Source organism: Dama dama, chromosome 33 (genome assembly GCF_033118175.1).
Source record: "Dama dama isolate Ldn47 chromosome 33, ASM3311817v1, whole genome shotgun sequence".
Lineage (NCBI taxonomy): Eukaryota > Metazoa > Chordata > Mammalia > Artiodactyla > Cervidae > Dama > Dama dama.
The window spans coordinates 41,094,203-41,238,381 of record NC_083713.1 but is presented as its reverse complement, the minus strand read 5'-3'; the positions used below and the strand labels follow the sequence as shown (position 1 = coordinate 41,238,381).

General features: G+C 37.4%; 1 protein-coding gene across 1 annotated transcript; it reads right to left on the bottom strand.

The window, feature by feature from the left end:
- Positions 1 to 51,410: 51,410 nt before the first annotated feature.
- Positions 51,411 to 135,510, bottom strand: ACVR1C (activin A receptor type 1C). Its single transcript, XM_061135680.1, has 9 exons — positions 135,485 to 135,510; positions 106,851 to 107,081; positions 81,873 to 82,112; positions 76,196 to 76,426; positions 73,450 to 73,617; positions 71,977 to 72,133; positions 69,996 to 70,120; positions 65,525 to 65,655; positions 51,411 to 55,137 (listed from the first exon to the last, which is right to left on the bottom strand). The coding sequence occupies exons 2-9, from the start codon at positions 107,002 to 107,004 to the stop codon at positions 55,012 to 55,014; spliced, it is 1,332 nt and encodes a 443-aa protein (XP_060991663.1). The 5' UTR covers positions 107,005 to 107,081; positions 135,485 to 135,510; the 3' UTR covers positions 51,411 to 55,011.
- Positions 135,511 to 144,179: the final 8,669 nt, after the last annotated feature.

Below are 144,179 nucleotides of genomic sequence, written 5' to 3'. Positions count from 1 at the left end.
GGTTTTCAAAATATCATCATGGTAATTAGACACCAAAACCAATCATACATTTTCACCACTTGCTTTACACTCTTAACATACAGAAAAACTGGAGTTAATGGTCTGAATTAGATATAACTTTACCCAGAGAGAATTGGTGAAAATTCAGTTAACAACAACTTTTAGCAAAGGTCTAAAACAATGTTAAAGTTATTAAAACCTCATCTCTGTCCTGAATGAGCCTACAGTCTGGTAAAAAATCAACTTACCCATTTCCATAGCATACAAAACAGAAAATGGTAAAAAGCACTTCAAGAAGACTGAACAGAGAGATTAATTTTTCTTGAGGTGGGTAGGAGTTGCCTTTGAAGGAGGAAGAGAAATTTAGAGAATCAGTATAATTCCAATAGTTAGAAGTGGTGGCCAGAGAAGAACCAACATTACCCATGTGAATGAGCTATTCCATGTGAAGGAGAATCATTAAGGAAAACACATAGAGAGAGAACTGGTCAGAGACTGGTGAGGAGACTGGTGTTCCAGGATAGTAAAAAGGGAATATAAAAAAATGCTTAGCAAGGGGTAATTACCGCGCATCTTATTAGGGCTGGATGTTAACTGTGCCAAATAATTTGAACCTTGATTCAACAATCAAAGCGGAATGACTTTTTTTTTTTTTGGCTGTGCCACATGGCTTACAGGACATTAGTTCCCCAACCAGGGACTGAATCCGGGGCCACAACAAAGAAAGCACTGAGTCCTGACCACTGGACCTCCAGAGAACTCCCCAGGGAATCATTCATTTTTTGAGGAGAGGTATAAGATAACTAAATAGGAATTTTAAGAAAATGACTTGGAATTAGATCAGGAATTGAAGGAAGAAAGCTTAAGACCAGTTCAGTTAATGTCATAATCTTATAAACAGATGATAAAGGCTTGAACTAGATGAGCATCAGTGGAGGAAAGGGGGAAAAAATAGAAGCCAGAAGTGCTGGAAATAAATAAGTAATAGGACTTTGTGCCTCTTCCATATAAGGAGCGACGGATGAGGGAGATGATAACTGAACTATCCTGAGGAGCAGGAAGGATGATGAACAGTGATAGCAAGGATACTACTCCACTGTTTGACCCTAATTTCATTGCCACCACTCCAATCAAGATGCAACAGTTCAGTTCAGTCACTCAGCTGTGTCCAGCTCTTTACAATCCCATGAACTGCAGCATGCCAGGCTTCCCTGTCCATCACCAACTCCCAGACTTTGCTCAACTCATGTCCATCAAGTCGATAATGCCATTCAGCCATCGCATCCTCTGTCATCTTTGAATGCTTTCAATCTTTCCCAGCATCAGAGTCTTTTCCAATCAGTCAGTTCTTCGCATCAGGTGGCCAAAGTACTGGAGTTTCAGCTTCAGCATCAGTCCTTCCAGTGAATATTCAGGACTGATTTCCTTTAGGAATGACTGGTTGATCTCCTTGCAGTCCAGGGGACTCTCAAGAGTCTTCTCCAACACCACAGTTCAAAATGATTAATTTTTTTGGAGCACCAAAGATCCAACAAAGAAGGCTCAATCTCTGAGGTCCATAAATTAAAATCACATTGGGAAATCTGAATCATCACTATGGACAAAGCTAATGGAGGTGATGGAATTCCAGTTGCATCATTTCAAATCCTAAAAGATGATGCTGTGAAAGTGCTGCACTCAATATGCCAGCAAATTTGGAAAACTCAACAGTCACCACGGGACTGGAAAAGGTCAGTTTTCATTCCAATCCCAAAGAAAGGCAATGCCAAAGAATGCTTAAACTACTACACAGTTGCACTCATCTCACACGCTAGTAAAGTAATACTCAAAATTCTCCAAGCCAGACTTCAACAATACATGAACAATACATGAACTTCCAGATGTTTAAGCTGGATTGAGAGAAGGCAGAGGAACCAGAGATCAAATTGCCAACATCCATTGGATCATCAAAAAAGCAAGAGAGTCCCAGAAAACTATCTACTTCTGCTTTATTGATTATGCCAAAGTCTTTGACTGTGTGGATCACAATAAACTGTGGAAAATTCTGAAAGAGATGGGAAAACCAGACCACCTGACCTGCCTCTTGAGAAACCTGTATACAGGTCAAGAAGCAACAGTTAGAACTGGACTTGGAACAGACTGGCTCCAAATAGGGAAAGGAGTACGTCAAGACTATATATTGTCTCCCTGCTTATTTAACTTATATTCAGAGTACATCATGAGAAGTGCTGGGCTGGATGAAGCACAAGCTGGAATCAAGATTGCTGTGAGAAATATCAATAACCTCAGATATGCAGATGACACCACCCTTATGCCAGAAAGTGAAGAGGAACTAAAAAGCCTCTTGATGAAAGTGAAAGAGGAGAGTATAAATGTTGGCTTAAAACTCAACATTCAGAAAACTAAGATCATGGCATCTGGTCCCATCACTTCATGACAAATAGATGGGGAAACAGTGGAAACAGTGACACACTTTATTTTGGGGGGCTCCAAAATCACTGCTGATGGTAACTGCAGCCATGAAATTAAAAGATGTTAGCTCCTTGGAAAAAAATTTATGACCAACCTGGACAGTGTATTAAAAAGCAGAGACATTACTTTGCCAACAAAGTTCTGTCTAGTCGAAGCTATGATTTTTCCAATAGTCATATATGGATGTGAGAGTTGGACTATAAAGAAAGCTGAGTGCCAAAGAATTGATGCTTTTGAACTGTGGTGTTGGAGAAGATTCTTGAGAGTCCTTTGGACTGAAAGGAGATCCAACTAGCCCATCCTAAAGGAAATCAGTCCTGAGTGTTCATTGGAAGGACTGATACTGAAGCTGAAACTCCAATACTTTGGCCACCTGAGGCAAAGAATCAACTGATTGGAAAAGACCCTGATGGTGGGAAAAATTGAAGATAGGAGGAGAAGGGGATGACAGAGGATGAGATTGTTGGATGGCATCACCGACTCAATGAACATGAGTTTGAGTAAACTCCAGGAGTTGGCGATGGACAGGGAGGCCTGGCATGCTGCAGTCCATGGGATCACTAAGAGTCGGACATGAATGAGCAATTGAACTGAACTGACTGGGAAATCTAATTCTCTCTTTATCCGACACTACAGTAGCCATTTTCATTGGCAGGTTAAAAAGTATCAAGATACTGTTGGCCTTCAATGATCTATTCAAAAGTAATGGTTTCAAGTAGTTTGAATATTAAAAATAATAATAAAGCATAAGCCACTACCTCATCTTCCTTGTTAGCACTAAATAAAAGGGAGGATGGAGACAAACAATACTGTAGATATCCACTTGCATGGAAAATTCAGTAGGGAACATAACAGAAAGCTTCTACAGGTAGCCAGACATATTTAGCCAAAGACATTGACTCTGACAGAAGTTTTCCAAATACACTTACTTATGAGTACAACAAGCTCTTTTCACATTGTGTCTCTGGTTCTAAGCCCTTTCATCATCACTGAATCTTAATGATTGTTTGCTCTAACTCTATTGAAGTCAAAATGGAAAAAAGAGCAGAGCCCTTAAAGCTTGACTGCCCCACTTAAGACCCCTCTGAGGGAAGACCACGATTATGTGCATTGCAGTTGGGCCTGTTCATGTGGTGGAGGGTCAGAGATTATTCCTAGTAGCCAGATTGGTCTGATTCAGGGTTATCAGTTCAACTGACATCAAGAGAGAACAAATATGTCAATTTCCTGCGAGCAGAGGAGTTGAGAGCTGACTGAGGAAACCAAGTGTGAGACAGCAGTACAGAGAAGAAGACAGAAAAACAAAATAAGACATATCAGAAACAGGTTCTGAAACAAATTCTGTGAACAAGACCTTCCATCCTGTTCATGAGTCTGTTTTGCACAGCTTACTTTGCTTGGCTTGGCCAAGAGATAAGTTCTTCAAAAACCAGGCCTCAGCTGGAGTTACAGACGAGTCTCAGTACCAGAAGGCCAACACAGATTCTGTCAGTGCTCTGATGGCACCTGTAACATTCATCCCCCCAAATCTAAGAGTAAAGAAGACACATTTGGCCCTCATCTTTCCTACTCAGGGTTTCACCTTCATACTAATTTAACCACTGCCAAATATGCAAAACTTTTGAGCAATTCAGGTGAGCAGGGCTTTCCATGCTGACTGTGGTCCCAGAGGATGCAAGGTTTCAGCACACCTGCTTCCACGAAACTCGGCCTAGCACTGGCTCTGTTTCCCCTTCACAATCACAATGGCACTTCTCAGAAGCCTCTGGGACAAAGAAGACAGCTCAAAGTCATCTGCTAGTTACTCCCAAGGGAATCAGTTCATAAACACCTTTTCTAGGAACCCTTAGAAATTGTGCCTGGAGAGATTTGACACTCCGGACACTACTTTTGAGATAACGGACGGCATCTTCACAAGCATGAACCACTACCTCCCCTCCCTTGATGACCCAGATCAGTGCAAAGAGCTGTCTCCTCCCAACCTGGTTCACAATTCAATTTCCTGGACAGTAACTGAGCACCTACTGTATACAAGTATAGGAAATAAAGGTCTGGACAATAGAGGGATGTGTCTACAGTAAAAAACATACTTGTAACAGCGCATACAGCATAATCTCAGAGACCTTGTAGTCAATTCAGGGAAACAAATGTGTTCACTAAGTAGTGGCCCTCCTCCTGCCAGGGTCTCTGTTCAACCTCACAACAGGTGGTGTGCTCATTCTCTCAGTTGTATCTGACTCTGTGACCCCATGGACTGTAGCCTGTCGGGCTCCTCTGTCCATGGGATTCTCCAGGCAAGAATACTGGAGCAGGTTGCCATATCCTCCTACAGGGGATCTTCTTGACTCAGGGACTGAACTTGCATCGCCTGTGTCTCCTGCATTGCAGGTGGATTCTTTACCTGCCGAGCCAGTGGGGAAACATGTTCACAAATACCCATAATACATCAATTTACGACACAAGTACCTTAAGAGATCCATAAACTAAAATGAATATTTACACATATGTGTATATCCTGATTTATGCACAGACAATTCTGAAATACATAAAAAATTCATATTGGTTACCACTGTAGAGTATTGCTTAGGGGTAAAGAATGGAAGTCTTTGTGTTTACCCACCTCTCTGTATGTTTTAGTCCTTACCTTATACATGCACTTACTTCTGTAGCTTCAAAAAGAGTTTAAGTCCTAAAATACAAACAAAATAAAGTGGGAAAGAGCTAAACAAGTGACACTGAGTACCCCATGAGGACTGACTACGGACCCTATGAGGACAGGATGCAACCAAGCAGCTGTGAATCACTGAATTTTCTCTCTGTATGTGCCTCAGTTTTGACATCTGTATAAATTTAGTAGCAACTTCACACAGTAATACCAAACACTCAATAAACATAATAAAAATATCTATATAGAAGCTCTATACAATCAGCAAAAACAAGACCAGGAACTGACTGTGGTTCAGATCATAAACTCCTTATTGCCAAATTCAGACTTAAATGAAGTAGGGAAAACCAATAGACCATTCAGGTATGACCTAAAACAAATCCCTTATGATTATACAGTGGAAGTGACAAATAGATTCAAGGGATTAGATCTGATAGACAGAGTGCCTGAAAAATTATGGGCAGAGGTTTGTAACGTTGTACAGGAGGTGGTGATCAAAATCATCCCCAAGAAGAAGAAATGCAAAAAAGGCAAAATGGTTATATGAGGAGGCCTTATAAATAGCTGAAAAAAGAAGAGAAGCTAAAAGCAAAGGAGAAAAGGAAAGATATACCCATTTGAATGCAGAGTTCCAAAGAATAGCAAGGAGAGATAAGCAAGCCTTCCTAAGTGATCATTGCAAAGAAATAGAGGGAAACAATAGAATGGGAAAGACTAGAGATCTCTTCAAGAAAATGAGAGATACCAAGGGAACATTTCATGCAAAGATGGGTACAATAAGGATAGAAATGGTATGAACCTAATGGAAGATATTAAAAAGAGGTGGCAAGAATACACAGAAGAACTATTAAAAAAAAAAAATACCTTAATGACCCAGATAACCATGATGATGTGATCATTCACCTAGAGCCAGACATCCTGGAGTGCAAAGTCAAGTGGGTCTTAGGAAGCATCACTATGAACAAAGTTAGTGAAGGTGATGGAACTCCAGTTGAGTCATTTCAAATCCTAAGAGATGATGCTGTGAAAGTGCTTCAGTCAATATACCAGAAAATTTGGAAATCTCAGCAGTGGTCACAGGACTGGAAAAGGTCAGTTTTCATTCCAATCCCAAAGAAAGGCAATGCCAAAAGATATTCAAACTACTGCACAATTGCATTCATCTCACACACTAGTAAAGTAATGCTCAAAATTCTCCAAGCTAGGCTTCAACAGTAGATGAACCACGAATTTCCGGATATTCAAGTTGGATTGAGCAAAGGCAGAGGAACCAGAGATCAAATTGCCAACATCTGTTGGATCATTGAAAAAGCAAGAGAGTCCCAGAAAGACATCTACTTCCGCTTCATTGACTACACTAAAGCCTTTGACTGTGTGGATCACAACAAACTGTGGAAAATTCTTAAAGAGATGGGAATACCAGACCACCTGACCTGCCTCATGAGAAATCTGTATGCCGGACACGGAACAATGGAATGGTTCCAAGTTGAGAAACAAGTACATCAAGGCTATATGTTGTCACTCTGCTTATTTAACTTAAATGCAGAATACATCATGCGAAATGCCAAGCTGGATGAAGCACAAGCTGGAATCAAGATTGCCAGGAGAAATATCAATAGTCTCAGATATGCAGATGACACCACCCTTATGGTAGAAGACAAAGAGGAACTGAAGAGCCTCTTGGTGAAAGTGAAAGAGGAGCGTGAAAAAGCTGGCTTAAAACTCAACATTCAAAAAATGAAGATCATGGCATCTGGTCCCATCATTTCATGGCAAATATTTGGGGAAACAATGGAAACAGTGAGAGACTTTATTTTCTTGGGCTCCAAAACCACTGCAGATGGTGGCTGCAGGCTGAAACTAAAAGACGCTTTCTCTTTGGAAGAAGAGCTATGACAAACCTAGAAAGTGTATTAAAAAGTAAAGACGTTACTTTGCTGACAAAGGTCCACATAGTCAAAGCTATGGTTTTTCCAGTAGCCGTGTATGGATGTGAGAGTTGGACGAGAAAGAAAGCTGAGCCCCGAAGAACTGATACTTTTGAACCGTGTTATAGGAAAAGACTCTTGAGAGTCCCTTGGACTGCAAGGAGATCAAACCAGTCAGTCCTAAAGGAAATCAGTCCTGAATGTTCACTGGAAGGACTGATGCTGAAGCTGAAACTCCAATACGTTGGCCACCTGGTGTGAAGAACTGACTCATTAGACCTGAGAAAGACTGAAGGCTGGAGGAGAAGGGGACGACAGAGGATGAGACAGTTGTATGGCATCACCGACTCGATGGACATGAGTTTGAGCAAGCTCTGAGAGTTGGTGAAGGACAGGGAAGCCTGGAGTGCTGCCATCCATGGGGTCTCAAAGAGTCGAACATGACGGAGCGATTGAACTGAACTGAAGATATTCTCAAATATCTTAACACTTATATATGGAATTTAGAAAAATAGTCCTGATGAACCTATCTGCAGGGAAGGAATGGAGTCACAGACATAGAGAATGGACTTATGGACACAGCAGGGAAGGAGATGGTCGGACAAATGGAGAAAGTAGCATTGACATATATACACTATGCATGTTTAAAATAGGTAGCTAGTGGGAAGCTTCTATATAACCTAGGGCCCTTTGTGATGACCTGGAGTAGTGAAATGGGAGGGGGAAGGAAGGCTCAAGAAGGAGATATATATATATATATGCATATATATATATATATATATATATAGCTATGATTCACATTGCTGTACAGTAAAAACCAACACAACATTGTAAAGCAATTATCTTCCAATTAAAAAATAAAACAAATATCTAAGCTATCCTGAGTGGCTGAGAACTGGCACAGCGTATAGACACAGAATCAGACAGCCACTTTAGGAGGAAAGACAATTTCTTTCCTCCTTAAAGGATATAAAGGAACCAGCATTCTTAGCTGTAATTACAAGAGAGAATATATGATGGCTTTGATAAAATTTGAGAACTTCTGTAAATGCCACCTTGACTTATATTTTCCAAAATGTTAAAAGACCACTAAATTAAAATTTTTCCACCCACTTCCCCATTCTGCTTCCCCTTCAGAGTTTTCACTGGGGGTGATGATTTGTCTGCATGTTACAGATGACTGCCAGCCATAGGAGATCAAGGAGATTAGGTGGTTTACAATAATTTCGCATCTAACGTTTAGCTTCTCCTTCTATTTGGAGAAATCTGGTATTATCTCAGCTATGTCAAAGCAACACCAATCCTCCATTTGTTCTTATTTATAATTTTCTCATTCAAATTATATAGGATGGCGTAGGTCACCCAAAAGATGGAGTGTTGTAGGTTATCTTCTCCCCCAATACATCCCATGTTCTAAAAAGTTTATGAAAATATAACCTAGCTCTGAAGGGCTGGAGTTATCTAAAGGAAATGGAGAAGATGAAATTGTCCATGAGATTACATGGTGTGAGAGCACAACCATAGTATTTCAAAATTGACAATGAGTTGTCTAAAGTTTTGTAGATTTCAGGGTAATGTCATCATCACTCTGCTTGCTAAGTCAAATGAGTAATGAACAGTTCCTCTCTGATTCAAGAACTTCTGCTGCTTCCTATTTGGTTTAACTTACCCAAGTACCTTAGAAACAGATAAAATATTATTTCAGCTCCTTAAAGACGGCTGGACTTAATTTTTTTTTCTTATGAACTAGGTGTTTCACCTCTTGCAAATTTCTGGCATTTCAGGAAAATTTTTTGTCTCCATTTTTGTTTCTTTAACTTAGAGATGATTCCAACTTCTCAATTGTAAGAAAACTCTCTATACTCACAATGAATTAAACCAAAAAAAGAAGAGCAAACACTTTCCAAAGAAAAGAGAAATGATGCTAAATGTTGTCAAGAGTCAACTGACTGCATTTTAATAAAATTTAGCCACTTTAAATCCCTTTTAGTATTAACAGGGGTGAGATCAAATAAGCCAAGAGACTGACTAACAAAATTTAGCTGATTCCACCACTGTGCAGTGAATAAGGACAAATGTATAAATGTGAATTGTAATGAACATGGAGAATAGACCAGACAAACTGCATATTTCAAACTCTTACTGATACATCGGGTAGAATGGAATATGGGTATGAATTATCCCTAATTAGCTCTATGTGAAGTTTTTTTTTAAAGGGAAAAATTTACCTACAAAGATTGTGACAACATTTAGCTGGGATTTCTGAAAGTTGTTCCTAGCAACCAGCAAAAAAAAAAAAAAAAATGTATAAAGGATTTATGTGAACACCAGTCAGCCCTTTTCCAGGTCATTTTCCCCTCCATTTCATGTCTCTGCCTATGGCAATATTCTGAAAAAGTGGAAGGTCATGTTAAAATAACAATGGGCATTGATTCTCTTCTAAGTACTCTTCTATCACAAGCCTTTAGCACTCGTGTTGCTTCAATAGGAAGGCTACTCATTATAAGATAAATAAGCTTTGATGATCTAATGTATAACATGATATGATAGTTGATAACACTGCATTGTATAATTGAAATTTGTACAAATATAGAATTTAAATGTTCTCACCAAAAAAAAAAAAAAAAAAGTAAACTTGTGATATGATGGATAGGTTAACTAACTCAATGTGGGTGATCCTTTCATGATGTATACATACATTAAATCATCATGCCGTACACTTTAAATATCTTAGAGTTTTGTCAATTATACCTTAGTAAATCTGGAGGTTAAAAAAAAAAAAAAAAAAAAGAAGAAGTCTATTGAAGTAGACAGTACTTCCAAACAAGAAATAGAGCCCCACTAACCCATGACCTACAGCTAAATACATCTTCTATTCTTAGCTTTCCAGGTCATACCTCTTACTCCATCACTAGAAATGCCTCTTCAATGATCTGATTAGAATCAATTTGACACCTGCTCTAATTTCATCCCTTCAAAATAAGGTATTTCTATAGTTTTTAAAAATACATCCAAAGCTAAAGGACATACATGTTCATATCCCCTTACCTAGCACAGAGAGTAAAAATTTAAATTCGTCTTTGTATTCTCCCTTATTTTAAGTATTTTTACAATAAGTAAAAAATATTCTTATAAATAATGTTTTTTACTGAAAAGGTTTTTATAGCATGCCAAAGCATCAATATATTTGCACATTACATAACAATTGCTGATATAAATAGTTTTAATCTGATAATCCAAGCACCTGTTGTCTTCCTGTCCCCGAGTGGAGTGGTTTCAACTAAAATACTTCAGATCATTTTTTATGACCAAGAATTAACAGGGCCAAGCCCATAACAACCAGATAAGCAGATAGTATGAACAAAAATAAAAAACAAAACAAAACAGAAAATCAGTGCCTAATAAAACCTTGCTCCAGGATGGATCTTCAGGCCTCCCCATTGACTGCTGACTCTAATTTCTCCATCACTGGGGCCCGCCTGCCCTCAAGAAGACCCTTTGTTTATCCTGTGTTTTGAACTGATGTTTATGTTCACCACCACCCGTCCCCCACCAAATTCATGGGCTTCCCAGGTGGTGGTAGCGGTAAAGAACTCGCCTGACAATGCAGGTTCGATTGCTGGGTCAGGAAGACTTCCTGAAAGAGGGCATGGCAACCCACTCCAGTATTCTTTCCTGGAGAATCTCATGGACAGAGGAACCTGGTGGGCTACAGTCCAGGGTCACAAAAAGTCAGACACAACTGAAGCAACTTAGCCTGCACATACATGCCCCAAATTCATATATTGAAACCCTAATGCCCAACGTGATGGTGGTTGGAGATGAGGCCTTTAGAAGGTAATTAGGTCTTAGGAGTGGAGCTCTAATGACAGGATTAGTGCCCTTATAAGAAAAAAGACAAGAAGGCTTGCCTGTCTCTGTGCTCTCTCCACCACATGAGGACACAGCAAAAAGGAAGCTGACTCTTGGCAGAATCTGACCATGCTAGCCCTGTGATCTTAGACTTCCCAGACTCCAGAAGTGTGAGAAATAAATATTTGTTGTTTAAATCATCCAGTCAATGGTGTTTTTATAACAGTCTGAGATGAACATGCCTTGAAACCTGTGATAAATGTACAGTCCACAAAGTCTACCAGGCTATTTGGTCGTGTTGCTGCCAGCGTGTCTCATAGAAGGAAGCACTGCTGGGATGCACAGGCTTTCGGGATCAAGTAAATTGTGAATGCAGCTTAAGCACCATTTACTGTTAAGTATCATATATTATTTTAATGTGTTCCATAAACTGAGGATAATATTCAGTAAACCAAAGTTTCTTAAATTCTCTAAACCTCAGTAACCTCACCTGCAAAATGAAGATAATATATTTGTTTTTGCAGGGTTATTCTGAGAGATGAAAAAATGCCTAGGGCAGGGCTTGAAATATAGTAACTCAAAATTTTAAATGGCTTAATATTATGGAGAACAGTACTGAGATTCTTTAACAAAAAACTAAAAACAGTGCTACCATTTGATCCAGCAGTCTAACTACTGGGCATATTCAGGAGAAGATTGTAATGCAAAAAGATACATACATTTCAATGCTCACTGCAGCACTATTTATGACAGCTAAGACATGGAAGCAACATAAATGTCCATCAACAGAGAAATGGATAAAGATGTGGTATATGTAACACAATGGAATATTACTCAGCCATAAAAAAGAATGAAATAATGCCATTTGCAGCAACATGGATGAACCTAGAGATTATCATACTGAGTGAAGTAAGTCACACAGAGAAAGACAAATGTCATATAATACCACTCATATGTGGAATCTTAAAAAATGAAACAGGTTTTTTGTTTACAAAACAGAAGCAGACTCACAGACAGAGGACACAGGCTTGTGGTTGCCAAAGGGGAAATGTGAGGAAAGGGATGAATTGGGAGATTGGGATTGGTATATGCACACTACTATATGTAAACAGATGATCAACAAAGACCTATTGGAGAGCACAGGGAACTCTACTCAATACTCTGTAATAGCTTATAATGGGACAAGAGTCTGAAGATTAGATATATAAGGATGTATAACCAAATCACTTTACTGTACACCTAAAACTAATACAACATTGTGAATCAATTATACTCCAATACAAAATGAAAATTTCAAAAAGTCTTAGTAGTAGTGGTAAGAGGAGAAGGAAAAGTGGTAATGGTAGAAATAGTCATAGTAGCTGTTGCAATAGTCATAAGGTAGAAGTAATCATAAAGTAGTAGTAATAACATTAGTAAAGACACTGGAATGCTACTGAAAGAATGATGAGAAGGGAGAAGTTAAGACCCTGGACATTGTAGGCTAATCATGTTCAAGAGCCATCATGCCAGGCATAAGGACAGTAAGGTTAAAGAAATTTGAGTCAGTGAAGTCCACTTCTAAGCAGAACAAGGAAGAATCTACAGAAAGCATCCTGGCAAAATGACTGCATCACTTCAACTTTGCTACATAGATCTTCTCTAATGAGGCTATTCACAAGAAGGGTCCATTCTAAGAGGTCACTTGATTAGATTTGAACAAACCTCCGGGCAAGTTGGATCTACAGTCAGACACCAGAAGAACCCTTCAATCCAGAAAGGCACATTCAGGATTTCTGTTCACAACATCACTGCTTATGTAATTTCTTTGTGACATGTATTAAGTAGTACTGAGAAAGCACCCCAAAGTTTTAACAAACCATAGCACCACCAAAAACAAACAATGATTTCCACTTTCCATCTCTTGTCAAATGGTCTGGACAAGCATGGTCTGGATGATTTACTACTCTGCCATTCTGGTGCTTCTGGAGTCCCAGGGTATGCTTGCGTCACATGCTTCATGCATGTGTCTCCCATGAGGAGGGACTTGGAAGCATCAGACCCACACAACCTCTCTCCTTCAGGTTTTAGCTTGCTTCTCCAGGACACTTTCCATGATCACCCTCTCCAAGCACCCATCTGAGTGTCTGTCTTATGCACTGTGTTCTGTCACAGCATGTGGGATTTTTCTTAACACATCATCCTGTAACCAGCTATCTCTTTTCTATAAATTCTGATAGATTTAAGCTCTCTCGAGGCAAGGTCACTTTCCTTTTCTTCACTTGTATCTCTGTCACACAGCTAAGTGCCTGGCAATGGTTGGCGCTCTCTCTATATTTGCTAAAAGAATGATTGACTGTGAAGCAACGGTGGAAGGGTTTACATCAGAAGTTAAGAGCAACAAGAATTCCAAGAAGGAACAGAGGGACTTATCTGACATGGAGTACAACTGCAGGCTGATACAGCTGAACACTTCTAAAGAAGCTTGGTGACTCCAGATGCATTTGAGCCTACCTATAGACATTCCAACTTAAATTTTACAATTCTGGTTGTGACTTTTATATTTACAAAGCATCAGCCAAAATCAATAGCTGTCCTACCAGTAGGTGCATACCCACTGAAAGGTGAGCTGGCTCAAGTGATGAAATGTTCCTGTAAATAGGCACAACACCACTTGCATTTAAAAAATTGGCATTTGGGGTACAGTATTTGGTGACAGGCAAAACTGCCTTCAGAGAGAAAGAGGAGATGGGAAATGAAAGAAAGGGAGCGCTGAGGAGTATGAATTCACAGGCATCGCCTTGGCTCAACAGAGCAAAGCATCAAAACAAAGCATATGTTAGAATGATTAATGCCATGAGATTCGGTGACATCACCCTTTGGAGATCCAACAACCAGAATGTCACATCCTGGGCTGATGAAGAACCCTGTGGAATCTTACTGAGTCTGAGGGGAAGGAAAATGCTCCTCTCTATATAATAGAATTCAGCGATGACTCAATGGAAAACTACAGCTTTAAGTATACTTTATTCAAGATCTTCTGACATGAATAGTTGTGTTCATAGTTTAACTAAAAACCATTGATATCTTCTGAAAGGGAATTAAGAAAAATAGCATTCTTTTCTGTCATGCCTACCTAAGTGGTCACTCACTGTTGGAATATGGGATTAGGTGGTGGTGGGCAGGCTAGTGCAAGGGAAGATGGGATGAGACGCCCAGAGTAACCTGAGACAGAAGCTGAACCTATAGACTTGAGTGTGTGGATCAGGGATTCAGTATGCTGAGAGCAAGCACATAAGGGCCTGTCTCTGGAAGGGTTTGATTATAGCTAAGAGGTCCAGTTGAGAACTAAAAATTCAGGGAAATAAATTCTACTGACTATGGAACCGAGCCTACAGCCAGGAGATTAGGACATCCAACTTCAGGGGAGAAAAGCGTTTGAAGAAAATAAGCCTTCATACACCTCCAAGACAGACAAGGCCAATTGAAGTGAAGGTAGGAAAAACTGGAAACTCCTTGTGTTTTTAAACTATAGTGAAGTTAAAGCAACAGTTAATAGACAAATTATGTCTCCATTTGCTGCTGCTTCCTAAACTCTCAAAATTTATAATATAACAATGAATTGGAAAGCATGTTCATGGACTTAAACAAAATATAGAAAAAATGCTAGAGACTGAATTCTAACATTCATTTCTTTGAAAACACCTTAACCAGACACATTAAAGGTAACTGAAAATCTATTTGGCATCTCTAAAAACATGAGTTTGGGCAGAAAACTGGTTTGTTTTAGGAAAACACTTTCATCAGCATATTCCAAGGGAGAGGTTGGCTTCCCAATGGCTGAGTGAGAGGCCCAGGTCAGTCCTTGCAGTTGCTCTATTGATTCCAATGCTCTAAAAGTGTTAGCCAAAAGCGTTAATTGTTCCAGTATCTTTATTTGCTCTACACTCCATTCCAGCTCTGCCACAGTCTCAGATTTAAGATCATATTTATGTGCCTTTCACCATTTTCAATGATCTACCCATTTTTCTTTGTCTCTGTATTGCACCCTGTATTTCTTTCTTTTTTCTTATTTAAAATAATTATCCCCATTATTATGTCTGTTTTAGGCAGTTTGTAAAACATAAAAATCTGTTCCACCACCAATTATCACTGTGAACATTTGTCATGACTTTTCTAGTCCTTTTTATTGTTATTAATTTTAACTAGATGAAACAGTTATGCATAAATAATTATATATATGCATATATACATATATATATATCCTCTTTTACTACACTTAGAGCTCAATCTAATAGCTCTTTTCTTTCCTCACTAAGAACTACTCACCACATGATCTTAATTTTGGTGTGATGGTTCATCCTATGCCTTTACCACTACTACTGCTGCTGCTAAGTCGTTTCAGTCGTGTCTGACTCTGTGCGAACCCACAGATATTGCTAAATTAATGGCAGAAAGCTTGCACATTAAATCGTTCATCCCTCCTGCAGAATTCCTGACAAACTTGATTATTATCAGTTAAAAATCTTTGCTAAAAGGTGCTCTGTGAAAACTGCTATCAAATTTTTGTTTTAATTTGAATTTTTGAAAATTTGCCCTTCTTTTAATACAAGAGAAGGTTGCTGCTGCTGCTGCTGCTAAGTCACTTCAGTCGTGTCCGACTCTGTGCGACCCCATAGAGGGCAGCCCACCAGGCTCCCCCGTCCCTGGGATTCTCCAGGCAAGGACACTGGAGTGGGCTGCCATTTCCTTCTCCAATGCATGAAAGTGAAAAGTGAAAATGACTCCTCGCGACCCGATGGACTGCAGCCTACCAGGCTCCTCCATCCATGGAATTTTCCAGACAAGAGTACTGGAGTGGGGTGCCATCGCCTTCTCCAAAGAGAAGGTTAGGATTTTTCACATTTTATTAGTCATTCTGTTTCCTCTTTCGTGATTTGCTTATAGATATGTATGAAAAAATCACAATTTCCTTAATGTGTTAATAGCTGTTTATCTTTTCATTTGGCTTACAACATACAGAAAATTCTTTTAACTTTTTATTCATCAATCATTTCCTCTGTCATTTCCTTAATTGCTTTTAAGTTTAGAAATTTTTCCATCTAATGATCAGATAAATACTCAAATGTATTTCTTCCAAATTATTTTGGTTTAACTATTTACACTTAGCTTTTTAATATATTTGGAGTAAAATGGGTATTTTTATGGGAATTCACTAAACTGAATTTTTTTAATCTAAATACTCTGTTTCCCCAAATAGCATTTTAAATTACCCATGCCCTGTCTCACTGATTTATGGTACTTAATTTATCCTATTAAGCTTTTCTGTTATTCTATCCTATTTATTTTTATTAAATTAAAAACTCTGATCTTTAGCTAGTACTGGTTCTTGTTCTCAGATTTCAACTCTACCCCTTACTAGTTATCTAGCAGTAGACTAGTTATGGCCTCTATGACTCAGTTTCCTTACCTGTAAAAGAGGCATATTAGTATTACTCCCATCATGACACTGTCATGAAGAGAACATTGATTAATAAAATAAAGAACTTAGAACAATGTTTGGCACATAGAAGGCACCGCAGTGTTGGCTATTAGTGTTGTCCTCCTGTGTTAGCAAGGCAAATCTTTCTTGCAACCCTGATCTTTCAAAATTTTCATACCACCTTTATCTGTTTCTTTTTTTAAATAACCTTTATTTTCAAATGAAAATAGATTTCTTTTAATTTTCTGATAATAAAAAATGTATGTCCAGTATAAGAACATTTTTCAGAAATTGCATAAATATAATTTTAAATCACTTAACACCCACCACCCAAAATACATGTTCTTAATACTTAGCTAGGAAATTTTCAAATATTGACTCTTTATTAGTTGGGTACAACCTCTTATTTTGATAGAAGATTGTTTGAGAGACCAAGGCACACAAAGAATGGACGTCTACAGCTAAATATGAAAGAGTAATGTAATAAGCAACTACAAGTTTTGCCCAAGGGGCTGTATTTCTCAGAACCATCCTACATTGAATTTACCAGCTTCAATTTTGTCTTTCTCTGCATCTTTTAACCTGGTTTAAAGACCAACAAAAATTGTGAACATAAAAGAATGTTCTAGGAAAACAGATCCCAGCTTTTGGGGAGTGCTTGGTTTTTTCAGGTAATAATGAGTCACTGTAGACTTACATCATTAAGAACAGTAACTGTGGTGCAGAGTTTTCTGTGGCCTTGAGCTGACTGTACTATCAAAGAGAAGGCTTCCAGGAAGAGGTGTATCTACTTACCCACCTGTGCTGCTGCTCAGTCATCTCAGGATCAGTATCAATGATTATAAAATACAGAGGAGGCAGAAGACTGTGACTATCATTTGGTAGCCATTCACTGTCAAAGGGGAGTCATTAACAAAACATCATTCGGTCCCATACAAAAGTGGAAAATCTATTATCTATTTAGAAAGCAGATTTCTCTATTTTGACTGCTTATAATAATGTAATAATATTTCAATATAAATTAATTTTAAGTAGACTATCTTTTAGAGTAGTTTTAGGATCACAGCAAAATGGAATAGAAAGTACAGAGTTCTCAATATGCCCCTTATCCCCATACACACACAGCCACCCCCACCATCAACCTTCCACTCCAGGGCATTTGTTACCACTAATGAACCTACACTAATATATTATTATCACCCATAGTCCAGAGTTCATATTAGGGTTCACTTTGTGTGTTGTACATTCTGTGGGTTTGGGTAAGTATATAATGACATGTATCTACCATTATAGTATCATATAGACAAATCTCACTGCTCCAAAATCCTTTGTTCTCCACTGGTTCATCTCTCTGTAAACCCACTCCCTAGCAATCAGTGGTCTTTTCACTGTCTCCAAGTTTTGCCTTTTCCTGGATATCATATAGATGAACTTTGGAATCAAACATTTTGTAGCCTTTTCAGGTAGCCTTCTTGCACTTAGTACTATGCATTTAAGATTCTTCCATGTTCTTTCATGGCTTGATAGCTAGCTCATTTTTTAGTACTGAATAATATTCCATGGTCTGGACATACACAGTTTATTTACCTACTAAAGAACATTTTGGTTGCTTTCTAGTTTGGTCAATTATGAATAAGGCTGCTTAAACATTCATGTGCAGGTAATAACGTGGATGTAAATTTTCAACTCATTTGGGTAAATACTAAGGAGTGCAGTTGCTGGATTCTATGGTAAGTACATGTTCAGTTTTATAAGAAACTATCAAACTGTATCATTTCTAATTCCTGTTAGCAATTAATAAGAGTTCCTGTTGCTCCCCATCTTGACTAGCATTTAGTATTGTCAGTATTTTATATTTTCACTATTCAAATAGGTGTGTACTGGTATCTTATTGTCATTTCAGTTTGCAATTCTGTAATGAGATGATGCCGGGCATCTTTATAAATATTTACCTGCTATCTGTATATCTTCTTTGAAGAAGTGACCATTTTGGATCTTTTGTACATTTATTAATCAGTTTGGTTTTTTATCATTGAGTTTCAAGTTTCTTTGTATATTTTTTATAGCTGTCTTTTATCAGATATGTCTTTGATAAGTATTTTCTCCCAATATGTCTGGCCATTTCATTTTCTTGACAATATCTTTCACAGGTAAGTTATATAATTTATATCAATTAATTTTTGCCCCCCAAGAGTGCACAATGTAACAGGCTATGGATGGCAAGTTTTCCTCCTACCCCAGATGTGACCTATAGAGCCCCAATAGTGAGATAAAGAAGATGGATAACTAACGGCTGAAGCCACCATCTCCTTCAAGGCTCACTAAAGTGAAAGTGAAAGTCGCTTAGTCATGTCCAGCTCTTTCTGACCCCATGGACTATACAGTCCATGGAATTCTCCAGGCTAGAATACTGGAGTGGGTAGCCATTCCCTCTCCAGGGGATCTTCCCAACCCAGGGATCGAACCCAGGTCCCCTGCATTGCAGGTGGATTCTTTACTTTACCAGCTGAGCCACCAGGGAAGCCCAAGAATACTGGAGTGGGTAGTCTATCCCTTCTCCAACGGATCTTCCCATCCCAGGAATCAAACGGTGTCTCCTGCACTAAGGCACAGGTGAAACACTCTGATGCTCTTCTCTGTCATTCATACTGTGCCCTCTCCTTCCCCAGCTGGGTCTAAAAGGAAGACTGAAATGGAAAAGAGAAGCAGAAAAATCGTCAAAGCTGTGAGGTAGCCTTGGTAAGGGTGGGAAGGGAGTGATGTTGCCAGTCTTTCATCTACACCTCTCACCACTGAACAAGTGTAGCAGCTGCCAAGAGAGCCACTCTTAAAACCAGAGAGGAGTGCCTACAGTAAGGGAATACTGCCGTTTCATTTCTAGCTTTGACATCTGTATAGGTGGTAGCCTTGCTAATCCACAGCCCGCCCTGTACCTATTTAAACAGAAGGAAAAATCGAGATGTAGAGAAGAGAGAAGGCACAGTCCTGGAGCATGTGGCCATGGGCCAAGTGAACTCAGGAGAAGGAGCCAGGTTTGTGTTCTCTTAGCATGTTCCATGTGTGAGGGCTGGCTGCTGAAGGAGCAGACCTCAGCAGCAGGAGGCTGAGTGGCTTACAGGCCTTCCTGTGGCAGGGTTTCCTGTATCACTGACTGTCCACTGAAAACCCTCCTATGGATGCCTACCAGCCAGATGAGCTGGCCAGTGCACATTAACCAGAAAAAGAGCCCAAAGCTTACACAGAAGAACTACAGGTACACTATTAAACGTGAAAGACTTGTCCTCTTTTCTTCTCCTTCCTCCCTACCCCAGGTATCATGAAACTGTAGTAGCCTAGAAATGTGAGAGCGGATGGTATCCCAGAGACATAACCCAGCCCTGTCCTTCTGATCGCCAAACCTTACTTCGGTCCTGTGATATGGGAGGGCACCGTTTTCAATTGGATGAGATTGAGTTTTTACAGCACAGAATTGGTTTTGTTTTTGTTTTACAGAAAAAGGAAACTGACCAAGCCATCATGGTATCTGCTCAACGAAAAGGGAGATTTGACAAAGCTTAAGTAATTAGAGAAGAAAAAAATTGTTGCTTTCATGCATATGCCCTAGGCCAGTTCAGACTTCTCAGTAAACTCATTACTCAAAGTAAACAAAATAGTATAATATTACCATTAAGAACAGAAGTGTTCCATTCAAATGATCATTAAGTGGAAAGTGAAATAGGACACTAATATACTTTATACTAATATATTTATGAATAATAATTAGGAAACAAAGAAAAACTGTATGGGATTATTATGAATGCAGTTGTACAGCAGATTAAGGTATATTACTAGCATCCAGGTGGTGCTGGTGGTAAAGAACCTGCCTGCCAATGCAGAAGATTTAAGAGATTCGGGTTCGATCCCTAGGTTGGGAAGATCCCCTGGAGAAAGGCAAAGCAATCCACTCCAGTATTCTTGCCTGGAGAATCCCATGGACAGAGGAGCCTGGTGGGCTACAGTCCATGAGATCACAAAAGAGTCAGACACAGCTGAAGCAACTTGGCACAATGGCACAAAAGGAGTAGAAACATGGGTTTTGGAATTAGGAAGACCTAGGTTCAAATTCTGACTGTGCTGTTTGCTGTCTCTGTGACCTCTCATAATCCTCCTGGAAAATGGCCACAAGGTTAACCTCGTTAACTTAACAAGGTTAACATAAGGATGAAAGATGAAATGTGATGACTGGAGTGGGTAGCCTTTCCCTTCTCCAGGGGATTTTCCTAACCCAGGGATCAAGTCCAGGTCTCTCACATTGCAGGTGGATTCTTTACCAGCTAAGCTACAAGGGAAGCCCATAATACCTGTCAGTTGATAGGTATTCAAAAAAATAATGGCTTCTGTTATCACTATTTCCTTCACTATTTATCATTACTATCAATTTCACAGTTGTTTATCCAGAGAACTAACAGCATTTGTTAAAAACATATTTAAGTTGAAATTTGAATTTGTGGGGGGGAAACACTAAAAATTTCATACTGCTGCTGCTAAGTCGCTTCAGTCGTGTCCGATTCTGTGCGACCCCACAGACAGCAACCCACCAGGTTCCTCTGTCCCTGGGATTCTCCAGGCAAGAACACTGGAGTGGGCTGCCATTTCCTTCTTCAATGCATGCATGCATGCTAAGTCGCTGCAGTCATGTCCAACTCTGTGTGACCCTATGAACAGCAGCCCACCAGGCTCCTCTGTCCACAGGATTCTCTAGGCAAGAATACTGGAGTGGGTTGCCAAAAAATTTCATAGTTCAGGGTAAACAAAATTCCTGAAAATAGCTCTCATCTGGTGATAACTTAGGTACTGTAGTTAGGGACTACTTTCCAGATGAGAGAAATATAAAATGAAATGTTTAAAGTGTTGGGATTTGGCCCACCATCTATGCCTTATCACCATGTATCAGGCCTAGAAGGACATTTAGAGAGGAGAGTAAGGCCCAAAGAAGCAAAATGACTTGCCTGCAGATACTTTGAGCCTACCTAACCCCTTCCTGTTCATATCATACCTCATCTATTAACTTGTTGGCTGGTTCAGCCATAGCTTACCTTCAAGTGCTGATAAATGTCATCTTTGTCTTTTAAGAAAGGCACCTAACTGGGACTTCCCTAGTGGTCCAGTGGCTAAGTCTCCATGCTCCTAATTCATGGGGCCGGGGTTCGATCCCTGGTCAGGGAACTGGATCCCACATACTGCAACTAAGAGTTCTCATGCTGCAACTAAGACCTGGTATAGCCAAAGAAATAAATATTTTTTTTTTCAAAAAGGCACCTAACTAAGGAATCAGTCTCATTTCCTCTTCTCTTCATGTGTCACCTTGGGAGAGAACCTGGCAGCAGCCTTCTGCAAGCCAGCCAGCCAGTTCAGTACAACCTGACATCACACTGAATTACCAGAAAACGATTTCATTTAATGACAGTCTATTTGATTTGTGGTTCCTGTTTCCTTCCTCCCTTTGACTGTTTCTCTCTTCATTCATTATTCCTTAGATGTAGGGTGGGTGGCAGAGATGAACAAATCACTGAATTTGATGCATTTCACTTTGTTCCTTTTTAGACGTTCTTATAATGGTTTTCCCAAGGAAAATCCATTAAACTATTGACTTAAATACTATTTGGGGATCAATTATAATTCCAATTAACTGTACCATCTGTGTTGTTCATTACTATTCTCAAGAAACATTCACAATGGTGAGAAATTGTGTCTCCCAAGCTCATGTTTATTCATCTTCCAGTCTAGGATCTATCTTCAGACGCTGCCCCTGGACCCCCAGGATCCAGGAACTAGCCTCCTGGTTGATCCTGCCTTGTATCTGCTGCAAACTATTTTCCTGGCTTCAGAGGAATTATCATTGACATTTCTTTCTCTCCCCACCACAAGAGGAAATGTTTACTAGTTGCTTTACTATATGCCAGTCACTCTGCTAGGTGCTTTGTATTATTTCTTTAAATCCATGAGGTAGACAACAAGGTTCTCCTCTTTCAAAAAAGAAGAATATGAATTTCAGAAGGAAAAGCACTTTGCGAAAAAACCACAAGGGTATTCGAACCCAGGTCTGGGTGCCACAGGCACTGCTTCTTCATCAGGGTTGCTCAGTCCCTCTCAGCACCAGGTGGCTGGTGGCTTCCGAACCAACAGTCCTCTGATGAGATCAACAAGCTAGAGAAACTCTGTACATTCTTTCTCAAGAGTGATGTCCTCCAATAACTACCTCTTTTACAAAGTAAAGATTCCCAGGGATACATATTCCCACCCCAAACTGTTGACTTCCTGAATCAGAATCACTAGAAGTAACAACGACAATCACTAGAAGTTCCAGAACTAGTCCTAGAACGCTTTGCATCCTAAAAGTTTGAGATCCACTGCTCTGTCTTTCTTCTTTGACACCAAAACTGTCCTTTAATAAAGTTTTCTTGGAGACGATGTCCTGACCGCTGGTGGTTGAACCAAAAGTGTGATTGCCTTGATGAGCATGTGAGGGAACACTGTGATCTGCTCCCAACTCACCTTCTGGCTGCAACTTTTTGAGTAAGTTCCAACTGCCTCTGGCTGAGCTCTGATTACCTTATTCAGGCCTGTCTCACAGAAAGTACATAAAGCACCTAATTTGGTGATCTTTTTTTGTAGCAGCTACAAAAAGAAATATCTTTTTTGATCAGTACGTTTTTTTGATTGTCTATTCTTTGCAGATTATACAGAGCTAAGAACAGAGTCCCTGTCCTCAGAAAGGCTAATGTGGATATAGATAAGAAAATAATGTCTTCTCTACCTTTTTTCTTACACACACACACACGGTAAATTTCCATTAGCTGCCTTATCCTGTCTTCGTCATTAGAATATCATATTTGAGCTCTAGTGCTCAGTCCATTTAAACTTGGCTTCTCACCAATTTCCTCTTTCCTTTTCTCTTAACAAGAACCTTCAACTTTCTAAATCAGCCTATTTTATTGGTATTTTTCCTTTCTTGCAGTAACATCACACTCCTGTTTTTATTGGACCTTTCTAACTGTCGCCCAAAATTGTCTGGATGTCACAAATTCAACATTTGTCTGAAAGAAGACATCCCTATGATCAAATCTACTTATCATATGCTATCAGAGAAAGTAGAAGAGACATAGTTACAAGAATATCAACCAAAAAGAGACCTAGTAAACAAGTAGAAGCTGAAAATATTTAGGAACTAAACCAGAAAGAACCAAGCAGCTTATTCATTAAACACTTTGAATAAAGAATTCCCAACAATAATTCCATCCATATTTTATTTATCTTATTATAAAACACTTCACTAGAATTTGTTCACTTCCTCCCCTCCCCCCACAGCAAAGACGAGAACATAATGAGAGTCAAGCACATATTTCAAAGTTGAACTTACCATAGACGTTCAGCTGGTAAATCTCAGCCAGAGATCCCTCCTGGTTGCCACACCAGAGCTGTAAGAGGTATAATCTGGTCTGCTCTAAATGAATTTACAACCCCCTGCAATGCAACAAGACACTGACATTCCAAAAAGGAAATTCTATCTCACCCTAATTCATGCTGCCCTTCTCCTTCTTCCTGAAGGGGGTTCCCATCTATTTATTTCAGGACATGGGCAAACTGTTTAGTATCAAATACCTCACAAAAAGAAACAGCAAAAATTCAGTAATGCCTATTGATCCTTGAGCCCTGTACAAGTGGAAAATCAAGGCTCTTCATTCTATACTGAATTAAGTGGAGAAAGAAACCATTTCTTATCTGAAGTCACTCCCATCTAAATGTTTCACATGTGGATTTTATGGGGACACTAAGGTTTCAGAGTTTCAAATGTTACTTACTATAAACTAACTCTAAATTTTATTCCCCTTGCTTTTGTTTTCAGATTAATGAGTTCAGTTTAATTGGAAGGAACTTCCATAATTTATTCTAAACAAAATTTAAGACCTTTGGTTTACTCCATGCTGTTCAACTAAAGTCTGACTTACCTGAGTTTTCCCTTTAAAGCAAAGCAGACACCATTCATGTGGTCTGTCTTTTCAACAGAAAACCATGTTAGTTTTTTATCCACATAACATTCATTTCCAATCCCTAGAAACAATTTCTAGAGAGAGCAAATTTGCCACACATACAGCAAGTAGCATATAAATATGCATCATGAAAAATTTTCCACACACAGAGAAAACATCATGATTTGGTTTGGAAAACAAGTCATTTTATAAGTTGTGGAAAATAAGATCTGTTCCTGTCTTTAGGCAAGATCTGCCACTGATAGTCATTTTAGTTATTCTGTGCTTGTAACCAGTTTTCCCTGAATTACCTTGAGATATTCATGGTGTGTGATCAATTGCAAACTCATATATTGTAACCTCAAAAAGAAAAAAAACTCTTTTTCTTGAATTTGTTCATAAAGGACTGCTATTCTTAATAGAAAACAGCTTTGTTTCCCAAATCACATTTGACCTGTTTAATTATTGAGTTTCTATATATCAAGACAATTTTTATAGCAATAAACACCTCGGAAAACATTGCAGCCTATGATTATCTATTGTGAGATAGAATCTCTTTTTTTCATCATCAAATATTAAAATAAAAAAAAAACTTGTAGGGAAAGTAATCATAAAAGTTGAAGTTTCTACCCATAGAGAAGAAACACATCTTGTCTTATTGAGTTCCTTCTTATAAAACTACAGTATTTTCTACCAGTTACTAGATAAGGTTTTGTATTGTGTGTCTAAAATCATACACACTTTAGAAATCAGCTGCTTCGGCGTGTGCTCCCAATTGCCTCTATGACACCCCCCATCTCCCTTCAGGATCTAAATCAATGTATCCTCACAGATCAACCCGCCTGTCCCAATAGTTTCTTCCATGGCTGACGAAGAATCTGCATCCTTCTATACACCAGTTGCTCTAAGTGTTATTAGGATCAACCCAAATTCCATTTTACCAGAGTCTCTTGCAAAGTCTTAAATCTTTCTGGCGTTTGCTCTGCCCCTACCTGTGCGGCAGGGCTGGAGGTGGCAGGAGGACGGCCGTGAGAGCGGTGTGGCTGCCTTCGGGGAGATCCTGGCCCGGCATAGAGCTGGGGGAAGGCAGAGCCGAAGGAAGAAGAGGAGGAGGAATTTGTGTTGCACTGCAAATGTGAAAGGGTGCCAAAAAAAACACCATTCTTTTTCCCAAGAAGTTCAAAGAGCTTTGCAAACATTAACTCAGGAGCCCAAGTAGTCATGCAGAAATTATTAATCTATTATGCCGTTAAAGTAACCACTGCAAGCAAAGTCATGAGGAAAGGGAGTCTATTCATTGTTTCACTAGACCTCAGATATTTATTGAGTACCTACTATGTGTGCGGCGCTGAAGGTAACAGAAACGAGGAAGATAGCCAAGATCTGTGCTCCTCCAGGCTCTTACGCTAGTCCCCAGCCTTTGTTTGCCCAGTCAGGGTACAAAGCACCTGGCTACACTTCATGTTACACTTATTTACACTTTTATTTTTGCCCAAATTGTTTAATGGAATGTGCTCCATCCTTCAGAATGCCTGCTGCTGCTGCTGCTAAGTCGCTTCAGTCGTGTCTGACTCTGTGCGACCCCACAGACGGCAGCCCACCAGGCTCCCCCGTCCCTGGGATTCTCCAGGCAAGAACACTGGAGTGGGTTGCCATTTCTTTCTCCAATGCATGAAAGTGAAAAGTGAAAGCGAAGCCCTGTCTGAGTCTTCGCGACCCCATGGACTGCAGCCCACCAGGCTCCTCCGTCCATGGGATTTTCCAGGCAAGAGCACTGGAGTGGGGTGCCAGTTCCTTCTCCATCAGAATGCCTGTAATGTGCTAAATGCTGAGGAAACACACACAAAAAAGATTACCTGTAAATCTCATTATGATGACCAGAGTTGGGGAGTATCAATTCAAAATGCTTTATTTTAAGAAGCCATAAACAAAGCTTTATTGTGAGTAGTCCTGTCTCTTGCAATGTTTACGGAATTACTATAGGCAGACAAAAAGAGTTAAGATCAGTAATATTATTCCAAGCAGTTTATATAAGTAATTTGACTTTAAAAAATGATTAATCAGATGAGCAAGCCTATTTGCTGAAGTGGAGAGGCTTTTTCTGACCTCTTTTTTGTTTTATGTGACAAAACAGCAAGTCAGAAATAGAAAGTGACTTATGACATTTCTAAATATTCCTCCTTAGACAGCAGACTAGATATTTTAAGTTATATGGTTATCTATGACTAACTGGACCAAAGAGGCTGTTTTTTAAAAATGTGTGACTTTCTGATGAATCAAAAGGGATTTAAGCTGTTGTGTTTTAAAAATGCAAGATAACAATTCTAGTCTGTTCTGGAAGTCTCTAACCCAGTTTGGATGGAACTTAGAGATCATTGCAGTCCTTATTCAGCAACTTACACAAATGTTGAAAGTCAGAGGGAATTATAATACCACTTAAAACTCAACTTCCCTCCCTCATAAACTCTTCTCTGACTAAACAGAATATAACAGAAGATGGACTTCCCTGGTGGTTCAGTAGCTAAGACTCCACAATGCCAGTGCAGGGGGCCCAGGTTCAATCTCTGGTTGGGGAACTAGATCCCACATGCCACAACTAAGAGTTTCCTTGCTACAACTGAGCCCACAAGCCACAACTAACACCCAGTGCAACCAAACAAATAAATAAATATTTTTAAAAGGAATGTAACAGAGAAATAAAATTGATCTGTTATTAAGTGTATTATTTGATACATATACCCCATGAAATTCAAACTCCTTATCTTATTAACTAAGTAGCCTCTACACTGGGCCCCAAACTACCAGTCCAGCCTCAGGTTCATCTCCCTATTATTCTCACTGCAGCATAAACATTCATAATTTTCAGTATATCATACTTACCTGCAACACTGCCTTGAAGGCTGCTCCCCACTCCCTCCAATACATACGTAATGAGCTCTGCCCACCTGGAAAATTGTTCATTTTTTAAGATCGTGTATTTCTAGTTACTGCTTCCCCAACTTTCACACCACTAGCTTGTTATGTATCTATTTACATAAATATGTAACTAAAGCTTGCAAACTTCCTATATAGAGAGATTCCTTTGTATGTTCAACAACTAGTACTACAACTTTGTTGAAGCTGAATTTCCTACAAAACATCAATATAACACTTCCTGAAACTGGTAAGGTGATGAATTAAACATGGGTTTACTCTGTACATGAAAGCACAAATGGGATGTCTAAAAACCCTTTATTACGCAAAGCTGCTAATAAAGATAATAATATAAGTTAAATAAATTATTCAGTTAAAAAATATACTATTTTTATTAAAAAGCTACAATAATATCAACATAATTGCCATTCAGCTTTTTACCCTTTAAATGAGCCAAGACCATATTCTACTCCAATTATAATAATTACACTGAAGAGAAAATGGTATGCTTATGGAATTGCTACAGAGGACAAGAAAGCTAACCATTGAAGCAGTGACAATACTAGCTGAAGCTATTTATTTCCGGTTTCAAATGAAACTGGACAAGAGAAGTGAGGGATAGGAAGAGCTCAGAAAAAAAGAAGAAAGAAGAAAAGGGAGGTTATATTGTCAAAGATTATCCTTCAGATTCACTTTTGCCATTTTTCTCTTTATGACAGTGAGAAAATTAGATGTTCTTATAGGTTGTACAGAGCATAGTGATAGTCAGTTGAAGATAAACACTGCTTACTTAACAAGCTGTTTTGTCTCTAGAGTTTCTTATAAAAATTATTTACAGGATATCCTTTCTTTTCATTCTCTGCATTTGAAATATTGATGATTTGTTTTCTAGTTTTACTCAAATAAATTTCAGGAATTCAATAACTGAACAATGTGGATGTGTACGTTAGTGTGAACTTTTGTGTGGTCTGTCTTATGTAAAGTTAGTTGATAAAGCAGCGACAGGGTTTGAGAGAATTGATTCTAATTTTGAAATAAGTTCTACTTTGGATAAAATGTTATTAAACAGCATTGCAGACTGCAGAGAAATCATTCATGAAAGGAAGAGTCAACCGAGGAAGCAAGCTAACTGGTATCCTATTTTAAGAAATTGCCACAGCCATCCAAGCTTCAGCAACCACCACCCTCATCAGTCAACAGCCATCATCCTCAAGGCAAGACCCTCCTCCAGCCTTGCTGAAGGCTGAGACATGGTTAGCAGTTTTGTAGCATAATTTATAATTTAGGTATATACATTGTTTTTTTAAGACATAATGCTATTGCACATTTACTAGACTACTGTATAGTGTAAACATAATTTTTATATGTACTGGAAAACCAAAAAGTTTATGTGACTCAGCTTATTGTGATACTTGCATTACTGCAGTGATTTGGATCCAAACCTGCAATGTTGCTGAGGTCAGCCTCCTCCATATCACTTTGTGTGTGTGTGTGTGTGTGTGTGTGTGTTATGTGTGTGCATATTCTGGTGTGAACCTGTGAATAGCATATATATTTAAGATGTCACACTTTCAGTGGACACAGTGAAGTGCTTTCTCCTTCCTTAGTAGTTCATCTGATCCTCACAGCAACATTTTTAGGTGGGCAGTCTGACAGTACTCCCAAGGTTCTTCCATCATAAACCATGTGAATACTTCAAAAATTATTAGAGATGCAGCTTTGATTCTTTACATTTCTTTAAAAATGTTAATATTGTACCCCTGTTTACTGAGCAAGAAGTATGCATATGCTACACAAAGTTTTTTTTTTTCCCCTGATGATTGGAAGTCTTCTAAGAAGCCACATGTCATTCAGGGGATGTATTTCTTGATTAATTAGTCCCCATCAACATGCAAGCAAATATTTATTTTCAGATAAAACCCCGAACTCTCAACCTTCATTAATTCTTTAACAGGCAATGCAAATTCATTTTTCCTGCCAAATCCAGCAGAGGGCAGGATGCTCCCACCAACAGCCAGCTAGCTAGTGTCACCAGCCAAACCAGGGTAACTACTTGGTGGAGAGCGTTGTGATGTTAGAGCAATCATCATTTTCTCCCCTGAACAGGTGTGGGCTTGAGCTGAGAATAGTGGCTGTGGTACATGGTCTGAGAAATGTCAGAAAAAGTATTACTTTGAAGTTTGCCCACATTTTGTTTGGAATTTGATCTTTAAGATACCTGGAAACCAGCCAATTCCAATTATCTTCCTGAAATATCTTGCTGAAGTAGGCTACATGAGAGAATTAATTTAAAAGGTGGCATGATAATTTCTGTTTCTGGGGTTAGGCTGTCTGAGGTCACAGGTGGGCCATTATACTCATATGCCCTGTCTCAGGTCACCATCTCAACCCGTTCTGCACTTACTGTCTCTCTCTGCTCTTCAGAACTTCTCATGGCTTCCCACTGCTTGGCCTCCTCTGCTTGTCTTCACTGCACAGTCCCCAGTGATAAGGGCTAATGACCTCCTGCTCACTAATTCAAATCCTCTCTTTCTCCAGGCCTAACTCAGGACCCCACCACCTCTAGGAAGTTTCTGGAGATCCCAGCCCCAGTGATCATTTGAGAAATTTTCATTAAGTGAACTACTAGATGAAGGCTTTGTACCAGGCTTTGGGTCATAAAAAGTATTGCCCATTCCCCTAGTCCAGGTCTTAGCACGGTCAATGCAAAATGAAAGGAAGCAAGGATAAACACCACAGCTCCCAGGAGAGACAAACCAGGGCTTCTGAAGGTGGTAGAAAAATGGTAACAATCTGTGAGAGTTTCCAAACTACGGACTAGAAATTTATCATTGGTACCGTTTATATCTCCCTTTTTCACTCTCCCTCTCTCTCTTCCTGTATATATTATATACATAATAATTTATAGACAATTATTATAAATAAATATATTTATGCTTTTGTGTGTGTTAGTCACTCAGTGATGTCCGACTCTTTACGGCTCAATGGACTGTAACCCTCCGGGCTCTTTCACTCATGGGATTTTCCAGGCAAGAATACTGAAGTGGATTGCCCTTTCCTTCTCCAGGATATCTTCTCAACCCAGGGATCGAACCTGGGTCTCCCACATTGCAGGCAGACTCTTTACCGTCAGAGCCACCAAGGAAGCTAATGTTATGTTTTTACGTGTATATAAAACCAGTAGTGAAACTGATACCTATAATTCTAATACATAAGGTTCCCTCTAGTCTTCTCCCTTTGCTCATTTGTAACTCCTTTTTCTGACAGTGATAATTCAGCTCTCATTCTACAAAATCTATTTACTTATTTACTCAATTTCTGAATATACACAGTTTCAGAATTACTAATATACATAACCTCTGTGAAAAACAAATTTACTAAAACGAGTGCAATATTTACATGTAGCTCTTTTGTCTGTGGGCTTCCTTGGAGGCTCAGGGGTAAAGAATCCTCCTGCCAATGCAGCAGATGCAGGTTTGATCCCTGGGTCAGGAAGATCCCCTGGAGAAGGATATGGCCATCCACTCCAGTCTTCTTGCCTGGAGAATTCCATGGACAGAGGAGTCTGACAGGCTAGAGTCCATGGGATTGCAAACAGTCAAACATGATTAAGCAACTGAGCACTCACAGGCGCTTTTGTCTTTGACCTTGTGGAATATATTCAAATCCCTGTTTTTCAACAATACTTAAGTTTATTACTTTTTATCCCATTTGTTATGGTTGTGGTATCCATTTCTAGTACACTTATTGAAAGTGAAAGTCGCTTAGTCATGTCTGACTCTTTGCAACCCCATGGACTATACAGTCCGTGGAATTCTCCAGGCTAGAATACTGGAGTGGGTAGCCTTTCCCTTCTCCAGGGGATCTTCCCAACCCAGGGATCAAAGCCAGGTCTCTCACATTGCAGGTGTATTCTTTCCCAGCTTATTAGTAATCTTTTATATTGTTTGGATTCCCACACATCTTGGTTAGTACTCACATTTTTCATATGTGAACAACTACTTGGTTCTCAAAGTCAGAACAATACAAGAAAATGTGTTTACAGAAGTGTCCCCATTCATCCCTTCTACCCATTCCCAAACATCTCTACAGATAAATTAAAGTTTTAATTTTAATAACATTAAGGTTTTAACTTATTCTTGCCATATTCATTTTTGCCCATATTATATATGTTTAATTTCTTCTATCTACTTCATTTTTACTTGAAGTGTACCATACTCTAGATATATTTTTGACACTTTGCTTTTTTATATGAAAGCATATTATGGACATCACTGTATGTTGGTTCAAAATGGTCTTCCTCATTCCTTTTTATAGCTGCATAATACTCTCTATAGAGAGGATGTATCATAGTTTATTCAACAGCTCTTCCACAAATGAGCATTTAGGTGGTTTTCCAAATTTTGTGTTTACAAACAATGTTCTAATGAATAACATTGTGCGTTGTGTTACTAGAGACAGTTCTTCAAAATAACTTCCTTGAAACAGGATTGAGTCAAAAAGTAAATGCATATGTGCCTTTGTTAAATATTGCTAAGTTTTCCTGGAAAGCTTTTAATATCTGTTAATGTCCAAGCCCTACTCCCAGAGGTTCTTGTTTAATTGACTGAAGAATATGGCCAAGCATTATATTAGTATCATGTTTCTATACTTTCTGTCACTTGAGAGGTGTAATTTGCCCCATAAATCCATATAATCTAAGTGCACAATTAAATAATCTTTAACATAAATGTGTAGATTTGTTCAAATATCACCACAATTGGTATCTTTTCAAAGCTTCCTAATCATTCTAATGACAATGAAGTCTAAGGCCCACTACTGTTGGTGCTTTTTGCTACCACATGGTGTCGCTATTAAAGGCCCATCTGCTACTTGGAGGCAGAAGGCTCTTTTTTCCTGCACTGCCAGCGGCCCTGCTGGTTTAGATTCAGTGAAACCTGTTTCATGTAGAACAAACTACCCCTCAAAATCAGTTCTCATTCTTCAGAGTGAAATCAAAATCCCTAAGCTACAAAGGCTGCATTTGAGGGAGCTTCCAGCAACAGTTCCACCCTTGTCCCAATCAGTTCTCCACTAAACTAGTGCGCTTAGAAACTTGTCATTAAGCCAGACTTCATTTGTGACTTCCTTAAGGATAATCTCTTTTACATGTCATTTGGTTCCTTCTATCTCAGCAACAATCTGAGCATAACCCTAAGAAAGGAAAACTCAACATAAACTTTAAATATCTCCAGTATGAGATACTCCTTTGAATGTCTCTCTGAAAAACTACTCATACTGTTCCTTATAGAAAGGGTATAACTAGGGCAGACTCAGTCTGGGAGATGTTGAAAGGGTTTCCTTAGTAGGAGATATTTGAACAAAGCTTTAACCTGGTGAAACAGGTAGATAAAGAGAACACATCCCAGCCAAAGCAAGAGACATGTATATGCAATGACCTTGCAGGAGGATAGAAAAGTAAGGCCAGTGTGACTGGTGCAAAGAGAGATGATGGGGGAATATGCTGCTAGATAAGATTCTATAGAAGCTGAAAGATTTTGCTCCTAATCTTAAAAGCAGTGGAGTCCCACTGAAAAAAAATTTAAGTCCTGTATTAGGGAAAGATAGGCGGATTGCATGACTTAACAACATTTACTAAGAAAAATTCACTGACTGCAGCAAAGAAAACAGACTGGCAAAAGTAGCTAGTGGAAACCCAATTAGAAAAGTGATGCTTTGAAACAGGGAGAAATGATTTTTTTTTTTTTTAATCCAGTGGGTGACTGAAGTGGTGCTAATATTGAGAAATGCAATAGACTGACAGGACTTAATGACTGGCTGACTCTGGAGGCTGGGAGAAAGATATCAAAGATGACTCAAGCTAACATACTATACCACCCACTTCCCCTCCTTACTGCAGTCATCTTCAGTCCTCCTCATCATTCATTTTAAACTTTTAGCTCATAACTCTCTGTCGCCTTCTTGACAATAATCAAGAATTGTCGCTTGGAGAAAGCAACAATAATCTTGAATTGTGATAATTCTTGATTATTTCAATACATCTACAGGAAATCCTTCCATTATCCTGGTTGCTTTAGTTCTTTGATTTCCTCTCCTTCAATCATTTTGTATTCTCTGTCACCTTAGTAACAGAATCCCATGGACACATACCTGACCTTTCACTCTTGTTAATCGAAATCCTTTCATAGTCTCATTTGCGAAAACCCCTCCTAGCCCTGCAATAACTTTTTGACTCTACTTGGCCCTGTATCCATTGATTCTTCCACAACTGCACTGTCCGTCGTCCCAACGTATGCTTACTTTCATTACTAAACAAATTACAGAATTAATTATCACAATCACCCTCTTTCATATACCTTCAACTCACTTAGATCCCTTGCAATCTGTAGACACTCATGGCCAACCCACCATTATGATCATTAAGCGATGCCCTTTGGGGTTGTGTAAAAATAAGGCATATGCCCGGTATCTTATGTTTTTCTCTTAAGATCTAATCTCTTTCCTCTTCCTTCCCACTCGAGGCCCTGAGAAGCTGATCTGTAAGTATTATGTCTGTAGTGTTCTCATGCCCTCTGCTTTCAAATGTGCAAACAATGGAAAGTCCTAGCAGGATATAGAAAGGATAGAGGATTATAGAGTTCTGGTTATTTATTCCATTGGTTCTGTCCCTGCAAGTTCACCAAAGGTTGTCTATATCCCTAAATGAAGTCAGTTCACTGGCCCATTGTAGGGGACTCATTCTCCTTGTGGATTTTGGAAATCTCTGCTTTCACCCAGGCCTTCTGTCTAGAGATGTTAGTAGCTCTACTGCTAGTAGACCTGAATTCCTGCACATACCTATAGTTTGACTGCACTCCACTCACAGCTTTTGTTTTATATTTATTATCAAAGTATAAGTGACACCTTGTAATGCACATGAGATACTCTCCTTTGACAAATGTATACACCTAAAAATCCCACATTCGAATTAAAATATAGAAGATTTCCATCACATCTGAACATTTTCTCATGACCCTTTCCTGTCAGTAAAACGCTATTCTGCCACAGCAAGAGCTATTCTGATTTCTGGTCACCATAAATTATATTTATCTATTTTAAACTTCCATAAATTAAATTACACAGTTTTTACTCTTCTATGTCTTGCTTTTTACTATCAGCATTATGTCTATGAGATTCATAATATAGTTGTATCTGTGGTGTATCTCCTTTTCCTTAAAATGTTATCCCAGTGTATGGATATACTATATACATTAAAGTGGTTTCTAGTTATTGCTTTTTATACATAAAATATTATGAGTATTCTTCTAGAGTCTTGTGGGCACAGGTTTTCATTTTTCTTAGATAATTAAAGAGGAGTTGAAATGCTAAGTCATAAAGAAAACCTGTGTTTACATTTGTAAGAAATCTTCATTTGTAAGAAATTTTCAAAGTGATCAAATGATTTTATATGCCATAAGTAAGGCATGATGGCTCCAGTTGCTCCATGTTTTCACAATATTTTGGGTTTTCTTTATAATTTTAGGCATTTTACTGAATGTGTGGTAGTATCTCATTGTGGTTTTAATTTGCACTTCTAATAGTGAGCACCTGCTCATGTGCTTTTTGCTCATTTGTCAACCTTCTTTTGGGAGGTGTCCCAGTCTTTGGCCCTGTGGATAAGGGAGCATTTATCTTTTTATGAGCAAATTATACACAGTTCTTTTTATATTTTCAATGTAAGGCTTTTTCATAGACATATATTTTGACGGTGTTTTCTTTCCTTTAGTGCCTTGCTTAATCCACATTTTCTGTAGATAAGAGACCATTATATCGATGTTAATTTCCTGTTTCGATTGTTACATTGCTGTGGTTATCTAAGAGAATGTCTTTGTTTTAGAAGATACACACTGAAGAAGGCAGAAGTTAAGAAACATCACGTCTGATATAGGTAGCAATCTCTCTCTCTCTCTCTCTCTCTCTCTCTAATAGAGATAAAATGCTATAGCAAGTATGATAAAATGTTAACATGGAGAATCTGAGTGAAGAGTAATAAGGAAGTCTTTACATTAGCAACTTTTCTGAAAGTCTGAAATTATTTCAACATAAAATTTTAAGAAATAATTTACGATATGAAAGAAATCATAACAAGAAAGTCTTTTAGTGAGAAGGAAGGTGTTAGAGACTGAATCTTTGTTTGGCTGTGCCATGCAGTTTATAGGATCTTAGCTCCCTGACCAGGGATCAAACCTGGGCCACAGCAGTAAAAGCACTGAGTCCTAAATACTGGAATTTAGCACCCAGGAATTCCTGGACTGAATCTTTTTATGTCCCCCAAATTCATATGTTGAAGCCCTTACTCCAATGTGATATATTAGGAGGTGGGGCCTTTGGAAAGTAATTAGGTCTAAACAAGATCATGATAGTGGCACCCCAGTGATGGGATTAGTGCCATTTTAAGAAGTGAAAGGGAAGCCAGAGTTCCCTTCTCTGCTATATGAGGATACAATGAGAAGTCAGCCATCTACAAACCAGGAAGAGGGATCTCATCAGACACTAAACCTGCCAGCACCTTAATATTAGACTCTCCAGCATCCAGAACTGTGCAAAATACTTATTTGTTTTTTTAAGCTATTCACCCTCTGATATTTTGTTATAGGAGTCTAAACCAAGATGGAAATATTCCTCAGATTTATATACTAGTGGGATGACAAGTCAGATAAGGATGGAAGTATATTGAAAATGTTATGTAGAAGTTAAATTATAGAAAATTTAAATGCCACACTAAAGATAATTTATTATGTAACTAACAATAGAGCAACAATTATTAACAATAACAATAGCATTACAATACATTAATAATTATTAACAATATGTTAGCAATTATTGACTATTGGGACAATATGTGTGATGTACTATTTTAGGAAAATTAATATGGCAAAGGCATTCTTGGGGAGACAAGAGACTAGTTGGAGGAACCAATTAATAGATAATTGCAATAACCCAGCAAAAGAAGGTTTGAACTTGGGTAGTAATGAGAATGAAAAGGAAAGAACAGATATGAAAAGCATTATGATGCAGTACCTATGGATGGGCCTTAGAAAACCATAACCTTCCAAAAGCTCCTCAGGAAATTCCCATACACAGCCAGCCTTTGAGACTAGCAGAGGTAACAGTACCATATAGTGACATAAATGAAGCAAGACCACTGGACAGAGGAATTTGTGATCAAAGAGAACAATGATGCTAAAGAAAGTGAGGGTTACCATAATAAAATTGTGAGTTTAATTATCATCAGACAGAGCACTTAAGCAAAAGTGAAGTGAAGTCGCTCAGTCGTGTCTGACTCTTTGCAACCCCATGGACTGTAGCCTACCAGGATCCTCAGTCCATGGGATTTTTCAGGCAAGAATACTGGAGTGGGTTGCCATTTCCTTTTCCAACTTAAACAAAATGAAAACTCAAAATAACAAATCCTAAAGGAATGTAATGAAATGGAAAACTTTACATTGACTAGAAATGAAGCCAGAAATTTAGATGAAGGCTGATCAGTACTGTTTAGGACAACATTTTTTTCTTATATCTTTACTAAATTATAAAGAATTTTAAGTTTTGTTTTATGTATATTGGGGATTATGAATTAATAAAAATATGTATGATACAATACAAGCTGTATCTACTCTTATTCCTTTTCTTCATCTCCCTCATTGACCTGAGCTGTAAAAAAGTCTCTCTTGCATATTTCCTAAAGAATGAACCAAATACCTGTTCCTAAAACCTTCCAGTTATACATTTAATTCTCTGTAATTTCTACCTCATGACCTCCGCAGGACAGCACAGCACAGAGTAGTTTGTGCTTTACGTTCAAACAAAATGGAGTGAAGTCACCCTTCCAGAGTTATAAGAACAAGAAAAAAATCCCTTTCTCCCATCCCCTCCCTCTCTAATAGAATTCAAATAATTGAATATTTGAATATTTTTTAAGAAAACGAAGTTTGGCTGATCCAGACAGTAAATACACAAGCAAGCAGTGGAATAAAATGAGAGCTACATCAAGCACTTCACGGTGGTCGATAAATGGTATCTTCCTCCACCAACCAACTCCACCCACTATGAGAGGAGAGCGAGAGGCAGAAGAGAAACTGCTGTAATTCTAAAATAAAGTTCATTCATGTTCTTGCTGGCAACCTCAGTTCTCTCCTCAGGCAAAAAATTTATTTCTCTTGGGCCCTCTTGGGATATAGACTGTTTTACCAAAGGAGTGCAGAGAGGTTATAAAGTAACATTCAGGAGTATTTTCTGCTTATTGTGGGAGGAAAGAGAGAGCAGGCAAAGACCTCTGGGAACAATCTTCTCTCTCCCACTAATTCTACCAATTAGAGATTCATAGTGGTTAATGAGCTGTTCTTTTAAAGTGCAAAGTTCTTATACGGTTAAGCCTCACTTGCACCTGAATGTCATCAAACAAATATTCTATTTTAGCTAAAATTCAAGGCAGAAAAGCTTATGGTAGAGGAAGGAGACATGAAGAAACCCTTCTTTATGAGGATTGGGGGTAGTGGCAGACTTCTGATAGCTAAAGACTCAAAGGGCAATGAGTATCTGAAACTAAGGGAAGAAATGGCAGGACCTCTAAAGTGAAAGGGGCAATGGGAAGTTCAGTGTTGACATTTTGATCAAAGGTCAAAGAGCAATGGATGTGTGCCCCTCATATTCCAGCAGGACTTTCAGATGACTACAGTAATACAGACAGATAATAATAGTTTCTCTAATTTTTATACAAAAAAATATATAATTCTTACAACAATTTTATGACAGGTATTATATCATCATTTCCTCATTGAGAAAACTTGCACACAGACATTATATAGCGTGCTCAAGTTTTACACTAAAACTCATTAATGTAAGGACAGAATTTGACTATCCTTTTTTTTTTTTTTCTTACAAAATATACCTTGTCTTCAGGGAAGGCCTCTGCATTTGGCAGACTATAAATCTCATGTTCCTTCTGCTGGCCTCAGTCTTCTCAGTCTAGAGCTTCATGGACTTGTCTAGTTCAACTCAATGCCTATCTGGTCAACCTATGCCCTTTTAAAGAAGGGTGTCAAAGAGTGGAAAGAATTCAAACTGTGGATTAACTCTGGGACTGCATCTCAGCTCTGCCATTTATGTGTTATGTGCTGTCAGCGTAGCTCTTTGTCTGTAAAATCCATGATCATTCCTCTTAGAGTATTCTTGGTGGTTATTTGAGTTATCTATTGCTGCATAACAAACCACATCACAATTTAGTGGTTTAAAAAACTGATATTTATTGGGGCTTCTCATGTGGCTCAGTGGTAAAGAATCTGCCTGCAACGCAGAAAATGAGGGTTCAATCTCTAGATCAAGAAGATGGCCTGGAAGAAATGACAACCCACTCTAGTATTCTTGCCTGGAAAACCCCATGGACAGGGGAACCTGGCAGACTACAGTCCATGGGGTTGCAAAGAGTCAGAAGTGACTGAGCACACATTTTGCTAATAATTCTGCGATCTGATCAAAGTCTGGTAGGGACAGGTCATATCTGCTCTACTTAGCATCAGCAGGGGCAACTTGAAGACTAGGGCAAGCATCATGTAAAGCAGGGTTCTCCAACCTTCAGGATCTAATGATGATCTGAGTTGGAGCTGATGTAATCATAATAGTAGAAATAAAGTGCAAAATAAATGTAATGTACTTGAATTACATTTACAATTCAACTGAATTACAAAACTTTCCTTTCAGTCCATGTAAAGATTGACTTCGATGAAACTAGTTCCTAGTGCCAAAAAGATTGGGGACTACTGATGTAAATGCTTAGTTACTCACAAGTCTGGCTACCAATTCTGGCTGTAGTCTGATCCCTTCACTGGTGCTGTCAGTCAGAACATCTACATCTCCCTATAGCTTGGGCTTCCTTGCAGAATGGGGTTCCAGAATTATTCAATCCAAAAGAAAGAGCTGTTAGGTGGAGGTTCTATTTCTTTTTATGCTCTAGCCTCAGAAGCCACATAACACCACTTTTTATGGAATGCTATTCTTTGAGGTAGCCACTAAGGTTTGCCAGGTTTTAGGGAATGGAACATATATTCCATTAATGGAGGGGGGTGGTGACAATGTTCTGGAAGATCACTGGGAACCAAAAGTAGTGTAGAGGCTGCTCTTGGAAACTAAAATCTGCCAGGATTAACTTTCGGTCATACCAATTCATATCTCTTCCACAAGCAAAATGAACTCACTCTTCCCAAGACCTCTCTTCCAAGCTCATCAGGCTTAGACTTGAGGTTTGGGATCTTGTCATCTAAATCTGATGAAGTTCTTTGGGTGTGACTCCTTGGGTAAGCACCACGAGTACCATTTCTCTTGATTTGCAGATCTGTGAACTGTAGAAATGATTCATCTATTCCACATATACCTGAGATACAATAATGTATTAGATGGGAGAAAACCATTAAATGTATTCATATTCAAAAAATGTAAAACACAGCAGTCACTGGTTTATAACAGTTCTTAAATACAGCCAGATACATGTTATTACCAGTTCCCTGATTAGTACTCAGTTCTACTACCAGAAATTCTCCATGAGTCTTTGCTTTTGGGGCTCTTTCCAACCACTAACATATGTTTTCTATTCTATAAAATGTAGGTTACCTTCGTAGTTTTGTGTGTTTTTAGTCTGCTTTCTGTCCACAGATTTTAAGGGGTCCAAAGTGCAAAAGGGTAAGTCACTCAGTCATGTCAGACTCTTTGCAACCCCATGGTCTCTAGCCCTCTAGGATTCTCTGCCCATGGGGTTTTCCAGGCAAGAATATTGGAGTGGGTAGCCTTCCCTTCTCCAGGGGATCTTCCTGACCCGGGGATGGAACATGAATATCCCACATTGCAGGCAGATTCTTTATCATCTTAATATATCTTTCAAAGTTATACTATCTCTATCTTTCTCAGTAGAAGGAGATAAAATTCCTTTAAACACTTTGTGGGTTTCTTATGAATCAATTTACAATTCACGCCATTAGACAATAGAAATATGTCCAGATCTCACTGGGATAAACTTTTTTCTGACTTCAGGTCTCCTTAAGGCCATTTCCTTTAAGATTCTTAGAAAGCTTATTATTTTTATAGAATGAATCTGTAAGGCACCTAGCGAGATCCCTAGAGGGCCTTCGTCTGTTTGAAATGGTCTATAAGGTACTATCTAAAAACTTCATGAGGCTTTAACAAAAGATTTTATATTTAGACCACATTTTCCTGACAGCACCCTGGATTTGATCTCTGCTCAGAAGCCACATCTTAATTTTAGAATCATTTGCCATCTGGAGAGGCTGGGAATGAGAAACAGTTTTCTTTTCCAACCCAGCAAGTCCTAGAGAATTTATATATAACATTTCTTTCTTTAGCTCATCTTTCTTCCTTGCATTTTACTACAGGAAGCTAAAAGCAGACAAGAGGCAAATCACATTCAACCCTCTTTCAGCAATTCTTCTTAGCTAGAAAATAGGTGTATTTCTTATTTTCCACCTTATTGCAGGAGACATTGTTGCTAAACTTTCTTTTACTATGTAACAAGATTATCTTTTCCTCCAGCTTCCAATATTTTCCTCTTTCCTTTAAATTTTCACCAAAAGTTGTTTTAAGGTCCGTAAAGCTTTCTCATTTCCTCTATTCCTTTCAGATCTAACACTGTCCTAAAGATGCTTCCCATTTCTGCCTGCTTCAAAGTCCTAGAGCCACTTCCATATATGTTTGGTCTAGTTGTGGCTGAATGTTGCTTCCTGAGACCAAAATGTATTCCAGCTGTTTACTCCTGCCTATAAAACCACCTTAAAACTCAATGACCTAAAAGAATGACGTTTATCTAATCTTCAATTAGAGAAAAACTCTGTTCGACTCATCCTTAGCAGGGGCAGCTTAAAAGCTGATGACTGAATTCCTATTTTGTCTCTGCTCCATGATGTTTGGGATGTCAGCAGGTGAATGATTTCTAGGCTGGGGACTGGACGTGAAGACTTGTTAACTCAAAATTGATATTGGCTGTTGGCTGAAATCTTTTGGGGCTGTTGGACAGAACAACTACACGTAATCTTTCCATGTGTCCTGAGCTTTCCTACAACAGGTGGCTGGATTGCAAGAGTTAACATTTTGAGAGAAATAGTGAGCCAAAAGAAGTTGTATTACCTTCTATGATTTACCCTTAGAAGTCGTGGATGTCACCTGTGTTGCATTCTTCTCATTTAAATAGTCACACAGGCCTTGTTAGTTCAAGTGGAAGAGAAATGGTTTCCCCAGAAAGGACAGTGGCAAAGTTCTGGAACAGTATGTGAGACCAAAATATATTATTGTCATTTTTGGAAAATATGCTCTGCCTCAAAAGGGAAAAATGAAATAATTTACATTTTAAAACATATGTCAGTTCACTGTCTCAAGTAAAACAAATTCCTCTTCTATCTTCACCCAAAATACAAGCAAAATAACATGGGGTATATTCACGGTCTTTAAAGACACCTTGGATTGAAGGTACAATCTTATGAGTGTATATGTGTGTATAATTTTTTTATGTGGGAAGAACACATCACATTCTTAAAATATCATTGACCAGAATCTATTGACTAAGAACTGTTGCTATGATCTATATTACAGAGTGGGCGTCCCTGTTCGCTTAGATGGTAAAGAATCTGCCTGCAATGCAGGAGAGCTGGGTTCGACCCCTGGGTTGGAAAGATCCCCTGGAGAAGGGAATGGCAACCCACTCTAGTATTCTTGTTGGGAGAATTCCGTGGGCAGAGGAGCCTGGTGGGCTACAGTCCATGGGGTTGCAAAGAGCCAGACATGATTGAGAGCGACTAACCACCACATATTATAGAGTACAATGTTTTAAAACTGTATTTCCTATTCCAGTAATAGGACCTATTTCCAGTAATGCAGAAGGTCAGTTTTACAGATGTTTCCCTCAGAAAAATTAACAGAAGGAAAAAGGAGCATCATTATAAAAAGTTATATTTCCTATCATTTTTATAATCTAATTGGTATGTATTAGATGGTCTTAAGCAAACGCATATTGTCTCTTTGCTCCATTCTGCCCTTAAATAAACTCTCTCAACTGAAACCACAATCAATTTGCAGTAATTCAGCATTCCTGTTTCTTTAGCTGCTGCTGCTGCTAAGTCGCTTCAGTTGTGTCCAACTCTGTGTGACCCCATAGACGGAGTGGGCATCAAAAGGGGTATATTATGATAGTACTGAAAGCCATCGGGGACTGTGTCAACCTGCCCCTAGAGTTGTTCTCAAATTTCACTAACAAGCTCTAGTTTCATAAATCTAGCCTCAAAAGATGTTAAGTCACATTCATGTGGGTCACAACTCAAAAGTGACCAAGCCATGTGAAGAAGGAAGTAATAAAGCAAAATTCTTTCCCCTTCTAAGCCAATCCTCACCACTATAATTCCCATTATCTACTGCTTCTTGAGTCAGTAGAGTGGGAAATGGAAGAACACATAATCAAATAGGAAAAGAAGAAAAAGTGGTAGTAAGAATGAGGAATGTAAGTATTCCATTAGGAGGTGTGTCAGGCACTTGCCTCTCCAATCTCCAGTTCCAGACAAGAAAAGCTTGTTATCATCAGAAATAAGATAGAACTGTCAAAAATATATATTATTACTTATATTCATTTAGAATATGAATCAATGGTTTTGTTTCTAGTGTTCTATAAAAATTGCAAATTGATAGGGATCTAGAGCTAAATATCCAAGTAACATAATCATGCTAGAAAATATTATTTTCAAGCTACTTCAACACTGACATTGAACATTGCAGAGACAATTTTGAAAATGTTTACAAGTAGTCTGTACCTCAGAAGTCAATATTCACCAGCCCCCACCATCTGTCTATACTAACTCCTCAATATGAACAAATGATTGTGATCTTTCTCTCTCTCATTGCCTGGTCCTACCTCCTTTAATGAATTGGACCTGTCCAAAATTTTGTTGCAGTTACTCTACTTGATTCAGTTTCAAAAGACCTAGTCCATTGAATAGACGAACTTATTGATAAGTAATTAGGAAAATACATATAATACATTAAAAACTTAAAAGTAAAAATAGATCCTTCTACTTTCATCCATGACAGACTATCTGGTGCAGTAATTGGTTCTCTGCCATCTAACAACATGAATGATTCCCAAATATATTATGCTAAGCAAATGAAGTCAAATACCAAAAAAAGGACATTTTAACATTTGAGTCTTTAGTAACTGTAGCACATCAGAGTGGATACATCAGGAAGCAACTAAAAATCAGGACTGCATCTTAGAAGAGAAGTTTGGACTATAAGCATGTAGGTTTGTTAAAGACAAAAGAGCAGATGAGATCACGAAAAGAGAATTTTTAGGTTGCAAAGAGCCAAAGCCAGAATATTAGCATTTAAGGAATACACGGAGAAAGGAAACTATGTGAAGAATGCTGAGAAAGAGAAAAAGAGGTAGGAAAAGAAGAACCAGGAGAAGAGATCTTTCAGAAAATAAGGAAAAGTAATTCTGGGAGAGGACATTCTGTGTCAAAGACCCGAGAAGGACTAAGAAAGAGAAGGGTAATGTGGTTTTTGCACTAGGCCATGGACGGTCATTCCTGAGCATAGAGAAGGTAATTTTAGAGGAGTGATGAGAACAAAAGTTCTATTACAGTGGATTGAGGAGTGGATGAGAGGGGGAGATGGGGACAGAGAATATATCCCACTTCTATAAAAATTTGTTTCAGGAAGTGAAGAAGAAATCAAGAAATAGCCAAGTCTATGTATCTCTATGAATATTTCTATGAGTGTAATCTTCCTACCTGATTGTAAATTTAGGCTATTTTAATAAGCACTTTTCAGCAAATGGATTCTCAGTAAGAGGTTCAGGATATCACCCATGCGTATCTGATAAAGGAAAACAGGCTTAGAGAAAAGCATATCTTATGAACTATACTTCACATATAGAAAATCACATTTTATGAACCATAGTTCACATGTTATATGAAAGCAAAGATCCAGATCGTGGTATAGAATTGAAATGAAAGCCTTGTTTTTGTTCTGTGCAGAAAACTAGGCTGCACTTCCTCGTTCTGGTTCACTCGTATCTCATGCGATTGTGTCACCTTGTATTTCTCCTTTTGAAAAGAAAAGGCAAGCTCAGCAGTTCTTTTTTCCTAAACTGCTTCAGTAACTAGCCGTTGCCACATTAAAAGCTTTAGCTGGAAGATTATAAAAATAGTCTAATGCTTCCTAGCAGGTAACTACTTGCGAACCAATTCTCTTCAGGGACGTAATGAAGTTAAATCAAATGGCCTAGGAAAGACAGCCTATGAGAGAGAAGAGAGAGCTGGTAGACATTTAAATGGCAAAAGTGCATTGTGTTTGGAATGTTTTGTGTAAATGTTAAACAGAACCCACATTTTAACCACCTGCTTCTTGTTTGGAAGGGTTCAAATGAACAATTTCAAGCACAACTGAGTAACACTCAAAAGAAAATCAAGTGTAATTTCCTAAGTTGCTGAAGCAAGGGTTCTTCTATGAAATCACCACTAGTATTTCTAAACTGAATTTGATTATATTTGAAATTTACTACACACAGTTTGGTGGCACCTGGAAACTTCTTCATGCAGAGATAAAATTATAAGAAAAACTTTTTTAAATGATTGTTTCTGTGTGTGTGTGTTTTAAAATATCTTGGATCATATTTAAGATAAAACCAAATTATAAAAGATGCAATCTTTAATAATTTTTAATTTTTCTCTTTCTTGTGAAAAAAAATTGTTTTTAAGACATATTAAAAAGTAAGGGGAAAAGTACCATATGAAAACACCTACATGACACCAACCATACAGATTGTCTTAAAATTCTTAACCTGTCTGCTGTCTCTCAATTGGGGCGGGGGGGGGGGGGGGGGGGAGGAATGCCGACAGTAGAATTTTCAGGTTTCTTAGATAAATCTACTAAGATAACTCTTTTAATACCTTTGTTAATACCAGATTCACATTATCATTGCTGCTTTAAAACCTTCAGCCTCCCTCAAAGACAGAACCAAGTTTAAATGCTATAATCTGAATCCCATCAGACCCTCAATTCTAATTCTATAGTTATTCACCAACTACCAAGGACTTCTCGGTCTATCGTACAAATCTTTCCTATCTTACAGCACCAACTCATTAATTTTCATGATGCTTTCAACTTAACTTATACTTCATTTCCATATCTTTATTATCATTTAATATATGTACCCATACTCAGCCTTAATAATTTTCTTCCTATGACATCTCTGTATTACTAACTTCTAAGGTTGGATAGCAATTCATGTACATGCTTTGTCCTCCTAAATAGATTCTCTTCTTAAGTACAGGAGCTTACTGTTTCCTTAGCACCACCTACAGTGACTGTTATGATACTATGCATTTAACAACAATATTTGACAAAGATTTGTTGACTAATATATGCTGCTGCTGCTGCTAAGTCGCTTCAGTCGTGTCCGACTCTGTGCGACCCCATAGATCGCAATCCACCAGGCTCCTTCGTCCCTGGGATTCTCCGGGCAAGAACACTGGAGTGGGTTGCCATTTCCTTCTCCGACTAATATATGAGAGGAAAATAATTTAACTTATTTTAGAAGTGACTGTAATTACAACTGTGTTAGATATAGCGTTAGCAAAAATTAGAGAAAAATGCTTCTCACCAAATAATTTTGAAGAAACTATTCAAATAAAAGTTTTAACAATGCTCCTTAACTGAATGTACACTCATTTCCTCTAAAAGTCATAAGGCATCTCTTTAAAATCTCACTTCTAGAACAACCCATAAAACAGCCTGGATTTAATCATTCTCTGATGTTCAGGAATCCATCCTAAGAGAAAAAAGGTAACTCTTCAATTTTAAGTTCACCCATTAGGTAAATTATTTCATCAGCTTATTCAACTTTTAAACACATTAGTGTAAAAACAATCTAATGCTGGGGGAAGAAGGGGGTGGGACAAATTGAGGAATAGCATTGACACATACGCACTACAATGAGTAATAGCACAGGGAGCTCAGCTCGATGTTCTGTGATGACCGATAAGGGTGGGATGGAAGGGTGGAACAGAGGTTCAAAAGGAAGAATATATGTATACTTACAGCTGATTCACGTTTATGTACAGCAGAAACTACCACATTGTAAAGCAATTACATTCCAATGAAAAATAAATAAAAATCAAGTTAAAAAGTTATTACAAAATTAGAACTGAAGATAAAACACAACCACTAGTGCTACTGAAATTAAACCACTAGTTTTATTTATTGTGTAGGTTTCACATAGATTGGTGTAAAATATTTTGTCTTTCTCCTCAAATTCAAGAAGTTAATGATGAAGCTTGATTTGATGATTATTGAACAAGAATATTTGGCTTGTGAATCTGGTTAGTACTCACTTAATGCAAGATAATGAGGACACAACAAAACTGCCCCCCAAATGGAAAAAAAAATGAAGAAGCAAAAGAAATTCAGAACCTACACCAAAAAAAACCAATGCAGAGTTCTATTTCTCTATGCTAAGTCCTAGAAAAATCTTTGTAGGGTTAAAACTATAAACCAACCTAATTTTCTCCTAATGTCAGTCTGGAAGAGCCACTATGAATTTGGCTAAACTATTCTTGATTGGGTTTTATAAGAGACATTTGTTGGGGAGTAGGGGAGGGGTGTTAATGCATTCCATACAGTATTTCTGACTGTGCAAAATAATATGTTAGTCTTAGTGATTTAAAATTACATCTTCAAATTTGACTGAAATTATCCTTAATTCTAGTGCTCAAGTACTTATTCATCATGATTCTATATACTACAGGATACATGGTATAATATAATGTCAGTTAATACACAATGCCATAAAGAAAATAAAACAGATAGTGGAAAGTGAATAGTGGATAGTGAATGAGTGGATAGTGAATGGACAAACAGCGCTGCTCTAGAGAAGGTGGCCAAAAAAAAAGGCCTGTTTGCTGTGACAGTTTTCAAACAGAAACTCAAGCCATATAGATATCTAGAGGGCAAACATTACAGGCAGAGGAAACAAAGCAAATCCCTTGGACAGGTATGTGCAGGGCAGGTTCAAGGAGCAGCAAGCTGGAGAACAACTAGGGGTGGAGGTAATGGGGTATGGGAAATAAAGGCAAGGAAGTTTTCAGTGTTCGTGTCCCTGAGGCATTTGTAGACCTCTTGAGTATTTTAGGCTTTTAAGTGTGAAGGAAGCTATCTTAGGCTTGAGGACAGGCCAGTAGTCTTTCAATAAACACTCAAATATTTTTCCTGTTACTCAACAGGAAAAATAAAACAAAGACTATAGTCCTAAGTCTCATGTAGAAAAATAGCTGTTAAAAAAGCAAATGTCTCTTCCAGGAAGGAAGGAAAGAAAATTCCAGTGCCCAAGGAGCCAGCATTTAAATTTCCAAAGCCCCCTTCATAAACTGCATGCAAATATAAATACGATTTTAAAATGATAGAACAATTGTACGGAAACTGGAATATGACAGCTTTTATTTAAAATAGAGCTCTATATGCTTCACAGAAACAAGTGCAAGGAGTGCTTAAGTTATTGTCTTTGCCACTTACAAAACAATACATTTTTGGAAAATGCATACATAAAAATATAACATTTAGGCAAATACCTATTTACATCTGGAGACAGCTGAAAGCTAATTGCATAAACTATTGTTATGCAATAATATTTTTAAAAGCTTTAAAATAAATACTTTGATGATTTGCTGTTGGTTAAGTTAAACATTTTGGTATGAAGGCTATCACTGAGTTCTTACTAAACACTAAAATACTCTTATTTTTAAACAAAACAAGTATACATGTATTACTATAAAATGCATATTTCCACAGATTAGAAATTGATGAAACTTTCAAATATCATTCATTTTCACTTTGGAATTTGGAATTCTCTTCAGCTTCAGTGATTCAATTGCAACTACTAAAATCTCCATCTGCATATTTTTCATGTAATTTATTGTCTAATGCTCATTTTAAAACCTATTTTATTTCTTCATACTTCATATATACATTCATTTGTGCCTGTCTGTTGAAAGGTAATATCTTTTTACATTCTTAAGAATTTCAGCTAGTTTATAATAAGCCTTTACAACAGCGATTCTTTTCACAGTAGTTCAAGAGTTCAAGGCATGTTTTGCAATGTCAAAAAGCAATGGTTTTGACATTTGTAATATGTTCTTAGGTATAAGAAAAGTCACACTACCAAAAGAAAAGTATAATTAGTATTAGTACTTTGAAAGTCAATCCAAAATTCCTTTTTTTGAGATCTGAATCTAATTTTCTGTTTTTAGGACAACTTAAAACCTGAAACACAGATTAAGTTTGAATAATTTTCTCTAGCATAGGATCAGAAGAGTATAAGAACTTAACACTAATCACTGTGGAAATGAACTAGAGTTTAATGTTTCGTCTAAATTAATCTTACTTTATATAAGAGAAAAAATTATTGGATTTTTAAAAATATTTAGCTGCTTATATTTAGCCTATTGGAAGAAATGGAGATATAGGTAAGTCACACTCTAATCCTGCACTAGTTAGAATTTAGGCAAGTAATTGCCTTTTTAAAGGCAAAATGAATGAATAGGTTTGGGCGTGGAATAAAAACTCAGTAGAGATATAAAAATCAGGGTCCCTGTGTCTTGCTGCCTATTTTCTGGGTTGAAAAATTAAGTCAAAAGGATAAACATGCAGTCTCTTTTGCTCTCTTGGGGATGTAGCATGAAAATTTAAAGTATTATTTTTTCCAAGTTCTCTGTTCAATTTACAGATGTAAGAAACCATTTTGAAATTTTGGTTTTCATTTTCTGAAGATGTATAAGCAGGCCCATTTCTGAAAATATATAAGCTAATACGGTATGTTTCTGCAAAATATAAAAATATTTATGAGTTGAAGAGCCAACTGCAGGTTGGAGTTCAACTCCTACCTAACCCTCAAATAAGACGATTCATGCAAAGTATATGCCCAGCTGGATTTTGCAGACACTCAATGTGGGGCTAATTTCCTTAATGCAATCAGATTCTTAGTGGCTATGCTAATACTCAGGTTGCTCTACTCTGGGTAAAAATCTATTAGTTAAAACAGTTAGATATGGAGAGAAAAACTTCTTGTAAAATAACACTGACCAATGATAAGAAAATATAATCATATTTTAAAATATTAAAATCTAGGATGAGATAGAGCTCATACTCTCCCAATTGTATTAATCTATGACTGAATTAAAAAGTATCTTGGAAGTTATATTAAGAGGGATTTTTCAATGGGGATTACTACTTAATTTCAAAATAATATTATATTCCAAACCATATGGCATAATGGCTTAATTTTAAGAGATGGTCAAAGCAAAACAAAGCAATAGTATGAAGTATAGCAGAAAGAAATTTAGCAATCACATTATGGGACATATATTTCACATTCTCTGTCCACACCACCATCTCTTAAGTGGAATTTATCATTAAGGCAAAAGTAGACATTTCTTGTATATTAACTAAAAGCTAAAATTTAACTAGACTGCTAGTCTTTTTAAAATTTAAAAGAAAGTCTTCTCTGCCATTAACAAATACATTCTTCACAATGCCAAATGAAAAATTGCCAGAGAAGGCCTGAGATGAAAGTTCTCATATTTGGATATGGGAAATTAAAGTCTTGTTAGGAGGTTTAGTGTGTAGCGATCTGGACAGGAGCTAGAATACTAAATGAACAGTGATTGGAATTGATGAAATACAGCAAAGATATTTTTTAATGCACTGAAAGGATGAGGATGAGCTAATGAGAAACTAAGAAAAGAAAGAAGTAAGATAATGTGCTACTAGACATGGTCCCACATTTAACAAATCATTTTTCACTCCTGCCCCAATGTATGCAGAGAAAAAACAATCACTATAGAAAGGAGACAAGAAGAGCCATGAAGCATCTCCTATCACTACTTGCAAGAAGAAGTTCTATATTCTCACAATTCCTAAATTTTACTCAGCACTCCAGTGGCTACCTACCTAGCTTGACAACTATTTTACATTTCTTCCTTAGCCTACTTTGGTTTTTCTCACTAATCTCATCATAAGTGAGCAAATTGTTTTAGTAGAAATCAAGAGAAGTAAGATTTGATCATTTCCACATTCACTAGTTTACATTCAAGGTAGGTGCAGATGGATGCTAATTATTTTTTAATTAGTAAATGTTGGATATGGCAGGGCACTGTGGTAGGTATCACCACTGGGTTCTCATATCAGTTCTGCTAATAACTAGCAGTTGTTTAATCTCTGATCTTTGTTTTCTTCATCTACAATATATGGGAATTGAATTATAAAATCTCTTATATTCTTTGCAATTCCCAAATACTGGGTTTCAATTTTGTCTGACACCTCTAAAATAATTTAGACCACTAAGGGATTCTCCCTTCATTAGAAGGCTAAATAGTAGCATGATTAAGTTACATAGTAACTAGTCTTTTTTTTTAATTAGAGAGTAAAGATAATTTGGGGAGACAGGGAGAATATTTTAAAAGGAGGTGAAAAATAATGAAATAAGAAGGAAAACCTAGAGGGAGAAAAGAAAGTCAAATAACTAAAAATCTGCATTAAAACACTGAAAATTTTCTATACTACAGAAATTCTATTTAACATTGCAATGAAATTTTTGTATTCCAAATGACATTTTTTTCTGTCTAGAAGTAACTCTCAGGAACAAAGGGATTACTGTCTTTACTAAATAACACATCAAGTCCATGTAGTAGCTTATGGAGGGAATTAACACAAAATATTATCAAATATAGAAGTAGTATGTTTCACAAAAGAAAAAATATTTATAAACTCTTTGAAAACCACAATGACACCATCTTAAGATACTAATTCTTAAACACTTCCAAATAACTTAAAATGCTGCAGTTGTAAATTCATCTAAAAGAACAATTATTGAAAACATCAACTGACATTAACTTCACTCATTTGCTATTGTTTCCTTCTTGATTTCCTTATGGGAAATAAAATATCCATACTTTAAATTTATTTAAATTAATTATATTTCCAAATTTATTTTAAGTAATTAACCAGAAACTATTCCCTGCTAAGTGTTTTCAAGTTGAACTTTGCATAATGGCAAACATGGATTTCCTGCCTTCAGATGATTTGCTAGTAGTTTCCCTGGAGCTCTAGTGCCAGTGCGTGTGAGTCGCTCAGTCATGTCTGACTCTGCGGCCCCATGGACTGTAGCCCACCAGGCTCCTCTGTCCATGGACTTCTCCAGTACTTTTGCATAAATTCTAAGATAGCCCTGAGTTTTCTCTGCCCCAGTAAGTCAAATGGTAGCAAAATTCCAGGATAGTAGAAGTAGTTTTGTTTTACTTAATAATCCTACTAAGGTCAAAGTATTACAAATAATAAATGTTTACGGGACATCTAACCTAGTGAATCTATTGTAGATTGCCATTTTAAAATCAAAGCTGATTTTGAAGTCTTCAGACACTAGAATCAGGTTACTATTTTCATATAATCATGGAAATTTAAAATGCAAAGTTAATTGAAAGTATAAAGATGAGAAGCGAGTGCTATACCTAAAATAGTGCCCGACACAGTCATGTTTCACTTAACTTTCAAGTCAGAATATGAATTAAGAATTCTAGATGTGACGTGCCAAATATTTTAGACAGAATAAAGCACACAACAGAATCTGTACCAATTACATCCTTAAATGCTTAGCTTATAAGGCAACAAGTTCATGCTGAAATATTGACAACAAATGATGTTTCCCTTAGTTTAAGGAAGTGATGCTGCATATAAATTCCATCACCACTTTATACAGTACTGAAATTTCATAAATAGCATTTTCCCAAGCTTCACATTACACCCAAAGCCAAAATATTTGAAAGGAGAAAAGAACACTGACACTCTGAGTCTAAGAAGAATATTTTTTTGCTTGTAACAAAATTCAAAAGAAATAAATATTACACAGTAAGACTCTATCAAAAAGAAGTAATATAAAGTTTAACAGCATAGGTTATATACAACAAATTTGTCTAATGCTCTAAGCTATATCCTATTTTGTAAGCATTTCCTATTTATAATCATTCTGAGAGTTAAGGTCCTTATCATTTTTGTTAACCTACCCCTTTTCTTTAAAAATATATTTTGGAAATTGAAATATAAGACTATTCAGTTAGGAGGTACAGTTAACCAACACAAAAACAAGAAAAATATCTCAAAATGTACAGATTTCTCTAGAGTGAAAGTTGAATCAATAAAATTATGGAATTATGGACACTTTCAAATAGATTATAAAACATAATGTCAAGGAAAATGGGGATTTTAAATCATCTCTTAAAATTAAGTAAGTATATTCACCCAACATACATGAATAAAAGAGAAAATATTATTCTTGTTTGAAAGTAATACAATCATAGTACATAAATAATTTCATTCTCATATATGCAGAAACAATCTATGAGAAATTAAAGTAACAAGTACAAGCAAGATTACCCCTTCACATAAGCTCTTTTTAGAATCCCTTCCCATATGTACTTTTAAAAATTGATTACATAATTTAGATTGTCTGGAATAACTAAATAAAGATACTTTCTAAATGCGCTGCAAATTGGGATTTGTTTTTGAAAACCACCATCACACAGAATTTGAGACACCCTAATTTGTATCGTATTTATTTGCCAATTTACTTCCCCCAAACACCCACACCCCTGTTCCTATTCCCAAATTAGACTTCAAAATCCCTGAGAACAGAACCTATCCATCTTTTAATTTCCTTATTGGACCCAAAGTTGTGGCAAGGAAGATATTCTTTAATGAATGGATAACTGCATGAATGAGAGTGTATGCAAACCAGAGCTGTCAGATTCTTGCCTTTGATATCTCATCCTAGTCAAATGAAGATGGGCTCAGTAACATATTTTCATAGTAGAATGAAGTGTAATTACTAGACTGTGCTCTACATAGGTGTATCCTTTAGAACACTGTTACCCAAGCCATGCTTTGTAGAAACTAAAATGTAGGCTAATAAAAGGTTTCCCCTGTTTTACATAAAAAGAGTGCCATTGGTCAAATAATTTGGGAAATCCAGTTTAAAGAAATTCAAGTAACATTTTTTACTGCTAAACTCCACAAAGCACATAATATGCTAATATGCAGTATCACTTTCTAAGGTCTGTCAAAGAATACTTTTGGTCTTTGATCATCTCAGAAGAGCATTCTAAGGAACAGAGTTTAGGAAACAATGTTTTAGAAGAATAAAAACACTCTGAACAATGTTTTAGAAGATTTAACATTGCACCATGTTAAATCTTTCTTTGCCAAAGCAGAATTATAGATTTGAAAAAAATATTTAATGTTCATGTACTATTCAGAATGTTTCACTTCTGTCTCTACAGGAAGTAGAAGCAAAATTATCATGAGCATTCTTCCACACTCATTGCTCATTTTGAAAGGCCAAGAGAATATCCTTTACAGTTACTGATAATCCTTAGTTGGGTTTGGTTATTACACTTCATTTAAGAGTTTTCTTAATTTTTCCTCAAAATATCTCCTAGTAACCTCTTCCTCTCTTGTCCTCTTTCTAAATGTATATGTACAAAGGTGGTAGGGACCTCTGAAATGCCTTAAAAACATCTCTGACAATGGATTTTTATGACTGATTAATCTCTGGAAGTATTCAGAAAACATTAAAACTATTTAACAAATAGGTTGACTATGGAATTTCCATGAGGAAAATGTCAGTGGATATTGTCCTGAGAGTTCATCCAGGTCCATTACGATTCTGCAAAATAATTTGCCTTCTGTTTGACTAAACCACAAATATCATGAAAGATGTTGTTTCTCCACAGGGAGAAGAAATGTTATAGGAATTAAAGGGAAAGTAGGAAGCTAGCCTAACCTACCATGTGGATTATCACAAGATTTGGATCTAACGCCGGCTCTATCACTAGCTGTGTCACTTTGGGACATTTCTCAATGATTCAAAATGTCAGGGCTCTCATGTGAAAATAAGAGAAAGTAACAATCTTAGTGACTTTCAGATTGTTTGTCTCAGGGGCTGCTGTGGTTGTGCATTATGAAGAGTAGGAGGACAGGGAAGGAGAAACCAAGTAACTGATCTCATCTCACTTCCACCTTCCTATCAAGCAGTTCTACTTTTACGTATTTTGTATCCTAAACTTCAGAGCACTGTTTAATTTTTTAAAGGCCCTATTCATTTAAAAAAAAATAGAGAAAAACATAGATTATATAATTAACATTTTGTTTAGATATAATATGTTCCAAGTCACATTTTTAATGAAAAGTTTTCATCTTGGGGGAAAAAAAAATGGGCTTTTATATTTTTTTCTATTCATTCATGTGCTCCTGATTCAAGTAAAATAAAACCTTAATAACTTTTATTACTTTATATAGCTTATTTTACACATTTGTAATATGTTCCTTAAATAAAAAGATGAGCTGATGTGTTCCTTTTCAAAATAAAATTAAAGACAACATGGGGAGTAGATGACATCAACTCCAGCCCACACTTACTTTAGTTATTTTTTCATGGTGCCTTTGGGCACTTAAATACTGCACTGCATTATCTTTGAGGTAGAACAAAACAAGGACGAAACAAAGGCAAAAAATTCACATAAAAAGGGAAAATGAGAAAGAAAGTTGTGAGATTATTTCTTTTTAACATGATTTTCATCATCAGGCTTTGCAGTCTTCTTTGACACAAAGTTGAGATATAGTCTTCTTAATCCGAAGAGCAGTTAGTCGTGCTGCCCCATTGGCATACCAACATTCACGCATTATTCTCCCCATGACTCGGAGTGCCTTAAGAGAAAAAAAAATCAAAATCTTTAGCACAAACAATAGTACAAGAGAAGAAAAATCACAAACACAGGAATTGATGCTAAGCTCTGATATAAAAATAGTAAGTTTAAATCAATAGGAGAAGGAAATCAGGGTCAAATCACCTCAAAAATCCTGTCCAGGGTGTCTCCCCTCAGACAGACACCAGGATGTCTCCGTTCAAATGCAGACTGGGTCGTGTCCACTCAGACAGAGATCAGAGTCTCCTCTGAGACAAGGATCACGTGGTAACCAGAAGAGAGGACCAGTCTTTTCTCAAACAAGATTCAGGGCACCTCTCCTTAGAAAAATATTAGAGCATCTCCTCTCAGACAGAAACCAGGGTGATTTCTTTCAGAAAAAAGACCAGGGCAACTCCCTTCAGAAAGGCATCAGAGTGTCTCCCCTCAGAAAAGAACTAGGGCTTCCCTGCTGTTCTAGTGGTTAAGAAGCTGCCTGCTAATGCAGGAGTCATGGGTTCGATCCCTGGTCCAGGAAGATCCCAGATGCTGGAGGAACTAAGCCTGTGTACCACACTACTGAGCCTGCACTCTAGAGCCCTCAAGCTGCAACAACTGAAGCCTGTGACCTACAGCTGGTGCTCTGCAACAAGAGAAGATGTCACCACAATGAGAAGCCCACGTACTGCAACAAAGAGTAGCCCCTGCTCATGACAACTAGAGAAAGCCCAAGCACAGCAATGAAGACCCCATGCTGACCATAATAAACAAATAAATCTGAAACAAAACAAAACAAAAACCAGAAACTAGAGAATTTCCCCAGAGACAGAGACCAGAGTCCTCCTCTCATAAAAAGATCAGAGTGTCTCCCCTTGACAGAGACCAGAGGGATTTCATTTAGAAAAAGACCAGAGCTCTACCTTCAGACAGAGACCAAAGTGTCTCCCCTCAGACAAGGACCATGGCTTCTCCTCTCAGGCAGAGACCAGGACAACTTTTCTCAGAAAAAGACCAGGGTGTCTCTCCTCAGAAAGGCACCAGAGCATTTTCCCATACAGACAGCAAGGTGTCCATTCTCAGGGACCAGGGAGTCTCCTCTCAGACAAGGAAAAAGGCAGCTATCCTCAAACAGAGAGCAGGACGTCTCCCCTCTGAAATGAACCAGGGCATCTGACCTTGAACAGAGACGGGCAACTCCTCTCAGAGGAACCAGAGCATCTCCTCACCAAAAGAGATCAAGGTAACTCACAAAAAGACTAGGGCATTTCCCCTCCAAGAAAAAGGTTTCTCCCCTCAGACAGAGACCTGTGTGTCCCCTCTCAGAAAGTGACCAGAGTGTCTGCCCTCAGACAAGGACCGGGGCATCTTCCCTCAGAAAGGGGCCCCAGCAACTTCTCTCACAGACGAGGGCTTTCCCTTCAGACAGAGACCAGAGCATCTCCCCCTAGATAAGGACCATGGCATCCCAGACAGAGAATGACCAGGACAATTTCTTTCAGAGAAAGTTCAAGATGCTTCCCCTCAGCCAGAGACCTGCGTGCCCCCCTCAGCCAGTGCTCAGGGTGTCTCCCCTGTGACAGAGATCAGGGTGTCTCTTCTCAGAAAGGGACTAGAGTGTCTCCCCTCAGACAGACACCAGGGAGACTTCTATCATATAAAGACTGGGGCTCTCCCCTAGACAGAGGGAGGGCATATTTTCAGACAGAGACCTGGGGGTCTCCCCTATGACAGAGACCAGGTCATCTCCCCTCAGAAAGAGACCTGTCATCTTCCCTCAGACAGTATCTACAGTGTCTCCCCCGTGACAAGAACTGTGTGACTTCTCTCAGAAAAAGACCAGGGTATCTCCTCTCATAAAGGGGCCAGGAGGTCTGCTCTGCACTCAGGCAGAGTGCATGGCCCATTGCTTGCTAGATGGTTTGCAGCTATCATCTGTGGACCTTGAAGGTAGCTATAGCAGATGATAGGGAGACTTTGCTCAATGGCATTTTGGTTTATGGAATTACACTATTATATTTAAGGGCATGTTTGATTAGCATAAGGTGAAATGAAGATCAGCTTCATTTGTTTAATCTTTTCTGTAGAGATTAGTGTTTATTTGGCTTCCACATACTATGTTAAACATAATTTTAGGAAAGAGAATATGGTCACCTTATACTACATCTTTTTAGAGTAAGTGAAATCAATTGAATATTCTTTATCTTCTTGAGAATATCAATAATCATTGAAATGCAATTAGTTAATATTTTCAAGCATTTTATGTATGCATTTTATGAAAATTTTCCTCTTCCTTCAAGCTGCATAAAAATAATATGCTTTCAATTAAGAAATTATATACATTATATATAAAATAGCTAACAATTTCTACCCTTGGGCTTTCAGAGCATATAAGCTTTCTTTAAAACCTTTGTAGTGAAATTAACACGATGACCTGACAGCCCCACCCATCAACAGAAAATTGAATTAAAGATTTACTGAGCATGGCCCTGCCCATCAGAACAAGACCCAGTTTCCCCCTCAGTCAGTCTCTGTCATCAGGAAGCATCTATAAGCCTCTTATCCTTCTCCATCAGAGGGCAGACAGACAGAAAACCACAGTCACAGAAAACTAACCAATCTGACCACATGGACCACAGTCTTGTCTAATTCAATGAAACTATGAGCCATGCCATGTAGGGTCATGGTGGAGAGTTCTGACAAAACGTGGTCCACTGGAGAAGGGAATGGCAAACCACTTCAGTATTCTTGCTTTGAGAATCCCATGAACAGTATGAAAAGGCAAAAAGATAGGACATTGAAAGATGAACTCCCCAGGTCAGTAGGTGCCCAAAATGCTACTGGAAATCAGTGGAGAAATAATGAGAAAGAATGGAGAAAGAATGAAGAGACAGAAGCAAAGCAAAAATAACACCCATTTGTGGATGTGACTGGTGATGGAAGTAAAGTCCGGTGCTGTAAAGAGCAATATTGTATAGGAACCTGGAATGTTAGGTCCATGAATCAAGGCAAATTGGAAATGGTCATGCAGGAGATGGCAAGAGTGAACATCGACATTTTAGGAATCAGCGAACTAAAATGGACTGGAGTGGGTGAATTTAACTCAGTTGACTATTATATCTACTACTGTGGGCAAGAATCCCTTAGAAAAAACAGAGTAGCCATCATAGTCAAAAAAGAGTCCAAAAGGCAATACCTAGATGCAATCTCAAAAATGACAGAATGATCTCTGTTTGTTTCCAAGGCGAACCTTCAATATCACAGTAATCCAAGTCTATGCCCCGACCAGTAATGCTGAAGAAGCTGAAGTTCAATGGTTCTAGGTAGACCTACAAGACCTTCTAAAACTAATACCCAAAAAACATATCCTTTTCATTATAGGGGACTGGAAAGCAAAGGTAGGAAGTCAAGAGATACCTGGAGTAACAGGCAAATTTGGAGTACAGAATGAAGCAGGGCAAAGGTTAACAGAGTTTTGCCAAGAGAACACACTGGTCATAGCAAACACCCTCTTCCAGCAACACAAGAGAAGATTCTACACATGGACATCACCAGATGGTTAATACCGAAATCAGATTGGTTATAACTTTGCAGCCAAAGATGGAGAAGCTCTATACAGTCAGCAAAAACAAGATCAGGAGCTGACTGTGGCTTAGATCATTAACCCCTTATTGCAAAATTCAGACTTAAATTGAATAAAATAGGAAAAACCACTAGACCATTCAGGTATGATCTAAATCTGTTGCTGCTGCTAAGTCACGTGGGTCATGTCCAACTCTGTGTGACCCATAGATGGCAGCCCATCAGGCTCCCATCCTTGGGATTCTCCAGGCAAGAATACTGGAGTGGGTTGCCATTTCCGTCTCCAGTGCATGAAAGTGAAAAGTGAAAGTGAAGTCGGTAAGTCGTGTCCGACTCTTTGTGACCCCATTGACTGTAGCCTACCAGGATCCTCTGTCCATGGGATTTCCCAGGCAAGAGTACTGGAGTGGGTTGCCATTGCCTTCTCCATGACCTAAATCTAATCCCTTATGATTATACAGTGGAAGTGACAAAGAGATTCAAGGGATTAGATCTGATAGACAGAGTGCCTGAAGAACTATGGACAGAGGATCCCGACATTGTGCAGGAGGCAGGGATCAAGACCCATCCCCAAGAAAAAGAAATGCAAAAAGGCAAAATGATTGTCTGAGGAGGCCTTACAAATAGCTGTGTAAATAAGAAAAGTAAAAGGCAAAGGATAAAAGGGAAGATATACGCATTTGAATGCAGAATTCCAAAGAATAGCAAGGAGAGATAAGAAAGCCTTCCTCAGTGATCAATGCAAAGAAATAGAGGAAAACTATAGAATGGGAAAGACTAGAGATCTCTTCAAGTAAATTAGAGATACCAAGGAAACATTTCGTGCAAAGGTGGGTACAATAAAGGGCAGAAATTGTATGGACCTAACAGGAGCAGAGTTTAGGTAAACTCTGGGAGTTGGTGATGGACAGGGAGGCCTGGCATGATGCGGTTCATGGGGTCGCAAAGAGTCGGACACGACTGAGCAACTGAACTGAACTGAACTGAACAGAAGCAGAGACATTAAGAAGCGATGGCAAGACTACACAGAAGAACTACACAAAAAAGACCTTCATAACCCAGATAACAATGGTGAGATCACTCACCTAGAGCCAGACATCCTGGAATGCGAAGTCAAGGAGACCTTAGGAAGCATTACTAGGAACAAAGTTAGTGGAGGTGATGGAATTCCAGTTGAGTCATTTCAAATCCTAAAAGATGATGCTGTGAAAGTGCTGCACTCAATATGCCAGCAAATTTGGAAAACTCAGCAGTGGCCACAGGACTGGAAAAGGTCAGTTTTCATTCCAATCCCAAAGAAAGGCAATGCCAAAGAATGCTCAAACAACTGCACTGCACAATTGTACTCATCTCACACGCTAGCAAAGTAATGCTCAAAATGCTCCAAGCCAGGCTTCAACAGTATGTTAACTGTGAACTTTCAGATGTTCAAGCTGGATTTAGAAAAGGGAGAGGAACCAGAGATCAAATTGCCACCATGCATGGATCATTGAAAAAGCAAAAGAGTTGCAGAAAATCATCTACATCTGCTTAATTGACAATGCTAAAGCCTTTGACTATGTGGATCACAACAAACTGTGGAAAATTCTTCAAGAGATGGGAATACCAGACCACCTGACCTGCCTCCTGAGAAATAGGTACTCAGGTCAGGTGGTCTTGTATTCAGAATCTGTATACAGAAATCTGTATGTAACACTTAGAACTGGACATGGAACAACAGACTGGTTCCAATAGGAAAAGGAGTACATCAAGGCTGTATATTATCACCCTGCTTATTTAACTTATATGCAGAGTACATCATGAGAAACACTGGGCTGGAGGAAGCACAAGCTTGGATCAAGATTTCCAGGAGAAATATCAGTAACCTCAGATATGTAGATAACATCACCCTTATGGCAGAAAGTGAAGAAGAACTAAAGAGTCTCTTGATGAAAGTGAAAGAAGAGAGTGAAAAAGTTGGCTTAAAACTCAACATTCAGAAAACTAAGATCATGGCATCCAGTCCCATCACTTCATGGCAAATAGACAGGGATACAATGGAAACAGTGACAGACTTTAATTTGGGGGGGCTCCAAAATCACTGCAGATGGTGACTGCAGCCATGAAATTAAAAGACAATTGCTCCTTGGGAGGAAAATTATGACCAACCTAGATAGCATATTAAAAACCAGAGACATTACTTCGCCAACAAAGGTCCATCTAGTCAAAGCTATGCCTTTTCCAGTAGTCATGTATGGATGTGAGAGTTAGACCATAAAGAAAGCTGAGCACCGAAGAATTGATGCTTTTGAACTGTGGTATTGGAGAAGACTTTTGAAGTCCATTGGACTCCAAGGAGATCCAACCAGTCCATCGTAAAGGAAATCAGTCCTGAATATTCACTGGAAGGACTGATGTTGAAGCTGAAACTCCAATACTTGGCCACCTGATGTGAAGAACCGACTCATTGGAGAAGACCCTGATGCTGGGAAAGATTGAAAGTGGGAGGAGAAGGGAATAACAGAGGATGAGATGGTTGGAAGGCATCACTGACTCAATGGACATGAGTTTGAGTAAACTCCGGGAGTTGGTGATAGACAGGATGGCCTGACGTGCTGCAGTCCATGGGGTCGCAAAGAGTCAAACAGACTGAGCAATTGAACTGAACAGTGAAATTAAGATATTTTTTTAAATTTTGTAAAAACACAGATACTAACACTATAGAGGATATACATTTTCCTTTAAATGAAAATTAAAAATTAATTTAATTATGGGAATATGACAGAATAACTATTGTACAAAATATTCTAAGAAAGGACATGAAAGACAAAAATGGATATGGGATGGGCTAGAAATACCCTGTGTTGATCTTGATGGTAAATATACATGTATACTTTTTTTTTTAAGTCATCAAGCTATACACTAAAATTTATGCATTTTATTATATGTAAATTATACAATAAAATAATGATAAAAATAAGTATAAGTGAACTGGTAAATAAATAGGATAAATAACAGAGGGGAAAACAATGAGAAGGCATGAATCCAGAGTGGTAAAAGAAATCACTGTAGCAAGGAGCTGCTCTGGGGGCATCTTTGGATTTTACAGTCTAGAATTTCAGAACTGACAGACTACATGAGAAAGACAGGAAACATAGTCTAAAGCACACAAAAAAAAGTCAGATGAAGATGTTTACAAATTCTAGGCTGTAAGGATGAATTGGCCTTAGAAGGAACTTTGTAAAGAAAACTGCCTAGATCTTGACTCTTGGTAAAGAAAAAAAATCAAACCTTAGCCTTATGATGTTGCAGTAAACCTGAGTTCATAATGAAAATTCACAAGCAGACGAGGAAACAAACCATCTTTAACAAGAGGCAGTTAAAACAAAAAAATAGGAAAATCAAACCTATCAAAACACTAGATGTTAGAGTTAAATGATATGAAAAATAAAATAAGTAAAAAGCAAAGAGAAAAGTCTAAACATTAGCATAAAAAAGTGTATTTATAAAAGAAAAAGTACTTTTCATGTCAGTAAAACTTGACATGAAAAATATAACTATTATAATAAAAACCTAAGTGGATGAGTTAAATGACAGATTGTGCTGTGCTGTGCTAAGTCGCTTCATTTGTATCTGACTCTTCGTGACCGTATGGACTGCAGCCCACCAGGCTCCTCTATCCACGAGATTCTCCAGGTAAGAATATTGGAGTGGGTTGCCATGCCTTTCTCCAGGGGATCTTCCAAACCCAGGGATGGTAGAATTCACATCTTTTGCAGCTCCCTCTTTGGCAGGTGGGTTCTTCACTACTAGTGCCACCTGGGAAGCCCAAATGGCAGATTAGACACATGTAAATATAGAATTGGTGAACTAGAAGATAAATATGGGAGACTTCATAAATACAGGAATATGAACAGTAGGAAAGAATAAGAGACAAGCAAAGTAAAATGAAAGGTCTAACATGCATACAGTGAGTTCTGTAAAAATGGGCAATAAAAAAATGAAAAGATGAACTATTTGAAGAGATAATGGCTCAGAATTTTCCACAACTGAGGATAGTCACAAATCTTAAGAATCAGAAAGTCCAAAACATCCAGACAAAATTGATCAAGAGATATCCATACCAAATACATCATAGAGAAACTCAGAATGCAAAAGACATAAAGAAGTTCTTAAAGAGGTCTGGAAGAAAAGATAAATTAACTAAAAACAATCTAAAATTAGCTGACTTCTCAACAATAATAATGGAAGTCAGAAGCTAGTGGAATAACATCTTTAAAGTACTTAGAGAAAATAACTGCAAACCTAAATTCTAATGCCCAGATAAACTATTTGTTCAGAATTGAGGACAAAATAAAGATGTTTTCAGACACCCAAACACTGAGAGAACTTACAACTTTTAGATCCTCACTAAAAAGCAATTCAAATAAAATACATTTAAAAGATGCACATGAAGAAATCAGAAAATTACCTTAAAATGAAGCTCTGAGAGCCAAGAAGGAATGTTGAACAAAGAAAATTATAAACATGTTCATAATTCCAGAAAAAAACGATGATGGTATAAAAATCTCACAAATATCTAATATGTGGGATTAATACAAAACAAAAGAGAACTAAAATATTGGGCAAAAATGAACAAATTCATTGCATAAAATGTAGAAAATTCATTGTATAAAAATGACATTGTTAGGCTTATTCTAGGAATGCATGATTGGTTTAACAGTGGAAAATCCACAAATGCAATCTATCACAATAAGACCCTAAAGCAGAAATGACATAGCACCTCAGAGATAGTAAGAAAGCTTTTATCAAACCAAAGTCAGTTTTTATGAGCAAAACCCACAGCAAATATGACATTCAAAGGTGAGACATGCAAGGTTTTAAGGAGCAAAACTATCGTCCCTTTCAGGCAACATTATAGTGGAAGTCCTAGAAACTGTAATAACAAAGCTATGAGGATTGGTTCTAGAACTCTCATTATTTGGAGGTAATGATCATCTATGTGGACACTCCAAAAGAATCTACAGTTTTATACCCTAAAGAAATAATTTGTACAGACATATACACTTCCCTGGTGGCTCAGACGGTAAAGCGTCTCCCTACAATAAGGGAGACCCGGGTCCGATCCCTGAGTGGGGAAGATCCTCTGGAGAAGGAAATGGCAACCTACTCCAGTACTCTTGCCTGGAAAATCCCATGGGAGAAGCCTGGTAGGCTACAGTCCATGGGGTCGCAAAGAGTTGGGCATGACTGAGCGACTTCACTTCACTTCACTTCACATACACACAGAGCAGCATTGTTCTAAAAGAAGCTAAAAATCACACATATGACAATCAATAGCAGAATGAAAAACAGAAATTGTGCTATATCCATACAATAGAATACTATACAGATATGAAAATAAACCAATAATAGCTGTACTATATACGGTAAAGTTAAAAAAAAAAAACCTAAAAAGAATATCCACAGTATCAATAATACATTTCACAAATAAACAAAAGTTAGCCATAGATATATAGCTAAATTCTAAAGAAAAGAAAAGTAATAATAAAATGATTAGTTACAATAGCAGCCTCTCAGAGGGATGAAGAATGTTCAAAGGTATTAGAAGTGTTCTATTTTTTAAACTTGGAATTCTAATATTATCCTTTAAATTTATATATGTGTTAATATTCTTTCATTTATGCATGAAATGGTTAATGTTAGAAAAAGTTTTAATTTCAATTTTGTTATAAATGTCTCAAATTCTGCTTCTAAAATAAGTATATTTTACCTATATAGAATACTTTACCTGTATTCTAAACAAAATGGAAATATCAGGACATAAATCTTGCCTTGAATAGAAAATGAGTTGAGTGAAACATGAAGGAGAGGAAAAATGAGGGGAAAAATAACTGTTTAAGACATGATACATGACAGAGACAAAACTAAAAGATGTCACCTAAAAAAACACCTCAAGCATTACACTTAAACATGGCAGAAGATAAACAGTCATAATTGGGATAAGGAGATTAAAGCATTAAAATAGTTTTGGAATTTGTTAGATGCTTTATAGTCTTTCCCCTACCTTCCCTTCTACTTTCTGTGGGAGTTAGAAAAGTCTTTCTCTTCACATAGGCAAAACAAGCATTGCAATATGTCTGCTCTATGATGGTTACTACATGTGTGGTTCAGAATAAGGAGATAAACAACAATGATCCCTGCCACGGAGAAGTTTTCTGATGAAAGAAAGCCATACATTAGGGATTAAGAATAACTTATTGAATATAAGGATGACTAAAATTGTAATAATCGTGTAGCACAAACATCGACTACCCTCTGAATATGCCTGTTTCTGACATCCCCAGTCCCCCTCAGTTAGATGGGACTGTGTAACTGATTCTGGTCTACGAACCACGAGTGGAAGTGCTGTGTGTCACCTGGGGCAAAGCATTAGAGAGCTGGTGTCTGACCGTCTAGCTTCTCCCTTCCCCTGACCTATGCCTCTGGAACTATGTGTTGAAATAGCAGCATCCCAAGTCAAAGTCACCTGGATTACTGAGTCTTCAAATATAGCACAGATGCTGATGAAAGTTGTCTAACCTGTAAGGGACTTGGCATAGCAAGAAATAAAGTCTTATGTAAAGTCATTGGGATGTCAAGGTAGTTCCTGTCACATAATTTAGCATTATGATACCAACAGCTAAGGGAATAAAATCCTTCTGAAGCTTATACAAACACATATACCCACGTATGTGAAATGAATTGGAGGCTTAGATTAAGAGAAAGGAACTACATGGTGTCTGAAAATCCTCTCTGATACTTGCCTCAAACTTATAGTGAGAAAAATATATATAAGAACATAGCCTTACTTCACAGCTTTGCCACTGGTTTGGAATACTTGGTCGTAACTTCTGGTCACAAACAACCTTCCTCATTTCTTCTACTGAGGGATCTGAAGGCACCATGTCATAATAAGGCAACTGGTACTCCTCAACAATTCCTACAAAAAATTTACATAATAAATTTCCTGGTGTGAATAAAAAACAAAGATGTTTATTTGAAAATAATACCAATTAAGTTTTCTAGGCACAAGTGGCATGCTGGAAAACTGGAAAATCAGGTTTATTCAAATTATGTATCACTGTAATACCAAACCTACAAGATGAAAGCTCTCAGTTGAGTAGTTATATGTTTATAAAATTATTATGAAAATTTATATAATTTTGATTATCATTTATATGATATAAAACAAAAATATATAATTATTATATAAAATATACTGTTTATAGTATATATTACATTTAATTTTATATAAAAACATTATTACATTTATAGAACTTTTAATAATTATAAAAATACTGGTCACAGCAAACACCCTCTTTCAACAACACAAGAGAAGACTCTACACATGGACATCACCAGATGGTTAACACCGAAATCAGACTGATTATATTCTTTGCAGCCAAAGATGGAGAAGCTCTATACAGTCAGCAAAAACAAGACCAGGAGCTGACTGTGGCTCAGATCATGAACTCCTTATTGCCAAATTCAGACTGAAATTGAAGAAAGCAGGGAAAACCACTAGACCATTCAGGTATGACCTAAATCAAATCCCTTATGACTATACAGTGGAAGTGAGAAATAGATTTAAGGGACGAGATCTCAAAGACAGAGTGCCTGATGAACTATGGACGGAGGTTTGTGATATTGTACAGGAGATAGGAATCAAGATCGTCCCCAAGAAAAAGAAATTCAAAAAAGCAAAATGGCTGTCTGAGGAGGCATTAAAAATAGCTGTGAAAAGAAAAGATGTGAAAAGCAAAGGAGAAAAGGCAAGATATACCCATTTGAATGCAGAGTTCCAAAGAATAGCAAGGAGAGATAAGAAAGCCTTCCTCAGTGATCAATGCAAAGAAATAGAGGAAATCAATACAATGGGAAAGACTAGAGATCTCTTCAAGAAAATTAGAGATATCAAGGGAACATTTCATACAATGATGGGCTCAATAAAGGACAGAAACTGTATGGACCTAACAGAAGCAGAAGATATTAAGAAGAGGTGGCAAGAATACACAGAAGAACTGTACAAATAAGATCTTCACGACCCAGGCAATCACGATGGTGTGATCACTCACCTAGAGCCAGACATCCTGAAATGTGAAGTCAAGTGAGCCTTAGGAAGTATTACTACAAACAAAGCTAGTGGAGGTGATGGAATTCCAATGAGTCATTTCAAATTCTAAAAGATGATGCTGTGAAAGTGCTGCACTCAATATGTCAGCAAATTTGGAAATCTCAGCAGTCATCACAGGACTGGAAAAGGTCAGTTTTCATTCCAATCCCAAAGAAAGGCAATGCCAAAGAATGCTAAACTACCACACAATTGCACTCATCTCACACACTAGTAAAGTAATGCTCAAAATTCTCCAAGCCAGGCTTCAGCAATATGTGAACCATGAACTTCCAGATGTTCAAGCTGGTTTTAGAAAAGGCAGAGGAACCAGAGAACAAATTACCAACATTCGCTGGATCATTGAAAAAGCAAGGGAGTTCTAGAAAACCATCTACTTCTGCTTTATTGACTATGCCAAAGCCTTTGACTGTGTGGATCACAATCAACTGTGGAAAATTCTGAAAGAGATGGGAATACCAGACCACTTGACCTGCCTCTTGAGAAACCAGTATGCAGGTCAGAAAGCAACAGTTAGAACTGGACACGGAACAGCAGACTGGTTCCAAATAGGAAAAGGAATATGTCAAGGCTGTATATTGTCACCCTGCTTATTTAACTTATATGCAGAGGACATCATAAGAAACACTGGGCTGGAGGAAGCACAAGCTGGAATCAAGACTGCCGGGAGAAATATCAATAACCTCAGATATGCAGATGACACCACCCTTATGGCAGAAAGTGAAGAAGAACTAAAGAGTCTCTTGATGAAAGTGAAAGAGGAGCGTGACAAAGTTGGCTTAAAGCTCAACATTCAGAAAACTAAGATCATGACATCCGGTCCCATCACTTCATGGCAAATAGATGGGGAAACAGTGGCTGACTTTACTTTTCTGGGCTCCAAAATTACTGCAGATGGTGATTGCAGTCATGAAATCAAAAGATGCTTACTCCTTGAAAGAGAAGCTATGTTCAATCTAGACAGAATTTTAAAAACCAGAGACATTGCTTTATAAACAAAAGTCCATCTGGTCAAAGCTGTGGTTTTTCCAGTAGTCATGTATGGATGTGAGAGTTGGACTATAAAGACAGCTGAGTGGAGCAGAATTCATGCTTTTGAACTGTGGCGTTGAAGAAGACTCCTGAGAGTCCCTTGGGTTGCAAGGAGATCCAATCAGTCCATCCTAAAGGAGATCAGTCCTGGGTGTTCATTGGAAGGACTGATGTTGAAGCTGAAACTCCAATATTTTGGCCACCTAATGTGAAGAGCTAACTCATTTGAAAAGACCCTGATGTTGGGAAAGATTGAAGGCAGGAGAAGGGGTCAACAGAGGATGAGATGGTTAGATGGCATCACCAACTCAATGGACATGAGATTGGGTAGACTTCGGGAGTTGGTGATGGACAGGGAGGCCTGGCGTGCTCTGATTCATGGGGTCGCAGAGTCAGACACAAATGAGCGACTGAATTGAACCGATAAAATTACGTAAATTTGGATTTCCACAAAATGCCATCGTGCAATTCAAAAGTAATACATAATTGCAAAATTTACAGCAGAGCCTCATTGATCTGTGAATGATGTATATTTCTCCATGAATAAAGTATGTTTATCCTTTTCAAAACAAAATGGCTTTCTTCTTTTTGAAAAAATTGTTAGGTAACCTTTCAAAGGTGAGTTTTTTACATTTGGATTTTAGAAGTGTTACACCTGAAAATGTTCCAGAGAAATGGCCAAAAGTATTTGAAGATGATCTTAATTACCAAAATGATACTTAAATTTAAGAATTTTCTTACAAAATCAGTCTAATTAACTATCGATTTTTTTAAAATTTAAGTATCTAAGAAGTGCCATAATTTAGAAAATGAAATTCAAATCATGTTACTAAATTAGTATTTCAACTATGGAAGAAATTTTAAAGATAAAAATCTAAAAAAAACTAGGCAAATATCAGTACAAAATTTGAAAAAATAATAACAAATATGTTTGAATCTTGCTATTTACTGAGTATCTTTCTAAGCCCTTTACATGTTTTAACTAATTATTCCTCAAAACCAGTGACTAAAGAAAATACCAGATTATCCCGTGTTTACAGAATCAGGAAACTGAGTCACAAAGTGTGGTGAATTTGTTCAAGGTTATGTCACTACTGAGTGGCAGATCTGGAACTCAGTACCAAGTTTGGGGATTCCAGTGTCCATGTTCTGTTTCTGCACCACTCTATTGCTTCTATAAATAGTTTCATCTTCCTGAATATTTTACTATCTAACCTAGGAATAAAAGGGGAAAAGCATGTTTTCTCATTCAAATATAATTTTAACCTTGTAAGCTTTTCATTTTTTATTGAATAAGATTGATGTAAGGCAAAATGACATCAATACAAAATGCAATAACTGACAGTGGTTTAATCTTGACAGTTATTGTTTACAGAGTAGGCCCTGTACTAAAAGCTTTACATGAGTTAATTGAATTAGTCCATTAAATCCTTAAAGCCCAAGAGGTCAGTTTTATTATCTTCATTTTACAGACAAGTGAAGTGAGACCACATACCTCACCTATAGTCAGATATTCAGAAAGTTGCTAAACCAAAGCTTAGGCCTATCTCTGTCTCACTTGAAACTGAAAACTCTAAATCATTTTCTATCAGGATTTAACTTTTCTCCACTGATGCAACAATTTCCTCAGCCTGTGTTTACAGGGTTTCATCCTCCCAAATTCTTCCTCTCATTAATCTCTATACTGCTGGGAGCAGAATCAGGAAGTTAGTCTTTGCTCACCTCTGCCCTCCACTTTAATTCTCACATAGTCATCATCACCAGAAAGAAAAGAACAAGAAAAGCCTGAGAATCAGAACACTTGAATTTAAACCCTGTAGCCTTGGCAAGGCATTTAGCTTCTTTGGGTTTCATTTCTGATAAAAAATAGGAAAACAGCTTAAACAAAAAAAAGTTCAAGGGCTTTGCAAAATATTATTATGGAAACCAGAATTATCAGGAGAACTAAGCAGTAATTACAACTTAAAATCTCCATTCTGTTCAAGATGCTCCATTTTTACCACTGGAAAGATATCATCAAAAGATAATCTTTTAAATGTTTAGAAATAATTTGATATAGTGCATTGGATTCAAGCACCAAGGAAAGGCAGACACAAAGAGTATTTCCAAAATCTTACCTCCAACTGAACACCTCCGGGCTATTTCCCAGTAAACCAGACCAACAGAATAGATGTCAGCTCGTTTGAAGGACTCGAAGATATTCACATTTATTGTATCATCAAGCATTTCAGGGGCCATATACCTTCAAAAACATGCATATTTCAGATTCCGTCTATGATTTTATAGCAGTCTGGTAAAACACAATCTTAATTCATCCTGATATATAAGTTAAGGCAGTTTACATCAAATTTACAGGGGGATCTGAGCCACTATAATAGAATAAAATTAAATAATACAGTTATCAAAAGATAATTTTAAAAACTTTAAAAATAGAACTAGAGGTCATCCTAGTGTTAAAGCATGTGGGTCAGGAGCCAAATACTTGGAAAGCACCCAACAGAAAAGATGGAACTCAAGTTCCACCAGCAGTTTGAAGCCAAGAAAGCTCTTTGAGGGCAAGGAGTATATTTTATTCATCATTGTGGGCCTGGTACACAGTGCTCAGAATTATTCCACAAATACTTGCTCTGAATAAACAACTTTATTATATTGGCTTGGCCAATGAACTTTTTGGCCAACTGAATACAATGGCTTCAAAACATATATTCATATTGCTTATTGGCACCAAGATAATTCAGGCTGTTTGAATAGAATTCAATCGAATTCTACAATCCATGGGACCTGACTGAGCCAAGCTGTCCTAGGGAGATTTCGAGGATTTCTCAGAATAGTGACGTGAGGACACAACACTCTTCCCAGTCTTTTAAGTTTTAGATTCTCTGAAGGAATCCAGTATCCAAGTCTTCCCTGAAGTACAGGTTAAAGCTTGCTTTTTAAAGGGAAAAGAAAAGGGCTTAGGGCTTAGGGTTTAGGGCTTAGGGCTTGCCCAGTCGGAATAAAACATCCTGAAGTGTTTCTGGGGCCCACTAAAGTCTCCCAGGAAACCAAGTGAAGGACTCAGCCTGGAATCTCAAATATGGCTTGGACACTAACTATACCAGCTTAGAAATTCTCTACTCTCAAGGGCCTTAACAACTCCAGGAAAGTGTTTTGGTTGTTTCTGATTTCAAGGTCAATAAACCTGGAATTATGCCAAATAGCACAGATCCTGAAATTCAAATGAAAGGAAATGGAAGTATGCTGGCCATATGGCTACAGTCTGGCTATAATAGGAAAACACCAGAAATTCCATTACTAATGGGCCTGTCTTGACATATGTGTGGTATGCTTTATTTATATTATGTTTGTTCTTAACTTTCAGAGATTCTGTTCCTTGAAAGTGGGAACTGTATCCAAACTCATAGTATCTTAATACACATCAACTTGGGAGACTTCCGGATAAGTACAACCATAGGATAAGTATAACCATATATTATATAATATTTTTAAGTATTGAGAGGATATAATAGCACATATATACATTCACTGTAAGAGTCCCTTACTTATCTGTATATTGATTCTATATCAATTGTTTAGAGTCGGAATATACACAACTAGCCTTGAATTTCAGATCATTTATAAAATATAGAGGCTTTGAAAGAGCTATACATTGCTGATGGTTTTGTTTTTTTTCCTCTCTGTAAGAAAATGTATTCTCAGATGTGACAAACTAAAAGTAATATATCACCATCAATTCCATCATTCTTCTATACTGATTCCCCACCCAAATAGCTATTTCTGTAAGATTCAATGCCAAACTCTCCTTGCTTTATAACCATTGTGCCACTGATTTCTCAGTGAACCAGAGAAGAATTCTTGCTTTCTTAGGCCTAATGATGTTGGATGTGCTGCCGTCCTCTCTAAACACATATCCCAGGCATTCATGTTTATGGGGCAGTCATAAGTCTTTGGAGTAAGAAATGGCAACCTATTCCAGTGTTCTTGCCTGGAAAATGCCATGGACAAAGGAGCCTGGTGGGCTACAGTGCGTGGGGTAGCAAAGAATCAAACACAACTTAGCAACTAAACAACATATGCTACCAAAGTATGTTATCTTACCTTTTGGTTCCTACTTTAGGGTTCTGAGGTATGTCAATAGTGTTCAGTATTGAATCATGCTTCACAGCCAACCCCAAGTCTGCTATGGCACAAGTTTCACATTTTTTCACTAAGATATTCTTTGATTTTATATCTCGATGAGCAATAGCAGGTTTACCTATGAAGCATAAGATAAATGTATGCACTTTTTCCATTACTGAAGATTGAATCTCTCCAAGAGGATTCATTTTGAAAGACTTGGTTCAGATGTTACCTTCTAAGAAAGGTCTTTCCTGACCCCTAATCAACATCCCAATTCACCATCATCAGACTACCCCCATTTTGCCTTCTTCATAGCTTTTACCACTATCTGAGTTATCTTATTTATTTGTAGGCATTACTTGTCATTCCCAAGTAGACTTAGGCTACATAAGACAGTGGTTATGTCTTACTCATCACCATCCCTCCTTACTTAGAATACTAGGTGACATTTAGTAACCACTAATAAATATTTGTTGAATAAGTAGGGAAAGTATTAGCATTGTTACATCCACATAAGAACATAGCAAATATTCTCCTAAAAAACAAGTTTCAAACGTTTATTATCCTAGACCAGAAGTCCTCAAATTTGGTCCAAAGATCCCTGGGGGCCCTTGAAGCTCTTTTCCAATGACATATCTGTGTGATGTCACCTTTTCTTTACACACTTTAACCAATAACAACATACTGGGGCAGACTAAATGAAGAACAGGTGTGAAAATCCAGACATTAAGGAGATTTGCAAATGTGTAAAACAAAACCATTATTTTAGCTAGATTGGGTTTTATACTATAAAAATTATGTTTTTAAAACTGAAACTGTTATTTATTTTCATATTTAATTATTAATTATTGTACTTTAAGTAAATTAATAAATATTCTAAAATCTATTTTAGTTTCTAATATAGTAAATATTAACAGATATAACCCACATCCACAAACTTTTGGGTCCTCAATAATTTTTAAGCATTTAAAGGGATCAAGAATCCAAATCTGAGAAGCACTACAGTGACAAGACCAACTTTCTAGAACCAATTCTCTCTTAACTCAATAAATAGACAAGACAGTCTGTATTATTTGGCTTTCAAGTACATGATATAGAAGTATTTTTAAGATCACCTTACCCTTTCCACTTTTTTAAAAACAGTTCAATTATTTGTAACTTCTGAGAATGGAGCATTTGCTACCAAAGCAAGATCTCTCAGATACATATGCTAAACAGTGACAATAGAGCCACTAGGAATAAAAATATTATTATGGCTAGTATACAAAATGATGAGTATGTAGGTAAGAGTTGGCTATATCATGCCAAAACCTTCAGCTTTATAAAGTACTTTTAGTGTTTCTTTACATTTGAAAACTTTTTGTAATAAACTAAAACCCAGCTGAACACTAAAATACAACTTAGTGCTTCTATCCTCATATTCAAGGAGAAAAAAAATTAGAAAATACATACCTTGTGTACCAACAATCTCCATATGAAGGTGGGCCAGACCACTAGCTATTGATAGTGCCAGCTTGATCATTCCAGCCACTGTCACTGTGTTTCTATTCAAATAGTCATATAAGGAACCCTGTTCATGATATTCAGAGACAAGCCAAAGCTGAGTCCAAGTTCCATTATCTAACAGAAAAATTATTTTGTTGCTGTAAGTTTATGTTAAGAAAGAAGACAAAAGCTTTTAACAAATGTCAGCATTTAAAGTACATCTGTATTGTTAACAAAGCAAAGTTAATTCCTCCAATGATAATACAGTCCGAGTTAGTAGAATGAAAATTTTCAGTGAATTCCTATTGATAGAGTAGAACCTATTACATGTACCCACCATCACCATAGGAAACTGTAAGGCAGTGATTCCAACAACTGAACTACTCCTTTCTTATTCCCTCTATATCAATACCTGCTGGTAATAGCAACCACATTATAGGAGAAACTACTGAGAGATGCATTTAGGCTCAGCATTGTGTTATAAATTATTCTTGAGCTTTTAAGAAAGATTGTACCAATAGGAAACAGAAATACAGCAAATTTACACAAAGTATTATTACTATCATAAAAGCTCTACTATTCCAAGCATGTTCATCTTATTCAGCTTTCAAAATAGGAAGTTTACAATTCCCTTCAAAGCTTATATTAAGTACCAATCACAATTAATAGGCCTTTTCAAATAATTTGCCTTATTTAACCAAAAGCTAATCCAGTTTATAAAAGATTTTTAGCAGAAGAGAAATTAGCCTAAAAATTATCTATATGTTAGAGTCCCTAGACTTCGCTTTAGCTTTCAGAATAAAATGCCTACAATAGCCCTGGGAAGTCCTGACCAGTTTTTATTCTCAGTGAAAGGAAACTATAATTAATGAACATTTGGTAAGGAATTTTTCCACCTAGTGCTTTACATACAAGAGCTCCTATTTACCCAAATATTTCATTTCCAAATCCAGGTAGTGATAAAATTTCTGAAGAATTCAAAGATCAACATAACATGATAAATTTTGCTAATAAAGAAACAGCCTACATATATTAATAAAACTAATCCTTACTCACATCTCTCTCCCTGCTCAACAGCAGCGATTATCTTTGCCCTCTCGTATCAATGTCTTTGTCAGATAGTTGACTAAAAGTGAAATTGTAAATGTTGCAAAAGACATAGAAATGCATGAAGATGAAAGTGATGTTAGAGACCATTTGGGATCAAAGCCACAGACAAGGAGGCCATCAACAAAGGTAAACCAGTTAAACTGAATAAGAAACAATCAAGGGTTATCTTTCCTGTGCACATTATTTTATAATCCAATAAATGTAATGATTAAATTAGGTCCATCAGGATAAACCACATAACTACAGTCATTACTACTTTCATAACATTGCAAATTAAGTTAATTAGTAGATAGATTCGCTCAATGTTATACAGAAAACGTACAAGTTCTTAACAACTTAATCAGAAATGCTTCCTTTTCAATAGTATAGTTAAGAATTTGGAAAGAATCTTCTTTTTTAAGCTCAGTTTCTCCCTGGCTTTACTTGGTTTTACTCACTTTCTCCCTGGCAAATCAGAAAAGACAAGGCATCAACAAATGTAACTATGGGCAAAATGTATAACAACAATAAGATTCTCTTTGGCTATCTAATTAATCATAAATACTTTCATGACCAAGCTTATATTAAATAGAAGTAACCATAGATTTTTAAATTTCATAAGTAATGGTAGGTTTCTAATAGCCACAGATAATTTGGTTTTTTAGATAAAGGTTACAATCAATACCTTTCCAAGGTTCTTAATGAGTATTACTGATTCAAATAATAAAATAATTGACTGGATCAAGTTTTGCTCACTTTTGTTCTCTGTTTCTCTTTAAGGCAACTATTTCATAGCCAAATGAGTAAAAGCTATGCAAAAAGAAGAAAGACAGCATAGGTAATACACAGGCTTTATATTCAGTCCCTGATTACTGGGCATGTGACTACTGAATTATATACCAAAAAAGTGATGATCTGTCTTGTTCCACAAATCTCAGAATGTTGTGTTATTTGGGGTTGTTAATGTTAAACCTCAAGATATAAACCATACCTAAAGTATATTAATTTCACTAAAATTACCTTGCTTGCTACCATTCTAATAATGTTCATAGAAAACTTGAGTCCTGGAGTTGAATTGTGATGTGCAGAGGAAAGTATAGTCCTAACAAAGATGAATAGTCAGCCATCATTCACTGGTATTTTTGTATCAATTATCAAAATATTGAAACATTTCTGTCCTGTTTAATTAACAGCTGCTATTCAAAACCTCCAATGGCATTCCTTTGCCCTAGACACCCAAGGCAACTCTGGAATCCTCAAGATGCCTCCGGATCTTTTTATGACTCAGCAACTAAAGGGATAAAACCTAGCCTGGCAGGGTCCTCCCAGAACTCTGTTACAGTTGAAGTTTCTGTTCTATTGGTTAGTTCCTGTGCCATACCAGTCATCAAATATTTTAAATATCAAACTGGCTATAGTGTCATCATGACTATATATCACTCATCTGCCCTGCTTTCTTGTACATTTATTGCACATTTACCTGTGGACAAGAGGAAAGCATCTTCTTTTCTCAAAAATGAAATCAGACTTTCATGGAGATTTTATTAAAACAAAGAGATTATTTATTCTCCTCTGATAATAAACATAAAATTTTATTTGCTGAACTCAATTAGGTTGAAAATACCTTTGTTGTCAGCAGCAATGAAACCAAGGATGTTTTCATGTCTCAGCATAACTGTCTGATAAATTTCTGCCTCTCGAAACCATGATCTTTCATCTCTGGAGGAGAATATTTTCACAGCCACATCTTCTCCACACCATCTTCCATGCCAGACCTCACCAAATCTACCTTTTCCTACTATTTCCTGAAGTACAATCGTCCTTGCAATTGTTCTTTGAACCAACAGAGGTAGACCTAACCAAAGAAAACATGAAATTGATTATTAAAAACAAGTAATTGCCAGAAAATAATTGTCATGATGACCATTATTTTCACATAAAAGGCAAACATTTAAGCGCTTTAATAATTTTACTGATTTTGAAGAAATAAGCACCAAGATACCAAACTTAAATGTCAAAGCATGCTCAAAAAACACTATAGGTTCTTTCTATGAACTTCTCTATTCATATTCACAAATAAAAATTTCCTGAACATAGGCTGCCATGGCAGATATCTAACTTTCCAAAATCATTGGAAATTTCTTTGATTTGCACATTAAAATCAGTTTACTAAATATACAAAGGTTAAGAACTATATGCTATTATAAGCCTCTTAAATAAAATACATGGTTCCTAGTACAACTGAGAACACAGAAGAATTATTTATAAATTATTTTTAAAAAACAAATTAAAATTGGAAAATGAAGAATCAGATTCAATAATGAAGTGAAGCAATCATGTTACATTGAAAGCAAGGTACAGTCATGGAACATATCAAATGGATATTTTCTGTGGAATAAAAGAAAGTCAAAGAAAATATATTCTAAGTGTATTAAAATGTTTAGATTCTTTTGAACCAATAGCTTTATACCACTAGAATTCTAAAGATATAACATAAAATGCAGAAGAATTTGTCAAAATATTTAATATATTATTACTTAGAGAAAAAGTAGGGGAAAATGTCTGATAATAGAAAAAATTTTTAATATAGTGCAGAGATTAAGACCACAGATAAGAAAGATGGGTTCCAATTTTAGCTGAACCAATGGTAATCATGAACAAGTTATTGAACTTCTCTAAGCTTCAGCTTCCGTGCCTGCAAAACTGCAATAATATTACCTCTCTCAAAGGAACACTGTGAGAATTCATCAGCATGTTAAGCACCCAGCATGGTATTTGGCATATTACATGCTCCATAATGGCTTGCCCTTAACATTAAGCCTAAGGAGGGGTTGTTGTTGTTTAGTCACTAAGTCACACCCAAGTCTTCTGTGACCCCATGGACTATAGCTCACCAGGCTTCTCTGTCCATGGGGTTTCTCAGGCAAGAATACTGGAGTGGATTGCCATTTCCTTCTCCAGGGGATCTTCCTGACTCAGAGATCAAACCTGCATCTCCTGCATTAGCAGGCAGATTCTTTACCGCTGAGCCACCAGTGAAGTCCAAGGAAGGATTACTTAGAGCCAAAAATAACGATGTTGTTTATAGAGATATTTCTTAATGACATAGGAAAATACTTTTGCTATAATAAAAACAATACTTTGTTAAATGAAAAAAATACTTTTGCTAAAGAAAAGCAGCAAATTTTATCCATCTAAATAAGCGTATCTAGCTATTCAAAATATGTCTAGGAAAAAGACTAAAAAGAATATATGCTAGATGCTATGATGGGTATTTCTATTTAGTGGGAATTGGGTGAAAAATTGTGAAATTCTTCTTTCTAATGTTGTACATTTTCTTGATTTCCACAACATTCCACAGATATTTATTACTTTTATAATTAGAAAATAGCTGAAGAGATCACAGTATAATTTATTCAGAAGAGTGATGTTTAGTGATCACTGTACTCTGATGTCTGGGAAACTCTGATAGCATCAATCCTGTAAGCTCCTGTAGGCTTCACCTCTACTCCTGAAATGAGCCACAGTTTGTTCAAATGTTCTCTTCTTCATGAGAACCACCCACTATGACTAAATAAGCACAGACTATAAGTCTGCTATTATAGGTCTCAACAATTAGTCACAAAGCCCCACAGCCAGAAATTTCTTGAGATCACCTGGTTCAATGTTATCATTTTAGAGATGAGAAAATTGGGCCTGCAGGGTAATCAAAAACTTGCCCAGGAATAACTGGAAGACAGACCTACAACTAAAACACTGGCTTTCAATCCAAATTCTTGCTCTCTCACCATCTCAATGGATACGACTACAATCCTTGCCTGTTGGAAACATTTTTAGCAGCAAACTTTCCAGGCTATTTTTGTAAGCTATAGTCAGTTTTACTACCTGACACATAATGAAAGTTGTACGAACAATTATTAAGCCAAATTACAATTTCAATATCTCTCCTCCCTCCCCTCATTTTGCACGCACAAATTCAAAAAAGCATAACCATGACCAATCACTACCTATGAAAACACAACAATGACAACTGGCTAGAAAACTACATAAGTCAATATTTTCAAATTGCAAACTTATTAGGCACATGATCAATACTGCAAACCAGGGACAAAGTAGGATATCATCTAAAGTAATCAGCATAGCAATTAAGTTGAGAGAGTAAAATTCAATGAAAGTTGCTTCAGGATCTTTGAAAGCAACCACCAAAAATAATCTGAGTAACTATTACACTCTTAGAGATTTCCTTTGCAGACACAGGGACTTTGGTTTTCCCTGTAAATTGAAGATCCCCTGGAGGAGGGCATGGCAACCCACTCCAGTATTCACACCTAGAGAATCCCAAGGACAGAGAAGCCTAATGGGCTACAGTCCATGGGGTCCAAAGAGTCGGACATAACTGAAGCGACTTAGCATGCAGCGCGTAGAAACTGAGGCCTCTCTGGTAGAAACATCATCATTTATCAGGAGTGTGATATCACAACAGAAACCAGCAACCTACCCAGCCCCTTTGAAGCCACCTGAGACACCATCATCTCTCAGAGACAGTCCAGTCAAACATCAGTCGGTTCTCCTCTCTTGCAGGCATTGTATTGCTTTGAAATTTGTCCCTGACCAGGTTGGGTTATGCTTCACAATTTTCGTCTCTCAACACCTCACAAAGTTGCTTCTTGTTTAAAGTCACCAGCCAGGGAAGAGAAGCAGAGGGGAAGGAAATTGCCCGATTCCCCTCCGATCGGTAAGCTTTTGTGACAGAAGCCTTGCTACACATGGACATATTCTTCCTGGTGATCCAAGGCAATATAGCCATCCATTCCTGTTATCCAGTGGTTACCGCCAAACATATGCCACTTGCTTTGGAGAAAAATGCCTGGAACGCTTTTAGGTTGATCATTAAAAAAATCATCCATGTTTGGGTACATTTACAGCTTTCTTTTAAGAAGGAACTTAGAATAATCTAAAGAGAGGGTCCAGCAATTAGTTAAGTCTAGATTTAGGTTTCAAGATGAACAAAAATACCAAAAAACTTAATTTCTGATTTTACGCCCTGGCTCATGAATATTTTCTTAAACTAAATATTCAGCTTCCAGTTATAAAGTCTCCATTACTTTTATTAGAAAGGGAAATCCTTGATGATCTTAAACATACTCAAGAAGTAGTTCCAGGGCTTCCCTGTTGGCTCAGCTGCAAAGGATCTGCCTGCCAATGCAGGAGACACAGGTTCAATTCCTGTGTGGGAAGATCCCACTTGCTGAAGAGAAACTAAGTATATGAGCCACAACTATTGAGCCTATGCTCTAGAGCCCAGAAGCTGCAACTACTGAACCTACATGTTGCAACTACATGTGCACCCTAGAGGCTGTGCTCTGCCAGAAGAGAAGCTACTGCAATGAGGAGCCCACATCACAACTAGAGAAAATCCCTCACAGCAACAAAGACCCACTACAGCCAAATATAGGAAAATAAATTATTTTTAAAAATAGGAGTACCTCCAAAACATATATTTCTGCTTTACATCTTCATATGAACTGAAATGTTTTGGTGGGGATGAAATAGATGGTTATTTAATCACTTAAACATTTCAGAAATTATGCAAGATTTCAAGGAAGTTGGCACAAATCAGAGTTTTCTGAGCCTAGAACATCACCAAGGCTCAAGAAATTAAGGCCCAGTGGCCCCCAGAATGTAATACTCAAGGAAGAAAGAGTATTAAATCCTAATAGATTTTACTTTTTTAAAAAAAGGGCCATCTTTCTATCCAACAATGTAATTTGGATTTCAGTTTTACAAGTTTCGCAGTTTGGAGATATTCTTTTCAATATTCCTCCTTTGAAAACATGTCTCCTGATTTGTGCAGTGGTGTAAACACTGAGGCTTTGGTCAGTCAGCAAGCGATCATGCCCCCAGAGGCAGGAAACTACTTGGGCTTTCTGGATGATGTAATTAGGTCTCTTTTCTGATATATACTTCTGAGTCCAAAGCTGCTATGTGCTAAATATGGTTGCCCATGCAGAAGCCACCCACTCCTCTATCATCTGCCCTTGTTAATTGTGCCTGCCTGGATGTTCCTAAAGGCCATGGGCAAGGGAGGTCTTCAAAATCTGTTTGGGGTAATCATCTTTAATGATCTTTCCAAAGCAGGAATGACCGAAATGGTTCACTGAGGCTCACCCTAGTTCATGTTTCTGCAGCTCCATGTGCTGGAATATACGCGATAGCTGGGAGTCCTCTGCCATCTTAGGGAGTTTGTAATTACTGGCGAGAAGCTGCTCTGTCCCCGGAAACCCAGAAAGCCCTCAGATGCTTTGTGCTACGAGAAAGGCTCGTCTAAGCCATAACACAGCCTGGTGTTTTGAACTGCTTCATCAGGGGTTCTGAAGTTCCATTAAAGAGGGAAAGAGTTATCATGTAACCACAGCAGCTGCAGCAGCCCACACCGGAAGGCTGTACCCTTCCCTTTTGTCTTCTGTTTCTAAGCTTTAAGAACATAGTCTTGATTTGAATTTCAGGTCAGCTCCCTATTAACTTCACACACACACACACACATACCCCAGGGGCTGACTACAGATTCCAAAGACCTTCACAATCACAAGCAAAGAACACTACTTTGCATAACTAATATCTTTTCCCCAGAATTCAATGCTTAAGCCCTGTTACACTTTTGTGCCCCTGAAACATGACCAAGACAGCAACAACTATTATTACTAACCAGAATGTGGCAGAAGGCTGAGAAAAGAAACTCCTGGCTTCAGAAATAAATTCTGAAGGCATGTGAAAATGAGAATCTGAATACCTAAAGGCACAAAAAGCAATTGAGAAGATTTAATTCTTTAGGCCAGGACAGTTTTCACTCTTCATCAAATCCTAAAAGAAGTTTCTATGCCAGAATTTACCATGTACCATATCAAATATTTTAAACAATGCAATTAATAATATTTGGGCCTCTTTTTTGTTAAAAAGCGAGGTACCTAGAAGACTCAGTCATAGAGCCAGAAAGTATATAGGTAGATGCCAGAGGCTGGGGGGTAGGGGGAGAAATGGGCGAGGGGATGGAGAGTTAGCATTTAATGGAGACACAGCTTCAGCTCAGGAAGGTGAAAAATTCAGAAGATGGAAAGATAGTGAGAGTCGCACAACAATGTGAATGTCGTTAGCGTCACTGAACTCTACATTTAAATATAGTTAAAGTAGTGTGTTTTATATTATGTGACTTTTACCACAATAAAAAAAAATTAAGAAAAAAAATGGTATTTATTTTTAAATAAGAGTTTTTCTTACTGAAAAAATGAACAACAGGCACATACCAGAGCCAGATCCAGAGGCAGTCACATCGTAAATCAGATCTTTTAGAGTTTTCCCAGCATTTACCAGATTGCATTCAGAGAGGGGCTCCTCCACGTTCGATCTCTTTTTCTTTCTGTAGGTGCACTGTCGACCTTGGCATGCCCATACGGTCAGCACTGAAGCCATGGACAGGAGGAAAACTGGCACAGTAATAACAATGGTCAGCTCCATAGGGCCAAGCTTTGGGGCATTTGGTGATGCTTTAATTAAGAAAAGAAAGAACATGACCATAAGTCAATCCATGTTAAGTATTTTAGAACTGGAAATGCAGTCACCAAAAATTCACATCTATAATGGGCAGCTACACAATATTCACTCATGCTAGTTGCTAAAGACTTTCTGTGGTAAAAAGCGAAGGTGGGGAAAGAGAGTTGAGGTTAGGATGCAACTGAGGTTAGGTTCCGCCAAGTGACAGTGGGAGACAGAAGCAGGATCATGGAAAGCACTAGCTCCTGGGATCCTTTTTAAAGCCTCCAGACCATTTAACATTTTATGACTATTTTCTCCCCACTTTTCAGTCATCCCTTCTTAAGGCATGTTCGTTCCTGTTTGCCACAGATAATCACTGAGCTCTTACAACACGTTGCCACTATTCCAGGTGCCGGAGATAGAGCAGCGAGTGAGGGAGCCCAAATGCTTGCTCTGTGGTGCTTGATGGTCTCACATACCCATGGACGGAAGTGTGATACAAAAGCAAAAGATCATAAGTTGAAGAAAATAAAGTTGAGCAAAGAGACAGACTGATGGTGGGATGATACTTGTAGACAGACTGGTCACAGAAGGCCACTCCGGGGAGGTGTCAGGGAGCAATAAGGAAAGTAGCTCCAGGAAGCCCGTTCTCAGCAGAAGGAAATCAAACAGAACAAGGGGCCCTGAGGCAGAGACCTACTGGGCATGTTCAGGAACAATCTTCGCCTGGAGCGCAGTAAACTAGGAGAAAGGTGAAAGGAAATGGGGTCAGTGAGGCCAAAGAGAGAAGGATCATGTGGGCTCTTGCAGGCTAAAAGGACTCTGAATTTTATTCCAAGTAGAAGCTGTCGCAGGGTTTTGAACAGACAAAAGATAGTATCTAACTTATATTCTGCATGGCTGCTATATGAACAGACGCTAGGGGCATGAAAGTAAAAGCTAAGAAATCAATTACAATGTGTCTGGTATTATCAATGTAAGCATTTTTGCCGCAAATATTTTTGCTGAATAACTATTTGGCCATAAGGCAATTTTGCTGTAAAAGATAAAATAAAAAATAAAAGAGTGACATTAAAAAGGAAACAATGAGGGACTTCCCTGGTCATCCAGTGGTTAAGACTCTGTGCTTCCAATGTATGACTGTTGCTGCTGCTAAGTCGCTTCAGTCGTGTCCGACTCTGTGCGACCCCATAGACGGCAGCCCACCAGGCTCCCCCGTCCCTGGGATTCTCCAGGCAAGAACACTGGAGTGGGCTGCCATTTCCTTCTCCAATGCATGCAAGTGAAAAGTGCAAGTGAAGACGCTCAGTCTTGTCCAACTCTTAGCGATCCCATGGACTGCAGCCTACCAGGCTCCTCCGTCCATGGAATTGTCCAAGCAAGAGTACTGGAGTGGGTTGCCATTTCCTTCTCCTCCAATGTATGGAACATGGGTTTAATCCCTGGCTGGAGAACTAAGATCCCATATGCTCTTTGGCATGGCCAAAATATAAATAAATAAACATTAAAAAAAAAAAAAGGAAATAATGAAATGTGAAAATGAATAACAAAATTTTAAATATTTTATAGTGAATGTGAAATATTTGAATATATTTTTTTTTTATTATTATTATTATTTTTTTTCCCAGTGGGTTTTGTCATACATTGATATGAATCAGCCATGGATTTACATGTATTCCCAATCCCGATCCCCCCTCCCACCTCCCTCTCCACCCGATTCCTCTGGGTCTTCCCAGTGCACCAGGCCGGAGCACTTGTCTCGTGCATCCCACCTGGGCTGGTGATCTGTTTCACCATAGATAGCATACATGCTGTTCTTTTGAAATATCCCACCCTCACATTCTCCCACAAAGTTCAAAAGTCTGTTCTGTATTTCTGTGTCTCTTTTTCTGTTCTGCATATAGGGTTATCGTTATCACCTTTCTAAATTCCATATACATGTGTTAGTATGCTGTAATGTTCTTTATCTTTCTGGCTTACTTCACTCTGTATAAGGGGCTCCAGCTTCATCCATCTCATTAGGACTGGTTCAAATGAATTCTTTTTAATGGCTGAGTAATATTCCATGGTGTATATGTACCACAGCTTCCTTATCCATTCATCTGCTGATGGGCATCTAGGTTGCTTCCATGTCCTGGCTATTATAAACAGTGCTGTGATGAACATTGGGGTGCACGTGTCTCTTTCAGATCTGGTTTCCTCAGTGTGTATGCCCAGAAGTGGGATTGCTGGGTCATATGGCAGTTCTATGTCCAGTTTTTTAAGAAATCTCCACACTGTTTTCCAAAGCGGCTGTACTAGTTTGCATTCCCACCAACAGTGTAAGAGGGTTCCCTTTTCTCCACCCCCTCTCCAGCATTTATTGCTTGTAGACTTTTGGATAGCAGCCATCCTGACTGGCGTGTAATGGTACCTCATTGTGGTTTTGATTTGCATTTCTCTAATAATGAGTGATGTTGAGCATCTTTTCATGTGTTTGTTAGCCATCTGTATGTCTTCTTTGGAGAAATGTCTGTTTAGTTCTTTGGCCCATTTTTTGATTGGGTCATTTATTTTTCTGGAATTGAGCTTCAGGAGTTGCTTGTATATTTTTGAGATTAATCCTTTGTCTGTTTCTTCATTTGCTATTATTTTCTCCCAATCTGAGGGCTGTCTTTTCACCTTACTTATAGTTTCCTTTGTAGTGCAAAAGCTTTTAAGTTTCATTAGGTCCCATTTGAAATCAGGAACAAGACAAGGGTGCCCACTCTCACCACTACTATTCAACATAGTGTTGGAAGTTTTGGCCACAGCAATCAGAACAGAAAAAGAAGTAAAAGGAATCCAGATAGGAAAAGAAGAAGTAAAACTCTCACTGTTTGCAGATGACATGATCCTCTACATAGAAAACCCTAAAGATTCTACCAGAAAATTACTAGAGCTAATCAATGAATATAGTAAAGTTGCAGGATATAAAATTAACACACAGAAATCCCTTGCATTCCTATATACTAACAATGAAAAAACAGACAGAGAAATTAAGGAAACAATACCATTCACCATTGCAACAAAAAGAATAAAATACTTAGGAGTATATCTACCTAAAGAAACAAAGGACCTATACATAGAAAACTATAAAACACTGATGAAAGAAATCAAAGAGGACACAAACAGATGGAGAAACATACCGTGTTCATGGATTGGAAGAATTAATATTGTCAAAATGGCTATTCTCCCCAAAGCAGTCTATAGATTCAATGCAATCCCTATCAAGCTACCAACGGTATTTTTCACAGAACTAGACCAAAGAATTTCACAATTTGTATGGAAATACAAAAAACCTCGAATAGCCAAAGTAATCTTGAGAAAGAAGAATGGAACTGGAGGAATCAACCTGCCTGACTTCAGACTCTACTACAAAGCCACAGTCATCAAGACAGTATGGTACTGGCACAAAGACAGAAATATAGATCAATGGAACAGAATAGAAAGCCCAGAGATAAATCCACGAACCTATGGACACCTTATCTTTGACAAAGGAGGCAAGGATATACAATGGAAAAAAGACAACCTCTTTAACAAGTGGTGCTGGGAAAACTGGTCAACCACTTGTAAAAGAATGAAACTAGAACACTGTCTAACACCATACACAAAAATAAACTCAAAATGGATTAAAGATCTAAATGTAAGACCAGAAACTATAAAACTCCTAGAGGAGAACATAGGCAAAACACTCTCCGACATAAATCAAAGCAAGATCCTCTATGACCCACCTCCCAGAATATTGAATATATTTTTAAATGTGTAAAGATTCATGGTGATACTGCATAATAACTAATTTTATTTAGTGAGTTGTACCTAAGAACTTGTCTTCCAAGTCTTTTGCTCATAGTATTATATATATATATACAGGCTTGTTAATTCATCTCCTCGTTTAGTGTAACACCTTTTTGCTAAAATATATTCCTTCCTTAAGAGAGGTACCAGGGCTTCCCTGATAGTTCAATGGTTGAGTCTGCCTTGCAATGCAAGGAACACCAGTTCAATCCCTGATCCAGGAAGATCCCACATTCCGAGGAGCAACTAAGCCCCTGTGCCACAACTACTGAGCCAGCCCTCTAGAGCCTGGAAACCACAACTACTGATCCCATGTGCTGCAACTACTGAAGCCTGCGCACCCTAGAACCTGTACTCTGCAACAAGAGAAACCACCACAATGGGAAGCCCATGCACCACAACTAGAGAACTGCCCCTGCTCGCGGCAACTAAGAGAAAGCCCACATGCAGCAACAAAGACCCACCACAGCCAAAAAATAATAAGAAATTAGAAAAAGAAGAAAAAGGGATCAGTTTCCAAATACTCGGGTGTATATTTGTAACTGAGTTCGTATTGCTTTGTGAAGGCCTCTATGCTGTTGTTTATTCTCGGCAAACTGTCACATGTTGATAGATATGTCACATGTTGATAGTCCATGTCCACTGACAGACATTACAAAATTGCATGGAAAATGTGAGTTCAACTCTGCACCTTCAAGTTACAGAAGGATTGGAAAACCAACGTTATCATTTTCTAGTATCGTACACAGTTTGGCTTTACCTTCTCTTATTTCACATTCAGTAATTGCTATCATCCAATATTTTAAGATCACCAACATCTACTCATCATTCTATAGACCATTATGACAGCTCACATTCATGTAATATAAAAATGGGGGCACTCCATCAATGGAGAAATGAAACCAAACTATCAAACCAAAGTGTCAACCAGTTATTTCATCTTCTACAGCAAAATTGCTTTAAGGCCAATTAGTTATATGATAAAAACTATTTGCTGCAAAAATGTTTGCTGTAAAGATAGCTTACCTGGAAAATACCAACAGCCCAATTAGAAACCTGATGCAATAATTGAGGCAGGAGATGATGGTTTTGGCTGACAACTCCATCTAAAATAGTATCTCCTTCTCATTCCTTGTTTATTCTCTACATCTTTTTCCTGTTTTATTTAACTTCCTGAATCTTATCACTACCTGGAATATCATATATTTATTTACTTATTATCCGATTACTTCCAAAGCACATATGCTAGTTCTTCATGAGAGGAAGAGCTAAGTCATTTCTCAGACTTCCTTCTTTGCAATGACAATCCAAGAGAGCTTATTATATTAAGTGTACTTGAATTTCACTTACAACATGTTAATCAGAGTATGAGAACATAATTTGAAAATAAATATTATTTAATTCTAAAGGAAAAATAATCACATTCCTCAAAAATGTGTTCACAAAAGTTTCACTATAATCCTAAAAATAGTATTCTATCTACTATTAATGAATAAAAAATTTAAAACTGTTAAGTGAGCTTTGGAAACATATTTCATGCTCTTCTATTTACTTTGCCAGGTGAATTTTGGCAGATCAAACTGTTCTTCTGAGTGTCGCAGGATTCCTCTGAAATCATTAGAAGTTGTACAGGTGCACAGAAGGACAGCTTGGCCTAGAGTGTCCTTAGGACAAGGTGCTAAAAGAGTTCTCAGACTTGACTTTGATTAAGAAACCATCAACCATGGAAGCTGCAACTTCAAAAGTTTGCTGTTATGAAAAAGTTTTATTGTTCACTTCAAAATAGTCTTTCAAATCTACATTTCAAGTTGCATCCATATTTTTATGTCCTCACAAAAGTATTTCAAGAATTCTAAGAAAGCCACAGAATGCACTTAATAATTTTCAATTTACATAAACATGTACTGACACACGGAGAAGGCAATGGCACCCCACTCCAGTACTGTTGCCTGGACAATCCCATGGACGGAGGAGCCTGGTGGGCTGCAGTCCATGGGGTCTCGAAGAGTCGGACATGGCTGAGCGACTTCACTTTCACTTTTCACTTTTATGCATTGGAGAAGGAAATGGCAACCCACTCCAGTGTTCTTGCCTGGAGAATCCCAGGGATGGGATCGCACAGAGTCGGACACGACTGAAGTGAATTAGCAGCAGCAGTACTGATACATGATTTTAAAAAGTAAAATTCCACTATTGGATACATTTATATGGATAAATTTTATTTTGATACGTGTTACTAGGAATTATCAATATAAACATTATAGTTAGAAAGCTTATTGATTGCTTTCATGTTAGTAAAGCTCTATTAAGCAGAGCTCAGATCATCACTATAGCAACCAATAAAGAGGCGAAAGGTCAGCAAGCCTGAAAACAGCACAATATCTATAAAAGTGCTCTTCTCTGGTGATGGTTACTGCACTCAGGGGTGTTTATTACAGATGGGCAATGTTTCTACTTTTGTAAACAAATTTACAGATATGAGTTAGTAAGAAAAAAAGATGACTCAGCTAGAAAAAGGCTAGCAACACCATCCAGAAAGCTCCCTAAGCACTGAGCAATTTTTAAGGCAAACATTTGTAAAACTATCTTCTAAACGAAATGCTGATTGTAATCTCTACAAGGGACAAATGAAGAAAACTGTAGTCTACACCCAATGAGTCATGATAGAAAAAGACAGTAGTGCAGTTAAGAATACATTTTAGTAAGTTATCTTGGATGAGCCTATTAATTTTTCTGGCAGGTTTTACAGTCTTGATCATAGGAGAACTCCTATTTGACAATTTCTAATTTCTCAGACCACGTCAACTGAGATGATTTCTCCACGGAATAAACAGCTCCATGGTGGGGTATACATTAATCCCAAAAGTGAGTTCTAGGAGTGCTGCATTGCTAATTCTAGTTATTTCACTCCCTAGTAAGTTAAATAGAAGATGGGAGAATAGAGACAGGTACTAGCCCAGATGGATGAGTGCTTAGCTTACAAAAGTCTCCGCTATGTAAGTTCTGCAATACATTAAACCAAGACAGAGCAGGGGAAGGAAGTACAAATAGGGCAGGAAGAAGGGCATGTATGAGGTGTGAGATTCTGCACAGCTCGAGGGAATCATGCGGAAGTCAGAAGATTGTAAGAAGGTGCATTCATGCATGCGCAGTCAATTCAATCATGTCCAACTCTTTGTGACCCTGTGGACTGTGGCCCTCCAGGCTCCTCTGTCCATGGGATTCTCCAGGTAAGAATACTGGAGTACCTACTCCATGCCATGCCCTCCTTCAGGGGATTTTCCTGGACACCAGGAATCAAACTGGTGTCTCCGATGTCCCTTGCATTGCAGGCAGATTCTTTGCCCACTAAGCCACCTAGGAAGCCCCTGTAGGAAGGTAAGTAATACCGAAAATGGAGAAGGAAATGGTAACTGACCCCACTATTCTCATCTGGAAAATTCCATGGACAGAGGAGCCTGGCAGGCTACAGTCCATGGGGTCGCAAAGAGTCAAATATGACTTAGCAAATAAAGAACAACAACAAAGACCAAGGAGGGGAAAAAAAGAAGAGGAAAAAAGAAGAAAGGAAGGAAGGAGGAAGGGAGGAAGGAAAGAGGAAAGAAAGGAGAAATTTTTTAATCTTTGTGAATTTACAACTTTCCCTAGAGAAAAAAAGAGTGAAAACTGGTGATGGTGAAAGCAGTGGTGGTTACCAATGCTCAAATAAAGTTCAGAACCAGTTTAGATACCTCAGCTTCTCCCAGGACAGTTTTCATGACCTCCTCGCCATTTCCTATTTCTGGCTTTAGGGGAACAAACTCCTCAAGATTAAAAGAAAAAGATGACAAAATGTGAGGATGGTCCCCATGTTTCCTCCCCTGCTGACCTTTTCTGTTTGTTTATTAAAAGTATGAAAACTTATTGATGTGTATGAGATTTATGTGACCTTCACATCAATTAATTTGCATTTCCTTAGTACATGCTATGAGGAGGAGATGCCTTCGAACTAGGCAGAGATGTGGACTTGATCAATTGCTTCAAATAACTCGTATTGACCATGGGCACAAAAGTCTGTAATATATTTATGTTCAACTTAAAGGTATATTTCTTCATTGTATGTGAATGACATTCAACTGAATAGAAACTAAGATATTACAATGGAGAGATGTATAGAAAATGAACATATAGTGACTGAAGAGATGTGTACGGACTGGACAGCTGTCTAAAAACACATTCGTGCAAAGAAAACAGAGGCCTTCATCCAGACAACGTGAATTTTTATGAACCATTTCAAGGTTAGTGCTTCCTTCCCAAAAGTTGCTATAGCAAGCAGCTACATAAATTTAAAAGGGTCCAAAACATCCCTAAAGAAACCACAGAGTAATTTATCATTAAAACTGCTCCCCTTCGTTTCATTAAATTTTTCCTCAAGTGAAAAGATGCTATTATTGCAAGGTTGAATCCATGAATGTATTAATATAAATATCAAACCTTCAACTGCCTCCTTACTACCACCACCTCCCTCACAAAAGAGAAGCATTTCTTTCTCCAAGCTTGTGGCTTTGAATAGTTCTCAGAATAAATAAACAAAAAGACAGTGTTGCTGGGGATGCCTTCTGATGGGTCTGTTTCTATCCTGGCACCAGAAGAAATGCCATCAGGAATATATAAATGACATGGTGATGTACTGTCCATCTCTCTACCCTATAAACTTCTATGACCTCTGACTTCAATTAAAAAGCTTTTTGTTTAGTTCACACATTTCTGGGGGTGGGGGGGGAAGTGTGGAAATAATTGCAGCTAAAACAGAAAAAAGAAATACATTACCTTTAAGATGTTCAAAGCTACCTTGTTAATTAGCTCAACAGGAATCATTTCTTTGGTCAAAAACAGAATGACATGTTAAAAAATGAGAAATCTCTCAAATCTTCATGATTAACCTACTTTACCTGCCATTTCAAAGCTCCTTTAATACGGGTAGCATTATTTCAAACATTTGCTTGATTGTAATGAAAGTACATATCTAATTTATTTCTTGTTGCTTTACTACACGGGTTCAAAACCTGAAACCAAAAGGATGGGTGTGTATTATATAATAATCCTCTGAGAACTCTAGGGTTGGAGGCAGGAAGTTGGGCAGACTCCCCATCTTTGTGTAGTTTAAAACCTACTAAGGATACATGACCCATCTAGGGTGCAATTCCAAAACAACTTTGTTGTTGTTCAGTCACCAAGTCATGTCCGACTTTTCATGACCCTATGGACTGCAGCAGGGCAGGCCAGGTTTGCAGGCAAAACTATTCAGAAAACTTTATAGGAGCAAGGGATATGGGAGACAAAAAGATCATAATGAAGAGTTCCTTTCAAGATGAATCAGTCTAATAAAAAGAATATGTAACTAAACTTATATGTGTGAAGTACACACATGGGAAGTAGAATGGGTTGAAGGAATTACATCACAAACACTAGTTTTATTTGTGTGACACGTCAATGTAATTCTTTACTCCCGATTACAGGGACCCTCCACCACCACCATCACTTACCAAAGCTTGTCCTAGCCTCCTACTTCTTCACAGTGACCCTTATAAATGTTATCAGAAAAAATCCAGTTAGAAGTTAATTTGGTTAGATCCCTCCAAAATATGCTCCACTATAGGGGCATTATATGGTCCCCCTTCTTCACAGAGAGAATAATCATGTCAAACAGGTTGTTTCTGATAAATGTGAACCTCAAGCAGGTGAAGAATGGCAGAATATTTTCTGCTCTAGAGATTCAACTGAACTCTGACAGTGACAGAAATAATAAGAGAATTATTTCTGCCTTTTGACCAAATCAGATGAGGTATCGACGGGCGTTCCACCGTTCGGTGCTCAATCTGTAAATGGCTATCTGCATACACGTTCTACATGTATGGCCTGATTTCATGAGGGTGGAACAGACAGGGAACTCCACACATTAAAATATTTCCTGGCTAATTCTCCTTGTCCTCCTGGTTTCTGGGAGGAACACTGAGAAGCTTCAAATCTTCTTTTGTCCACCAGCACCTGAATTTAAGAATAATAATTACTTTATATTTTAAGGAAATAGGAATATTAGATTGAAGAATATAATCTTTGGCATAAGGGGTAGGAAGAACTTTGACTCAAGCAGAGTTGAGACTCAATGTAGAATTTAAATTGGTTTTTCACAGTTTTTCTTCATTTCAGGGCATGTACAAGGGTTAGTTTCTTAATCTGTCATCAAAACACATATTCTTTTATTTATTCATTTTATATTAGAATATATTTGATTTACAAAGTTTTGTTAGTTTCAGGTGTAGAGAAAAGTAATTCAGTTATATATTCATATATCCATCCTTTTTTCAGATTATTTTTCTATTATAGGTTATCACAGAGTATTGAGTAGAGCTCCCTGTGTTATATAGTAGGTCCTTATTGATTATCTATTTTATATATAGCAGTGTATTTGTGTATATATATATATATATATATATAAAATAGTGTATTTTCTACTATTCTATTCTATTCTAGTCAAAGCTATGGTTTTTCCAGTAGTCATGTATGGATGTGAGAGACTATAAAGAAAGTTGGGCTATAAAGAAAGTTGAGTGCAGAAGAATTGATGCTGTTGAACTGTGGTGTTGGAGAAGACTCTTGAGGATCCCTTGGACTGCAAGCAGATCAGTCAACCCTAAAGGAAACAAGTCTTGAATATTCATTGGAAGGACTGATGCTGAAGCTGAAACTCCAATACTTTGGCCACCTGATGCAAAGAACTGACTCAATGGAAAAGACCCTGATGCTGGGAAAGATTGAAGGCAGGAGGAGATGGGGATGACAGGGGATGAGATGGTTGGATGGCATCACTGACTCGATGGACATGAGTTTGGGCAAGCTCTGGGAGTTGGTGATTGACAGGGAAGCCTGGCGTGCTGCAGTCCATGGAGTCGCAAAGAGTCAGACACAACTGAGCGACTGAACTTAACTGAGTGTTCTTAAATGAGGCTTCCCTGGTGGCTCAGGCGGTAAAGAACCTGTCTGCAATGAATGAGACTGAGTTTGATCCCTAGGTCAGGAAGATCCCCTGTAGAAGGAAATGGCCACCCACTCCAGTGTTCTTGCCTGGAGAATTCCATGGACAGAGGAACCTGGCAGGCGTTCATGGGGTCATAAAGAGACAGACACAACTGGGCAACTAACACTTTCACTTTTACTTTCATTTTCATTCTTCAATGATACATTTCTATAAAGAAATTAGATAGTAATTACTCAAGGAATATGTTTTTTTTTTCTTTTAAAAGTCAATCTTTTCCGTAAGAAAAAATGAAATTTCCTTGGAAACAGCACCCAATCTCATAGCAGAGAGCATTGTTCAGAGAAAGCACTTAAAATATTGATGGTGAAGGAAAAGTTACACTTCTCTGTCTTAAAGTTCCAGCTAATATAATTACTCCTACAGATAACACGAGGGCAGGAGGAGAAGGGGACGACAGATGATGAGATGGTTAGATGGCATGACCTACTCAATGGACATGAGTTTGGGTAAACTCCAGGAGTTGGTGATGGACCAGGAGGCCTGGCGTGCTGCGGTTCATGGGGTCGCAAAGAGCCGGACATGACTGAGCGACTGAACTGAACTGAACAGATAACACATTCACACAGAACAGCTTGTTCACTTGAAAGGGCTGACATTGAGATAATGATATTTTAAGTCAGTTCAATGTCTGTATATTATAATGACCTCCAAAAGCATTTGAATAAACAGGTAATAGTATTTACATGATTGAGAAGAGTATGGCTTATATAGTGTAAAATCCTCAATTTAGGATTGCTTATAAATTTCACTTTCAATTTCCTATTATATCCCTATGAAGAAAATTTCATAATTAAAATCAGTGTACTTGTTCCTTGAGACAAGAAATGCTTCCTATATTAATCTCTTAGAGCAAAAGTTTGACTTTTGTATGCTTACATTTCACATGCTTTCCAAAATGCAAAAATTATAGCATCTTTCAGTTTATGGGGAAAAAAATATGCCTGTCTGGCACACCTGTCAGGTGTGGGTGAGTCCTCAGAGAATGAGCTACAAATGGATTTGTTGATGTGATGGCAGAACAATTCCACAAGGGGTCCCATGAGTATTTCTCAGCATGTCCTGTCACCTTACACTTCCTAGAGCTATGAATTTATGTTTAAAATAGAAAACCATAAAAGTTAAGAGACATCAATGGGTTTCTTTAAAGGAATTAAGATAAGGAGACTTTTCAACTCCCCAAAGAATAATACTTGGTATCTGAGTCTGCAAAATTTTATAATTATAACATGCTTTAAACTTATTAATTTTTGGTAAATTCAATTCTAATATTTTGGCACTTTATCTTCCTTTAAACGTAATCCTTCAGTTTGGTTTCAATAAGTCTAATTTAGACATGCACCTAATCAATATGCATTGTTCATCCACCCTAGGTTATATAAATAACAAATTGTTCTTTTTTTCTTTACACAACTGAGAACAGGAAGGTGAAAACTGTACTGAAGTTAAGAAAGTACCCACATTTTACAGTTATGCACAAATTTTCTGTATTGAAACTAATTATTTAAATTAGTCAAAAATACAATAGTATTAAAATAGTGTACTGAAATCCAAAAGGAAAAATCAGAAATTCTTATTACATTTACCCTTTAAAGCACTGTATGTTTTGGTAGCAAAATAGGAACAAAGACACTCAGAACTTGAATGCTTTGCTGAATAGTCTATTTCCATATGAAGGTTGGTAATTAGTGCACGCATAAACTAAATAGCAAGTCTTATAAAAATTAACCCTATAAATAACAGGCTTCTCTAGCCCAGGTTTCTTGACCTTATCCTGGATGAATTTTCATGACAGTTTTGGTGTGCTCTTGATGCCATTTGACATCACCACTATTTCTCTGAGCATCTTTCTGATGTCACCTACAGTCACCAAAAATCATTTCTGCTACAAATCACAATGCAACACAGCTATGAAAGAAACAAGCAACAAAATATGATTCCTTCATGTAGGAAAAGACATGTTTTAATAACAAGAAAAGAAAATCAGACATTAAATTGTGTTAAACAGAATAACTGGACTATATTAAAATAGAAAATATACTAAACTACTGAAAGTAGGAACTCTGAAAGTGAACGTTGCTCAGTCTTCTCTTGACTCTTTGCAACCCCATGGACTGTAGCCCTCCAGGCTCCTCTGTCCACGGGGATTCTCCAGGCAAGAATACTGGAGTGGATTGCCATGCCCTCCTCCAGGGAATCTTCCCAACCCTGGGATCGAACCAATGTCTCCCTCATTGCTGGCAGATTCTTTACCATCTGAGCCACCAGGGAAGCCCAAGGTTACCAGAATATAAGCTCAGTAAGTACTGAATGAGTGAATGAATTAACAAGGAAAGCTCACGCCCAAAAAGGAAGTCAGTCACTTCTGTTTCAGCCATCTGATACCAAGAGGGAGACTTCAAGGATGCCAGATCTTCTGATTTTTAGTCTATGGAATTTTCTAGGCCAGAATACTGGAGTGGGTAACCTCCCCCTTCTCCAGGGGATCTTCCCAACCAGGGCTCATACCCAGGTCTCATGCATTGTGGGCAGATTCTTTACCAGCTGAGCCACAAGGAAAGCCCAAGAATACTGGAGTGGGTAGCTTATCCCTTCTCCAGCAGATCTTTCTGAACCAGGAATTGAACCAGGGTCTCCTGCATTGCAGGTGGATTCTTTACCAGATGAGCTATCAGGGAAGCCCCAAGATAAGCCAGATATCTATATTTTTATATTATGATTCAATGTTTAACATTGTAAAGAAATTCACTTTTTTCCTAGAAATTATATACATCAAATGAAAGCTGTCTTTTCAGATACAACCCATAAGTAGGTAGAACTCTGGATGACTTGTTTTGCTGTTTCTATATTCATTAAAACTGGGTTTAGCTAGTAACGACAGAGGAAGCTATACAGAAATTTCCTTTTCTCTTTCATGTAAAAGAAATTTGAAGATAGGCAGTTCAATGTTTGGGCCCCCCTGGTGGCTCATCAGTAAACCAACCCACCTGCAAGGCAGGAGACACAGGTTCAATTCCTGGGTGGGAAGATCCCCTGGAGAAGGAAATGGCTACCCACTCCAGTATTCTTGCCTGGAGAATGCCATGGACTGGGGAGCATGGCAGGCTACAGTTCTTGGGGTCACAAAAGAGTCAGACATGACTTAGAGACTAAACAACAAGAGTCCAGTGTTAGCAGGTTGGCTCCATGAAGTTTTGGTCATGCTCCTATTATCTCCCCTATTTCCATCACTGTGGTGTAGTCATTATCCTCATGGTACAAGCAAGCTGCTATATTTCACCCTTTATCTTCAGGCAACATGATGGAAGATGGCATAATAAGGTGCTAGTTGTGTTTTAAATGAGTCTTTTCAGAAGTTCTAAAACACTGCCAGAACTTAGTCATATGGCCACACTTACCAATAAGACTAGCTCAAAATACTGTCAGTTAGGTAGACAGCCACACACCCATCTAAGTCTAGGTTCTGCTACTAAATGGGTATTGGAGGAAACTAGATGTCTTTGAAACATAGCCTTTGTAAACTTTGAGCCGTTAGATTTTTTCCATTAAAAAAGAACACATGTGCAGCAAAACAGACAGCATAAAAATTTATAAGGAAAGAACTGAATAATGTCCTTAGCCTGGTAGCTCTCCAATATCAACTCCACATGTTAAGAAAATGTGTAAATTTTGTAAATTTACCCATTGTCAAAAGTTACTTTGAAACTTGATGTTTTGCTCTTCTTTTGTTGTAAAATATAATAAATACACAGAAAAGTGCATATAATATATACATACAGCATATAATTATAAATCCCCATACATCTCTGACCCCCGTATCCCTTCCCTGTTTCCCACTCAAGAGATAACTCACATGATCAGATCCTTTCCCATACCCCAGGGTATCATCCTGATTTGGGGAATAATCATTTCTCTGTCCTTGTACTGTTTTCCCCAGAATCCCTTTTCCTATATTGTTCCAGGTTAAAGTTGGGATATTTGCATGTGTTGCGCTTTGCTTAGTCGCTCAGTCCTGTCCGACTCTTTGAGACCCCATGGACTATAGCACGCCAGCCTCCTCTGTCCGTGGGGATTCTCCAGCAAGAATACTGGTATGGGTTGCCATGCCATCCCCCAGGGAATCTTCCCAACCCAGGGATCGAACCCAGGTCTCCCACATTGCAGGTGGATTCTTTACTGTTTGAGACACCAGGGAAGCCTGGGATATTTGCGTATAATGTTCATAGATGAGAATGACTTGCTATTTCTTTTTTCATACTGTCTTTTTGGGTTTTGATATCAAAGTTATGCACAGAATGGGTTAAGGAGTGTTTCCTATTTGTGCATGGTTTGGAGGAGTTTGTGTAATAATTACACAATTATCTATTCCTGGAAATTTAGTAGAATTTTGTGGTAGAACCTCTTGGGCTTTGAAATGTTCCTTACAGATATGTCATAAGACAATTATAATTTATGTTATAGTTTTCTAAAAGTTAGGTTGTTCATAAATCATGTTGTTTCAGCCTCATGTAGTCTTACTGCTTTTTTCTAAATCTATTCTATTACCAAGACAATGGTATATTAAAATCTCCTTCTGAGATCATGAACTTCTCTATTTTTCCTTATACATCTGTAAATATTTTCTCTATTTCTGAGACCATATTCTTAAGTACACAGAAATTTTAATTTATTAAGAATCCCTTGTAAATTGAAACTTTAATCATTAAAAAGTGATCTTTTTTAACTCTAGTAATATTTTTTGCATTGAAGTTAATTTTATCTTCCACTAATAGAAATGTCAACATTTTTATGTAATATATGCATTGTATATTAATGCACATGTATCACATATATGTATATCAAAGCACATATCAACTTTCTTATACTTTCCTCTAATTATCATCCTCTCTTCCATATTTTCCATTATGTATTCTCTATATTACTGCATACAAAATAGTTTCTTCTGACCCATATTTCAGGTCCCTAATTCTCTCTTCAGTTGTTGTTATACCAATTGTTGTTAAACCTATACATTAAGTTTCTAATTTTTGTTACTGTATTTTTAATTTTGAAAAGTTTTCTTCTTTTATTGTTCAAATCTACTAGTCCATTTTTTTTTTTTACAATTTCCTATTCTCTAAGAAATGTTTTAAATTTTCCTTTTGCTTCTTTAAACGTAGAATAGGTGCTCTATAATCATTGTCTGACAGCTCCTACATATGAAACCTTGTGCTCTGTTACGCTGGCTCATGCTCATGTCATTTTGAACCCCTGTGAGCTCGGAGTGCTGGTTCTTCATTATGTACTTCTCATGTCCTTGCAAAAGTGTTTGTGTGTGTCTCTCTGAGACCTAATATTAAAGTACCTTTCTCCAGAGAGTCTGAACTTTCTTCTGGCAGGCCACTGGGGACACTATTAATCTGGGTCTTTTTTTTTTTTTTAAGTTTTTCTTCTGGAGAGTATCACTCGAGGAATGGAAACTCAGGTGTAAAATCTATGTGATGGCTAGGCTATGTCCACACCTTCCCAAGAATAAGGTTTTGGGTTTGTTTTAAAGTTGTTGTTTATCTTTGTTTTTCTTTTCCCCCTGTTCTGCTTACTAATAAATCCAAGCCTCCTCCCTGGGGTTAGAAGGAGATGAATTTACATCCATTCTAAACTGGCAGTAAGGAAAGAGAGAGACCTTTGATATTTCTGCTAAACATGGCAGTTTCTATTAGACGACCCAAATTGAGCCAACCAGGCTTTTTCACTTTTCTCTGAATCTTGAGATTGCTAGTAGCAAAACCCAACATTTCCCTTGCTAGAAAAAGCAGATATGCAGGAGGAAAAAATGTTCCAAATAAGAGTTATCAGAAAGTTAGATAATGATACGTTAAGCAATGATGATGTTCACTGATTCTCATGAAAAGAAAACTGAAAGAAGGCTGTTGACATTGTTGAGTCTGTATGTTAACAAATCAAAGAAAGAACCTATTTCCAGATTTCTTATCATGTTGAGGCTGTGAACTCCTTCATTGGTTAAGATATTATCTAAGTATTTGAAACTTTTAGTTGAAAACATCCTCCTTTAACTTTTACCAATCCAATGAGTGGAAAAAAATGGTATGTTACTTCAGTTTGCATCTCCCCAACATTTATTTTTTCAGTACTTGATCATCTTTTCAGTACTTGACCACTTTGAATATTTTCTTCTACAAAATTTCTGTAAAATGTGTTTTTTGCCCATTTTTTTTCATTTAGCTCTCTCTTTCCTCCCTCTTTTCACTCTTTCTCTTGCCATGCACATGGATACACACACAAACACACACACACAGAGGCTCATTATTTTTCAAATAGTTACCTTTTTTTCTAGTCATATATAATACAAATATTTCTATCCCATATTTCATTTATCTTTGGTTTCACTTATGTTGTCTTTTATTATTCATTTTTATTTTAGTTCCCATGTAGTCAATTATGTCTTTTCCTTTTATAACAGTTGGATTTCCTGTCTTATTTAAAACAGCTTCCATACTGTAAAGTCATAAAAATCTTTTTTTTCCTAAATTTTCCTCTGACATTTAAATTGTTTTATGTTTCACAATTAGATATTTAATCAAGCTGTAATTTATTTTTGTATATGGTATGACACTGTGGTACAGCCCTGTCTTCTTCCAGATGGATAGATAATTACGCCAGCATCATTTCAAAAATAAACCACCATGGAATTTCCACTTCTGCCAAGTTACACTTTAGATGTCCACAGAAGCCCTTCTTAGTACATCATACACAAAAATGCTGAATAAAATATAAATGAAAACCTTTTTTCTATTATATGATTAACCTGGTAGGGAAATAAATTCATTACTCAGCAACCAAAAATAAAATTCAGATCCAAAGAGATATCTGAGCACTAGGATGGCCATTTACCCTGGAGGCATCTGCCAATCCTTGGTAGTAAAGTGCTTGGCTTATCAGACTATATCACAAGATCAGGAGATAAAACATGGTTCCTGAAATCACAAAAGGTCAGATCAGAGATCCTAGTATAAATCAGTCAAATATGAACGGTATTACATTGAAAATAAAACAAAATAGAAAATGTTCTGCAGAGAGACCCTGGGTCTATATTCATCTATTTGTTTGTCTCAATCTTCACTTTCAGTAGAGCAGGGGAAAAAAAAGCTCCTCACCATAAGTGTGCATCTATATAGGCATACTTAGAGCCAGAATTCATGCTATATGTTGGCAAAAAAAAAACCTAATCAAAATACTGAATAGATTTCAGTTGGTAGCACCTCCAGATACCTGGCAGAAGCTAATATAAATTTCCTCTGGAGGAATATATTTAAAAATAGGCCTCAAAAGTTTCCTCCAGATATGATTCTCAAAATATGAGCTCACAATCAAAAACTTACAAAACACACAAGGGAAGTGGCCAACCAAGAACAGAAATCAGCAGATTCAAATTCACAGAAGCTGTAATTATTAAATAGATCAGAGACTCCAATATTAGAAAATATAGGGAAAAGAGTTTAAGAAGCTTGAAGAATAAAAACAAAAGGCCCAACTTAAACTAAATCAGTGAAGAAACTGTGAAATTTATTAGAGAGCTCACAGACAGAACCCATTATAGGGACACACACCCAAAATATCTCTTGGAACTTTTACAAAAAAATGGAACTTTTTCACTTATTATTTGTTTTTTCACCCTATAAACAACCTCCCTCCCCCATCCTCCACCCAAAAAGTACATGTTTGGGTAAGTAAGTCCTTTATTTTTATTGAAAGGGAAATATTCTTTAAGAGTTAAGAATACATCATTTACTTCTGAAGCTGAATTTTTCCTGCCAAAGTGAATTCTCTCTTAATTTCAGAGGAAGTTGTGAGTGGACAATCTGCATGAGTTACCATGAAAGAAATTTAAGAAAGCCTGAGAAGTACTAAATCTAAAGTCACTGGAGTCAGGGCAAGACAAGCAGCATCTGGAAAGGTGGGTAGACATTTTTGGAGTTTAAGAGTTATTTTTATCTGGTCTAAAAATAAACAGTAATGAGAAATTAGGTTACACTACATAAAATATGTTTCTCTTGCTTAATTGATTTGCATTGCCTGTATTTAATTGTAATTTTTAAATATATTTGGTATGCTGCCTAATGAAAATAATAACATATTTGTTATTAGTAGAGACATGAACTCCAAGCACTAGTCAAAACACAACTGTTTTTGGAAATGGTTGTTGGCTTTCAAGTTTACATAAGAAAAAAACCCTCTAAATATTTGTGATAATAGTTGAACTTGAAGGTCACTCCGGTGACATTAAATATATCTAACAGAATAAGCTCCAGGGAAACAAGCAATTTTTTCTAATGTTATATGTCTACCAAACTATAAAATTACTTCTATCAAAAAACTTAACTCCTAAGGATTAAACCCACATGCAATGTCAAACAAAGAAGTACTTTTTTAAGGGCAAGTGATTGAATTTTATGTGATCTAAATCAAATCTTGGTTATAATGATCCAAATTAATTTGACTTTAATCCAATTTAGTATTAAAAATGAATGTATAAGGTCTTAAAGGCCATTTAAGAAAAAAAACATTGTAAATTAAAATAGTAACTAGATTCTTAATACCAACAGATTGTTGAACTAGTAAATTGAAATAACAAATGTCCTCACTGCATTTAAAATTACTACATTTTAAATATCAACTAAGCAGTGTTTCTTAAACTGTAAACATGTAAACAACTTGTGGGATATGATTATAATTTTTACTTAATGAAAGTTCATGGAGTACTTTGCACATTTTACAAGTAAGAATATTTTGTAAAATTCTTATTTCAGATATGTGTGCATATGGGGGAAATTATACAAAATGTGTTTCTGCGTGTCACAATGGAAACCTGTACGAAAGCTACTAGTCTAAGAAGAATTAGAATCAAACACTTAAAAGGATTTTAGGAGGGCAAGAGTTTGTGGCTACAGATTTCCAGGTGCTGAGTTATAAGGACACCATCAGGAAGAGGAAATGGGGAGAAAAAAGTCACAAGATGTATTCAGGGTAGGAATTTTGTCACAAAGAAATATAGCAAGAGCTCAATCATCATAAGCAGGACTCAAGGACAGAAAAGAGACAGCTGAAACATGACAAGAGTAGTCACTATGTCTACACCAAGTCAGCTATCCAGAAATGGCCCCACAGTCTGGGGTGATGGCTGAAAGAGCCAAGAGGCAAGGACCCACTTGGTTTTCAGCTGCAACTGAAAAGAGAAGTCCCAGATTTTCTTTAACCTGTTCTGGTCACCTCTCGACGTTTTCTTCTACTATTTTACTCATGAATGTGATGCAGTGTATTAAGTACTGTAGAAATGTCACACTATCTGCTTTTCAGAGCACGTTTATATATTTCGTATATATGTGATCACATTTGAAATTGATAAATCCTCTTTAGGCAAAGCAGGGGATCTCAACCACACTTACTGATGACACAAAAGCAGCAAAGTTACTGGCACTGGCTGTGTCCCTGCTCAGTCTGAGCGTGCCCAACTCCTCTCCAACGCTGCTGTTCCAAACACAGCTAATAACCATTCAGCGCTACCTCACAGAGAGAACAATCCAATCCAAGAGGACTGCACATGCAGTCCTACTCATCTGAATGTCAATTTACCATACCAAGTCACTAAAAGAAACAAATTCTTAGTTTATGAAAAGAAATTTGGTATCATTAGATGTCACAAAGCACTTCTTTGTAGACAAATTGATTACTAGCATACATACCTTCCCAGCTATAAGTAATCTTTGAAAATTAATCAAGGTAATCCATCATATCAGTAAAGAAGTCATGTTATAATCTCAATAAATCCTTGAAAATATTAATATTCACTCAATATTTTTAAAAAGACTTTCCCCAAACTAGGAATAAAAGCAAATTTCCTCAGTTGATAACAATGGTCTACCAAAAAACAAAAACAACAAAACAAAAACAAATGGTCTACCAAAAATGGTCTACCAAAAAACAAAAAAACTCGATGGTAAAAGAGTGAGGGCATTCCTCCTAGAACAGGAAAAAGACAAGGATATTTACTTTAACCACTCCTACTCGTCATCATATTGGTGATCCTAGCCAAGGCAAAGAAAGCAAGAAAAAGAAATAAAGTGCATAGAGATCAGAAAGGAAGATGTAAAATTGGCTGTACTCACAGACAAAATTATTCTGTATGTAGAAAATGTCAAAGAATTTTTTTAAAAGCTACTAGAATATGTTATTCTCATAAGCTTATAGGATATAAGGTCAATATATTAAATTAATTTTATTTTCATATACTGGCAGTTAACATTTAGAAATTGAGATGTCAAAAATACCATTTATGATAGCATCTAAAAACATGCAATACCTAGAGAAGAATCCAAGCAAAATATGTATAAGACGTGTTTTCTAATAACTACAAGACACTAAGAGTAACTGAAGTAAAACTAAATAAATGGAAAAACATATATGTTCATGGATCAAAAAAGTTAATATTGTTACCTGACTATTTTCTTCAACTAATCCATACTCAACTCAATCTAATAAAAATTTCAGCATTGTATTTTTATGAAAGTTCTTAAAATGATTCTAAAATTTATTTTTTCCACTTTTTCTTTTTTCGGATGTGCAACTGTATGCTGGAGTTCCCTGACCAGGGATCAAACCTGTGCACTCTTCAGTGGGAATATAGTCTTGACCACTGGACTTCCAGGGAAGTACCAATTCTAAAATGGAAATGCAAATAACTTAGGATAGCAAATCAACTTGAAAATGAACAAAGTTGAGAGGGTCATATTATCTGATTTTAATACTTACTATAAAGCTATAATAATCAAGAAAGTTTCGTAGTGGCATAACTATAGACATTTGGAGGCCAGAAATATACCCATATACATATGGTCACTTTATTTTCAATCAAAAGATCAAAGAAATTGAAAGGATGGATTTTGCAATAAATGATGCTGAGAACAACTTCAAATACACATGGAAAAAATAAATATTCCACCTGACCTCACAAAATAAAAAAAATTAAATTTAAACTAAACATAGACTTAAATGTAAAAGCTGAAATGTTAAAATTCCTAGAAGAAGCCATAAAAGAAAATATTTATGACCTTTGGATAGACAAACATTTCTTAGGATATGAAATATATGAACCATTAATAATTTTTAAAAAAATAAAATGCATTTCGTCAAATTTTGATCTTCTACTCCCCAAAAGACATCTTCAAGGAAACAAAATGTCAAAATCCATAGAATGTGAGAAAATCATCATAATACACTTAGCAGATAAAGGACTTGTATTCAGAATATATAAAGAACTCTTAAAGTCATCCATAAGAAGATAAATGAATTCTAATATGCAAAAGATTTTGACACTTTGTAACAAAAGAAACATAAATGTCTAATATGCCCAAGAAAAAAAATAATTTAACATGATTAACCATTAAGGCAATGCAAATGAAAACCACAATGAAATACCACTACACAATCACTTCAATGTCCACAATTAAAAAGACTGATTATACTAAGTGCTGGGAAAATATGGACCAACTGGAACTATCAGACATTTCTACTGGGGATATAAAGTGGTACAAGCAATTTGAAAACTATTTGAGAGATTAGATTTAAAAATTAAACAGTTGTCATATGATCCTTCTATTCTACTCTTAGATATTTTCTCAAGAGAAGGTGACATATATCCAAAGACTTGTACTCAGTTGTTCAGCAGCTTTATTAACAACAGCCCCAAAGTGGAAACAACCTGAATACCCATTGCGGATGGGTGTTTAAAAAGAACAAAGCAAAACCTACAAAGGGATATTACCCAACAGTTCAAAGGTAACAAGCTGCACGAATAAATCTCAAAAACAGGATGAATGAAAGAAGCCAAGTGCAAAATAATCTCCTCCATAGGACTCCTCTGATGTGAAACTCCAGGAAAAATAAATCTAATCTACAGGGATTAGAAAATCAGTTTCCTGGCTTTGGTGAAAGTGGAGACTGACCGGGAACATTTTGAGGTAATAGAAATGTTGTGGCAGTTACATAAATGTATGTGTCAAAACACATAGAACCATACACTTAAGATGTGTGCATTTCATTATATCTAAATTATACCTCAATAAAATTGTTTGTTTGTTGCATTTTTTTCTAAGAAAGGCTGGTTACCAACTGGACTTGAAGGTAGAATACAGGCATCTCGGTAGTTAGGTAGAATTTAGAGCTGAACTGGGAAGGATTCACATCCTGACTGCACTCAGTACCTTTAATTTGCCCAATTGTATGTGAAATATTTTGTCTTCCTAGACATTTTGTTGCACAGTATTATCTTGTACCCCTACTGACTGGCAGAACATGTTCTTATGGATAATTATTTCTTGAGAAGACACATTAAAGAGGTCATTGCTACAGACTAATATGGAGACCTTCCTTCCCCTCAGTCTTTTTGATCTTGATCATGGGAAGAACAGCATCAAATATAGAGGATCTTCATGTCTCTGGTCTACCAAAACCAGGGAAGAAAAGTATAAGGAAAATAAATTCTGATATCACAATAGGTATCAGATGACTACCAAACCAAGGAAGTCTATGGAATCTGAGACAGAATAACTGTGGTGTAAAATCTAAGATTCCTAGTAGCTTTCAGGGATGAAATATTCCAAGTATGACTTCTGAGGTTGTAACACATAGGATAATGCTTTAGAATAATGCTTCCCAAAGAATGAGACAAGTATCAAAGGTGGTATATGAAATGATTTTATTGAAGTGGTAAACAAATATGATACTAAATAACATTAAATCACACAAGATTTTCTTCTCTGGTTCTCTTAGTTTTTCTGATTATGTATCAAAATGTCTCATTTCATGTCAGTATGTTTTTAACATGACTATCTTCTCTTAAAAAGAAAATGTAAAATAGCTACCAGAAATAGTCAGTACATTTGTTTGTTTATTTACTTAGCTATCTTCTATTTATGCCAAATAAACTTGTTTTTGCATAAAGTAAATGTTCTCCAGTAAAAAAAAAAAAAAGGAGCAGTTAATTTATTAATAGTAATAATAAGTTAAAAATACTATAGTAGAATATGGTGATATATGAATATCTGAGACTGGATAACAGTACTTTCAAATGTTCATTTGTGAAGAAGAATATCTATCTTTGTATAGATACTAACATATTAAAGAAAATTTACTGTCAGGACATTTTCATGTTATAAATTAGTTTTTAATTTGAATTCTTTACCTCTTTAATAGTCCCCCAAATTTCAGATTCCAGAAAAAAGGCCAGATTAACATTTTTGTATCTTATAAATTAGGATGAACTCCATGAAATTGTGGGAAAGGCAGCAATATATTCACACAATAATAGAGGGTCAAATTCTACTCTGTTTTTCTGCTAACAAGTGCTCTCACTTGAGTGTGGGCAGACAAAGAAGATATGCAGAAGGCACCCATGAAAAAAAGATTCTGTTTCCATAAAAGTTGGCAATCTACTATTTTTAGTTTTGCTCTTTTTTCTCTTCTTTTTTCTTGGTATACATTTAAATTTCTTTCCTTTAAAAGGATGCGTAAAAGTTTATATTTTATTCTAGGTTCATTAATCACTTCAAAAAATACAATTCATGTGGACAGATTTCTTCAAAATTGTTATGCTGTTGTCAGTGTTTCGACAGTCTTGTACAATTTTTAAAAAATCAACCTCAGCTAGGCTCTAGAGAATTTTAGCAAAAAAAAAAAAAAAATAGAAAGAACTGTAAAACAGATTTTCTTATTTAAAGGAACATAAGACAGCTTGATTTCTATCATGCTTATAATTTCCTAAGAGTAAAATGAAATTTGTAATGAACAAAGATAAACCTTTTACCTGTTGGAAGGTGCAGTGTTATGTTGTTGCAAAAATCTGTGAAGCAGCATTCCGTTTTGGTAACATTGTTGGAACTATGACAGAAGACCTGGGCATTTAATTCTGGGAGAGAGACACAGGACTTGATCACCTGTTCCTTTCCATTGGTTAACATAACAGAAGCCCAGCATGCGCCTTCTGTTTGGCAGGTAAAGTTTGAAGAGTCACACAAAAGACAAACACACTTCAAACCTGGAAAAGATAAGGCAAGACGCTTTAAGATGCGAAAGTTATCATGCAAAGAAATTCAATCTTAATGAAAACAGAGACAGTTTAATAGCACTGGATAAAACATACATGCTAAAGCTGGTCCTCTCTCTCAGTCACGTGTTTTATCAAAAGCATTGCCCAGTCATCACTTATTGTTGCTTATATTTTTACAAGCAATCTTTTCAGTTGATACTATATTTTTCAACAATTTTCTCATCCTTGGTGTAAATCCCTCCTTTTTACACTCAACCAGCTCATTCCTAAATCAATAGTTCCTATGAAATGCTAGGATACAGTAACACAGCAACCTAGAAGTGCAGTCCAGCATCATTTGTAGAGCATTTAAGCATTGTTTAAGAAGCTCACTATCCAAACAATCCAGTGTATTCTGTTCATTTACAATTTCTCCTTTAAACTTTAAAGTCAATGTGCTAAAAACACAAATCTAACCGCAGATAGTCACAGCTTTAAAAAATTGTGTGACTTTACATTTACATTCTATGATATTTTAACAGTATTGTATTGTCACAGGACTTTTAAGGCATTGATGAGCCATTATACGTCCCCCTTTTCACTAAAGAATACATCTTAGAATGAGACTCACTTGAATATAGACCATGACCTTCAGGCGAGTTTCTTTAATGAACACATCTATTCAATACAGCAAACACACATCAATTGTAGAATGCAATAAATCTACATCAATAAAAATTAGACTTTGTTAATCTGTTCCCTTCACAAGTTTCCACAACATTCCCCACTTAATAAACACACACACACACCCCACATAAACTCACATGATCAAAGTGGTAGAGTACTTCTGTTCTGATATAAAATGTCTATTATCATGAAAAATCCAGTGGTTGTGAGTAACTTATTCAAATTTCATTTGAATTACTTTAAAATAGAACAGTGCTGAATAAGCCTTTGTATCATTACTTAATGAAGATTTTGTTAAATCACAACACCCCCCTGCAATATAGTTTTTCTATCCAACCATTTTTACTCAAATTAGTCTTGAAATTGCTAATTACTCAAATTGGAGCTGATTTTATACCTGTAAAATATGTGATATATTAATGGCTATTTTTATACTCAACTTCAAATGTCAATGTAGGCAATACAGATAATATTTCTATATAATTGCATGTGTAAGAAAGAAAAACCACATATTGATCAATAGAAATTCTTTCTTCTTTTGATAATTTTTCTTGACCAGTAACATACTATCTCTATAACCATTTTTATTATTACATACTAAGGGACTTAAAATCATGAAATAAAATACCATTTTGTTATCAACACTGGATCAAGTATAACAGCTTACTCTTCTATTTATACCACTGGTTATCAATATAAATAAATATAATCTTCTGTTGATATTTATGTGCTATGGTAGAACCTTATAATGTAGACTGATTGGGATTCAGTAGAACTAGATATATAAAATGTAGATGATTTGAAAATGTTTTAAGTCACTCTTCCTGCATAAAACAGAGCTCATATAATAAAGATCCATCTACCCAGGGATCTTCTGACAGTAGAATCTCTCTCTCTAGCATCTTCTGATTCAAATTTGACAGAGGCCTTCATATTTGGCTATTGCTTGCCTCCTCTGTGCCTCCATTTCCTTATATGAAAGATAAGGGATTCCTCCTCATGGTGCTGTTATGGAAAATAAAATAATCTATGTGAAGCCCTTAGAATAATGCCTAATACCTAGAAAGCACTATGTAAGTTAACAACTACTAATTACTATGCAATTAGTGACTATGTCTCATTTTACTGGAGGAGTTAGAGCTAGTTGTTCTATGAAACAATCAAAATACATTTGTAATTCATATAGGAATGAGTGAATGAACTAGGTACACAGACCACTGGAAAAACGTCACAAAGAAATGCATCTCCTTTCATACTGCCGAGTGAGTTGAACGTTCTCATTCTTTTAATGGCCCAGACTAGATCCCAGATGATGACACAGCAGGATGATCTGGTGATGGTATAGATAAAGAATTCAGGAAAAGTTGAAGGTTCCAGTCATAGCTCTATCACGCCCTTGCTGATTGACTTTGAAGAAGGTCTTTAACCTTACAGGGTTTCAGTGGCTTCCTCTGAAAATGGGAAATGAACCAGGGGAGGGGCAGTAGGTCCAGAAATCCTGAAGTTTCACTGAGTATTATTTATCTCACGATTCTATTAAATTACAACTTATGGAAATTTACAATCACAAAATATGGAAAGTTCTTTCAAAGTTAAAAAAACCTTCCCTACTGTGGTTATTCTTCAGTCTCATATTTTAAGCGTTTGAAGTTGGGAAGAATAAATCTCCCAACACATAGTCTCAAACCATTTGTTACTACAAATGGTGGTAACATCAGGGTCTCCTTGAATTTTTTATTTCCAAGAGAAGTATAACCTGGAAATCAAGACACGTAACTTAGGGATATGGGTCCACTGAGTGAACACAACCAGAAGGTACTCAGCAGCTAAACATATGCTAGTCTCATGCATGCTCATCATTGCGTATAATTCCCAGTGCAACCATAGGAATTAGTTGTCACTCTCTCCATTTTATAGATAATGAAATGAGGCTCAAAAAGATCAAGTGACTGAATTTATGTGGCAGTTATTAGGCTACTTAAACAATGTTGTTTCTATCCTACCAAAGCTGATATTATTTTAAAAACAAGATGAGTACAAAAACCATCTTCCCACATCACCAGTTTCTATCGATGGTAAATAAAATATAACTTCTTATAACATTTATATTTTATATATAAGAAATAATATTTTACTTTTAGAATAAAATATAATTCTAATATAGCAAAAACAAATTAAAATTACTTAACAATGGACAGTTGAGATTTTGATCTTTATATTCAAATAATCTTTTAAAGCAAATTCTACCTACTTTTTGAGAGACAGGTGGTCAGATATCCTGTGCCTTACATCTAGTATAAATAACCTTACCTTTCAGTTGGTTTAAGTGTTTTAAGTGTAAGCTTCTAAGTATACCTAATCTAATACTTTCTCTTGGAAGCATCACTAGCTCCTTATAGAAATGATTATGTAATAGTTCTTATCAAGGAATAATGTAGATACTCACTGAATGTTTAATAGGCTATAAAAATATCCTCAGTTTAAAGTAAAAGGTACCAGTCAGAAGAATAATACAGACCGAAGTGATACAGTTAAGTCATAGTAACTGACATGCTTACTTTAAATCCTGCACAATGGAAAACACTGACAAAATTGAGAATTTATTGATGATAATGGCTTCAAACAATTGCTAAATGTCCTCATTTATTCCAAGTCAATTAGCTCTACTGTATGTCACTCACAGAGAACAAACAGCAAACTAAAAAGAACCTAAGATGTGTATCTAATACACAATCTACAACATAGTTAATCTTGCACATAGTGAATAGGTGGGAAATAAAAAATGCAAGACTCAACATAGAATTCTAGTGTTACCAGTTAAAACATAGGTTGCCATTAGAGACAACACACATTCATATTTTGTTTTTTAAAAAATTGACGTTAATTGAGTCAATTGCACTAGAATATTCTACGATAGGATAATCTGTTAGCAGATAACAGGTCAGACTTAACATTTCTTTATTTTATACTTTCTCATTATACTGTACTTGAGTCATACGGAAAGTGATAGCAAATGAAGTTGAAGAAGAAGGTAATTACCCGTAATAAGGAGGCCTATTAGACTTTTCCCCACAAGGAAGATTGCACTTTTCTTGTGTCTCCTCCCACCCTTTTAATTATCCTCTTCTTCCCCCTTTTTGCTAATTAGTCTATAAAAGCCAAGACATCTGTTACCCACAAGACATCTGTTACCCACATGAAACCAAAGGATGTGAACATTCCTAATCAACCAGAAAATAAATGTTCATCCATATTTACACGTGAGGGCAAGCATACCCTGGCGTCTGGAAATGCAAAAACCATCAGATTACATAAAAGAACCAAGTGTATCACTTGTATTTGTGTGCTATTCTTACTAATAATATTCGATGGGGAAATATTAGTTGTTTTGAACTAGATACTATTTTCAATAAACTGATTTCCTACATTTGGTGGCTATATGCTAACACATCTATTGGCCAGTGCCTTACCTAAATTTTTGATACATGCCCTTTCTTCTTTTCCAGAAATTAGTTGATTCAATGTCCCTAATTTGTGAGTTTGATATTAAACAAAATATTTTTTTAATTTAGAAAACTGTCTCAAGTTTGACCTGCTGCCATTCATCATTTGCAAGCTTCTAAGTTAACAAAAGATTAATTTAAGCTCATCAGTGTGCTGAATATGAAAAGTATAGCAACAAGAAGGGAGCCAGGACAACCAGAACTGCTGTCTGCGAAATAAAGCTAGACAGGGTCAAAGGAAACCAGGCAGGGATCTGTCTTCCTTTTTCATTTCTTTTCAAATTTTTATTTTCTTGTCATGTGGTCATTTCAAAGTATTTGCTTTTCTTAATGGCAAGAAAGAATAGAGAAAGAAAGTAGCTTTAATAAAATATTAGTTTAGTTCATAACTAAGTCACTTCAGTCATGTCCAATTATGTGCAACCCCATGGATTATAGCCCACAAGGCTCCTCTGTCCATGAAACTCTCCAGGCAAGAATACTGGCGTGGGTTGCCATGTCCTCCTCCAGGGGATCTTCCCAACCCAGGGATCGAACCCAAGTCTCTTATATCTACTGCTTTGGCAGTCAGGTTCTTTACCACTAGTGCCATCTGAGAAGTCCCAAATGCAAACTTTTTGGCCAAATAAGATTTCAGCCAAAATTCAACTTCTAGAATTCTATTTGCCCAGATATATCCAAAGAAATTCAGAACTCCTAAACTATTGTATACCAAACACAAAGGAATATAATTCCTTCGTGCAAGTGGCTATTGTGTTCTCTGTTTAAGAAGGTCTCACTCTCCTAGCTGAGAAGGAATGGAACTACCCTAACAGGAGAGATTCTACCCAGGACAACTGCTTTCACCTCGAGTTGCAGGGTTCAATTTAAGAAGAGTCCAGTACATCTTGAATTCTAGTACTTGCCACTCAGAATATCCTTAGCCCAAAATCAGCACTAAATGAAACCTAAGGTTTCAGCCCACCTCTACCATAAACCACCTAACTCTTCAGACAAATTTTTCAACCTCTCCACATCCTAGACTCCTCATCTGAAATATCATAAGGTCAGGAAGTAGATTAGAAGATTTTTAGGTGGCTCAGACTAAAGAATCCACCAGCAATGCAAGAATCCTGGGTTCAATCCCTGGATCAGGAAGATCCCATGGAGGAAGGCATGGCAGCCCACTCCAGTATTCTTGCCTGGAGCATTCCATAGACAGAGGAGCCTGGAGGGCTCCCTACAGTCCATGTGGTCGCAAAGTCAGACACCACTAAGCGACTAACACACACAAAGACCCCTCCAGTTTTACAGCCCTCCGTCCCTCTGAGCTCATTCTCAACTTAAGTAACTTTAGGGTTACCATATCTATGACAGACAGAGAGCTGTCTGTCAGAAACATGAGCACCCGGTGAAGGACAGGTTTGCATTCCCATATTCACACGCTGATATTTCAGTGGGTGAGCTCATCCTACCAGTTTATAATCCAACAAAACTTCTCCAGTCAATATTAAAGGTTATTTTGCCCTATATTTATCATATGAGAATCCATTGTTTTTTCCAATGTCAACATGATATTTGGGAGAAGTAGAGGAAAGTTCAAAGCCTCTCTGAATTGGTGTAGACATCAAGACTCGATTAGTCTCTAAAATCACAATATATACACAATTACAATTTTAGACTTTGACTATAAGTGGCTGGATGGCATCACCGACTTGATGGACAAGAGTCTGAGTAAACTCCGGGAGTTGGTGATGGACAGGGTGGCCTGGCATACTGCAATTCATGGGGTTGCAAAGAGTCAGAAACGACTGAGCAACTGAACTGAAATGAACTGATAATCACGTAGTGAAGAAAAGGACTGACTCTATTTGGGGTCTCCCATAGCAAAGCATGTCAAAGAAAAGGTTGTTCCTAATCACAAGACATGTTTCTTCTGCTGACGTCCCATATAATTCTGACTTAAGTTGAGAAGCTCTTTTTTTACTTTGGCAGCCTAAGTGGCTCTTTATCAAATTTTTATTTCAAGTCCTAAGATCTGTACTGTCTTCTTAGGAGAAGAGTAACTCTCAATGGATTTCAATTACAATCCAATTACATTGAATAAAACAAAACCTACAATTGTTATCATAACCTAATAGGCTAGAAAGTCTGGATTCTTCCAAATCCTTGAACGTCATTTCTTATAACTAAGCCTTCCAGGCCCACTTGTCTCCATTTTATAGCTCTAAATAACAAGTTTCTTTCCCATATCATGACCTTGCCACTATGGAGTCAAAGTTCCTCCAAAAAATTTAAAACAGAACTATCATGCGTACGTGCTCTGTGCTAAGTCACTTCAGTTGTGTCTGACTCTTTGCAACCCTATGGACTATCGCCCGCCAGGCTCCTCTGTCCATGGGATTCTCCAGGCAAGAATACTGGAGTGGATTGCCAGGCCCTCCTCCAGGGTGTCTTCCTGATCTAGGGATGGAACCTGTGTCTCATTATGTCTCCTGCATTGGCAGGCAGGTTCTTTACCCCCAGAGCCACTTGGAAGCCCAGAACCATCATATGATTAAGTAATTCCACTTCTGCATATTTATCCAAAGAAAACAAAAATACAGACATGAAAAGATATGTGTACCCCATGTTCACTGCAATGTTATTTACAATTGCCAAAACAGGGAAAGAACCTAAGTGTCCATGAACAGATGAATGGATAAAGAAAATATGGTATACACACACAAACACACACTCTCACACACATTGAAATGTTATTCAGCCATAATAAGAAATGAAGTCTTGCTATTTGTGACAAGGATGGACCTTGAACATTATGCTAAGTGAAAAAGGCAGACAGAGAAAGACAAATATATGATTTCATCTATATGTGGAATCTGAAAAAAAAAGTTTTATTATAATATATGGTGATAAATGTAAACTAGATTTTTCTAAAGGGATATTGTATTAGTTAGGGTTTTCCAGAGATACAGAACCAGTAGAACATATATACACACACACATGTATACATATATCTATAGATATAAACATCTATATCTACAAACAGAGAGAGAGATTTAGTTTAAGAAACTGGCTCACTAGATTATGGAGGCTGACAATTCCAAACCTTCAGGTTAGGCCAGCAGGAAGGAGACCTAGGGAAGAGTGGATGTTGCACCTCAAGTCTGAAGATGGTTTGAAGGCGTAATTCTTTCTTCTGGAGACCTCAGTTTGTTTTCCTCATAGGCCTTTAACTGATTTCATGAGGCCCACCCAGTAAAGGAGAGTAATTTGCTTTACTCAGAGACTACTGATTTAAATGTTAATCTCATCTTAAAAATAACTTTACAGCAGCATCCAGACTGGTGGTTGACCAAAAATCTGGGTACCATGGTCTAGTCTAGCTGACTCATAAAATTAACCATCACAAATATTTACTATGTATCAAACACCATGGTAACAAAGGAGGTAGGGAGAAGAGTAAAAAGGCCATTCTCTAAATGAATGACAGTGTTAAAGGACATTACTACAGTGTGCTAAATGGAGCCAGAGGTGGTATACAGTGTATTAGGACACGGCGGCTGAATGTTACTTAATTCAGCAGGAGAGGGGGCAGGATAGACAGGGGAGGCTTCTTTGAGGTGAGTATTGAGGACCGCAATTATTCTTCACCATCTCCAGTCTCCCCTCGACCCCCATCACCATCACCCCACCCCCATTGCCCCCACACACCCCCGCCCCCGCCATTCAGAGTACCAGTCTCTCTCAGCAGTCCTCAAATTAGCTTCCAGTCAGTCCCACCAGCCTGGGGAAACCACGGGCAGTCCTCACCCACTGGACAGTGGGGAAATAGCTCTTCTTGTGGGGTGAAATACATGGGCACTAACTTGTCTCCACTTTACCAATGCGTTCCTGTAACACCCACTTCGCAGGTGGAACTCCATTCCCAGTCCAAGCATCTTGGCGTCCCGAGCACCACGCTCCCAGGGCCCTCTGGACTCTACTACTATCTGGGAAGGTTGGGTCACCCTCCCCAGAGTAGCAGTTTGGGGGTCGGAGCTCTCCCCCAGCGCAGGGCCCGGGAACCTCCACCTCCTGTTCGCCTGGGGGGTTTGCAGGTCCTCCCCCGGGTCGCCGGGACCCGAAGGATGGTCAGCCGGGCCTTGGCGTGAGTGAATTCCGGACCGTGTCCGCTCAGCCTGGCTTCTCCTGCCTGCCCCGAGAGTCTCAGTCCACAGATGCCTTCCCGGGGATCCCGGGTGCCACCTGGCGGCAGCAGAGAGAAGACGGCGGCTACTTTTTACGGGAACCATTCCAATAGAAAGTACGGGCGTCTCGGGTGACGCTAGTGGTAAGAAAAGTGAAAGTCGCTCAGTCGTGTCCGACTCTTTGCAACCCCATGGACTAGTCCATGGAATTCTCTAGGCCAGAATACTGGAGTGGATAGCCTTTCTTTCTCCAGGGGATCTTCCCAACCCAGGGATCGAACCCAGGTCTACCAGCTGAGCCACAAGTGGTAAGGAACCCGCCTGCAATGCAGGAGATGCGGGTTCTGAGGGGGAAGTGGCAACCCATTCCAGTCTTCTTGCCTGGAGAAGACCGTGGACAGAGGAGCCGAGCGGGCTACAGTCCAAGGGCTCGCAGCGTGGAGCACGACGGAGGGACCGAACACACATACACATAGGGAGTACAGCTTGTCTAGAAACAAATCAAGGCCGTGGTGACTTGAATGTGCTTCTCCGTTGGAAAAGTGGCCTTCTGCTCTCCAATTCCCTTGACTGTCACACCCCTAGCCCAGGGGAAGGGCTTTGAAAGCTGCTGCTTGCTAGATCAGAAATATTAAAAGAAATCTCTTGCTTGCCCCCACAAGATCCCAGCTATCCAAATACTGCTAGCAAAGTTTTTCCAAATTGTAAGAAAAGAAAAATTGATAATTAAGCCTTTAAGTCTTATTGGCATATTCAGTAAGATCCCACTGAGCAGTTATGTTGATGTTCATATAAAATCATACTTGACAATATCGATTACTAGATTTGGGGGTATCACCGCCTATAAAATCTCAAAAATAATTCTAGGATTTAATCAAAGATTGAACTAATTGCTTTCCCCAGGAAGAACATTGAAAAAAAAAAAAGCAATCTCTATTACCATCATTTTCAAAAAGAAAAGGAATACCAACCAAGTAAGTAAGGATATAAATCACAGATCTAAGGACAGGGCTTAAAAGATCAAGGATATCTTTTACATTTTTCAAATGTTGAAAAACAATTGCTATTATCATGTCACATTTCTTTGTCTTTCTCTGATACAAACTGTTAATCTGGGGGTGGACTGTGCATCAAAAAGTGGAACTCAGAGTGTTCAACCTGTTCCTGCACTGTTTTGTTGATGATTAATGGCCACAATCCACACAGGAATTTTCTCTTAAATGGAAGAGGCAACCATCCATAGTGCTGTTTTTATTCAGTATGAAATGTTAAAAAAAAACAACTGAATAAAGCTGAATAATAAAAGCCATGCATCCCAAGCTACAAAGAAAGCTAATAGTAGGAGACCAGTGTTTTGACTGTTTTCTTTGCTCAGAAAACAGATTGCTGGGCCTTCTGGGCTCAACTCAATGAGCTCACCCTAGGCAAATGCTCATCTACCAGTGATTCACTGTGTAAACGCTTCCACCATTATAGGGGCACAGATATTAGTACTGTATTTGATCAGTCTGCACTTTTAAGTCTATTTTATTGGACAATGGTATTTTTTGAATTATTATAGACCTGTGTTCAATATACTGCTTCTCAAATCTATGATGAAGTCTTGATCAGAACACATCACATAATTTTAATATTGTTTCCATGAGAATATTACCAATTATATCCAACTCCTGAAGAATATGATTTCCAGCAACATCTTGTAGTGATAAGCACAGATTGCTATTCTGTTACCTGGAGAAATGAACCTATGTAAAGAAAAGAATAGCCCAGAAGTCCTGATTCAGCCCAGTGTATTTAGGAAATGGGGTGTTAATCCTAGCTCTAGTAACATTAACTTTGAGGCTTCTATGACCTCAGCTGTTCCACCCAAGAAAAAATGGTGGCTCAGACGGTAAAGAATCTGCCTGCAATGCAGGAGAATCAGGTTCGATCCCTAGGTCAGGAAGATCCCTTGGAGAACAGAATGGCTACCCATTCCAGTATTCTTGCCTAGAGAATTCCATCGCCAGAGGAGCCTGCTGGGCTCCAGTCCATGAGAGTCACAAAAAATGAGACAAGACTAAGCAACTAATACACACACACACACACACACACACACACACTGTCCTTCTCAGTTCTAAAGTTCTATGACTTTATGGTGAATGCATTGATGGCCACCAGGCAGTATGAGACAGAACAATGTCAATGAATGCATATCCAGAGAACAAAGAAGTTATATTAGAATCTTAGTTCTCAAAGAAACCTATTCAGAAGAATATTACATTATTCTGATAAAGTCTGAATTGTGTAATCAGAGTTTATACTTTGGAATTCCACTGAGTCATAGAAGCCTAGTTTTGTGTTTTCAATTTCACTGAAGTTGAGAAGATAGAAATCATGTAGGAGAGGATCACAGGGAATTTGGTGATGAAAGGAAAACAGAAGACATATTTCATCTATTTGTGAAAAATGGAATAAAACACAGAAAGTTGACACAGATGTAAAGTTTTAAAAGCTAAAGAAGCTCTGGTTTATTTAAAGGAGGCAATTAAAAATAATCAATCAAGAAAAGAGTAACTAATAATCACCAAACTACAGGACTAAAAGGATATGCAGATAGAAAAAGAGACAAAACAGCCTCACATTTGGAATGCAAGTAGCAAATAAAATTGAAAAGTTAGTCTTCAGAGTTCTCAAGGGCTCACTTGTCAGAAATTTTTATCACAATCCACATTTCTTCATTTCTATGATCAGATATGGTAAAGAATAGATAATTCTCAATCTAGAAACAAAAGGAAACTATACAAAGTAAGAAGCTGCTCTAACTAAAAATAGAGTGACAAGTGAAGAGTTGAAAGGGGAAAAGGAGGGCAAGTGATTTAAAAGGAAGTTTTCTCTAGGGCTGATGCCAACTTTTCCACACTGACCCCAAAACTCAAAAGTTTATTTAGCTTGGATACTATGAAGAAAACTTACACTGTAGAAGCATAAAAGGGGCAGCATTATCTGATCCTCTATTTTAAAAAGTTGAGTGGGAGTGGAAGCTGATGAATGGGAGATGGAATTTTTAAATTCATAATTTTTAAAACACATGTAATTCTCAGACTTTGCAGGATTATCACAGCTGCTATAAAAGGTGGGTTACAAGGCTTTCCCTGGAATTATGTTTTCTTTCTGGGCTTTCCTAGTGGCTCAGAGGGTAAAGAATCTGCCTGCAATACAGGAGACCTGGGGTCAATTCCTAGGTCAGGAAGATCCCCTGGAGAAGGGAATGGCAACCCACTCCAGTATTCTTGCCTGGAGAATCCCATGGACAGAGGAGCCTGGCGGGCTACAGTCCATGGGGTCACAGAGTCAGACATGACTGAGCGACTAACATTTTTGTTTATCAAAGCATTATTAAACAAAATAACTCCTTGCTTTTTTTCCAGCTATGCAAATATATTTCAAGACATAAAAGTGAAGAACTACAAGAAATTAGAGGACCTTGGAAGGCTCAACTCATATTAAGCCAAAAAGCAGAGAAAGTCTAAGACAGGTTGTCCTGAGTTTTGCTGCTATTGTCATAATAAGCCAGTACAAAACAAAACAAAACAAAACAGAAAACTATAGCAAAAGAATAAAAACAACCCTTATCTTTGTAGCTCTCTTCATTTGAATTTAACATTGTGGGAATTCAGCAAGGTGTAGGGAGAGGATCCTCCGCCTCAGAAGACTCCACATCTGTATTTGAAATCCTGAGTCACTCGCCTGGCCAGCTGTATAGCCTAGGAAGTCTCTCCACCTCTCTAAACATGACTATGCACTGGGGAAGCAGGGACAATAATTCTAATCTCACAAGGTTTGGTGATTAAGAAAGCTGTTTTATATAAGACATGTGACACACAGATGTTAAAAACCTAAAAATTAAGTTCCTGCTATTATAAGTTATTGACTATTAGCTGTTCCGAGATCATCATTCAAAGCCCAAAACTCACTCCTTGAATATAACCGTGACTATTTAACTCTTTATGGCTTTGATTAACATTTTCTTTGGTAGTGCAACTGCAGCACTAACATGATAAAATCAGCAGCTTCAACTCCAAATAGACTTTCTTTGTCTTAAAAACAAAAACAAAAAATTTTGGCATCTAGGCATGATCAAAGAGTAGAAGGATCTAGAATCTTAATTCTCATATTGTTATACTAAAATTTTTCTAAAATTTTATATAAAATTATACTAACTATAACTATACTTATAATACTATAATTAACTATACTAAAATTTTTCACAAAAATGATTTTACTATCAAGTAGAATCAATGACTTCTTCAGTTTGACAAAATATATTTGAAACACATTAAAAAGAATTCATTTGAATCAGTTCTAATGAGATGGATGAAACTGGAGCCCATTATACAGAGTGAAGTAAGCCAGAAAGATAAACAGCAATACAGTATACTAACGCATATATATGGAATTGAAAAAGATGGTAACAATAACCCTATATGCAAAACAGAAAAAGAGACACAGATGTACAGAACAGACTTTTAGACTCTGTGGGAGAAGGCGAGGGTGGGATGTTCAGAAAGAACAGCACTGAAACAAGTATACTATCAAAGGTGAAACAGATCACCAGCCCAGGTTGGATGCATGAGACAAGTGCTCAGGGCTGATGCACTGGGAAGACCCAGAGGGATGGGATGGGGAGGGAGGCGGGAGGGGGGATCAGGATGGGGAACACATGTAAATCCATGGCTGATTCATGTCAATGTATGGCAAAAACCACTACAATATTGTAAAGTAATTAGCCTCCAACTAATAAAAATAAATGGAAAAAATAAATAAATAAAATAGAAAAAAAAAAAGACAAGTATGTCGGTAGAGAAATGAATGAAGTAGATGAACAGAGAAAGAAAAACTATCAATAAACATAAAAAGATTTGATCTCATTAATAATCAAAACAGAAAATTAATACAACAAAGATATAATTTTTATTCAACATTATTTTGTAAGTTATAACACCGAGAAATGACAAGAGGGGATCAATTAAATTTCATCTTTATACACAGATGGAGTTTCATTTACAAACTTTAGGGAGTACAATTTGACATATTTGCCTCAAGAGTCCTAAAAAAGTTTATCATCTTTGCAGTTGTATTCCCACTTCCTCTATATGAAATAATCAGAAAAACAAAATTTTATTTAACATTTCTACTGCAAAAAAATAAAATAAAATAAAATTTCTACTGCAGAATTATTATTCACAAAAGTAAAAAATGGAAATAACCTACATATCTCCAAATCAAAATGTTTAAATAAATTTTGATAATACATATGATGGCATAATATTCTGTATTTAATAATATTCAACTAGAGCACCGTGCTCAGTCACTTCAGTTGAGTCCACCTCTTTGCAACCGCATAGACTGTATCCCACCAGGCTCCTCTATCCGTGGGATTTTTCAGGCAAGAACACAGGAGTGGGTCATCATGCCCTCCTCCAGGGGACCTTCCCGACCCAGGGATCAAACCCAAGTCTCCTGCGGTTCCTGCTTTGCAGGCAGATTCTTGACCACTGAGCCACGGCGGAAGCCCATTTAATTAGAGTGGCTCACTACCCTATCAAATGAAAAGTAGAATCATAAAATCAAATGAAAAGTAGACTCATAAAACATATAGGATACGATCTTAATTTACATACATATGCATAGAAATAAGGATTAGGAGGAAATATATCAAAACATTAATAGTGCTTATCTCTGAGGTATCAAACTAAATGATGATTTTCACATTTTTCAACACTTTTTCCGAATCTCCTATAATGAACACATATTAATGCTGCAGTCAGAAACAACAAGATTTTAACATCACTTCTCCCTCTGTTAAAGTACTTAGTTCATCGACAGTCACTGAGGATATCATAGGGATATCTTCAGCCAACTCTTCTGCATATGCCTTTAAAAAAACACTGATGGCAGAGTCTGGTGTTCACCCACATATGCACTACCATGTTACCGCATTGCTTATAGCAACTCTACTTTTGAGTTCAAAAATTTAAATTTGTGCTCTGAAAGTAGGCTAGCATATTTGAAAATAAGGCAATCCCTGAAAATTCAGATATATGAGTATCACATAATGACCCCTGCTCTACACTGGAAGCTTACCTGATCTCGAGGACGTAAACCAACAAACTAGCCTAGCTTGATGATCTTTCTATAACATTTCCTCTCATCTTTTGTCTTAGAAGAGGGTCAAATTCAGCATGGTGACTTTCACTGAGTGTGTAGAAGACAATCAAGAAAATGCTGACTGCCCACTGGGTGCATGACACTGTATTAAGCAAGGGGTACCTCTAACCTGACTCAGCAAAATAAGGTTTGTTAATGCATTAATGTCTCTTTGTATAGACTGCAGCTGTAAGCAAAATTCTCCATAAGCAAGCTTAATGCTATAGTAAACAAACAAAAACAGCCCAAGCAGCCCATAAGTGCTCTCTTGAAGGTGACAAATGACCTTTCAAGTTGAACCAAATACGTTAACCTAAAAGAGCAGGTAAGCAATACCATTTTTACAATGGACTTTATCTGTGTATGGATAATGACCCTCAGTTGCAATTTCCTAAGAGAAGAAAAAAATCCCTACTCCATGCTAATGAATGAGACATAGACTTATTTATCCTAATTTGATTTCATTTCTATGCCATTTTACAGACTGAAGATGATATACACAAAAACATTTTAATATGTACAGAAACCCCTTTCTTATATAACAGAAGTTAACAAAAGTAAATCAATTATTTGTCATCAATTTTTTTTTGTTTTGTGTTATAAATGCAAGTGGTTAAAATTTTTTTAAAAAAGTAGGTTAGGAAAAATTGAAATGAAAAGGATCTGTCCAGTCTCACATTCCAGAGGCACCTACTCAATTATTTTTGTATTAGGGTATTGTCTTATCTTAGGGCATTAATCTAAAAATACAGTGCTGTTCTTGATTAACCAATTTGAATAGCTATCTGCTGAGGAGGATACATGCCCTCCAATTTGAGAAGTAGGTCAAGTTTATTGAGATATAATTTACATACTGTAACATTTCTCCTTTTTAGTATACAGATTTTAGTTTTGACAACTTCAGCTCAGTCATGCCTCCCCCAAATTTCCTCTTACACCTTTTAGAAAACTTCTCCTTCCACCCCAACCCATGGCAAATGATGTTTTCTGTTCTTATACATTTGCCTTCTGTAGAATGTTGAATAAATGTAGCTTTTTGATTCTGGCTTCTGCCATTCAACTTTAGGCATCTAAGATTCATTCATGTTGTTGCATACAACAAGTCATTCAATGAGGATGAACCTAGAGATTATAATACTAAGTGAAGTAAGTCAAGCAAAGACAAATATCATATAATATCATTTATAAGTAGAATCTAAAAAAAAGATACAAATGAATTGTTTACAAAACAGAAATAGAACATTTTTAAAATTTTTAATTAAAGAAAGTTCATTGAATGAAGGTTCAACAGTTTGTTGATTCATTCACAAGTTAAAGGACATATTCCCCCAGTTTTTGCTGATTAGGAACAACTCTGTAAGAAATATTAATATACAGATTTTTATATGAAATAAGTTTCATCTCTCTTCTCTAAATATCTAGGAGTGAGATTACCACATTTTATAGAAAGTATATTTTAAATTTATAGAAAGTTACCAGTGTTTTTCAAAGTAGCATTTTATATTCCTAACAGTAATATTTAAGAGTTCCAGGTACTTAGCAGTCCTGCCAGCACTTGGTATTGTCATCTTGCTATTTGTTTGTTCATTGTTTTGTTTTTTAGCCATTGAAAGAGGTATGTGGTGGCATGTCATTGTGGTTATAATAAGCATTTCCTCATTTTTCTGGTGTGCTTATTTCTATTCAGGTATCTTCCTGTTCAGGTCTTTTGCTCACTTCTTGCTGGGTTCTTTGTTTCCTTGTTATTGAGTCCTGTATTCTAAATTAAGTGTTTTATTATTGAGTCATGTATTCTAAATTAAGTGTTTTATAAAATATGTGTCTTGCAAATATTATCTCCTGGCTTTCAGCTTGTTTTTTCATTCTCTTATTAGCACCTTTGAAGGAATAGAAGTTTTAAATTTTGATAAAGTCCTGTTTATCAATATTTTCTTTTATGGATCATGTTTTTGGTGCTTGCATCTAAGAAATGCTGCCTAACCCAAGAGTAGAAGCTTTTCTTCTAAGTTTTTATAGTTTTAGATTTTATTTTTACATTCATGACCCATTCTGACTTAACAATTATAACCATGCCAGGCATGTTTTGAGGTTCTTTTCTCTCTCTCTCTCTTTTTTTTGGGGGGACTATTTTTCCAGCAACATGTGTTGAAAAGAATGTCCTTTCTCTATTGAACTGCCTTTACACCTTTGTAAAAAAATCAATTGATCATTAATGTGTGGACCTATTTCTGGTTTTTCTATTTTATTCCATTAATCAATGTTCCTCTCTTCTTTTGCCAACAACACACTATCTTAATTACTCTAGATTTATAAGCCTTGGATCAGGCACTTGAAGATTTCACTTTTCTTCTTCTTTTTCCAAATTGATTCGGTTTTCATTTCCCTTTACATGTAATTCCTACCTGCCAATGCAGGAGAGATAAGAGATGCAAGTTCAATCTCTGGGCCTGGAAGATCCCCTGGAAGAGGGCATGGCAACCCACACCAGTATTCTTGCCTGGAGAACCCCATGGACAGAGGAGCCTGGCATGCTACAGTCTATAGCGTCACCAAGAGTCAGACACGACTGAAGTGACTTAGCACATAATTTTTTTAAAGCTTGGTGAATTCTGCAAAAATCCCTGCTTGGATTTTTATTGTGATTACATTGAGTCTATAGACCTATTTGAAAATAGCTCACATATTAGCAACACAGAAACTTCAGTTCAGAGAATATAGTATATCATTCCATTTATTTAGGTCTTTAAATTCTTTCAACTGTGTTTCATGTTTTCCAAAATAGAGATTTTCCACATATTGTGTTAGATTGACACCTAAGTATTACATGAATCTTTTGATGCCACTGTACATGGTTCCTTTTTCCAATTTTTAAATTTCCATTGCTATTATATAAAGATATAATTGATTTTTTTATATTAAGTGTATCATGCAACCTTGAACTTCAACAAGAACTTATTGGTTCTAAAACTTTTTTTGGAGATTCTTTAATATTTTCTATATATAAAATCAAATTATCTGTGAATAGACAAATTTGCATGTATTCCTATGTAATCCATATGCTTTATATACATTTTTCTTATCTTAATGCATAGGACTTTCCATTTGATACTGATTAGAAGTAGTAAGAACAGACATCTTTGCCTTGTCCTCACTCTTAGTGAGAAGCATCCAGTCTTTCACAGATAAGTACAATGTTAGCTGTAAGTTTTCTGAAAAAGCTCTTTCTCATGTTAAGAAGTTCACTTCCATTCTTAGTTTGATGAGAGTCTGTATTACAGATGTTGAGTATTGTCACTTGGTTTTTGTGAACCTATTGATATTCCCATATTTTTTCTTTACTGAAATGGTGAATTGTAATATTAGATTTCCTAACACTGAAAAGTCTTGCATACCCAGGACAAACCCTGCTTGATCATCATGTATTACCCTGTTATTATATTGCTGAATTCAACTTGATATTTTGTTGAAGATTTTTGTGTCTCTATGAGAGATATTGGTCTGTAAGCTTTTCAGATGAAAAACAATTTGCTTTTATTGATTTTCTTTGTTTTATTTTTCCTTCAATCATTTTCTATTCTTATCACTATTTCATTCCTCTACCTACTTTGAACTTAATTTATTCCTTTTTCTTCTATCTTCTTAAGTTGGTACCTTAGATCAAAAGTTGACAGACTGTTTCTTAAAGGGCCTGCTGCTGTTACTGCTAAGTCGCTTCAGTCGTGTCCAACCCTGCGCGACCCAATAGACGGCAGCCCACAGGCTCCTCTGTCCACAGGATTCTCTAGGCAAGAATACTGGAGTGCGTTGCCATTTCCTTCTCCACTTAAAGGGTCAGATAGTACATATTTTAGTTTCATGAGCCCTACAGTCTCTGTTGCAGCTACTTAATTCTGCCATTGTAGTATAAAAGCAAGCATAGACGATACATAAATAGGTGTTGCTGTGTTTCAATAAAACTTTATTTACAAGTTGGACAGCCAGTGGGTCATAGTCTGCTGACCCTTTCTTAAGTCATCACTTAAGACGTTTCTTTTTTTCTGCTATAAGCATTTATAGCTCTAAACTTCCTTCCCAGCAACTGCTTCAGCTCATCCATAAATTGTGCTATACTGTGTTTTTGTTTTCATTGAGTTTAGAATATTTTCTATATTTTGTGATGTTCTGGGACCTGTGGGCTATTTAGATATGTGTTGATTACATTCCAAATATTTTGGGAATTTCCAGATTGTTTTGTTACTGACTTCTAATTTAAATCATTGGGGATGAAAGGGCATCATCTGCATGATTTTAGTTATTTTTAATTTCATTTTTATTTATTTCAAAGTCTAATGTGCATCTGACCTGCAGAATGTACCATGTGCACTTGAAAATAACATGTATTCCATTGTCAGGTGAAGTGTTCTATAAATGTTATTCAGGTAAGTTGCTTAATGTTGTTATTCAAATCATCTTTATCTTCACTGATTTTCTGTCTTCTTGTTTTATCAACCACTGAGAGAGGATTGTTAATATTTTCAATTTATATTTTAATTGGGCTATTCTTCTTTTCAGTTTTTGAAATTTTTGCTGCATATATTTGAAAAGTTTGTTAATGGGTACATGCACATTAAGATTATTATGTCCTCTTGATGTATATTTATTATTAGGAAATCTCTTGCTTTATCCCTGGTAATATTTATTATTATGACATGTCTTTCTTTATCACTGGTGATATTCTTTGCTATAAAATCTACTCTCTCAATATTAATACAGATATCCCAGCTATGCTTAATATTTGTATTGCTTATCTCTCTTTTCATTTGGTTACTATTAATATAGTAACCATTCAGTTTTTTGGTGCTGAATGTCTGCATATTAGAGATTTCCCATCTTCATATTCTTAACTTTATGTGTACATATGTACACCTGCAAACATACATGCATGCATGTGAAGTCACTTCAGTCACGACCAACTCTTTGTTACCCTATGGTAACAGCCAAGCTCCTCTGTCCATGGGATTCTCCAAGCAAGAATACTGGAATGGGTTGCAATGGCCTCCTGCAGGGGATCTTCCTGACCCAGGGATCAAACCCACATCTCTTAGGTCCCCTGCATTGGTGGGTGGGTTCTTTACCACTAGCACCACCTGGGAAGCCCACATACATACCTGCTGCTGCTGCGGTTGCAAAGTCGCTTCAGTCGTGTCTGATTCTGTGCAACCCCATAGACGGCAGCCCACCAGGCTCCTCTGTCCCTGGGATTCTCCAGGCAAGAGCACTGCAGTGGGTTGCCATTTCCTTCTCCAATGCATGCATGCATGCTAAGTCACTTCAGTCGTGTCCAACTCTTTGCAATCCTGTGGACAGCAGCCCATCAGGCTCCTCAGTCCACAAGATTCTCTAGGCTAGAATACTGGAGTAGGTTGCCATTTCCTTCTCCGACATACATACCTATGTGTGTATAAATGGTTTTCTTGAAGAGAACATATGGTTGGGTATTGTTTTACATCTAGTCTTCCATACTTATCTTTTAACTGGAGTGTTTAGAGCTTATACACTTAATGTATATATCAATGTGGTTATGTTTAAATGTTATCTTTTTTTTTTATATCTCTCCTTTTTTCCTCAATTTTTGCCTTCATTTGGTTTAATTGACTGTTAGTAATCTATATTATTTCTAATATTAGTTTATAAGCTACATCTCTGCTTCCTTTTTAGTTATTACTACAAGATTAAAATATGCACCTTTAAATTATCATAGTTTAATCTAAGAACCTTATTATCATATTCTTCTATTTCTCTCTTCTTGTCTTTTGTGCTATTAACCTCATGTTTTACATGTTTGAAAGAAATCAATAAAATTGATAAATCTCCAACTAGACTGATCAAGGTAAAAAGAAAGAAAATTCAAATGCTCAATGTCAAGAATAAAAGAAGGGACAGCACTACAAATACTATAGGTATTAAAAAGTAATAAGGAAATACTATGAAAATCTTTATGATAATGATAATATCCAAAGAAGAGTTCAAGTCCAGCTGTTTTAACAAAGTCAACTTTCTTCTACATGCAAAAAAGCAACACTTTTTAATATAATAGAGCTAATATTTATAGAGAACAGCTATAGGAGAGAAAGATTTTAAAAGGGAGAGAAGCTCATTCAACTATGCATTTATTACTCTTTAAGGAATCTTCTGCTAATCATATAATTATTCCTTATTCAGTGTTTCAAATTTAGAGTGTATGGGCTATTTCCTGGAAATACACATTTCCAGGAATTTGGAATTTGAGTGGAATTTGAGTGCCAATGCAGGAGATGCGGGTTCGATCCCTGGGTCAGGAAGATCTCCTAGAGGAATGGCAACCCACTCCAGTATTTTTGCCTGGAAAATCCCATGGACAGAGGAGCCTGATGGGGTACAGTCCCTGGGTTCACACAGAGCTGGACATGACTGAGTGACTAACACACATGCAGTCTTCCTATGGTTTTAGAGAAGTAAAGCTTCACAATGTAGATCTTTACCCTTGAAGAGCAATAACGAAAATAGAAAGGGGAAAAAAAACACATTTCTAGAGGATCAGGCCAGGAAAATGTCATGGGATGAAGCTATGAGACGTGATGAATTAATATTCTTTAATATACTTTGGCTCTGTTTTAAAACAATCTGGTTCCTGAAAACTGTTAATCTGGATTACCGCCCTCTGAGTTAACATCTCTAAACTAAGCATGCATTTACGAAACTAGACATTTTGCATTAAAATGATCATTGTCCAGATCCTAATGGATTAGATTTTTTTTCTAATCTGGTTTTTGACCAGAGTATTAATTAAATCATGACACTGAATGAAAAATTTACAGGGAGCTTAATCAACATACAGAGATGTGGCATCTATCTTTGTCATTTTACCCTAGCATGAGACAAAAATGATAAAACAAATTAAAAGAAAATATATGTGTTTTACTTGCAAAATTAGAGCAACCTAATCATTTTCTCCATGTGAAAAGTTTAATGAAAAAGTAGATTGATCTAAATTGGGATGCTTAAGTCACTGACACATTTAAATTGTTTTAAAAAAATAATAAGCCAAGCTCTTGAGTCATACTGAATGATTCACCCATGAATTCTTGAGGGGATTAATTTAAAACAATTCCAAAGAAACAGTATCTTCGCATACCTACTCTAAATAAGAAGAAGAAAACAATGGAAGAGGGAAATTATTCTAGAGGAGAAAAAGGGAAGCATCAGGACAGAACAGAATCTTGTTGGTCAATCAGAGCAGGTGAATTCAAGAGCCACGTGATAAGGCAAAAGAGTGAAAAATAATGGAGGGTTGGCTTCTGTGGAAATAAAAGTCTTCCTCGTCTCTTTCACACTCCTACTCACCTCCTCTGTGTTACTTTTTGCTAGATCCCTAAATGCAAAGGAGTAGTGATCATTATTGTTCGGGTTCCAGGGAACCAAAAGGCCCACATGCTTCAGGGATCCAGTTTTCAAAGAACATGAAAGGCACAGGGCTCTTGGTCACGGCCCTGTCTCCTACTTCTTTGCACAGCAAGAATGGGAAGGGCAGCATCCACTTCATCATAGAACACAACCAGCCACCCTTCTCCACAGACTCTGCCTTTCTCCTACTTAGCAGTCACCCCTGAGATTATGGCCTGGAACTGTCAGAGCTGCCATGAAGGCTGGAGCACCATGAGCTACTGAAGATAGAGGGCCCCCACTCTGTCACTCTGGCTTCATCCAAGAATTGCAAGACCCTTTGATGATATCGTAGTGTCAGGATCTAGGATTCTGACTTATCACAAACCCCCTTTCTTTATCCTAGGTTATTTAACTTTTTAAAGTTTAGAAAAAGGGAGGATATTAGAGTTCTACCATACAATTTGAGGCCAAAGTACCAGGTGACAAAGAAAGTTACTCTGATTTATTTTCCCTTTGTTTTCTACATGTCCCCCTTAGTAACTCCCCTTAGACGAGGAGACCCACAGCTGAACCGAGACAGTATTCAGGTATTCCTAAGTCTGTTAGCAAAAGTGGAATTTATTTTTATTATTACTATTAAAACTACTTCTTAACAGCTTTGTTGAAATAAAATAACATTCCATACAATTTGCCAATCTAAAGTATATAATTTGATGGCTTTAGTATATTCATATACTTGTGCATTCATCTGGAATTTCTATATCACTTATGAACATATTCCAATATTATCCCAATTTCTTAAACAATATAAAGATAAACCTTGAGATTTTTTACTATTAGCTGTGAAATTTTTTTAATATGAAGTCATAAGTAATCGGAGAAGGCAATGGCAACCCACTCCAGTACTTTTGCCTGGACAATCCCATGGATGCAGGAGCCTGGTGGGCTGCAGTCCATGGGGTCGCTAAGGGTCGGGCAGGATTGAGCGAATTCACTTTCACTTTTCACTTTCATGCATAGGAGAAGGAAATGGCAACCCACTCCAGTATTCTTCTGTGGAGAATCCCAGGGACAGAGGAGCTTAGTGGGCTGCCGTCTATGGGGTCGCACAGAGTTGGACATGACTGAAGTGACTTAGCAGCAGAAGCAGCAGAAGCAATCAAAAAATCCAAAAAAAAGCCACACAGATATAAATGTTAAAGAATGATAGATAATACACACTCTATTCTTAAACCTTTTCCTTCTTCTCCTGTTTAGTTCTGTTTTCTATTTATATTTGAAAATTAATCCTGTTGTTTGATTATTTATTAAAATAAACTATTTATATACATACGAACATATCTGTTTGAGCTAATTAATGGTTCATGCCCACAGTTGATCATTTATAGGATACTTTTCCCCTACATATTTCAAAATGAAGCCAACACTAATTATTTGGTAGCAGGTCAAGACTTAGCTAGAGCAGGAACTACACAGCCTCTGGATGACATTTATGTATCCCTGACCCTCTCCTGAAGGACTTGAAATCACTCTCTTAGGAATATGTTCTGGAACCTCAAACTGTGTCAGGTTATTAAGTCGTATGTGACTCTATTCATTCTCCTCTCTCCTTAACTTTTTCTTGTTTACAATAAGAGATGCAGGTTCTGCCAAGAAAAATAGAACAAGCTTGATCTCAGCTACTGCCTAGAGTTCTTTCAAAAGGAGAATACAGTTGGCCTCCTTATCCATAGGTTCCACATTTGTGGATGCAACCAACCACCTCCAGAAAGTTCCAAAAAGCAAAAACCGAATTTGCCATGTGTTGATGGGCTTCTTAGATGGCGCTAATGGTAAAGAACCTGCTTACCAATGCAGGAGACATGAGACGCAGGTTCAATCCCTGAGTTGGGAAGATCCCCTGGAGGAAGACATGGCAACCCACTCCAGTATTCTTTCCTGGAAAATCCCCATGAATAGAGAAGCCTGGCAGGCTACAGCCCATAGAGTTGCTAAGAGATGGACAGGACTAAAGCAATTCAGCATGCAAGCACAGCAACTCTCTACATAGTTTTTACATTGTACTTACAACTATTTACACAGTGTTTACATTGTATTAGTTCATATAACTAATCTAGAGATGATTTAAAGTATATGGGAGGATGTACATAGATTACATGCAAATACTACAGAGTTGTATGTAAGGGACTTGAACATCCTCAAATCTCTGTATCCCAGGGTAGAACCAGTCCCCCTGTACTCTAAAAATGGATTTGAAAGTAACAATCACATTAAAAAATAAATAAATAAATAACCTTGGGAAAACCCAACTGCTTTCACATAATAATAATCATTCACAGACTCTAGAGAGTACTTCTTTTTCACACATCCTTTCATGTTAAGGTACTCCTTCCTGTAAGTTAGTAAAGTCTGGGTATCCCTCACTGTTGACTAAGCCATGGAGACATCCAGTTCAAAGGCTTGGAAGTCACCTATTCAGAGATACATATGGAGATGGCAGCAGAACAAGAACAGAAGTTTTAAGAGACAAGGACAGGAAAACAGGTTCATTTTCTAATGCAAAAGCTTGGAATTCATATATTTGAAGCAGTTCATCTCACTACAATACTTTTTTTTCAGTGTTAGATTGTCAGATAAAAGTACAGAATGCCGAGCTAAATTGATATTAGACAGCAATTAATTTTTAATATATGTATGTCCCATATTATATTTGCAACATACTAAAAAATTATTTGTTGTTTATCTGAAATTCAGTTCAACTGGACATGCTATGATTTGCTAAGCATATGACTATTTAATGTGGCTTTTAAAATTATCTGTAAATGCCTTTGGCTCTAGATTTTTAAGCTTCAGGTTAGTCTTACCCACAAAACTCCAGACTCAATACAACCAACTGCTCACTTGACACCTCCACTCAGTGCTTAACAGACATTTAAAGCTCAACATACCCAACACCAAGCTCCAACTCTCTGCCTCCATGCCTCAGTCCTCCTCAGACTGCTCCTGCAGTTAGCCTCACCCCTCAACGATCTCTTCTATTACTCAGGTCAAAACTGGGTGTTATCCTTTGCTCCTCTCATACTCTCACACCTCAAATACTTCGTTTTTGCATCCTCGTAGTAAAACGGAGGAATTCTCAATGGGTGCAGGCAGTAGAGACGATGAAGAAATATGCCCCCAAGTACTCCCGCAGAGTTGCTTCTAGTCCAAAGAAGTCTCTTTTTCAGAAGCACAGAGCCTCTTGCTACATTTGTGTCAGTCAACCAATAAATGACTGTCCTTAAAGAAAGGCAAAGGTGACATCTTTTGCATGATAAACTCAGTCAGTCCAAAGCTTTCACTTTCAGCGCAGCTTAAAATGTATAGTAGGAACTGCTAACTGCTGTTAAGTGGGAAAACAAGACAAAACTTATTACCTGAAACCCCCACTCCCACTCACGTTATTAAATGAAAGTTATCTTTTCACTTTTAGAGTAACAGCGCCTAGACTTCTAGAGGCCTAATAATCCTTTCCAACTAGAAGACAAAGGACTTTCATAAAATAAGTAGGGGATATACAATGTGTAAATCTGTATAACACCCAAGTCCAGCTTCAAATTTGAGAACTCCAGGACATTTTCTGACAATTTTTTGTTTAGTACACATGATAAATGTTGTGAGGTCATGTCAGGTCTTCCTTATCAAACACCAAGGAACACAGAAACTAGATAATTAGAGCAACTCAGAGCAACCTAATTTTTTTAGCCAGTCCAGACCAATAAACATTTTCTCTACGTTTCTACCAGATCAGCAGTTACCCTCTGAGATTCTCAACAAGGAGCAATGATTTCTACTCTGCTGTCAAGGCTTAACATGCCTAAGGTGCTAGAGATGCTGGAGGAGAACAGCCAAAGCAAAAAGGGTTTATTGGTTCATCAATATTTTCAGATATTTCAGGTCCTAGGCCTGGTGCTCAGCAGAGTCAAATTGGAAAGTGGTGTTTTCTGTCATGCAATTTTGCTATGTCACTGTGTCAATAGCAACTTTTCATATAACATGTCAATCACTGCATGTATGTTTTCAAAAGATGGTAAATGTAATTAACAATGCAGTTTGTAAGTGACTAGGTCAAAACGAATGAAGGTAACTACATGAGAAAAACAATTTAAAAGATGAAATAAATTACTTTGAATCCCTCTATCAAATAATCAAAGATTTTTATAAATACAAGAATCAAAAATGCAATGCACAATCTACATTTTTTCTGTGGCACACAAAGAGAAATAAAGCTTCTTAAAGAGATTAGAAAATGATTTCATTCCACATAGAAAAGTTCACTGTAAAAGTTCGATTTTGATAAGTACTTTTCTACTATATTGCCACATTATCTCCATATCAGGCATCTTCCATAGCCTTTGCCCAATAGCTCAGTTGGTAAAGAATCCGCAATTTAGGAGACCCCAGTTCAATTCCTGGGTTGGGAAGATCCCCTGGAGAAGGGATAGGCTACCCACTCCAATATTCTTGGGCTTTCTTGGTGGCTCAGCTGGTAAAGAGTCCACCTGCAATGTGGGAGACCTGGGTTCAATCCCTGGATTGGGAAGATTCCCTGGAATAAGGGAACAGCTACCCACTCCAGTTTTCTTGCCCAGAGAATTCCATGGACTGTTTAGCCCATGGGGTTACAATGAGTTGGACACAACTAAGCAAGCAACTTTCACTTCTTTTTTTCAAATTTTCAGGAAATAAGCAAATTTGAAGGGACGATCTAATTTTCTTTGTTTTTTGCACATTTTAACTTCAAAAGTTTCCATGCGTTTTTGAGAACATAGCAGGGCATATTTTCCTATGTTGCTATGCCTAGTGTTTCTAAACACTGAAACTTTCTAAAGATTTTGTCACATAATAAAATAAACCTTTCAAGCTAGATTAAAAAATAATTGCATCTACTGTTTAAATGTCTGCAACAAAACTATTAGTTCCCTGAAATAAAAAAGGGTGTACAGATAGCCTTCAGAGGCAACTTCAGAGGTACCCAGTCAGAACTGTGATCTCCAGCAGACTGTGTATGCGTGTGTGTAAGTGTGTAAATTCAATTAAATCATCAAGAGCACTTCGAATACTCCAAGTTAGTGGAGTTTCTGCCCATTTCTTATAAAGACTTTCCATAGCCATTTTTCTTCCCATTGATGAATTTACTGACTCTGAACACAAATGTTTCCCTTTATCACATCATCTTCCTGCTAAGTCTCTGGGTAACCGCTCTCCTAAAAGGCTGGCCTTTTCAAAGATAACTGAAATGTTTTAATCTTCATATTGCATCAACTGATCACTTCCAACAATTAAATTCTCATTTAAATACAACTTTTGGTAAGTCTCTCAGACCATCTGAAACACTGACTCTGCATGTGACAGCAATCATACTATTCAAAACATTCTCCCCAGTATGTCGCTAAGAGGAAAACTGCCTGCCCTGTAGTATAGCTATTAATGTCAAACAGATTGTCATCTAAGAAAATAAAAATGCCTCAAAATCATCTTTGGACAAAGTACAGCCCAAAGGAAAAACACCGTAGTTTTTATGTGCAAATAACTTAAATGTCTTTTTGGAATGTTTAAAGAATGAGTTAGCAAGGAATCTGCTCCTGGTCCCTCTCCATAACCCAGAATAACGTTATAATGAAACGAGTTTTAGAGTTAAAGGGTTTTTCCTCATAGCACACTATAATTTTACTAAAAGATGCATTTGCCTCAGTTCTAGTAAACATTATAAAGAAATGTTTAATTTCTAGCTTGGGCCGAGGGTTCTATTTAGCCTATCAAAGCACAGACCTGTTATAAACGCTGGGATTCTTGCCAGGACATTTTTCCCCTGCCACTCTTAGTAAAGATCATACCTCGAAAGCACTGTGCCTTGCAAACCACGCAGATTTAAGCTCCCACTCCCACCTACGGAGCTTGGCACCAGCGGCTTTTGAGGTAACCCTCATCTCTTAAAACTCAGACTGAATTGCCACCACCACTCCCTACCCTCCCACCACCGTCTCCTCATCCTTGCTCAGCTCTCCGGAGCTCAGCACGGAGCGTCCCTAAAGCCCCAGCAGAGTAAACTCAGGGTGTCACCCAACTGCCAGCTCTGAGCACACCCACAAACACTCTCCTACCCCCTCCGCTGCAAACTGCCCCCCAATCTGTCACTCAGCTCCCCTCAGCTCCCCCCTAACACCATGCCCCCACGTCCCTGTAGCTTTTTCCCTCCTCCTTGTGGCTTCATCCACGACACACCTGTCTTCCCTGCTAGCAGACGTCAGGTGCCCACGCTGCGCCCTGTCCCACGCCCCTCTCAATCCAACTGGCGCTACCCACCTCTCCCCGAGGAAGGTCATTTCGCTCGGAGCACATTCTTCCCCCATCCCTCGCCCACCCGCAGACAGCCCCCGACTTCCACCCTCGCGGGCTCGGAGAAAAGAGCCTGTGGTACCTGCCGAGAGTGCGGCGGCGGCGGCGAGCAGCAGAAGAGCCTGGCGGAGCGCGGCGCGGAGCGCTCGGGTCATGGCCACAGGGCGCCGCGCCCGGGCTGCGAGGCCCGGGAGAGGAGCGGCCGGGGCAGCGCGGGCCGCTTTGAAGTTCCCGGGGCGCGGAAAGGAAGCGCAGCCCGGCACCCTTTTGAAGTGTGCGGTTGGCTCTATTCAGCGCCGGCGTCCCCCTCCCCGGCCTCCCCCATCCCCCGCCCCCCGCGGCTGGCTGTGCGCGGGGCTCCAGCCACTGGCCCCGCAGCGGGGCTGGCAGGGGCGGGGGTGGGGGGCGACAGAGCCCGCCCCTGCCGCGCCTCCGCCCCTGGGCTCTCCGGCTGCTGCCGGGGGCCTGGCGCTGCCCAGCAGGCGGGCAAAGGCGGCTCGTGGGAGAGGCGGTGAGATCGCCCAGAGGCGGGGCGGGGATGGGTAGGGAGCGGAATAAGAAAGATGGTGGGGTGGCGCGGAGTCCCCAAGACGGGGTACGCTGAGAAGCAGGTCGGGACAGGAGGGAAAGCTCTACTGAGACTTTCGGAAAACTTAAACCCTGCAGCAGCTGCTTCCTGGTGGCTCCGCTCTGTAGTCTCCTACTGTCGATCCACGCGTCCAGGTCTCTTGACACTCACTTATCGTCAGCGCCCTCAAGGTTTTCCAACGTGAGTGAACCCTGAAACACCCAGGCTCCACACTCTGCCACGTCCTGGCTGTGCGCGCCTCTGTGGAAGGGCGCCCTCTGTGTCCAACTCTGGAAATAACCTGCCTGGGTTCCCTGTAGAAATTTCTTCTCTAATCTGGTGCCTTCAAGCAACCCTTCCCTCTAGCAACCCATCCTTCTATGAATGGCGACCGAAGGCAGACTACCTGCGCCAGCCTATGTGGTCGTCCGCAGTGCGTAACCCAGGTTTGGAAGGAAGTAGAGGACCAGTCTTACGGAAGATATTTTAGCAACTACAGTTTTAGTAATTGAAACACTGAGGGGGCAGAGTGGAATCAGACACAGGGTTTAAGGAGAGGTGAAGAATTATATAAAGTAATATTTTAGAAACTTGTTTTAGTATTGTTTAAATCCCTGGGGCTTATCAAATGAGTGTGTTTCCCATGTGGATTGTGTTTGCAAGTATAAGGGCATTCTTACCAACTAATAATTAGCCTAAATTCAATTCACATATTTAGCCTGTATATTAAAGTAAGATTTTTTTCAAATTTTTATTGGATTATAGTTGATTTATAATGTTATGTTAGTTTCAGGTGTACAACAAAGTAAATCAATTTTATATATATATATATATATATATATATATATATATATATATATATATATATATACACACAAATATCCACTCTTTGAAACTTTTTTCCCATATAGGCCTTAAGAGACTATTGAGTAGCATTCCTTGTGCTATATAGTAGGTCCTTCTTGTTGTTATTCAGTCGCTCAGTCGTGTCTGACTCTTTGCGACCCCATGGACTGCAGCACTGCCAGGCTTCCCTGTCCATCACCAACTCCTGGAACATGCTCAGATTTATGTCCATCAAGTCCGTGATGCCATCCAACCATCTCGTCCTCTGTCATCCCCTTCTCTTCCTGCCTTCAGTCGTTCCCAGTATCAGGCTCTTTTCTAACAAGTTGGCTCTTTGCATCAGGTGGCCAAGGTATTAGAGATTCAGCTTCAGCATCAATCCTTATTAGTTATCTCTTTTATGTATAGTAGTGTATATATGTCAGTCTGAATGGAATTATTTTAAACTGAAAAACAGAAAGCCAAGAATCCAGTACTGGTATTATTGCTGCTGTTAGGTGGCTCTTTGAAGAATGATTGTCATGTAGATTAATTGCTTTAGAGTAAGAGATATTACTTGCTTCTTCATCTAGTTTAGCACTAAATAATGCATGTTCTTTCTGAAGTCTGTGAAAGACTTCATAGATGAAGTCTTCATAGATGAAGGTGAAATGATGTATACAACTGACTTAATCGAAGAAACCACAGTATTGGGGATGGGATGTTTGTCGGACTTTGCATGATAATGACAGTCTTGAGGATCTTACCGAGCCCAAACACCACCACCAGTTTGCATGAATCAAAACATCCATAAGCATAAAATGACTTTGTTCTCCTTTCACTCTGGATCCAAGTAAACAAATTAAAAAAAAAAAAAAAATGGAGATGTGGGACAAGCCTGAGCCCTTCCAGACACCCACAAAACAGATGCTTTTTTGAGAGAAGACAAGAAAATGCTAGGACACATTATATTTTGACTGACTTTGCTTGCTCGTTATTTGTTAAGTGTACCCTAGATTGGAATCTACCATTGGATCATGAGACTTGGAGCCTGAAGATTGGGGCCTGTTTCCTCAAAAGTAAATGGAACTTCTTTCCTCCCTATTTCTCAGAACTACAAGATTAATAAGGGTAGTGAATGTGAACATACTGTCAAACCTTAAGGCATTACACTAATGTCAGATCTTTACCTTGCATATATTTAGTCTCGTAAATACAGTAAGAAATGTCCCTGCAAGTTGGAAAGCTCTCATCTTCTAAGAAAACAAGGTTAGTATCCTAAGAAGTCTGATACTGAATAACATCAGTATTCTAAACAAACTCATCATTTTCCTCTTAGCCTAATGGTGCATTGTCCACTGTGGTATCTGCCAGCCACATGTGAATAGTGAGCACTTGAACAAGTGCTGTAAGTATAAAATGCATGCTGGATTTCAAAGACTTGCTATTAAATAAGAATATAAAATGTATCAGTAATAATTTTTATATTATTTACATTTTGAAATGATAATATTTTTGCTACATTGGGTTAAATAAAATATATTACTAAAATTAATTTCACCTATTGCTTATTACTTTTTAATATAGCTATTAGAAAATTTTAAATTACATATGTGACTCACATTCTGTCTCTATTGGACAGTGCTGGTCTAATGAATCCTCTTCAAATGGCAAAAGATCATCATGTTTGTTTTGACTTAAGCACAGTATACAAAAGCTGAGACTCGTTAGATACCTTGCCAGTCAACATGTGGCCAGCCAATGAAGGAAGCAGGAACTCTTGAGTTCTTGGTGCAAACTTCTATGATACAGAAAAAAAAAAATTAATATTTCAAAATCTAAGTACCTTAGTTTACAGGATTATTTTACACTACATCTTCAAATCCCATTTTCCTCTATCCTAAGTGCATATTCTTCTTCCAACATTAGTACTATGGCAGATTTTAAGTAAAGTGTTAACCACTCTCCAAATATTGAATTCCAGTGACTGGCAAAGTAAGTAAATATTTAGTCAACTGTAAAAATATCAGGCAACTGTAAATATTTTTTATATGCTTTAAGAAAAGAGTTTCATGCTTATAATGTGTCACAGTTTTTACTTAAAAGAATATACTTTATCTGTATATGCACATAAACACACCTATGGAAATTAATCCCGTTTTAATGTAGTATCTTTTAAAATGAGCTATTATTCAAAGAGTATTATTAAGAAAATACTCTTTGGAGTGACTCTTGCTATTTAATATAAGCAGCACAAATGCATTGTTCAAGATGTGATATAACATAGTACGTCTTTCACATTTTTGTATGTAACAGAAAAAAATTTACATGGGAGACTTTTTTTTAATTTCATTGGAAAAAAATTTACATGCAAATATGTTTCTCAAGATTTAACCTTCTCCACACCCTTAATCATCTATTTGTACATATTCATTACCATAGCAACATTATATCATGACTCCTGGATTCTCATCATCGAAGGAAAACAAAAATAACAAATAATTGAGAAGTTCATAACCCGTCAGCAAAACAGACTTTGGGTGAGTAAATCTTATATAACCAATGGAAGCAAGTATAACTTGTAAAGATTTGATACATTTGCATAATAACGTTCCAAATCAATAAGGCAAATAAATGTGTAATAACAGAACTTTGAAAATGACTACTGGTTGAATGTAGTTGTTTAGGTTTCTTTTTTATCATACAGGTTTCTTTCATTATTATCCTTTCCGGAATCATGAATGCCATGCATCTTAATTTCTCATTTCATCTTGGAACATGAACTTGTCATTGAACAAGCATATGGTGAGGAGGCTTGCTATGATAATTTGTTATATACTGTCAAGGTCTAATCTTTTCTCATTTTTACTGCATTTTTCCTTCCCTAAACTCACATTCTCTCTAAAAAAGTGCATGAGACACTCGTCTCCACTCATCTCATCTCTTAATCCCAAAAATCTTTCCATTGGGGAATCCTGATTTCATTTCAGTTCTTCTTCTTCTCCTTCATCTGCTGTTGATTCTATTCCGTGAAAATAGTCATGTGTTTTAGGACCTTTGTTGAAATTCTACAATATGTACCTTCCAAGTGTATACCTCATGAGATAGCTCGGGTCTCATAAAAAAGAAAAATAATGACTCCCCTCTGTGGACATGGATAATAGGGGAATATCAAACAGTTTCTTAGCTCAACTGCCACTTATAAAAGCTTAAAGTCTTTTTTAAGATTCACACTATGTGTTTTCATCACCTTCCCAAATGGCTGTACCCCTTCATTGATTTTCACATGCTTTTAATACTATTAATAAATAAGGTCTTTCCACAAACTCAAACTTTGTTTTCTCTTCTGCTGACTAATGTCAATGTGCTGAGATGATTAGCTGCATTCAATACAGGCTCTATCTGTAAAAGGCAGGTCAGAGATTCAGTTCCAAGTAAGCAAGCCACCACTATTTGTATCATTTCCTTAGAGTGGGCCTATAATTATACTCTACCAGAGTGAGGTCACAAGGAAATAGGAGAGTTAGATGACTCAGTACAAATCTACCCTTTCCTAAGTAAATGACTCAAAGAGGACAGATATTTTTAACCCCAGACAAATAACCTGTTTTTTCCCCCTTATCACTTTCCTGTATCATCTTTTATATTCAATTAATCAGCAGTTTCTATCTTTTATAAAAAATCTCTCATATTTTTTTTCACTTCTTTCCATCTCACTGCGACCATCTGACCTCAGGTAATCATCTCCTTTAGCTTGCAGTGTCAAAAATGCCTCCTCACTGGTTTGCCTTCCTTGAGGTTCACTCCTCTGCAATCTATTCTCGTGGACCCGTCAGTTAGAGGGATCTTTTTATAGCACAAATGTGATCATATAACTGGGCTTCCCTAGTAGCTCAGTTGGTAAAGAATCTGCGATCATGTAACTGAGCGCTACCTAAGACATATTGCTAGTTCTAATGCTGGTAGTTCTGACATTGGCAGCAGAACTTAACTTGGCACATAACGAGCACTGAATAAATACTTATTGAAAGAATAAGTAAATGACATTTAAGACCCTCAACCATATTGCCCCAAACCTGCTTTTTCAAGTGTATGTCCATTTTTCTCCCTGCTCCCTACACACTAGCACTGTATTTGTTAAATGAATGACTTAGCTCAATGACAGCAGTGTTTTCATAGCTAAAAATCTGCCCCTTGGTAGTCACATTGCAAAACCAGAGACTGTAGCTTGGGTAAGTACCAATAATAAGAATGAATACTAAAACTGAGCAAGTAAACCTTAAAAGGGACCAAAGAATGTTCACTCTCTGACTTGGAGGCAGAGTCATTCCAGTAAAAGAAATTTGAGCTCTATATCAGGCAAGGTTTTAGTTGCAAATAAACCTACCTTAATAAGTTTAAGCAGCTCATAACTTACTAGAGAATACTAAGCAGCTCATAACTTCTCTAGAAAAGCCCATGAACTAAGCTTGGAAGTTATACAGACAGGGATAGTATGCCAGCCCTGCTATCCTACTGGCCTTTGAGGTGCTCTGCCTTGAGTCCCAGTGGACACAGACAGTGCGTCTGGCACCATCAACACCATGAGGCTGGACAGAGGATGATTCTGCTAGGATCACTCCTGCTGGTACATCTGAACACTAACTGTGGCTTTCTTCACTCTAACTGTAGCTTCAAGGAAGGCTTGGGAACCAAGCATCCAGTTTTTATAGTGAGGGATAAGGATGCATAAGGTAGAGAATTCCCTCCAAATAAGATGAATGTTCAAAGGTAGTCCAAAAGGAATGGCGAGCTGGGAATCAGAAGCCTGGGTTTCTAATCACACTTCCAGAATTCAGACAAGTTATTAAATCTTTACAAAGTTAGAACCAGAAATTAATGTTTCAGACCTTATGTAAACCCTCTTTGGCCACAACTTTACCACATTTTATATTCTTCATCTATAAAACGGGGAAATATATCTCCAAGGTTTATTTTGTGAATGGAATACTTTAGATTATTATGCAAATATGTGTTAATAGTTCTATTGTCACAAACTGGGAATAATATTTTCCCAAGCAAAAAATCTTTCATAATGAAATAAAAATTATGTAAAAGTCTTTTTGAATTTTTTAAAAAGTTGGACAAATACAAGCAATAGAATTTTAATCACTTATGTGAGAAGGAAATAAATACTTAAATATAATTAAAATTACAAGGATTTAATATTGTTGGCGGTGAAATTCTTTAGAAAATACTGGATGTTTGCTTTCCTTTTATTGTTATGATAATAAAGTTTATGTACAAATATTGGTCGCCATGCTTCCAAATGAAAGGGCCCACATATGATTGTGTTTGTTCCTTTCTATTTGTCTGTTTATCTGTCTGGCAGGGCCTTGCTTCTCCATGTTTTTCAAAACAAAATGTAAAACATAAAATGCACAAGATAAAAAAGATGGCAAATGACAAAAGTCCTAAAAATAGTTATCAAAATATTCGCTTTCTCTCCCCTAAAAGTAGGATTCTTCTTCCTAAACTCAAAAGTCAGGGGTTCTTCTAAAACCTAAAAGGACAAGAAACCAAAAAGAACAATGATAGAAAGCATTACTGCCCAAAGCTCCAGAGGAACAAATTTGAGAGTGATGTGAAGGATGTTGAGAGATACCCCCCAAATTTCAAACTCAGTTACTTCCTATTGTATTATCTGTGATGCAAAGCTTTTACTATCCAGATGCCAAGAAGGGTACTTGTCTTATGATTGGGGCCCCACATGTGTTCTGCTCTTAGAAGTTCATAATGTCATTATCAAACCACTCATTTCCTTCGAGGTGACTCCTACATTAGGATTATCAACTATATAGTAAATCATGACATGTTGGAAGATGGGTACATTATTTTCTTGGTATGCCCCTTCTCCTTATCTATTGTAAGAGATGTAGCATATGCTGATACTTCTATTTATGGATTCTCTGGGGATCAAATACTTAAGAAACTGTTGTGGTTGAGGAAAAATCACCCAGTACTTGATCCATCACTGAAAACCAAGTTGGCTTATTATCACTTCCCACTCTTGCAAAAGGACTCATATCCAGTTGAAAGTAAATTAGCCTCACTTCAAGAAAAGGGGCCAAGTAAGCCCAGCTTGTCTTTGATATTTCTAGCCTCTCTTATTCCATACCCTTTTGGCCCCTGTCCTCTACGAAGGGCTCCTAATCTCCTACCCATTCTTCCCATTCAAACAAGAAAGGTTCTGAAATTGTACTGTTATTGGTCAATAAATTATATTTCAGAATGAACAAAATTCTATCAGTCTAGTACAATAGCTCAATATTCGTATATTGTGCCTTCATGGGTATTTTTTTTTAAGAAATAAACTTTTTTTTCTTACATGACTTTCAGAAAACAGCAATGATTATGGGGAAAATCTGAGGACTTATGGAGAAACTTACTAGAAAAAGACTCTAAAGATATCCTTCAATTAAAAAATAAATTAATTAAAATAAATAAACAAAATTTAAAAATAAATAAAGAGTCCAGAATCTTGCTCAATAACTCAAGTCTAATACCTTCTGAGGTTTCAATATAGAGAATATTGTCCTGTGGTGAAGAGGTAGATGGATAAACAACTTAATAAACAACTCTGCTACCACCACATGGGCCCAGAGAGTGGGGACATGGGGACCTAAATAGAAGAACATGTTCACCTGTAATAAACCAGCTTAATGTGGAACACGACTGTTCTCTAAATTCCTAGTACTAGAGTTGATCCAGGAATGCAAGAGAGAATCAAACTCCACTTTAAGCTCTGATATAATAAAAAAGGGAAACCAAACCAGAAAGGAGGATACAGCCAGGCAACATAGTTAATAAAACATTGGTTGTTCATGTTTTATCTCCTGCTCTCCTGGAGAGCCACTTCCCACCCCAGCTCCAGATTGATTTCCCTGTGGCCTGTCCTACAGAGCCCACCTTGTTTAAGGGGAGGCTGACTCCAGAGAGCAACAGACATTCCCTCTTTCTAAAGCCTTTCTAAAGCCCACCTTCTAAATGTTCCTTCTTTTCTGAGAATGCTCTTCTTCACCACATCATCAACTCCAGGACTATCCAACTCTTTAAAGTGAGTTGGATACAGCTACATAGATGAGGCCTTACCGATTCACAGAAGAACCATGTCAGAATGCAAAGCACCAAAAGAGACACACACTTAGATGCACACACACACACACACAAAACACACATACAGAGTAGTAAGGGACCCAATTTAGTACAGCAACAGACGTATCTGTGGATGACTGACAGGTCTGAAATCAAAAGCATCAAATATGAGTTTTGCTGAAGAGGGCGGCCTGTCCCATTCATTACCCTGAAGCAGCGATCTCTTAAGAGACCAAGCCCAGAGGGAGGC

Coding starts and splice junctions, on each gene's coding strand:
- ACVR1C (XM_061135680.1), bottom strand. CDS start 107,004: ATGTTAACCAATGGAAAGGAACAGGTGATCAAGTCCTGTGTCTCTCTC. Junction 82,113..106,850: donor AACACTGCACCTTCCAACAG/GTAAAAGGTTTA, acceptor TCTTAATTAAAG/CATCACCAAATGCCCCAAAG. Junction 55,138..65,524: donor ACCAGTGGCAAAGCTGTGAA/GTAAGGCTATGT, acceptor TTTTCTCTTAAG/GCACTCCGAGTCATGGGGAG.